The sequence below is a fragment of the Maylandia zebra genome, linkage group LG2, assembly GCF_041146795.1.
Source record: "Maylandia zebra isolate NMK-2024a linkage group LG2, Mzebra_GT3a, whole genome shotgun sequence".
NCBI lineage: Eukaryota > Metazoa > Chordata > Actinopteri > Cichliformes > Cichlidae > Maylandia > Maylandia zebra.
Genome location: NC_135168.1, coordinates 24,461,640 through 24,605,308, shown reverse-complemented (window position 1 = coordinate 24,605,308; position 143,669 = coordinate 24,461,640). Strand labels below are relative to the sequence as shown.

Sequence of the window (143,669 nt, the reverse complement as noted above, 5' to 3'; positions counted from 1 at the left end):
AATAAATACACCTAGACAGGTGAGAATAATTAGCAGAACGCAACGATCGAGGATCGTTTCCTTTATATATTTGTATATTCCTATATTTGTTGTGATGTGCCGAGACAAACGGTGTCTTCCCAGCCATCTGATTTGAGGCCGTGGTTTCAGACTTTATGGATTTCCTTTGAGCTTCACCTAAAGACGATTCCTTCCTGCTCTTTATGAAGCGTTCCAGACATTTTTCCCTCTTGGATCTTTGTGTGTTTTTGGTTAAACAAAAGCACAAAAGGTTCCAGACTCACAACAGCACACATTAGCTTTGCTGCCTCCAGGTAACCGGCCTGCTTTATCCTGAGAAATGCAGCAAATTACTCATCAAACAGCCGACTTCTGCTTTAGCTGTCACTGTGTGTGTGTGTGTGTGTGTGTGTGTGTGGGGGGGGGGGTTGAATGAAGCTTTGTGTTGGCGGCCGGCCAGCGGTGGGAATTACAGGTTATTTGTCAGAATAATGTTGTTGGCTGACTGCAGGAGTGTGTGAAGCCCCGTGGCTTTGGATCGTATATTTGGAGCTTTGGTAATTATGAGTGTGAGTGTATGTGTGTGTGTGTTTACATGACAGTGGCAGAAAGATGGACGTGCATGATGAATGTTGTCAGCTCTGGGTTTGCAACAGATCGTCTGCTCCTGAAAGGTGAAAGGTCATCACTATGAAGCTCAGCGGACTGACCCTGTGTGTGTGTGTGTGTGCGTGCGTGTGTGTGAACATTACGTTACCACACACTTAGAGTCACCCCCCCCTCCACACACACACACACACACACACTAGAGATGGACCGATCCGATATTACGTATCGGTATCGGTCCGATACTGACCTAAATTACTGGATCGGATATCGGAGAAAAATAAAAAATGTAATCCGATCCATTAAATATCACGAAAGCACCTCACAAAACTTGCAACACGCCGTAACTCACCTCAGAACGTTAGCACTCGGAGCAGTATGCATCACGTGATAGAGCGGCTGTGGCATGCGGGACCTGTCGGTGGTCTGGATAGCATGTGGAGCTTCGCTAGCAACCCGGCATTTCATCTCCGACAAAGTTATCCCCGAGAGAAGTAAAGCAAGTGTGTAAGTCCATCTCTGAATGTTTGTAAAGCATTCCTGCGTTAAGCTTAACAAGCGATATATGGAGCGACTGCCTCTCCTGCTGCTACTTCAATCACGAAACTGCTTAACGATCAGCTGATCGGCTTTTCTGTCGCGAGTACGTTTCTCTAGTTTGTTTTTGGCCCACTTTGCACCAGAAAGAGGAAACCAGCGGCTGAACAACAGCAGCACGTTTAAGCTTGATAAGCTGTTGTTAGAATTTATTTATTATTACTTTCTACTCGAGGATCTTTTTCTACGTAGCTGACGGCTGGTAACTGTGCAGGGGCGGATCTAGCAAAGTTTAGCCAGGGGGGCCGATAGGGCATTAACAGGGAAAAGGGGGCACAAAGACATACTTTTCTTTCTTATTCTCATTTAAAATGTCTAGCTTTTAATAAATAATTATCTGACACCCAAAGTTTTAATTTGATGTAAAATGAATAGAAGTCAATTACTGTATATAGTGACTATTAAGTCTAATATATATACCCTAGTAAGCTATAGTACTTTTTCCTTTGGGAAGGTACCATCTGTGCAGTCTGCAATTTTGTTGAAGAAAGATGTTGAATCTATTTAATATTTCTTGAAAAATAATTGATTTCTGTGCTTTTTTTTTTTCCACACTGCATCAAATTAAGGTTGATTACGTCGATTAAGCATCATGAGGTGGCGCGTGAGGGGTGGTTCCCTATTTTTTATTTATTTATTTTTGTTGTTGCTGGGAGTTGGAACCCTATTAGTTAGGTTGCTTAATATTTATGCTAAGTACTCTTTAAAATACCAGAATAGGGAGGATGGTGTAGGTTTGAGTTTATTAGATTGATCAGTATTGCTGAACTATGAAATATTTTTTTTGCATACAGGTATAACAGAATAGCTTTAGTGTAGTTGTTGTTTTAAACTTGAGTATGAACTTATACAAAATGCAGCAAGATATTTAAAAAACAGTTGTGTTGATTAAAAAACACACTATATCGGATTCATATCGGTATCGGCAAATATCCAAATTTATGATATCGGTATCGGTATCGGACATAAAAAAGTGGTATCGTGCCATCTCTAACACACACACACACACACACACACACACACACACTTTTTTGGTGTTAAAGCTGCAAATCTCTCACCTCACCCAAACAAGGTCTGGTCTGGGTATAATCCTGTCGTACTGACGGGTAGATGCATTCTGGGATATCGGTAAAGGACAGGGCCTGCACAGAGGTGATAGCTGCAGATCGCTCCCATTAGCTCAGTTTGGTCGTATTTGTTAAATCAGATTTGGAAGCCAGGCTGAGTTTAAACCTGATCTCAGTGGGTCATATGATGAGTGCGGAAGATCTTGTGGTGTTTGTGAGGCAGACTGAGAAAGGGAACTGGAATCCTTACATTACACTGGCTTCACTGGTCTGTAACCCAAGATATAAATTACCCAGATTCTGAGGAGGTTTGAGCCCTGACACTGCAGCTGCGACGCTCTAAGAATTAGGGCTGCACAATTAATCGTTAGAAAATTGCGATCTCAATTCCTACTTTTGTGTGATCTCATTTCCAAATGACAACGATTTTAAGAAAAAAGAAAAAAAGATGACGATTGTACGGCATTTTGATCGGGGACATAATCTGCATGAAAACAAGCGCTCAATCTTCCTGCTCAGCAAATGACAAGGGTGGAGCCTTATACCACGTGATACAGAAGCCGGCTGGCAGAGAAAAAACTACGGAGAGCACGTGAGAGATGACGAAGCTGTAAAGGCCAAGAAAGTGACACCGTCTTAATGATGCAGCGTGATTACTCTGGATTTCCTCTCTTGTGTCGTGCGAGTTGGTCCTGATTGGTCGGTGGCACCACATTTACAACATTTAAAGTCTGAATCCACCAAACAGAGTCTGAGTCAGTGATATTCAGGTCCAGCTTCTGCCAGCCAATCACGCGGCTTGCTGAGAGCAATGTTGCTGGGAAAAGTCACTGATTTGTTGTTGCCTTGTGAGCAGATGGCTCGGTCGTCTGTCTCCAAGTTAGCAGGATACAGATGATATGAGTCAGCTAACGCACGCACACACACACACACACACACACACACACACACACACACACACACACACACACTCTCTCTCTGTGGGGACTTTAGTCTCTTTTTCCTGATAGAAAATCAAAGTGTTTTTGACTGAAAGTTTAATGTTTTCTGAGTGCCGAGTCAAAACCAATCAGAGTGTGCATGCTCGCTCGCTCAGGTCTTGAAAACACACCGTTCTCAGTAGAATGTGCTGCTGCTCTGACAGCAGCGTGTGTGTTACGGCCGATGAGGATGGATCTGGAGGATGTGTGAGGAATGAAGCACTGAAGACAGCCAATCAGAGCAGAGACAGGCGTTCCATGTGACCTGCAGCAGTGTGGGTCAGTGATCAGACTCAAATTATTCTCTTTACAGTTTGGGTTGTTTTCCATCTTCTGGCTGAGCTGCCTTAGTGCCGACCCACAGGAAATCTTTCCTCTGTGTGAGGTCACATGACACCATGTGATGGTCGGACTGCAGAACAGTGTTAGCTGCAGGCAATTAGCCATTGTTTTGCATTGCACTAGTGACCCTGAGCCGAAGTCTCCTGATCCTTGCACTGCTTCAGGTGTTTCATGTAAAACAGCTCTGAGGTATTTCTGTGCATTTAATCATGATGCTGCTTGGCCATCAGCTGAAATAACACACACAAACACACACACAGCTCTGCAGTGAGAGTCTGACATGTTTACTTCCGGGACTTTGTAGCCATTGGTTGCAAGTTTATTACAACAATAATTCCATAATTGGCCGAGTGTGACTGGGCTGGCTCGTCGTTGCCCTCTATGCCGTGATATGGATGCGCGTAGAGGTGTGCGGGGAGGAAGGGGTCAGGTGAGCTTCAGTAGGGATCAGGTCACATGGTACATGGATGAGGTCACTGTCAACCTGTGTTTCTGTTTCTCCACATAGGGTTCCTGATTGGAGGGATCAGCTGGCTGATGGCTGAAGAACGCTGAGCTTTCCGTGATGCATGCAAATATAACACACTTATTCTATGTGCGTGAAACCTGCTGGATCATCTTTACGGTGTGAGAAGCACACTGCAGAATCAGCAGCTGTGCAGCTTAGCATGTGTCACATCTGCACTGTTTTGAAATGGTGTGTGTGAAAGGCTGGAAGGCCTTTTGTTTTGCTCAGGGCATGTCCGCTGCTGGGATCGAACCTGCGACCTTTCTGTTAGACGTGGAGTGGGCTCAGAGGCAGTGGGAGGCGTGTGGAGCAGCCCCAGGCCTTTTTCTGTCTGTGTGTTTTTATTTACTGTCTAGTATGTGCCGCTCTTTGGCACAGCTGTTTCTCACTGTGCCCTTTTTAACCCCACAACACCAGCGCCCCAACACACGCACACACACACACACACACACACACACACACACACACACACACACACACACACACACACACACCAACAGTCCAGGATAAAGGTCAGAGTGCCCCCCGTCCAAGCTGCTAGAGTTACAAAACAAATTGTGGGGTGGCCTGGCGAGGAGGGGTGGAGGATACAGTGACAGCCCCATACTTCACACACGCCCACACATGCGCACAAACAGACACACACCAAGGATAAAGTGACACTGGAACATTGAACTTTGAACCTTTTCTCCCAAGAGCTGCTCACCTCCTCCTTTTCTTCCTTCAGTTTTATGTCTGTAGGTGTCTATGGGTGTGTGGGTGTCTATGGGTGTGTGGGTGTCTATGGGGGTGCATGGGTTTCTGTGATGGAGAAGGCAGGAGGCTCTGCTGATGTTTGCAGGTCTGCCTGCGTCTCTCTCACTGCATTAGAGGTGCTCCCTGGGGAGAGAGGGGAGAGATGGATGACGAGCGTGGCTGCAAAAATAACTTCCATATTTAGACTCGGAGAGGAGAGATCAGGAGCGGCGTGGGTTTCAGGGCTGCTCGGAGAGCTGAGGCATCCTCGGGAAAGCTGCTGGTCCTGATCCATCTGTAGTTTCAGGGATGTCAGTGGAATGAGCGCCTGCGAATCGGTCCTCTGTGGAACTGATGTTTGCACGTGAGCTCTGATAATTGATGCTTATGGCTGGTTTGGGACGATGCCGCTTTTTGCTCTTGGCTGCACTCTGACCTTTCAGCCACGTGCCCCGATCCTCCTAAGGTTTAAAAATCTTAGATGAAGTATTCAAATCATCGTCTTTTACAGCGTGTCTGTCTGCCACTTAACATGTTTATGGGTGACCCACAGCTCTGTGGGTTTTACTGTGTTGATGGTGAAACTCGGGGGTCACTGGGTGATTAAGCTTTCTTTAATGTGAGCGGATCGTTGGGTCTCAGGAGCAGGTGCGTCAACACATATTAGACAGAAACTGGCTTCATTAGTCAGCATCTGGAACGAGTTGAGAGTGGTAAAGGTGACTAGTGGCCGCGGTCTTGGAAAGAAGCTGATTGATTATTTGTTGTTGATCGATGGGATGTATTTGGCTCATGGGCAGCTGTTAGTCTGTTTGTGTCAGAGTGAAATGTACAGAAAGGTACTCCATCATATCTTAATTTTGCCGTCGCATTGTGATTCAGCCTGGGTAAAAAGGTCCCATTGTTGCATTCAGGTGCTTTCAGGAAAGCAGGAAAAAAGATTCATCAGCTGTTTCCTCCACGTTGCCATCTCCTCCGCCTCAGCTGCCCTTCTCGCACCATTAAGGAGTCGTGACTCTGTAGATGCAGGGAAGCATCGACTGAGAGGGAGGGGCGGGGTGTGTCGTGATGCTCGGCTTCACCTTTCTGCTCTGCTACAGCGAGACAAGGTGGAGGCAATGGAGGGGTGGGGATCTGTGGGTGGTTGAGGAGAAGTGAAAGAGCACAGAAACAGAGTGAGGGGAAAGGATGATGGAAAGAGAGAGGATGCGCACGCACACATACTGCACACACACAAACAGAAGGAGGAATTTAAAAGCTTGAATTCGTTTGACCCCTTAATGAGCTGGCTGCACTCACACCTGTGTGTGTGTGTGTGCGTGTGATTGAAGGGGAGGCAGAGGTGTTGTCTGTATGATCAGTGCTTGTGTGCCATGATGTTTCTGATGCTCCTGAAGCTTTCACTGCTGTCTGTCCTCCTGCAGATCACACACTCAAACACACACACTTCCTACGAGTATCAGAACGACCTTGAGAAAGCAGCCGTGTGTGTGTGTGCGTATGTGAGAGATGTCCAGCAGTGATAAGATTTTTCTATTAGTTACACACAACACGTTCCATTAGAAGAGAAGTGAGAGTGCCCTGCAGACGAACTCTGGATCACTGATGAGTGTGTGTGTGTGTGTGTGTGTGTGTGTGTGTGTGTGTGTGTGTGTGTGTGTGTGTGTGTGTGTGTGTGTGTGTGTGTGTGTTACTGCGCGCACAGTAGGTGTTGTTAACTGACCAAGAACTGATGCAGCTCCACACTGTAACCTGCAGCCTGCAGAAACACACACACACACACACACAGATTTGTTTATGTTTGTACGAGTGCAAACAGGATGTGATTAGGCGTGTAATTAGCTTTGAGTGTTCACGGTTTCATGAGGTTTACACGTCTGAGCTGCGCTACAGACACACACTACAGACGGGTGCAGGTTGAATTTGGTTCTGGACTCAGATGCATGTGCTGTGGCCGCTCCTGTTATTGACCGTGCCAGGAAGTAAAGGCTGATCGATTGGCTGTTGTGATTGATTGACAAGCAGATAAAGAAGTCCAGAGTGCGTGGATGTCACGGTAGCAGAGGGCAGCAGGGCCTGCAAGCCTCCAGCTCGTTACTTCACCTTCTCCGCCCTCAGCCCGCTCCGTGAGCTCGCCACCTTCCTGTCTGTGGTGTTTTAGGGTCAGGGAAGTGATGCCTTACACCTCTGTGAGTTTGAGTTCACCTGTAGGGGCTTTGTGTGCAATCAGGTGGTTCCACACGCTGAGCCATTATCTAATTTGACTCTTGATGATTGATTAAAGCCCACCGCTGCCGCTGCTGCTGCCGCTGCTGCAACTCGCCATATCGTATTGCGAGGCAAAAGGATCGTATTTCCTCCCGGCGTCCTTGCTCTGTTTGTCTGAGGTGTTCCTGAGCCTCAGCAGTTCTTTAGTCACAATAAGTTGAAGGCGTGTGCTCTGCTGCGGCGTGCTGCAGTTTTGCTGACGGCGTGGTTATGAAGCAGGAAGGACGGCAGCGAGGCTGAGGAGGTGCAGACTCCGTTTGGTCCGGAGGCTGAAAATGAGATCTTTAAGTTTAGATTTGAAACAAGTTTGTGAACAAGTTTGACCAGCTGGGATTCACATATAGTTGGCCTCGATTAATGAAATCTGATCAGCTGACGGGTCAAAAAGGCGTGACCGTGAGTTTAAATGAAAGTGAAGTAATCTGATTGGCTGACCTGTCACACTTGAATTAAGGTCAGGGGGAAGTGCTGTAGTTTCAGAATGAGCGGGTGTGGCGCCATGCAGGCGTCTGAGATTTGGTGAAAACGGTTTCGATGCATTGGTCAAACGTAAGGCGAGGCTCCTGCTGCGCTCCTGCTTCTGTCTTGGAGAACCTGCCGCCGTCCTTCGGATGGTTTAGGCTGTCTGAGTCTTCCTCATTTAATCCCAGATCGACTCAATGATGTCAGGGCACTGTGGCGACCTCACCATCTGCTGCAGGACTCCTTCTTGTCACTGATGGTCAGGAAACCTCTGACCATCAGATTCCCACAGAATCCACCTGCTGGCGATGAAGCCTTTATCCTTCTTTGTTAGTTTCATCCTCCTTTACACACACACACGCACTCATTATCCCCTGCCCTGCTGACCTGATGAGGTTCTCTCTGATTTTCTCAATCCTGTTAAGAGATTACAAACTGTGTCTGACTGAAAATATAGATTAACAGGGTGGAGGTGGAGGTGGGTGGAGCTGGGGGGGGGGCTGTGATAGATGTGGATTACTGGAGGGTGGTTGGATGCACATTAGTGGGATCAGTGCGAGCGATGTGAGGTTGAAGTTCACAGGAATAATTTGGGGCAGTAATAAAATTCAGAACGTGTCACAGGATGAGGAGGAGGAGCAGAAAGGCATGATGGGTACTCCTGCTCCTTTAACAAGCACCTCAGTGCAAAAACAAGCATGTGGACTGCATGAAGTAAGAGGAGGAGGAGGGGTGGAGGCAATGCTGTAGGAGCACAGGGAGGTGGATGAGCTTGGGTCGGGTGTGTTTGTATGGCAGGGATCAGCTCCACTAATGGCTAGCACAGCTTTGAGGAGCCTGTCAGATCCTCTGATCCCTGAAGACCTCGCAGACATGATGGAAGCAGGTGCAGGTACAGCTTCACAGGTGAGAGGTTAAATAATGAGCTGTAGGAAACTAGGTGAGAGGAGACCGGGGCGGGGCTCAGAAACAGGGCAGGTAAAATATACAGCTGCTGTTGTGTATATTTCACAGTAAAACCCTGAGGTATAAGATTAAATAAAGTAATTTCATCTGGAAAACTGAATTCCAGTTTTCATCTTGAAAACTGGTTGGGCTGATGGATGGAGAGCAGCTAAAGGGCGAGCTACAGCGCTCTGGAATGAGATACTGGGATGGCCGGACACCTGAGACTAGAAGTGCGTAGACACTGAGGGATAAAGCGTGCTCAGTGGCACTTCAATCAGCACAGGTCTCTGAAAGGGAAACTGTGGAGGATACAGAGGACACTCGGTCTAAGCTTAACTTCATGTTTCTTTAATTTATCACGATGAGGCCTTCCTCTCCATGTTTAGCTGTGCCGACGGTCCATTGGAGCGTCTCTGTGTGTTCAACTGGAAGTGAAACCAGTTCAGTTCAGTGTGGCCGACTCTCCTCTTTCATCACCAATTTTTATATACACTGCAGGAAAAACGAAAAAACAATCCTATGATGCAAATTTGCAAAGAAAACAGCAGGTGCATCAAAGTAAGCTATTTCCAGCAGTGCAATACGAGTTCTAAGTATCCCAGAAACTATTCAGAAAAGTCAAACATGACCAGTATAGGCTTTTAAGGCCTACAAGTAAAAAACTACATTTCCGCGAAAATGATGTCACTTCCGGTTTCGGGGAGGAAATGGCGGACATTTGATAGTTCACGCTGACGTCTGTTTCACTGTGGGAAGTGTTGCGAACAGCTGATCGGATCGGCAAAGCGTGTTTCTGGGATATTATGTTTTTGTTCCTGCAAGCGCTTTTTATGCAATTTTTGCAAAGCTTTATGTGGAAGGAAACTGTGACCGAGGACAAGCTGATGGCATAAGATGTAAGTACAACTCCTCCGGTTTCATATGCAAAACAAATTATTGCGCTAGCTTACGTGGTTCAGGTTCTACAGGGATTTAAAAATAGTTACACAAAACGGAGCGTGCTGCTCTGACCGGCTTCAATGACTTTAAAAAATAATATAAAATAGTGTGCAACACCACTGAAGTTTTTTTTTTTAACCTCTCTTTTCAACCAATGGCAGTCACTCTCCTCTCCAAATAACTTCTGCTTAGCTTTCCGAGCTTCCCTCGGGTCCTCTTAATCAGCGGTCTCCAACCTTTTTTGCGCCACGGACCGGTTTATGCCCGACAATATTTTCACGGACCGGCCTTTAAGGTGTCGCGGATAAATGAGGGAGGGGCTAATAATCGGCTCAGTCATTTTTAATGATCGTTGAAAGCCCAGATCATAATCGTGATTAAAATTCGATTAATTGAGCAGCCCTACTCGGCCTCCATGCTATCTCAGCTGCCACCAACACTCTTATACCTGAGCTTTAAATCGGCCCTCCCCCTCAGATCCCATTACCCAGCAGCCCCGCAGAGCCAACTCCGCCAGCCGCTCGCCTTCGTTTTCCTCGCTCCATCACCGTTCTGCACCTCGCTGTCACTCCACACTGTCTGAATGTTCACACTTTGGGTCCAGGTGTTCTCTACTGTTGCAGGGCTTTGATTTTCTGTTTATGGGTGTAATTAAAAAACACCTGCCCCCCCCCCCCCCCCCCCCCTGTCTCAGACTTGTACCCATCAGCCCCAAGAATAGTCGGATTTAGCCTTTACTGCTAATCTGAAGTCTTACTGGATCTGCCTACATCCCAGGAAGCCCAGTCAATAAGTCCAGCGACTGCCAGGCTGTGTCTCAAGGATGGCTCTTCAGCTCAGGTGGATATAATTTACCTGAGGGCAGGACGGGACAACAGGAAGAGTGTTAGCACAGCTCCGGCCTGTCGAGTCTGGTAAAGACTGGTCAGCTTAACGTGCGTATTTCCATCCTTGCATCATTAGCCTCTTATACTCAGGCTAGATTTAGCCCCACGCCTCTGCTGCTCTCCCTGCCTGAGAGGTGGAGGAGTCGTGAAGGCGGGGTGGTGTGGGGGGGTGGATGAAGCCAGATTAGGTTTCAGAGCGACAGAGGTTGGCTGGAGGTGAGATCAGTGTAACGGATCTGCCAGCAGGAAGAAAGAGAGACAGGTAGACGGGCCGGATTCCACGACGCACGAACCCAAAGAAACCCGGACTCTGTTTGTTAACCCTTGCGAGTCTGAGCCACGACGGACGGATGGACCCAAACCCTGCATACGGACAATGTTTGTCGCATTGTCAAGCTGGGCAGGAAGTCTGTGGCTCATTCAGCGAGCAGAAGAGACGCTCACAGAAATATTCCCATAAAAACCAAAAACAGAAGTTTTGTTTCTCAACATTGAAACTGAAATGAATCAAAATGTTCTGATTGGCTGACTCGTGCCTGGGCTTCTGGTTTTAGACTTAAAGAGGGGGATGAAATGAGGATTTGGAACGAAGGGGAGGAAAAGAAGAAAGAAACAGAATCTAGAAGCGTACTTTTGGCTATGTCAAAACAGAACAGCCTGAGGTCGAGCACTTCCCCACGTCGCGCTCTTGACCACAATTTGTCTGGTCCTCACTTCATCTCTGCTAAGGTTGGGTCATTGCTCACATTTGAAGCTTGTGGCAGTAACGAGGGAGGGCGGAGCTTCACAGACGCACCAGAGACATAAAAGTATGACAGTTTCATGAACGCTGAGTGGGACTGAGTGTAATTCGTCAGAGCGGATTCAGGAGTTTGTGGTGCCGAGCCTGCATGAACAATCTTAGAACCACAGCTAACAGATAGTTAGACGTGAGGTGGTGAGATGCTCACTCAGCTCAGCAGGAGGCTGTTATCAGTAGTGGTGCAACGGATCACGGTTGATCCGTAATCCGAACCGATCCCACTCCACGGTTCGGCACACACGTGAAAAGTATGTGTATGGTGGTCAGTCTGTCAAGTGGTAGTTATGGTCAGTGCTAGCGGTCCAAGTGGAGGAGCAGAGAACTTTGCGGCATTTAAGCAGCCCTTTGCTGCCCAATCCAACTGGGCTAAAGCTATTACAAAAGCTACTGAGGTGTTTAGCTGCAGACGTGAGGCCGTACTCCGTTGTGCATAACAAGGGGTTAAACTATGATGAACGTGCTTGAGCCACGCTGAGTGTCCACTTCTGTGACAAGATCGTTCCAAGCATGTATAAGCAGGAAAAGTTTAAAGTTACAGCTGAACTGTCCCAGGCATCTTCTGTTGCCCTAACTACAAATGGGTGGAGCTCCAGGGCAACGGAAAGCCACATGACCGTGACCACTCATTATATCACAGCGGAGTGGTAGATACAAAGCCCTGTACTGCCCTATAGATTAGATTAGATTAGGTGAAACTTTATTAATCCCATGGGTTCCTCTGGGAAATTCAGTTTCCAGTAGCATAGCACAGACAGAAGTTGCAGAATGTGAGCAGAAATATACCACATATACACATACATAAATACAGAGTATACAAAAGGGATAAATAGGAATAAGAATACAAGGTAACGGCACATTTCAAGTATTGTGAGTCTATTACACCGTTGGATGTTAACAAAAACTATTGCACAGGGAAAAGGCACTACAGCTTACTTGTCCCCCCTCTCCTTTGTCCCCCTGTTTCCCCTCCCTCTCCCATCCAGCGAGGAGTTAAACAGTTTGATAGCGTGTGGGACAAAGGAGTTTTTAAGTCTGCTCATCCTTGACTTTGGGAGAAGCAACCTCTCGCTGAACAGACTCCTCTGGTTGTTTATGGCCGTGTGCAGAGGATGCCCAGTATTGTCCATAAAGTCCATATTGCACCTTAATTTATTTTTATATAAGTGCATGGAATGAGTCTTGAGCTGAATGTTTTTTAATAGGAAAAAATACTTAAATAAGTAAATGGTCTTTTTTTTCCTTTTTTTGCTGATCTGAAAATCCGATCCGTGACTTAAAACCGTTGATCCGATCCGAACCATGAGATATTTGATCCGTTGCACCACTAGTTATCAGTGTTCCTGACAGTTTCCTACAGCTGGGTTAGAACTCCAGTAACTCTGCAGCTGGATTAGATCATTAAACTGAGATTAATCACCTCTAGGGCTGAACGATTATGGAAAATAATCTAATTGCGATTTTTTTTTTGCCCCAATATTGCGATTGCGATGCGATATGCGATTATTTTTTTAAGGTCTTTGTCTTCTGTATTATTAAACAAAGACAAGCAATACATCATATAGTATGGCCAATACTATATTACATTAATTTTAAACTGTTCTTTCCTGGAAGACAGACCTCTGTTATGATGACATGAGGTGATGCATGAATTGATGACTGACATTTTTATTTAACTTCTTCAATCACAACAGTATATTTGAACATACACAATAGTTTATTTTTAGCTTACAAACATCTGAGCATAAAGTGCTGACAAGGAACCCTGGTGTAAACATTAAAATGAAAGTCAGTACAATGTGCAGATTGCAGAAATATACATAAAAAAAAATCGGTGGCTTTACCACACTCAGTTTTTCGACATCTGTGAACTACTAGACAGTCATTAAATTAAAAAATAATATTAAATAAATAAAACTAATAAATAAAAAATGCACACATCTTACTGATCTCTGCAGTCAGTAACATTACACATAAAGTGCAAACATAATAGCAATTGTATAAACAATGAGTATGGCTCAGCTAGCCATAATCATCCTAGCTCACAGGTTTTTTGCTAGGAAGACCAGCATATCTACTTTTGCTGGCTTTAAGGATGAGCGAGTGCAGGTCACTATATTCCCTCCAGTGCTGAACAGACGCTCTGAGGGGGCACTTGTGGCTGGCACACACAGATATTTGCGGGCCATCTTGCACAGTCGTGGAAAGTGAATGTTGTGCACCTTCCACCAGGCTAAGGGATCATCCTCTCCGTCAATGACAGGGGTCAACAGGTAACTATTCAACTCTGCCTCCACGACATCTTCAAGTGGCAGAGGCAAAGCTGAAGAGGCCGCACTGGTCCTCAGAAGGTCGGGTAGGCCGGAAGTAAACGGCCGTGAAATTGGACGGTCTAGTTCTGATTAGCGTCACCGCTGTCTCGGTGGAGCTTAATAAACTCGGCCGTCTGCTTCTTGCTATCTAAAATATAACCAGACACTGGTGTAAATTCTCGACTGTCTCATACTTCTGTTTAATAAGTTTTCTGTTTGACGTTTAGTCAGCTGTGTGAAAACCAAGGAGGAACCCACCCGGGGGATTAATAAAGTTTTATTTTATCTAATCTAATAACTTTAATCTCAGCCAAACCGATTTACTCACGAACAAACAAAACACTGAAAAAAGCCCAACAATAACATTTTTAGGTTGTCTAAGTGACTTATATATTACGTTTAACCCGAGCAGCGAAAGTCTGCGGTGATCTGAAAATGATGTGCCAGGAGTTGTGCCGTTCTCGGCCGCATCAGTAACCCTCGAGCTCCCGGCTAGCTATCGAGCTGGTGGGTAGCAGACGCCTCCGAAAACGTCGAAGCACTTTTGCAAATATGCGATATCTTGATAAACCGAGCAGATATTTGATGTTTACACAACTACTTTCTCGCCTCAAAAAAAATGTTAAAAGTTTATTTTGTGACCCAGAAAGATTAGTATGAGTAATTTTAAAACTTAGTAGCGGCCGCCATTGTTGGAAACTGGAGTTTGGCTGGGCCGTGCTATGAATTCTGGGATATGGTAGGCCACGAAGGACACACCCGACCCATCCTTCAAATTCGGGGAAAAGGAGGACGCATTTGTCGGCTACATTCGGAGGAGTCTACGAATTTGGACAGCCTTCGGCGCGTCACTGTGACGTAATCGGTCTACAAATGCGGCCTCAGGAGGATGCAGCCCATGAATTTGGACATGTCCAGAGTATAATCGCAGCCTTTGCGGTTAGAAAAGTGCACTTGATCATGTCGCGATATTATCGCAAATGCGATATATCGTTCAGCCCTAATCACCTCACAGGTGAAAGATGCTTCACCTGTGACGTCTTTGGGCAGAGCTCTCACACAGAGCATCCACCAGAGTTTTGGTCTGATCACACTGAAGGTCATGACCTTTGGTGCAGGCTGACACACAGACATAGTCTTGGCCGGCCGTGGCTCTTTATGACATCTCGTCACCACCTAGAAATGAAAATCATGTTGAAGGACGGTTTCCCACTGCTGGAGGAGGTCCAGGGTTCCTACTGGGAGATTTAAGAACGGACACCTGTGTGAAGCCGGAGGAGAGGGTGGGGCTGTTCTCAGATCTGTGATCACACATTGTTTCAGTCCTGCTTTAAATATACAACATAAAAATGGCACCTCAGCAGGACAAGTCATTATACCCCACTACACACACACACACACACACACACACACACACACACACACACACACACACACACACACACACACACACACACACACACACCCTGAAGCAGCAGCAGTGATGGGAACAGCCAGTACTTCACAGCACTCTGGTTTAGCAGCATCTCACTTCCTCCTTCAGTTGGCCTCAGTTTTACTCATCACTATACACACACACGCGCACACACACAGACACACACTCCTGTTTGTCTGGCAGCAGCTCCTCGAGTCAGCAGCACTCTGTGGAAGAACTGGTCATGAGACCAGGATAAGAGCTAAAGATAGTAACAAACACACTATGACAGGACACACACATATACACCTATTACAAGTGTGTGTGGTTTACACACACACACACACTGTAATAGCACATTTACGTTGTGTAAAGTTTCTTCTTTCTTCTCTCAGACAGAAAAGAGTAAGTCCAGAATCCAGACCCTGTTCCAGCTCTGAGCTGTTTGTCTTTGTAAGGAAACAGAGATCTGGGGGCGGGGCTTTCTCTTGTGCACAGACACACCTGTGACCCCTGTCCCATCAGTGCCTTGGAAATTCTGATGGACAAACGTCCCGTGGCTCTGTCTGAATGAGTGTGAAGAGCTCGGTGTGGTAGAGCAGGTCGTTTCCCTCCTGCTGCTGCTGCTGCTGAGCTCAGGCTCCACCATCCTGCTGTTAGCGAAGGGCAGCCAATCAACAAGGATGAACTGAAGTTCTGCACGGAGGCTCGGTATCAGAGAAAGGAGGATTATTTTGAGCTGTGAGTCATGCAGAGCTGCTCTGGGAGTCCCCATGCAGCAGAATGGATGGATCAGAGATCTCAGCAACCAAGCTATGTTACAGCAGCCTGACAGAACCATGTTTGCATGTTTGTGGCATCATCTGCATGTTATTGGTCAATCAGCAGATTAAAGTTGAGTTTACACGGTGAGCTGTCGCAGGAGGAGGCGAGGGAAAAACGCTGTGGCGCTCAGTCAAGCTTCTCGGGACAAATGGACTAAACGCTCAGCCTTGGCATATACCCCTGTGAGCTTTCACTGTCTCACTTTGTGCCTCAATAATCAAACGGCAGGTAATTGGCTCTTTGTGGGGGGAGGAGGGAGGGGCACTTTTTTGTCTGCTGTGATTAAGCTCATCCTTTCTTTACCGGCTGCGTGGAAGTTGAAATCCTTCCACCGCTCGCAGGTGTGTCGCAGTGAACCTTCAAACAGACCCTGTGACTGCGATCAGCTGCAGGTATCACTGCGTCAGCTTGTGTTCTCCTGCTGTGGTTCTGTGGGCCGTCAGATTCCTGCACCAAGCACTTCCTGTCAAAGTGACTTACAACAAAGTGGGCATTAAAGGCCTTATCTCCTCCATGTCAGTTCTTTATGCGGAGCTTGGATGTGATTACACCTTCTTCATCCGCCGCCTCTCATCACCATTTTTCAGCTCTATGGGAGCGTCCGTCACCTCACCTTCACGTCTGTGCCACGCCTCCTTTTCCTTATTACTGAGCTTGGGTCATTTCAAGTCCCGATAAAATATGTTCATGATCGCACTAAAGCCACGGGGAGCAGACTAATCGTGGATTCGCTGCTCAGAGGATCAGGAGTTTGGGAAAGGTGTCGATCGAAGCATCGATTACTTCCTTTTGTGTTCCGGGATTATTTCAGTGATTCTGCAGTGAGTGCTGTTGCAACATCAGCTGTTTGGTAATCTCAGCTGATCTGGAGCTGCAGGCCCTGAGGGCAGCCCGGTCTCTGAAACTCGCTAACCTGGAAACACCACCCAGTGCTCCGCTTTCAGCCTCCTGCGGTGTGCAGTCTAGAGAGCCTGACCTTGTATGGTGTTGCTTGTGTGTGTGTGTGTGTGTGTGTGTGTGTGTGTGTGTGTGTGTTTGAGGGAAGTTGGGACAGCTCTCACATGACCGGACTTGTGACTGACCTTGCGCAACATTACAACAGGCCTGCGTCCAGCTGCCAGGACAGCAGCCGAGCTTTGATTCCTGCGTGTGGATCAATAAAGTTACACGTTATTATCAACGCTCCGCTATTTTTATTGTCGTGATTTTTGGCACAAAGTTTGGAGGAGGTGTGATGCATGTACAAAAACATGACAGCCTAATTTCACTCAAGTTATGAATCACCAGAGAAGCTAATGTTTGTACCAGTTGTGTGTGGCCTCCTTGCTCCTCGTGATTGGCTTGTGTCCTTTCTGGACCCGTCTGCAGATAGTTGTGTGTTCTTTGAGATTTTTCTTGCTTCATATTTTTCTTAAAGAGTTAAAAAAGCGTTCACCTTTGAAGGGTGACCTCAGCTAACGAGATGATTTCAGCTTGTGTAACTCTGAGTCCAGTGGAAAGACGCGGCGCTCGCGCTTAGCCAACCCAGAGATAAGCTTTGAGGAATCTGAGTGTTTAAAGATAGAAACGAAGGATGCTGGAGCTCCACCGCAGAGCCTCGCTGGCCTTTCCACATCCACTCTCTCCTTTTAGCCCAGATAGCTCTCCCACGTGCAGGCGTGCTATAAATAGCCCAGGTTTAATGCACGATTGTCCCGGCGGACTCTTCGTGTTGGTAGCGTCTCGCTGCTTTCGCTCAGGCACACATTAACCACAAATGGGTCCCACCACACCTCCACCCCCCAAAACAGCAGAATTACACAGTGAGGGCCTTCTGAAGGAGCTGATAGTGAGCAGATCTCAGAGGTCAGGCTCATTCATTTGCACATTACCTCTGCTGTTCCAGCACGAGGCGGAGGCTCAGCGCAGAGCCTTCGTCTCTTGTCTGTCAGTAACTTCAAAGATGTGAGTATTCTGCATTAATTTCATGCTCATTTGTTTAATCTGCCCGTTCGAGCAGTAACGGCTTCAGAGACACTCTGAGTGATGCTGACGGGCCGTGGTGTCAGGGAGGAATAAACCCGCCTCTGCTGCCGTTTGCTTTCAGAGAGGGGATGACGGAGCGCCGTGCGGTCACTCAGCAAAACCTCTCATTTAAAGTCACATCTCAGGCTCTTTGGCACAAGTCAGGACCTGCTTTGTGCAAAAGCGGGCACGTACGTGCTGCTCTCACCTTCTGGTCGCTTCCACTTCTCCCTCAACTGATGCTTGATGACTGCAAAAATTTGAGCCCTGACTTCGATCAGCAGGAGTCAAAGCTCCGCCTCCTCACGCTCACCTGAACTCGACCCGATATGGGGTCAGAGTGTCAGAGCCGGTGTACATTCGCAGCAGTTGGAATAAACGTGGGGAGCGACAGAAAGGCTTCAATGAAACACGAGCAAACATCTGCTCTCAATCACACGCAGGTCAGCAGTAAATCACTGCATCAATGCCTTAAATGGGCGTCTGGAGGCTCTGAGAGCCTTCCTGTAAATGCTCTGACGCAGTTTGACTTTTGGACCTGCAGTGAATCCCCTCACCTGATTGGATGCTGCACACGTGTTTATGTTTGGTTTGTATCTTTGCAGAGACGGTTAACACAATCCTTCCTGGAAACAGGAGCAGAATTGCTCCTCGCCGAGCTGCTTCCTCCTCCCGGCGTCTGATTCATGTCGAGAAGCTTACAGTCTTTGTCGCTATTCAGAGTCAGTGCAGCACTACAAGCACGCCGCAGCCTCGTATCGCCTTCCGCTGCTGCAGCGTCACGTGTGCACTGATGTTCTGGGACATGTTCTACATACGTGGGATGTCCTCATGTGTGTGCCTGTGCATGCGTGTCATGTTCAGGGATGGTTTTATTGATTGATGGCTGTGGTGGAGGGAAGGGAGGATGATGGAGGGAGGAGTGGTAACATTCAATCAGACTGTCCTCTGATGGACGAGGGTAAAAAGAGTATACGAGGAAACTGTAAGTGGAGAAAAGGGCAGAGTGGCCAACGAGGGAAGGCTGCATGATGGTAGGAATGAAGAAAGGATGGCGATGAGTCAGAGCCACGTGAGGAGGATGTGAGCTGCATGCTGAGGGAGGTTCACACTCAGTTAGGTGAAACACACCTGCATCAGCAGCGGGGGGAGGGTCTTACCAAGGGCGCCCTCTCCTCTGTCACTCCACCTTTCCTCCTCCTCCTCCTCCTCCTCCTCCTGCTCAGTGAAGTCATGACCGCTCTCCCCCCCTTTTCCCTTCGCTGACGTTATTCTGACCTACATCTTCCTTCCTGTGTCCTTCTTCTTCTTCTCTCCTTCAGCGCGTCTTCTGTTTCCGGCTCCGTTCATCAGCTTGTCCACCGCTCAGGTTCCTATGCTCTCTGCTGATTGGCTCTTTGATCATGTCTCATGAGTCGTTTATGAAACCGTAAACGCTATCAGCTGATCTTATCTCTTCCATGACCCAAATAAACACGCTGAATAAACACTCATAAACCGAGACGCACAGTGAGGCGGTGAGCTGAGGTTGGAGATCACTGAAGGTGTGTTTGTGTGTGTGTGATGTAACTATGCTTTGATTTAAAAGTGGGATAAAACACGCAGTCCAAAAACAGCCAAATATTAAAATGATGGGGCAGCGGGATGGGGAGAGGAGCGATGAGGCTTTTATCATTTCTGTGTTCTGGCTGTCGATCGAACAGCTGATTGGGAGAAATATACGAATACTGTTAATTGCTTTTATGAAAAATGTGTTGATTCATGGTGACCGTGAAGTAGAAGACGGCTCAGAGCTGCTTTGTTGTAGCTGGTGGTGGTCTGTCAGCTGGACAAGTTGCCGATGTGGACTGTATTATGTGTTACAAACAGAAGCTCCTGCACAGTTCCAGAGATTCCCAGAGCTGATCTGAATGGCTCAGCATTGGGTCTGACGTAGAATAATGGATAATAATAATGGATTGGATTTATATAGCGCTTTTCAAGGCACCCAAAGCGCTTTACAATGCCACTATTCATTCACACACACTGGTGGAAGCAAGCTACGGTTGTAGCCACAGCTGCCCTGGGGCAGACTGACAGAGGCGAGGCTCTGTCAGTCTGGTAAAGTGTCTTGCCCAAGGACACAAAGCGACCAAGAGCCAGGACAGAGAGCCCGGGGATCGAACCGGCGACCTTCCGGTTACAGATACGCTTCCCAACCCCCTGAGCCACGGTCGCCCCAAGTGTGCTATATATACTTGATGTATTGCGAGTTTTTCCACATACGGTGGTTAAAATATCTTCTAGAAGAAGTTGCCGTGGAAATATAAATATAAATATTTCTGAAACATGCCGTAAAGCTGTTGCTGCAGTGCCATGAATTTATTCCAGCAGCTGAAAAGTCGTCCTCTGCAAAACAAACAAAGACTGTTTTAAACTTTGCATGTGAGCATCTCCATGTTATAAGCACAAAAGAGAACCTTTGCAAGTAAAGTCTCATTAATTCTTGTTTGCGATCGTTTGTTTGTCGAGTGTTGACCACAGAGACAGTCGTACTGTCACTGGTGAAAAAGCCTCTGTGTGCAGATGATGCTTCAAATAAAACATTTAAATTGAACGAGTGCAATTTTAGGCCATATGTGGTTAAATATAACATTAAAACATGTAACATAGTCTGACAGTGGGTCCAAGGGTTTCACCCTGATACCTAATGACAGGATACGCCTCCTCAGAGATGGTGGGTCTCTGAACTCGGAATAAAAAGTGTTCCTTTCATTGTGTGAGCAGAGAGCACTGCTTGTGTTGAACGTGTTAATTTGGTTAATTTCATCATCACATCAGTGGTCTCAGCTATGCTAGCTGAAACCTGATAGAAACGTGACAGTTGCTGCTGGGACAGAGTGTTCTGCACGCTCAGACACAAACGGCAGAGGACGAGTCGGCTACAAGCTGAGCTGCTTTGTGTTTGAGGAAAGCTGATCTGTTTGAATCAGTTAAATACGTTTAACTGGTCGACCCAGTGTGTGTGTTGTCGTTTCCTCATCATTCATAAAACAGGACATTGATTCTGTGTGTCGTCTTCATGCAGACGTTAAGGAAGGAATGTTTCCTCCTCCCTTCAGAGACCACGCAGTCATTTCCCATCACGGCGAGTCACGCACACACACTTCCTGCTCTTCGCAGTGACGTGGCTCAGTGTGTGTGAGAGGCTCGGCCTGCTGTGACTGTGAGCCACATGGTAAAGAATTTAGAGATGTGATCTTGAGGGTAAAACACAAACTGAGCACAGTTTCCCTTTTCACATGTTCCTGAGAGCATTTCAGGAATTGTTGATTAGGAAGCGGGATCTGAAATCGTCTTGTATGGGCAACGGACATTTTCAGGGAGTGAGTTTTTCAGAGTTGGGCAAGCCATCGCTGAGGTTTTAGAGAAGTGTTTGGCAGTTCCTGACTTTATGAAGGGTGAAGGCTCTTGTTCCTTCAGGCAGAGGCTTCGTGTAGGTGTCGAGTGATTTGGTAATGGGAAATGATTCTTGAGGTCTTGTTACCTCAGATGTTGCGAGGGGTCAGAGGGTGCCTGCTGAGGTCCTTTATGTCCATAAGAGTTCATGTGGAGGTTCCTGTGATTTCATGTGATCGTAGGAGATCCTCGTTGTTGATTACTGCCTGGAAATAATCTCCATTCCTCTGCTGTGTGTCTAAGCCTAGGTCTCCTTTTTTTTCTCTTTCGGTGTTTGCAGTGAGTGACGCGCAGAGCTCGAACAACTTTGAGATATTTGTCACTAAAGAACATCAGAAAACAAAGTTATAAGCACTCTCAGCACTGGAGCCCCCCAGGGGTGTGTTCTGAGCCCCCTGCTGTACTCTTTGTACACATATGACTGTGTGGCCACTACCAGCTCCACCACCATCATCAAGTTTGCTGACGACACCGTCGTGGTGGGCCTGATCTCTGATAACAACGAGACGGCCTACCTGAAGGAGATTAGGAATCTGGAGAACTGGTGCCAGAGGAACAACCTCCTTCTAAACGTCAGTAAGACAAAGGAGCTGATAGTGGACTTCAGCACTAAGCAGGAGAGGAACTACCAGACCCCCGTCATCAACGAGTGCCCAGTGGAGAGAGTGGACAGCTTCAAATACCTCGGAGTTCACATCACGCAGGACCTGTCATGGTCCTGTCACATCAACACCGTGGTGAAAAAGGCCCGACAGCGTCTCTACCACCTCAGACGCTTGAGAGACTTCCAACTGCCCTCCAAGGTGCTCAGGAACTTTTACTCGTGCACCATAGAGAGCATCCTGGCGGGAAACATCTTAACCTGGTTCGGGAACAGCACCATGCAGGACAGACGAGCTCTACAGAGGGTTGTGCGGTCAGCTGAGCGCACCATCCGCTCCGAGCTCCCTGACCTGCACTCAATCTACAGCAGGCGGTGCTGGACCAAGGCCAGGAAGATCGTGAAGGACCTCAGCCATCCCAACAACAGACTGTTCTCTCTGTTGAGGTCAGGAAAGCGATTCCGCTCCCTGAAGACCAACACAGAGAGACTGAGGAGGAGCTTCTTCCCGCAGGCGATACGGTCTCTCAATCACACCACCACACAGTACTGACCCACACATATGGTTCTTACACACACACTGGACTTTCTGGACTTTGGTTTTGCACAACACTGGTCACTATATTCTTCATTTCCGGTTAATACTTGTATAGCTGCTGTTATTGTGTATATATTTATTTATATTTAGATTTCTTCATACATTCTTATATAGTTCTATATTGTGTATTTTGTTGTACAGTTATTTTATTTTCAACTTTAATTTATATATTTATCTTTATCTTATTCTTCCCAGTTAAATTTACCCTTCATTCTAATTTGTGTTGTACAGTTATTTCATTTTTAACCTTAATTTATATTTTATTCCTTCCTAGTTAAATTTACCCTTTTTAATTTTTCATATTTATTTCCTTTCTTATTCATAGCCTTTTCCTTTTTTGTTTTCTTTAGGTCACGAGCAGTTGTCCAAGCATTTCACTACATATCGTACTGTGTATGACTGTGTACGTGACAAATAAAATTTGAATTTGAATTTTTATATCAACCATCCACCTCCTCGGTCAGAATACACATGCAGCTCAGTAAAACCAGCACTCATCACATGTGTCACTGTGACCACAGTGAGACGTGCATTAATAGATGATGACCGTCCACACTGGGCGACTGTACATGTGACAGACAGTCTGTGCGATCCTGGTGTTGAACCTCCTCTAATGTGGAAGCCTTATTACATCTAATGAGCAGCTGTTGATGAGAGCTCCTTGTGATGCTGACAGCGAACAGTGATTTACAGTGCAGACTTTTATCCAAAGTGCCTCTCACTTTGAGAAAGGGCGGCTTGATTGGAACTGAAGCTCTGACAGTACAACCACACAGAAACATTCAGACTCATCGGAGTCGTGGAAGGAGAACCATCTCCACGTTTGTGTTTCAGAGAGCACAGATAGCATCATCCACTGCTTAAGGCAAAGCAGAACAAAAACACTTTTACCCAGCTGTGATCTTTGTGACTTGTGCTATTTTTTTGTATCCCGAAAGAACCCAGGCTCCTGGGAATGCTGCTTTGATCTCAATGTTTAACTAACGTGACCTCTCCTTCTCTTTTTCCGTCCTCAGTATGGGGAGGAGGAGGTGTGTTCGGACCGTCTGGACACCGACTTCCCGGACATTGACCTCTCCCAGCTGGACACCAGCGACTTTGACAGCGTCAACTGCCTCAGCGAGCTGCAGTGGTGCAACGATCAGTCGGCCAACGCGTCGCCGGCCTCCATTCACTACAGCACAGCAGACGAGCTGTTCGAGGTGAGGTTTCTGTCCTGAAGCCGGCGCCTCTTCTCGAAAATACGTCTCCTTTTTCGGCGTCTTTCTTTCTCATACCTATGCTCGTTATCTTTCTATTCTTGGAAGAGCTGGTGGTCAGAGGGAAATGAATCTTCGTCTGTTGTTTAGTGTCATACAAAGTTGGTGTTGTGTGAAGGACTTCCCAAATACTCCCTGCTGACTCCTTTAGCTGCACAGTGTACAAAATATATGCTCTGATATTATTTTAGTGAACTGAGGCGAGCACGAGGTGTTAGGCCGGAATCAGCTGGCAAACATGTCCACGCGCTGCAGGCTTGTCTCAGCACTTCACACCAAACAGAGGCTGAATCTGTGCTTTTTGTTTTGGCACCTTCTTGTTTTTTCAGACCTTTTGACCAAAGCTGTTGTTTTATGAATTAATTCAGCTGTTAATTGAATCTCACACGTGCCTTTCGTGGAATTGGGTCTCAGAAGCATGTTGTTAGAGAGCCAAAGTTTCCTATGCTGAAGTGGGTGTAAAACCCAAACCCCTGTCTTGACCCTTGTGCTTAGATGTGGACATGTGTGGGCCCAGCCAAGAAAGTAGTTCCCAGTTATGCTGCGTGTAACACGATGATGCAAGCAGCACATCTGCTGGGCCGCTGAAAGCCCGAGGCTCCGGTGTCTGGTGCCCTTCCGGGATGAATTCAAGGAATACCCTTCTAATCTTTCTTTATCTGCGAGCCGGCCCTGGATCATTGATCGTCCATAGGTTTGCAGTCCCTGCAAAGTCTTGCAGTCCCATTATGGAGGCTAAATTGAGAGCACCTCGAGAATAAAAAGACAATAACGGAGAGATAAAGTAGCATTTAGGTCCACATCATCTGCTGTGTAATGCAAGTCTGCTGATGGAAATTGCTTTGATGCTGCAATGTGCCACAGAGAGTATTGGTTAAATGAAGACAGGCAAAGCATTATGGGAATTCAGGTAAATAAACACCCACAGCCCCTGTCTGCACTCTGAGCGCCTCAGTTTTATTCTTACTTCGATCCACATTAGCTGACGCCTGAGCGACTCTTTGACTTCCTGTTGCTGACACGAAACTAAACTTCACAAGATCACAGACGCACAACACAGACAGTTACAGACGCAATCATACAGCACAAACACAATCACAGACACACAACAGACACAGTTACAGACACAATCATACAGCACAGACAAAATCACACACACAGTCGCATAGACACAATCATGGACACAGGTGTATTCATACTGAGAAGTTACAGCAGTGAGATTCTTCATGTCTAACAGCAGCCGACTAATAAGAAAATACACGAAGAGGAAACGGGCGCGTTAATCTCACCGTTTTTCTGGTTCTTTGTCTCGATCAAACACTGCAGCTGCTTTACTTCCCGGCCTTTGTGGTATCGGGAGCTCTTTGATGGCTTCATGGCACTTTTTCCTTTCTGTGTTTGTCACCAGTAACTGCTCCTCCTGATGCGTTCTGGTCTGTGTTCACTCATTTTTCTGTTTCTGCAAACTCACTCTTCACATGTACAGCTTTGAAAAACACAGCACCCCCCTTCATTCCTCTGATATGTTATATTTCAGTCAATACTATATTGATCAGATTAAAACAGCAGTGTAGATGGTCAGACCGCGTTTGATTATGAATACGAGTAATGAATAGAGTGATAAGCAGGCACATGAAGCCCTCCCAGTGTCTCTGCCCCTCTGCTATCAGTCAATATGGTGCTTATTTACGGTCGCGTGTCGCAATCTCATCCCCAGCTGGAGGTTATCGATCGTGTTTGTGTGACTTAATTTAACCTCAGAGTGCAGAGATCAGGAAAGGAAAGAGCAAATTGATTTAGAATTATGATTTTAGCAATAAAAGCCCACACATGCTCAGTGGACATCTATTTAGCTGTTCGTGTGTCAGCCAATCACACGGCAAGACAAGCTGCTGAAGCTCAGACCGAGCATCAGAATGATGAAGAAAGAATGTGGCATGGTTGTTGGTCTGAGTGTTTCACACACTGATCTCCAACCATCTCTGAGCTCAGAGGAAATAACCAGCCAGCAGCAGCTCTGTGGGAGGAAATGACTCGCTAAGGTCAGAGGAGGATGGACAGTCTACTTAGAGCTGATAGGAAGGCAGCAATAACTCCAGTAAGCACTCGCTACAACCAAAGGTCGTGTCCAAATTCATGGGCTGCATCCTCCTGAGGCCGCATTTGTAGACCGATTACGTCACAGCGACGCGCCGAAGGCTGTCCAAATTCGTAGACTCCTCCGAATGCAGCCGACAAATGCGTCCTCCTTTTCTCCGAATTTGAAGGATGGGTCGGATGTGTCCTTCGTGGCCTACCATATCCCAGAATTCATAGCGCGGCCCAGCCAAACTCCAGTTTCCAACAATGGCGGCCGCTACTAAGTTTTAAAATTACTCTTACTAATCTTTCTGGGTCACAAAATAAACTTTTAACATATTTTCAGGCGAGAAAGTAGCTGTGTAAACATCAAATATCTGCTCGGTTTATCAAGATATCGCATATTTGCAAAAGTGCTTCGACATTTTCGGAGACGTCTGCTACCCACCAGCTCGACAGCTAGCCGGGAGCTCGAGGGTTACTGATGCGGCCGAGAACGGCACAACTCCCGGCACATCATTTTCAGATCACCGCGGACTTTCGCTGCTCAGGTTAAACGTAATATATAAGTCACTTAGACAACCTAAAAATGTTATTGTTGGGCTTTTTTCAGTGTTTTGTTTGTTCGTGAGTAAATCGGTTTGGCTGAGATTAAAGTTATTAGATTAGATTAGATAAAATAAAACTTTATTAATCCCCCGGGTGGGTTCCTCCTTGGTTTTCACACAGCTGACTAAACGTCAAACAGAAACCTGATTAAACAGAAGTATGAGACAGTCGAGAATTTACGCCAGTGTCCTGTTATATTTTAGATAGCAAAGAGCAGACGGCTGAGTTTATTAAACTCCACCGAGACAGCGGTGACGCTAATCAGAAGGCTAGACCGTCCAATTTCACGGCCGTTTACTTCCGGCCTACCCAACCTTCTGAGGACCTGGCCCACGTAGACTGCGAAGGCCGGGTCCTCAGGAGGATGCAGCCCATGAATTTGGACACGACCAAAGTCTGCAGAAGAGCGTCTCTGAACCTTGAAGCAGATGGGCTCCAGAAGCAGACGACCACACCAGTGTCACTGCTGTCAGTAAGAACAGGAAACTGAGTCTATGGCTAACACAGACTCTCAAACCTGGACAACAGAAGCTGGAGAAACGTCTCCTGGTCTGACGAGTTTAAAGCATGGATCCATCCTGCCTGTGTCCGTGTTCAGGCTGCTGCTGGTGTGACTCTCAGTACCAGCTGAGCATCGTTTAAACTCCGTAGCCTGGCCGAGTGCTGCCGCTGACCACGCCTATCCTTTATGACCTCATTCCACCGTCTTTAGCAGGATAACAAAGCTCCGTGTCTCAAAGCTCAGATCATGTCAGACTGGTTTCTAGAACATGACTGTGAGTTCACTGCACTCAGGCAGCCTCCACAGACACAGATCTCAGTCCTGCAGAGCAGCTTTGAGATGCAGGAGACACATCTGCATCAGCTGTGTGATGATGTCATAATGATGTCAGTCTCTGAGCAGCTTGTTGAATCTGAGCCATGAAGAGTTAAACTCAGTACTAGCAGATGTACCTAACAAAGTGTAAGTAAGTAAGTGTCTGTATTTTGATTGTCAGGTAAATGTAAATCTGTTTTTCTGTGACTGTTAAATTAAGTATTGCTTTTAGCCAATCAAAGGCTTTCCTCTGCTGATGTAGCTCTGTGTAGATTCCCGCAGAGAAGACGTGAGCTGGCCTGAAGATGGAGAATAAATGTAGGAATAAATAGTTTTGGCAGCTGGGGACAGATGGATCTGGATGATAAAAGAGAGAGACAGATGAATGAAGCTCGCTGGCTTCCCGTAGGCCAGCCGTGCTATCGCCTCTCCACCAGACTCTGCTCTCAGCAAGATGGCAGCTCATCAACAGTAAACAACTCCTGTGTGGATGTCACAGGAGGGCCAGCGGTGGAAAGAGAGCTGAGCTTGGACTGAAATTACACATAAACATTATTTTCTTCAAACGAGACAATGTTCATGCTGAAACATTACAGAAGTGCACATGCAGCATTGCAGAGAACTCAGTGTCGTACTGACGGAGATAACAAGGTCAAAGGTCAGAGTGGAGTCACCTGACCTGTGATGTTATTGTGATAAATGACACAAACAAGAAGAAAGAGTGATCAGAATGTATGGGGCATTGTTTGAGGAGTGATTCAGCTCCCGAAGAGTCCTTCAGTCTGAGAACCAAGACATCTGTCTATACATCCAAGCATCCATCCATCCACCCATGTATACATCCATCCATCCATCCATCCAAACATACATCTATACATCCATCCATCCACCCATGTATACATCCATCCATCCATCCAAACATACATCTATACATCCATGCATCCATCCAAACATCCATCCATTCATATGAATGTGGTGATGGTGATAGATCTGGTGTGGTGGATTAATAGTGGGTCTCTGAGGTTTGTATCGGTGTTCCTGATCCCGCCCATGTTCTCTTCCTGCAGATAGAAGAGGAGAACGCGGCTCTGCTCGCCGCTCTCACCGACAGTTTGGATGGGATTGTGGATGCCGAGGTGGGTGGACTCTCTGTGTTCCCCGCCCTGGGGGAGGAGCCCAGCCAAGAAGAGGAAGATGGTCTTTCTCTCAGCGCCGAGGACTTCAGCCAGCCTCTGGGGTCCGAGACCGAGGACCCGTCTCTGGTAAGAACACAGAGCGGCGTGAAGCAGCATCAGAACGGTTTCTTTTGTCTCTATTCTGGGTCTGGACCTCAATTTTCCACATCTCCCTCTGTTATGTTTGGTATACAAAAGAGAAACAGGAGATGAATATACCAAACATAACAGAGGGCTGTTATGTTTGGTATTCATCTCCTGTTTCTCTTTTGTCATTGGTCTGCAAATCAAACGTCTCTCACAGCCCAACAGACAGAGATCCTTTAATGCGAGCTTCAAACCCTATCCAGCCCTCGTCACCCCGACGTGCTGAGCCTCTCCTTTCCCATGCTCTCCCTGCAGCTTTCTCCCCCGTATCTCCATCTCACTAACCTTCATGATCCCCTCATCGGCCTGCGAGGTTCAAAGTCTGCCTTTAACTGCAGGAAAACAGAGCAGCACAAAGTAACCTTTCATCCTGTGTGTGTGTGTGGGGGTGGGGGTCCCGTTTCTGGGAACCAGGCATTATTTCAGTCACACAAATAGGGTGAAATGCTTCAGAGAGAGCGCCTTGTAGAGGTTTGTGTGACAATGAGATCTGGTCATAAATGATGAAATCCTGAAAAAGAATAAAGTCTGAGATGTGTTGAGAACGGCGATACAACAGTTTCTTACAGCGAGCTGCTGACTTCAGACTTTTAGGAAACTTTCAAAGTTGTGTGAGTGATTTGATGATTCTGCAGACCTACACAGTCTCAGGACCATGAGTGAGGTGGTCTGTGTTGGTCTTTGTGCTGAAGTGTGTGTGTGTCTGTTCTCCCCCCCCCCGGGCCTCTTCCTTGTTCCCTGAATCACTCTTCCTGGAACAAATCCTGTTCTCTCCCCACTTGCCCCTTCCCCCGTTATCAGCCCTTGTGTGCACCTGAGCCCGTCGCCTCCTTACCAAAAACTCTGAAACCTGTTGAGCCCCCCCTGCTGGGCTCAGCCTGGAGGTAATTGAAGCAGGAAGTTATTTGACTGCTCATGCGATTACCTCCAATGCGGTCTTGTTGCTCTCGTCACAAACACAAATCCACCCGCTTCCTCAGCGCACGGTGCTCGCAGGCTTTACTTGTGTGCTCTGATTTAGCGGCAGCTGACAAAGATGCTATTGTTTGGCAGTCGTGAGTCATGGCGGATGTCTGAATACCTGCAGTGTAAATGTTTACCAGCATGCTCTGACTTCTTTTTGTACTGACACGATGAGGCCATCTATAAAACCACCCTGTTGAGCCACATTTGCTGGGCTCTAAAATGAATGCAGTGATAGACTGTGAGATAAGAACGGGTCAATATCCTTTATGGAACAATAAAATATGTTCTTACAGTGAAAGAAGACACCATTGAGTCTCCTTGGATTGAACTGCTCCGCAGAATTATACCAGCAAATGAATGATGGAGCCTTACAGTGAATGCAGCTGTGCTGCAGTGTGTAAGCCGTGAGGAAGCAGACTGAGCGATGGCAGCATATCAGCCGTTGCTCTTCTCTGGTACAGGTGCACTGTAGTAACTGCTTTGGCCTCAAGCCGCTTTATACTTTATACTGGAGTAATAGAGAGAAAACCCCAACAATGAGACAACCCCCTAGGAGCAAGCACTTGGTAACAGTGGAAAGGAAAAACTGTTTGAACAAAAAGAAACCTCCAACAGAACCAGGCTCAGGGTGGGAGCCTGCCTGCTGTTACCTCTTCAAACCGCTTTGCAACCCACCCCAGCACCTCCACTTCATGCTTTTACTAACTTAATGTAACTGACACCTGCTCATATCTGTGCTGGGGTCAGAGGTTGGAGCTGGGGTCAGAGGTCGGTGCGGTGCAGTATAAAAGAAGGAATCTGTGCATTTTTATGCCTCATGCTTCTCACGTATGTATACAAAAGGACCAAGAGGTCAAGGAGCGCCAAATATAAATGATGAGAGGTTCTGTTCCCCACCTAAATAATATCTGAACACTAAGACTACAGAACCACAGACACTAACAGACACGTAGGTGGAGCCTTGACAGTGTTGGTGTAATCATGTCCAGTGTCCAGGGCCCCATCATCGTTATCCCTGTTCATTTAAAGCTACACTGTAAAGTGTGTGCACCCACTGCGAGCTGTTTTAGTGACACCACTGGGATTGAGTGTTCAGTTTGACAACATGCAGAACACATCACCAACGACACGTTTAGGAATAATACTTATATACAAGGTAGTAAGACAGAGGTTTTACTGTATGACTGGAGTACTCTAGTGTACTAACAGTAGTGGGGACGGATCTGAGAGGCATTAGCAGGAAAATAGGGCATTCCTTCCAAATTGGTGGAAATTGCAGTGACGGTAAATGTTTCAGTAATCAGGACAGTTTGGCTGTTGAGGAAGCCAAAAAAGAAGCAGTCAAGCCTGTGAGCGCTAATGGTGAGTGTGTGCCGGCAGGAAGTCTGGCATCGCTGCAGGCGGTTAAATGCAATGAAGCTTTTGTTTGGTGCAAAACAGGCCAAAGATAGTGAGCTGTCACGCCACGACATGCCGTCGTCTCTGCTGTCTCACACGTTTGTCCTTGAAGCTTCGGCGGTCATCAGTCAGCCAGAACTCAGGTTGTAAGTACGAGACCCCGAAGGTCACAGAAACGCCAGCTCAGACTTCATGACTGTCGCCGTCGTTTATTCTTGAAGTTTTGGTGCACTTTTGATAATATTGATCCCAAAGGTCCACATGTAGAAAACTCCAGAGCAGTTTGATTGTGACAGATGCAACTCTGAGACTCTTTAAATAGCTTTAAATTATTACACTGCACAGGGCTGCGTTTGACTTGAGAAACAATTTTAAAAAGTGAAGGTGTTCTCACAGGTGCAGCAGCCGGACATCCATGCAGGCAGAGCAGCCTCCTAACAACATTATTCTCTTTACTCTGCGTGCTGTCACATGACTGCTGTCACTGTGTTCAGGCTTAAATGAGGTGGCGGCCTCTACTGATAAATCCTAGAATCCTAAATTTTGTTCCAAAGTCTTCTAAAAGTCGTGTCGGTGTGGCGTGATTATAATTACATGACATATACGTATAAAGCTGCATAAACAGTGACAAGTTCAGTTTCCTCAGAGCTAAAAGAGCCGTGCAGAAGCTTTTAACATGTGTTTTCTCTGCACCGTGTCCCCCTCTTTCGGTGCTTGTGCACACTCTTGCAGTTTGTTCACATGTGATTGGCCCTTGGCTCTTTCTTCATGACTATTTGTCCCAGTGTAGAACAAGGCCTCCATTGATGAGGCCACTGAAGCTGTGGGAGGTGTCCAGAGTAGAGTAGAGCGAAGAAGAGTAAACTGTGTGTTTGAGGGCCCCGGATGCTTTCAGTGGTCCAAACAGACACAAACCTTCAGTTGCCACTTTCACGCCCCTCAATGGGACTCTGAGCGGAGCATCAGCACGCGCTCAGAGCCAAGTTGGCTCGCCCACAAAGAGCCGCTGTGGCCCATTAACGATGTGGGCGACCGGCCCACTCACCCCGACCCAGATAGTATCTGTGCTTGCAGCCAGTGCTGACGGCTGGTGATGATGTGCAGCGTCGCTCACAGGTACACAGCTTCTAATGCTGACCTCCAGAGAGTCAGCCGCAGCATCACGCCATCATAAACGCTCTGCACGCCCTGCAGTAGGTCTTCATATAATGTTGCTTACCTGTGACGGCCCCAATCAGAAACAGAGTTTTTATAAAGCGGCAACATCCGTGAGTTTCTACCAGCGATTCAGAGAGACTGAAAAAGGAGCTGATGGAGCTGACATGAAGCTCAGACCTGCACTGAATGGGCGACGAGGACAGTGGGCGGGGCTTGGGGGGTGCTAGTGTTAATATTCAGCTGAAGGGTAATACTGGGGGATGATGAAGGACAGGTTGGCTTCATGCCTGTAAGAAGACTGTGATGGAGGGATGAAGGAGCAGTCGTGCTCGGTTATTATAGAAAGAGAGAGTTTTTAATGGGAACGTGAGCGTGCCGTGTCGCTGTCAGCTTTAGTCGAGTGATAAATGTACAGTATGTTGACCCGGCCTGCATGTTACTCTTGTACAAACATCCATCAGCGAAGTGTTAACAGCTGACAGAACGTAGATTAAAAACTGGCGCATTCATCTCTCTGTGAGCCCTCTCCCGTGTTTGTGTTTTTACTACATTTGTACATCCGCCTCGCCGTCGTGCACGTGCACAAAGCGGCGCTCTATGTCTACGTCATGAAGACACTTCTGAAACCTTTTGATTTTCTTCCTCCTCAGCTGAAGAAGCTGCTGCTGACGCCTCCCAACATGCCTGCAGGCATGGACGTGCACAAAGAGGGCGTGAATGGCCATCGCTACTGCAACAGAAGCTTGCGCCTTCGTCCGGTCAGGCCTCTGCTGAAGGTGAGACACTTCCTGTCAGTACATGCTGTTTAAAAGTTCACTACTTGTTGAATTAGGTTTTCAACAGAGCAACGAATTATCAAAATTAAATTCTCCAGTCTCTGGATTTTTACAATGAGTCGACGCAGTACTCGTGGCTGCGTAGGTAGTAGTACATCAGCAGTAAATGGTACAGTACGAAGCAGTTTTTACAGATTGTTAAGCTGTAGAATAAAAGCTTGCCGAGACCTTCCCGAGGAGAGGATGCTGTTGATGCTGGACGGAGTTCACAGAGCTGTGGCTTTAGCTTTAGAGCCGCGTAGCTGTGCTGTGGCAGATGGTGTGAGGGCAGCAGTGAGTTATGTGGATAATCCACAGCTGCACGCAGCACAGACATTAAACGTGAGCCTCTGTGCAGGGCAGGAAACCGCTTCCATGTTTTGTTGTGTGGGGCTTCATTTTTCATTTCCAGGAACAGCTGCAGACAGGAGAATGAAACAAAACAGTTCATCTGAAGCATCAGGATGTAGTGGAAGACTACAGGCTGCTGTAGTTGCATCCTTCATTACTGCATAGCAGGCCTGAACTGTGTTAGCTCACAGCACCGATGCTACAAGGGCTGCAGACCAAAAAGTTGTTCCACAAGCTTTTAAATATCTAGGCACAGAAAGGCCTTTTGACTTTTCCTTTCTTGTCCTTCAGATCGTGTTTTTGTTTCGTCCCGATGGCTTGTTTTCTTTAAAATCCAGCTTCCAAATTCCATCAGATTCTCTGAGCCACCTGAACATGCCGTCTACCAGCACACTGGCGTCAAACACAAAGCAATTCTGAGAATTGTTGTAGAATTTGAGTCTAATTACACTGATCCTTATCATCTGTTGTGATAACAATCACAACAGACTACAGCTACTCAGTAGCATTGTGAGGTAGTATGGCTTCAAAATCATTTATGGCACTGATACTGCCTCCTGCAGAGGGAAACAACATCTATTGCCATGGATACTTAATAAAGTTACGTTATAGTACATTTTTACAGTGAGCCGAGCTGTTTTTGCTCAGCGGTGCACACACAGAGCTGAGCATCATCATATTTCCCTCGCATGTTATTTTTTCCTACATGCTCACCTTGTTTCTCACCCTCTGGTTTATGCTCTTGGTAGACTGTGGTGCTCATTTGGGCAGTGCTTTTTGCAGGTTGTTGGTAGACACGCCCCCACTGCCATGTTTTTTATCCTGTAATGCAGAGCACTTCCTGTTCTAACCGCTTGTTTGTCTCCATCTTCAGAGTGACGTCCCTCAGGAGAGGAAGCCCCGGGCGGTGCGTCCCGCTGGGCGTCTGTGCACAGAGCTTCACCGCCACCTCACCACCACGGAGGACACTGTGGCTCCTGACACGGAGGAGGAGGACGAGGAAGAGGAGGACGAGGACAGTGAGTCTGAGGAGGAAGAAGAGGAGGAGGAGTCCTCCAGCAGTGAAGCAGAGGGAGCGGCAAGCGTGGCCGCTGCCCCCGTTGAGGCACCGAAGCCTCAGTTCAGCTCAGAGAAGGAGCTGCAGTCTGTGGTGGAGTTGATCAGGTACATGCACACCTACTGCCTGCCCTCGCGCAAGCAGCAGGGCTGGGATCGTAAGGACCGTGACCTGCTGCGGTCCCGGGCCCGACCTGAGGCCCCCCGCTCACCTGCCACAACTTCTCACAGTAGAGTGGTACTGGTGGCTGGTCCCGGGACCGGTGGGGGCTCGACTGGGTCAGCCAGCACCGCCACCAGGAAGCTCCCCTTCGCTCGGCGAAGGGAGATGAAGGCAGACTCCCTTCTCCGCACGCTCTTGCAGCAGAGCAGCTCTTTTGACGTGAGCAAGCCTTACAGACTGCACCGCCCACCCTACTCTCTCAGCCCCGACCGAACGGGAGAACCCGCTCCCTCAGGCCCGGCCCAAATCCCCACCTCTGCCAACCCCAAGCCAGACCTTGAGACCCCTGAGAGGAGAAGCCACTCCTCTGAGCCACCACGAAGCCTGGAGAAGACTGCAGACTGCAGCGGCTCCTTCTCAGTTCGGCGCTCACGCCGGCTGGCATCGTTTCCCAGCCGCTTTGCCAAAAGGCTGCGGCCTGAACGGGCCAGGGAAGAAGACAGGAAGGAGGGACGGGTGGGGCTCAAACTGCCGCCCACCCAAGCTGGAGGGGAAAGCGCGACGGAGACGTTGAGGGGAAAGCTAACGTCCAGTGAGCTGAGTCACCCCTGCTGCCACGGTACGTCACGCACGTCCTCCTTCGTTCGTGAAGGCGGGGCCTGCGAGTGTGACCTCGTCACAGCAATACTGACCTACATGCTGATGAGTTTGTACATGGCAGTGAGAGGATTTTTGTTGTGGTTGCAGAAAAGCCAGCCTGCCTGTGTCTGCCTCTCAACACAAAGTCTGCAGGGTGAGTATTCACAGCTCAGAGTTTCATCATGCAGGTGCACCATAGTTATTTAGGCCGGAAACTTCACTTTAGGTTTACTAACGTTGAGCTGACAGCAGTGCAGAGGTGACTCAGCAGGCGCTCCACGCTGAACATACTTCAGATTATGATGCTGAGAGGATTGTTTCAGCTGTGCTAATCTAAAGCCTGTAAACATGCAAATGACTGTTAATCACTTGGAAACCATAAAAACCTCCATTCATTCGTTTCTTCCTGTTTGGGTATTTGCTTAATGATCTTAATTATAAAAATTTGAATGGTTGGCAGTTTGTCAGTGTGTGCACTGTTTGGGCTGACACTAAATTTAAGGCTCCGTGCAGGAACACAGGGACATCACTTACCCTGCAGTGAAACGGTCTCTCTCCAGTTGAGCTCACTTTTACTTCAGTATAAAAGACGCTCATGTTCATCAGAAGTTCTAGCATAAGGTAACCAAAACAGGAAGAACCATCACATTCCGGCTGCTCACCTGTGGGTCTGATGAGATTTCAGGATAAAAGGCTTCAGCACCATCCATGGGGCCATTTCTGAACTTTTAAGCCAGACCCAGATTCATCAGGACCCTGGCTGGTTTCTCAGAATTTAATTTGGGCAGACAGAGTACTTTTTTGAACATTATTGAATGGTGATTGTGTTCAGGGCTCTAACGTGTCCTCTGCTTTGATCCGGCAGAGAGTCCCAGTACAGCACCAAGGCCTTTGAGCAGACGCTCAGCGTGGACCTGTGCGGAACGGCGGGTAAGCCTCTTGCTGCTGGGGCCCCACGCGATGACATCATAGCTGCACATGCTGTTTCTCGCTCATGTACTCAAGCCTTTGTCGTCCCCACTCAGGTCTCACCCCTCCCACGACTCCGCCTCACAAGCCCGTGGAAGACGAGCTGTTCAAGCCGGCAGACGGAGGAAAAGGTGGAGGTGGCGGAAGCGAGCCCGCCCACCTGGCTTCAAACAGCAGTGCTGCCGTAAAGACCTCGTCCTGGGCGAGCCGGGCTCACCACCAGCGGAAGCTGCCAGAGCAGACGGAGCTATACGCTCAGCTGAGGCGCATGGGCCAGGCCAGCGAGACTGACGCCCACCGTGGCTTTGGTGACCATGACTACTGTCTGCTGAGCCTCGGCGAGAGCCGCAAGCGTAGCGCTGCCATCTTTGGCGCCATGTTACAGGGACGAGCAGAGAGCGAGAGAGTCGGTGCTCCAACTCCCAGAGTGGCCAAGGAGGAGCGGGAAGGGAAGGAGAGCGAAGACGGGCTGGTGCACCCGGAGGCTGCAGAGCCGCGGGAGCAGCTGACATCGTCATCGTCACCCCCATCAGACCGCCAGTCGGACGCTGCCACGCCGCCAGCTTCTGAAGAAGAGGCAGAGGGCTCGTCGGTGTCTCGCTCGCCCTCGCCCATCCCCCACCTGTGCCCCAACTCCCCCTCCAGCAAGAAAGACTCCAGGTAAGATGGACACTTGGGGGGGGGGGGGGTAGAAGCAGAATCCCAGTGAGTCTTACATTGTCAAAGATCAGAGGTCATTATTTCTGGAACACAGGTTTTTTTCTTTGCCGCAGTCACCTGTTACCTGCTCGTGTCTTTCATTTTCACCTCGTGTTTGTCCTAATCTCGCATTCAACCACCCCTGCTCTTTCAGTGAGAACTCGGAGATTTGTCCTGACGACACGCAGGGGATCAAAGCCAATCCTGACGAGGTACGTTCGTCGTTCCAGAGCCTGAGTGCTGATGTAGCCACAGTCAGGTGTGCCTCTGCGTACCTGAGAGCAGCTCTGCGCTCGGCCTCCCCTCGCTTTAGTTCACACATCTTTCAGTATTCTGTATTGTCCTTTGTCCTGACTGTTGCCATGGTTTCCCTGTTGCCAGGACAACTGCCAGGTGTTTTACATCCACAACCTGCCGAGCAGCGTGACCCAGAACATGCTGAGGAAACGCTTTCAGATTTTCGGCAAAGCAGAGGACTGCAAAGTCATCATCTGCAACGAGTAAGTGTGTGTGTGTGTGTGTCATTGAGTCTGTCCCGTGATTGGCCACAGCCCCTAAAGGTCAGAGAGGGTCACTTCCTGAGGGGCTCATTAAATGTGACTTTGAAATTTTAATTTAATGATGGCGCCCGCTCCTGTTGTTGCAGACAAACCCAAACATTTGGTGGTGTTGATGTAATAGTTTTGTTTTGGGGTCAGAGGCGAAGTCACTGCTTCATTGTATCCAGGATGTCACGTGTCTGCACCACGCCTTAAAGCACCAGTAAGCTAATGCACCGCCTGTCCTCTGCCGGCCTGTAGGGAGCGTTGCGGGGTGATAAAGATCCGCTCATCGGGCGTTCAGAAGCACTGGAGAGAGCGGGAAGGTGTTTTCCAGAACGGACCGGTGAGCCCGCGGAGGCTGACGAGGAAGCGCTACATAGACCTCGGTAATGAACGCACACAGCAGCACTCACAGGTGCACTCAGTAACCTGGACAGGTGTGTCAGTCATTAGTGCTGCAGAGGAAGAGCGCTTCAGCTACCGCAGAGCATCCTCCCGCCTGTAGAGGCGGGGCACGCACCCAGCTGTGGTTTGTTTCCCAGCAGCACGCCTGACCTGAAGCTTTGCTCTGTGTGTTTCAGATGAGGCAGGTCCCGGCCCGGTCAAGAGCAAGTACGACGCAATGGACTTTGACACTTTGCTGAAGGAGGCCCAAAAGTCCCTGCACCGCTGACAGTAGAGGTCCACCGTCTGGCCAGCCTTAGTAAAGAGCATCAGCCCTGCAGCGACGCGGCTCTGCCCTCAGACTGACTCCTGGTTCCTCCTCACAAGACGACCTCGCGAAATGTTTACATTTTTACCGTTGGAATAAACAATGAGGACCTTGTTTTTTTAAGTTCTTTCACCGGAGGACACTGCTCATAAACGAGGCGCCGCTGGGACCGCAGAGCGGTGCAGGGTCACTTCAGAGAGATCGCTTCTGTGCTGCTTTCTTGTCTGCACTGGGATGCCGTCGCCTCGCTGTGGACAAGCGGGCGTGAGAGACCCAGTAGCAGATCCTTGCTATCCCTGCGTGGCGTTGGTTGTTGTGGTGTGTGTCCCCATGTGTTCGTTGTTCTGTTTGTTTTGTAAAAAAAGAGAAATGCCCCTCTGAGGTCACGACAGGCGACTACGAGCTGCATTTGCTCGTGCAGTCGCATAACCCCAAAAAAGAACCTGCTTTGTTTCAGCGACAAATTGTGGATGTTATTAATTTTAAAATTACTGTGTGTGTGTGTTATGGACAAAGAATATAAGAAAACGTTTAATGTAATTATTTTATGACTGAGAAAGTTTACAAATCTAATATGAAGAAAAAAAAATCATGTTTTTTCCTTTTTGTAATTGTAGTGCTTCCTTGATTTGATCTATGCACTGTAAGGACGCACCTGTTTCTGCTGTCCCTCCCTCCGATCTCCGCCATGCTGACGTTACGGCTGCTGCTGCTGCTGCTTCACACACGAAGGCTTTCGGGATTTGGGAAAAGTGTTCCCGCACTCGTTTACACGCACTGAAATAAGATGTGAGTTTACTTGAACGCCTGGAGGCGTGGCCTGAGATGGAGGCATAGGCACAGATTAGTTTGCCCACATCCATCAGAACCAGGACGAAAGTTGGAAACACTTTTCCCAGATCTTAGAGCCTCCCTGTCTCCCTGATGGGAGCCCCCCAACCGCCAATGCAACCGTTACTGTTTACATCTGGACAGCAGCAAGCGTGAGGAAAATGGAGAGCGCTCTGTACAAATCCAGCACTTTGTCCAGTATTCACCCCTTGAAGCTGCTCATCAGCCCTGTGGGGCCAAGAGCTGCCCGCGGGTCACGTGTGTGGGCCGGCCGCGGCGCGAGCCTTGCCCTCGACAGCACGCAGAAGGATCGGCTGGTCTCGTGGAATGTATTCGAGGACCTGAATGTAATCGTGGCGTTTTCCCCGTTTCTGCTCGCCCAAAGATTGTGGAGCTCTCCGGTGCTTTAAAAGGCTACACTGGCAGGGCTGCGTGAGCCGCTCCGGCCTCAGCGGTCGTCCGCTTGCGGCCGATTTACATTCCCTGCGCAGCTAGCAGCAGCAGCACCCCGTCAAAGGGAGAGAGCCTCCACAGCTGACGGCGAGGTGGCATGATATGGCCCGAGGACGAGCAAGGGGCCGGCCGAAAGGGAAGGAACAGAGCGGGGGTTTCCCGCCTGCTTCAGATGAGCATCTCTACCTCACATCCATCCGCCCCCGCCCTTTGTCTGTGTACGCTCTCCCCCTCCTCTTTTATAAGTGTCTGTCACTGGTTTCTTTGCTCTGTGTTTTCGGTGTGGGGCTTTTCTTTGCTGATGGGCAGTGTGGGTGGGTTTCTTTTAATACTGCGACTCCTACCACTACTAGCCACGATGGGGGGCTACTCTCTGTGTCCGGGGCCGCCTCACGGCGGTCCTCGGCGTGTCTGTTTCTTCGAGTCTCGACCGTGTCCTCGTGTAGCTGAGTGTTTCGTCTTCGTCTCGTGTTTAAGTTGGACACTACTGATGCTAACCCTAACCTGTGCCGGGCCAGGGGGGCGGAGCAGGTCAGGTTACCCGTCTTTCCCTCGTTCTTCCTCGGGAATGCGCCCAATCCTGATCTGCTCATCCTCGCTCCCGGCCCGACTCTCTCTCTCTCTCTTTGGGTTTGAGGGTTCCGGGTCTTCCCCAGACTCCTCCCACTTCTTTCCCCTTCCTCTTCCTTTCTCTATCTAATCGACTTGTTGGTAACACACAAAAAATTGAATGTTTACATCACTTGATTCTTGTCTGACTTTATTAGGAACGCACACTAAGTACAAAGGCGCCTTATTCAGTGTTTCAAACTAAAACAACAGCAAGCAAAGTGTCCCGGGGGGGCCGCACCCCTCCCCCAAGGCTCACTGATGTCCAAAACGTATACATACTGATGGAGGAACAAGAACCCCTGAATGAGTATTTGTGCTTAGTATGTATACTACTCAAAAGTGAGAGAATGTGCTGGTTTACATGTTAAAAAGAAATATATGAGTATATAATGTGTACATAGCACTATGCCTCATTGTAAACATAAAATGTATTGTGTGTTTTTGTAAAGGTGGTGGGTCACTGTTGATTCTGAATCAGGCGGGAGGTGCTGGTTTGGGTCGGGGAGGAAATCCAACACTGTAGTTCCCTTTAGTCCGTCACACTAGCACGTCCCATTTCTTTGCTGTTTATGAAACGATTCGTTTTGTTTTCAGTTTTCTGAAAAAGCAATTTAAGATGCAATACGTAATAATCTTCTGATTACAGCCATCCTCACATCCTGAGGAAATAATGTGTGTGGGTGGTGCTGAGGTGTACTGCCGGATGCTCTGTGCGCAGACCGCAGCGGGAGGAAAGCGGTGCGTCGTGAATGGCCATCTGAATTTACTCTTGCACAAAATTGTCACAAACGGTGAAACGGCGTTTCCCATCAAAGAGCCAATGGGAAGGAGTTTCTGTCGTGTGTCAGCAGCAGCCGATCCACACCGCGACCAGAACACGGGATGTGAGAGGGGGGAAACAAAAGGAAGCTGTCGCCGGTTTGACCCTGTTAAATATCTGCACCCCCCCCCCCTCCCCCCGCAGAGGCACAGGTGTGTGGGCGGAGTTTCTGGCTGAGGTTTCCGCCCTGCTTTTAATTTGAAAATCTGAGACCGAGAGGGGTTTCTGCAGTCAGTCCTCCAGGTGAACGACATCAGCTACCCCCGTCTCCAAACGGCAAGCCTTAAAAACCAGCCGGGGGAACCACTAGCTTTTATTATTACTGTTTAACCTCCTTTCCAATCCAATGTGGTTTATTATTAAATAATTACTGACGTAATTACAACTTTTTTCAATAGCCATATTATAAAAAATATATACATATATATGAATATATATTTGTGTGTTTGTGTAGATATCTAGATGATTATATACTTTCTTATAGAAAACTTTGATGTTGATCATTCTCCTGAGTGTTTTGAGAACACATTTCAGCATACATACATATATATATATATATATATAAAAGTGCTGTCTGCCTGGTCTAGGTCCTAGGTCAGCAGGCAGCAAATCCAAATAATTTAAAAAAAAAACCTTCCAAAGGGAATACCCTCGTCACAATGCAATACCTTTCTTTCCACTCTTCCTTTCAGAAAAATGGGAAATGGCAAGAAAATCATTTGTTAGGCAGGTTAACCAAAAAAATTTTAAAAAATCTTCAGTAATAAAGAGCTTGGCTCGCAGCTCGTGGAAAAACACGTAACGTCTTGGGTTTTCTACGTTGGCGACGCCGTGGCCATTTAAAAAAAAAAAAAAAAAAAAAGCGCGTCCGATCACGCCTCGTTTCACATCTTGTCGGGTTTTTGGTTTGAGAATGGAGCCCAGCATCGACGCGTCTTTATCTGCTAAATGTGAGTTTGGAAACTCGACAAAGGGCATACTCGTTTCATCGTTTCTCATTTCTATTGATTTCCTGTCTATTTACATCTAATGACTATCAGATTCACAAATTCTTATTTTTTCTTTTTTAACTTAGTTTTTGGTAAAAGACAAAAAGGTAAATACTGCTAGTGAGATTTTATATTTTTACATATGTTGGTTTTATTTTGCGTGTCTTCTTTTTTATTTATATGCCACTTAGTTTGGACGTCTTTGGTTTTGTGTGAATTCATATGTCTGCAGAATGTGGAGACAAAGGCATTTCAGTATTTTTGAATTGTTAAAATCTAGTTTCATAGAAGCGGAGTATCTGATGTTATAAATTATATTTTAATTCATGTAAATAGTTTAAAACAGAAGATTATGGCTTCCTTTTAAACTGAATACATTTCTCTTCAGAGATTGTTTACATTATTAAACTGTAGAGATGTGCTCCTCATATACTGTATAAAGTACATATATTCATTGATTTGCCTCCAAAAATAAAATCCTAATGAACAAACCTTCAGTGCACGTGCTGCTTTTTGGCACAAACGGGCGAAGCCACCGGAAGACCACCCAGGTCTCCAGCCGTTTGTCAAGGCCGAAAATTGAAGCCACTGACTCTGTCCCACGTAAACAAGCTTTTTCTGCTGTTTTAATGCAGCAGTCTGTGGTTCACCAGCTTCAGCCCACAGTATGTTCAGTTTTCATGCTGTCACCACCTGTCATACAGCACCAATCGCAGTAGTAGTCGTCTAAAGGTGCTTTACACAATCAGACCTCCCCTGTAAACAACGTTTGGCGATGGTGGGAATGAAGAACTCCCTTTTAACCGGGAGAAATCTCCAACCAAACTGGGGTAAGGGAGGCCTCCTGGCTCTGTACAAATCCATCACTTCTGCACTTTGTCCAGTATTCACCCCTCGAAGCTGCTCATCAGACCTGCAGGGCCAAGAGCTGCCCACAGGTCACGAGTGCAGGCCGGAGGCGAGTGTGGAGGGAATGGCTGGTTTCTGATACAGGGACGTTGTTAGCAGAGTGGAAGTGCTTTCTTTATAGGCGGATTTTCAGAATAATACTCATGTTGTGTTGAAGTACGAAGGAGAACTGCAATACTGCATCCAATACTTCCACTGCTAGAGACGGCCAGTTTCCTGTAAATAGGATCAAATAAGAACTCAGTGTTGCTGGATCCAGTCCTGAGAGTAAATGTCACTTCTGAAAAATTACTGCATCTCATATTTCCAAAATCGTCTCCGGAGCCAAAAGTGTTTAAGACTAAACTCTGTGACTTGGTACGTCGTGCACGGGGATGTTGAGTGCATGTCACAGTAAACTACGCTGACGCAAATAAATTTTAGTCACTGTGCCGTCTGTTTGACTGACGAGACACGGTGTCTGTCTCCTGAATGGAAGATTGAACTGAACTGGAAGCTGGTTCCACACAAGAGGGGCCTGAAAACTGAAGGCTCTCCCTCCCATTCTACTTTTAAATACTCTAGGAACAACAAATAAGCCTGCAGTGTGAGAGTGAAGCGCTCTAATGGAGTGATTTGGTACTATAAAGTCATTAAGATAAGATGGGGCCTGATTATTTATGTGAGGAGCAGGATTTTGAATTTCAGAGCTGAAAAATGAGGTTGGCTTTAAACCACCAACCACTGCAGTTCCTCTAGCATCCAGCAGAGGCAGTAGTGAGTCACTCCCATAGAGTCCCATGTTAAAATAAACATGTTTCCAGCCTGATACACAGCCTGTTCTGATCTCTATAGATAATTTCCCCCTTCACAACGGCAGGGGGCGGGGGTTCTGTAAGTCACATTACGTGTTAAAGTTTGCACATTTAGGGCGTGTGTCCTCTTTAACTGACAGGCTGATGGTGACAGGTCACTGTAACTGGATTGTTGTCACTTTGGTTTCATTTTGAGGATGGGGCGGAGTCACACCGGTCCAGATCTGGAGGATGGTGCATGCTGAGTGGGATTCGATGCAGATGAGCTGCCTGTGGGGGTGTGTTTGTGCTGCAGCCCTGCGAGTGCAGGAAAAACGGTAAAACCTTAATGAGCGTGTGCCTGGCCACGGCCTGACCTGCTCTCTCATACAGAGGAGGACATGCCCTCTCTCCAGTCTTCCCCTGGTTAAACAGCATACTATTAACAGGCCGCTGGCGAGTTTCCGGCTGGCTGGGCCGTGATTCGCACGTCACTGAGTGCACTGATGATTGTGCACGAGGCAGCACTACACCAGCACTGCTGCACTCGTGCTCTTGACTCTGCTGCAATTCCCACGCCAGCAAAAACACAGAAGAACATCCCAGAACCTGATCCTGAAGCGTGGGGAGCGTGGAGGCAAGAAAGGAAGGACTAAAGATACGAATATCTTCAGTTTGATGTTCTGATTGTCCAATTCCACAGAGGTGTCATCGATCCTCTTGGTTGAGATCGCAGTCTGTCTGTGAGCGCTATGGTGAGCCAAAGTTCAGAATTACATTCTAATTTCAAATCAAATATATTGAATATTGAAGTTGGAAATTACGTAGTGTTACCCAACAAACCACGACCACAGGTTTACGCTCCAAGCAGTGTTGGGAAGGTTACTTTTAAAATGTATTCCAGTACAGATTACAGAATGCATGCCTCAAAATGTATTTTGTAATGTATTCCGTTAAGTTACTCAATGTGAGTAACATATTCTGAATACTTTGGATTACTTAATATATTGTCATGCTTTTTACAACTACACAAATGTCGCTATCACATCCTGCAAATCCTTGTTTGTTTTTCTTTACCAATTAACTGTTAAGCCCAACTTAAGAAAATATATGTAATGTAGAGGAGCAAAGACTTGGGTATGTTTGTATAAGCTGTTTTGTCTTCTTAAAGATAATAAAAAAGCACAGTCTTTCCTTAACATTTTTTTTATATATAAACCTGACAAGTGGAAGACAAAAAATATGCCATTGAAAAGTATTTACTGTTATGGTCACCAACATCACTTAGTTCAAATAAAAAGTAGCCTTGCAGAAGGAGAAAAAATATCAGCATTTTCAATGACTGTTTTCTTATTAGGACAAGAAAGGATATATATAAAATTATACTCAAAAATTAAAAATATCTTATTTTGGCATTTACTGTCAATATTATTCTTCCACCAATAATTTTAAATTACAAAAGATTTTTCAATACAACTCAGATATTCAAACTCAATGTAACAATGAGAAATTACATTTTAAACCTTACCCCTATAATTTTTAAAACAAGACAATATATGTTTTATGCAACTCAGCAACATTACCTTATGGCCATTTAACAAAGGCATGCAACAAAGAACTGTCCAAGGTGTCAGTGCTGAACTGCTTGGTTGAAAACCTTAATTGGCCCCAAAAATCAAATAATTGGCGAACAATTGCAGTAAACATATGAGGTGCTGCTTTTTGAATGCATGCCAAAAACAAATACTAAAGACTACAAAATACTGAGGTTGCAAGCCCTATCTGTGAACAATACCAAGATAGTTTCAGCAGACTACCTACATCTGTTTCGCCTAGTCTACAGTCCAGTAAAGGCGGTTGTAACGCAGCAAGAGCACCTGTTCAAAGTGTTTGTCTGTCATGCAGTTACGGTGTGGGGTGAAAACAAGTCCTCCGTGGCTAAAGAGACGCTCGACAGGAGCACTTGATGGCAGAGTTGTATTGTACTTTAAGAAGAGGGCTCTGATCAATGGATATCTCTTTAATGAGGTCAGTGTCTTATCTGAATCTTGAAGATACCTCTGTACCTCATCCTCTGCTGTAGAACAGGTCACCTGTGTACTCTGAAAACTGAAGAAGCTGTCATCATCATCTTCTGGCTCATTTCCCACTGAGGCATGTCCAGTGGTGCTGGTGTCATTAGAAGGTTCTGTGTTGAGGAGACCATTGGACCATTGTTCTTCTCATGGATTCTCTTTCATCATCAGCAAGCCACCAGAGTCGAAATTTTGGGATGGTGGATGCTGCCATCCTTGCTTCATGGGAGGCTAATACAGCTGCAAATCGAGTGTCAATTGCTTTGATGATCGCTAAGAGGATGTGAGTTGAAAATTGCACTTGTGTCAACTTTTCAGATAACTTAGCTTTCAGACTGAGAAGGGTGGGAATCACATATCCGAAATAGCAGTTCTTTTCCCCCTGGAACAGGTTGACTGAGTAGGCAAGTGGTTTCAGAATGGCTGCTACTCTTTGAGAAACACTGTCTCTTGAGGATGCAGTTTTGCCACCTTCAGTTGTTAGCAGATTTCATTGAGCTGACTTTCAGCTAGATTCATTAGCTTCTCGATTGCATGGTACTCTGAGCTCCACACCTGTGGGGATGGCGCCCAGGCCCAGAGCAGCGCCGCCAGCTCCCCAATCCTTTCCAGGTGGCGCTCGGACCGGTCCTGCAGCTCTTCCTGCTGGCGACACACCTCCGCCGCCTGCTCCCGCTGGGCGGCCGCCATTTCGGCCACCCTCTTGGCCAGCTCCTCCATTCCCTGGCTCCGATATGGACCCGCCGTGCTGCCTCCTGGGTTTCGGCACCAATGTGGCGTGAATAAGGCACGGCGGGACCACGGAGCAACGTTCAGAGCCATCTTTATTTAATTCACGTCACACCACAACACACCCAAACCCCTGAGTCCCCGTGTTTTTAACTAGGCGGGCGTGATTAAGGATGCCGTGCAGGTGCGTCCGCCCTCCCTGCACGGCACCGCAGACCATGCCCCACCACAACACATTTTGAGTATGTAGAAAAATTTCAGTTATTGCTTCCTTCATTTTTGGAAAAGTTTTCTCAATGTGAGTCATCAATGTTTTTCTGCAAACAGGACTCCTGCCCCCACTTAGTCCTTCAACCATCTTACGGAATGAGGTGTTCTCAACGGTAGAAAAGGGCTGCACTTCATTGACTATGAAGTCAGATACCAAGGAATTTACTCTCCTTTGGGTGATGGCTGGAGTGCTAAGGATAGCTTGTTTGAGAGGAGGAGGGGCTGTGTCTTTGCCACTTTGTTCATCACCATGATACGATGTATTTGCTTTGGGTAAACTGTGTATAACCCTGGGATGCATCCTCTGAAAAAAAAAAAAAAGAGAGAGACCGACCAAAAGATAAAATATTACTGATGAAGAAATAGTTTTGTATTCAAGATCACTGCAAAAAAGTTGGGCAATTGGACGAATATCTCGACTATCAACAATAAGTTGAGCCTTTCACCGATTGTTTTTACAAGAGGAATTTTTTTTTTTTGCCAATGAGTAATTATAATAATAATGTTGGTTGAAGGTAAGAGAAGCAGTCAATGGAAAATATAATAGTGGTGTTTTAACGCCATGAACAAATGCAGCGATTCATTTACTCAAACTCATAACAGAATGAAAGAAAAGCAGTAGTCTATGTTCAAGAAAAAACAAAACATTTAATTTAAATAAACAAACCACAATGGTGGGGAGGGATAGAAGAAACTGACTTCTTTTTCCACTTTAACTGTGTTCCAGTGTTTATGTCTTAGATACTCGACCAAAAAACAAATAAGTTAAAAGCCAAAATGTCACTTCCAGCAACCATAAAAAATATCAGAGGTAAATTTACGTTTTTTGTGCACTTTGGTGCAACTCGAATAAATAAATGAATAATCCAAAGAGTAGATATGTTAATATAGAAACTTCAACAAGAAAAGAAGATAAAATATCCCCCCCAAACTAAACTTTCTATTTATGTTCTAAATGCGCAAATCAGTCCGTGCATTATTACATTGCTCCGCCCATTAACAAGTCACCTCCGCGATTATGTGTGAATGGGTTGACTGCGTGTGTGTGTAAATGGGTGGATGACTGATTGTGTAAAGCGCTTTTGGATCCTTAGGGACTAGAAAAGCGCTATACAAATACAGGCCATTTACCATTTACCATTATGTTGGTTATCGTTTGACTGACGATTGTCGGTTGGAAAAATTTTTAATCTCGCCCAACCTTAATGTCCACCCTACTGTTAATCATTTTGGGATTGCTTTCACAACTGCACACGATAATTTACAGCTCGTTAATGCTATCTATCAAGTTTAACAGTCTATGAACTAACGTTAACGCCAGCTAACAATGTTAGCTAAAATCACAGCAATATTATATCGAAGCTACTGAAGTGGCATATAGCCTAGGTAGCTACCACAACTAAAATAAGATATTTGCAGTATGTTAATGTTAGTTTTTTAAAAATAACTTACTTTCAGATGTTTTGTTAGATTGGAGGTGGAGTCTTTTGGCACAGAGAGCATCTTCTTTGCTAGCAAGCAGAGTTTGCATTGCACTGTGAAATTCCGCCCACCCCTTTCTTCTTTGAATATAAAATGGTGTTGGAACTTCCAACTCTGAAACGCATTCCTGACTCTGTTGTGCTGGCTCCGGCTCCATTGTTTGACTGACGCTATACCAACAGGACGATTTTTTATTTTTTTTTATTTTTAAACAGCCTCTTCTCGCGTGTTTTGTTTGGGTTTCCAGCCGCAATGTGCGGCATGGAATGACCAGAATTACAGAGGACCGCCATGTAATCCATTTATTTCAACAAAGTAATTGTATTCTAAATACCACCTTTTTAAACGGTAACTGTAACGGAATACAGTTACTCATATTTTGTATTTTAAATACGTAACGGCAGTACATGTATTCCGTTACTCCCCAACTCTGGCTCCAAGCTACGTACTCTGCATACTCTACAACCTACCAGAGACACTTGGGCTGACCAAGCAACTAAGTTACACAGCTTTGCATGCTTTTATTGATTAATTTGTTTGCATGCACTCTCTCTCGTGTGACGCAAATTCATCCGAAGGTCTATAACTGGTGATGACATCATTACTTCACTAGCACTGAGGCCGTACTGTGTGAGAAATAAAGAAATCCAACTTTTCCAACTAAAAAGCAATACAGTTTTTAAAAGTTAGAGCCTGGAGCCTCGGACACGAGGTGCAAACACAAGCAATCATCCCAATGTTGGTGATCTGGCCACGAGAAGAGGAACCTTGTGCCGTTCTCTCACCGTTACCAGCTCCTCTCTCTCTTGAGCTCAGGTCTGAGCTTCGTCACCCTGCGCTCAGGCTCACAGACCGATGTAGTGACTTGGGAAACTCTAACAGCAGAGTGTTAGAGCACAAATAGTATTTCTATAATTAATGAGGCCAAATATCAACCTGTCAATACAACAATTAAATCCAGCAGCAGCTTGTCCTCAGTGTATAAGAGTCCAAATACAGCTGATATATACATTAATGCGTGATTAAACAGTTAATACAGATGTTTGTTAAGCATCTGCCTGTTTAAAACGTTGGCGATTAATTGCACAGCCCAAAGCCAGAGGAGAAAGCATGCGACTGGAAATCATCCTGTCAGCCATTTCCTGTCACGCTGTCCTCTCTGTGGCTGTTTCTGTGGGGCAGTCGTGACTGCAGCAAACAGAGCTCTGCACTGCAGTTATCAGACACACGCTGTCATCCCCGAGCTTCAGCTACGCTCTGACGGGGACACCAGGACGGAGACGCTGCTGCTGAACCAAACCTCAGGACCATCCAACAGCCTCCCACGCTGATACACCTGGGTATGTTTATCCATTTGGGCCCAGCAGAGCTATGTGTTGGTACGTAAAGGAGGAGAAAGAACTCCTTTGTGTGGGCAGGAACGGGAACTCCATCAGGCTGCTCATGCATGTTTCCAAACTGTGATGACACACCAGCCTCATGTGGCTTGTAGGCGGATCATAGAAACCACTGACTGGACCTCATGTCAAATAGGTGATATAAATATAAACCATAGAAGTCTGAATACATCTATGAAAGACCCGACAGCCTTTATGCTTGTCTTTCGACACTTCACACTTTCTTTTGATGTCTTGGCCCCTACCCTGGTTAAATGAAGGTTTCATTACAGTTAATTATCCATCCTCTGTTCTTAAGTAATGTTGGACAGTGTCCTCTAACCTTGGCCCTACAAAAGACTGGAATCCTGTACAGACTGGATCCTACCCCGAAGTCAGCTGTGATAGGCTCCACCCCCTGCGACCCTGAATGAGGTAAGTGGAAGAAGCTGGATGGATGATGTCTCAGAATATCCAGAGAACTACTGTAACATGGTGCAACATGAATGAAGAGATGCAGGAAAATTCGCTGAGTTGGATGTTATGTAGAGAGGTGGGACGAGTCTCCTTCCTGTTTGAATTCAATTCAATTCAGTTTTATTTATACAGCACCAAATCACAATAACAGTCATCTCAAGGTGTTTTATACTGTAAGGTAGACCCTACTATAATACATACAGAGAAAAACCCAACAATCCACATCTGCACCAAAGAGTAAAACGGTGAAATGTGGAATATTAAACATTAGGTCTCTCTCTTCTAAGCTTCTGTTAGTACATGAGTTAATAACTGATCAACAAATCGATTTACTCTGCCTTACAGAAACCTGGTTACAGGATGATTATGTTAGCTTAAATGAATCAACACCCCCGAGTCGATCAGAATCCTCGAAGCACAGATCGAGGGGGTGGCGTGGCACACCAGCCTATTAATCAACCAAATTTTTTTTCATTTTAAAAGTTTGATCTAAGCTCTGCTAATTCCTTTTTTTCTTCTTTTTTTTTGCCTGTCCCATTTGGTTCTTTAGCCGTCAGAATTGTTGTCTGAAGACCAACAAGGATACCCAATGGATTTATTTTGCCAAATGGATCATCATGGCATTGCCGTATTGGTCCATTTGATCGACCTTTGTTTTCATTATTTATTTTATATTATTTTCAGTTGTTACAGACGGGACAGACATGAGTGAGGGTTAGGAAAGGGAGAAAGAAAGAGGAAGGAAAAGAAAAACAGAAGGGGAGAGGGAAAGTGAGAAAGGGAAAAAAAATCTCCTGGATCACCTGTTGGGAGAAAAAGAATAGAAAACAAGCAAAAAAAACAAAACAAAGCAACATACTAAACACAACACCATCGCATTAATCTAGCTAAGTGTAAACAGCAGTAAATACTAAATATTGAATGTTGTTGTGCAGCACGCAGGACAGACAGCGCACAATGTGCTTTGAAGTAGCAGCCAAGAAAGGTGTGATTTAAGTCTATGAGCAGTGAACACCCGTGTGCATACCTGTGTGGATCAGCGCGCTTGTATTCAAATGGTTTCCCCACGTAATGGTCTGCAAGAGGATGTAGAGAGCCATAGCCCCGTCCCCCAGGGCATGAAGCAGGCATGGAGGAGATCCAGGCCCCAGACATCCAGAGGCCCCAGAGTGTGAGAGCCCAAGGAGGACCACCGGAGGGGCATCCGTGCCACCCTCATGGGAAGGGCTGAGGATCCCCAGACGAGGGGTCACCCAGTAGCCACCGAGCAGAAGCTAAAGGGGGCTGCACCGGCGTGCCCGCCAGCTCCGCCGGCAGCCAGCTGTGCCAGAGTGAACCGAGCCGCAGGCCCAGAGGCCCGAGGGCCCCCCGCGCCCCGGAAGAGGCCTGACCGAGCAACAGGCGCCAGGCCCCGCCAAGTAGCCACTGAGAGTGAGCTGGTACATACCTGTGCGCCCAGCCCCGGACACCAAGAACCACCAATGCACCGACCCCTGAGGGCATCAGTCACCGGCAGGGAGTGTGGTGAGGGGAGATAGGCCTCCACACTTTGGAGGGCCTGGGAGTTCCCAGAGAGGTGGAGTCTAAGACCCGACCTGACACACAGACACAGACAAACAGGCACACACAGACACAAACATGCATTCCCACCCTCATGCACACATATACAAACACTCAGCACTCACCCAATGTAAGGATTGAGCTCTGCTAATTCCTGATGTCATTCCAAATTCTTGTGCAGGACAAGCATTTGTTAATTGGCCACAGCCGCCAGCATGTTTCTGCTGCTGTTTGTGTAAAACATGTTTTTGAATCAAAAAGAATCATCTGATGTCAAAGTGCTTTAAATCTGCAGCCGCTTACCACATGAACCGTGAGACAGAGGGGATTTGTGATTATCTCATTGTTGCTGGGATGGACTGGTAAACGGACTGGTTCTTATGTAAAAACCCAACCTGCGCACGAGCCTCCTACACCACGGACTCTGGGTGGTATTGGATTGGGCTCACAGTAGAAAGATGAGTCGGACAGAGGTGTTCAATTTGGCTGCGACGGCCGTTTATTCAGACACCCTGACGTAAACTACCACATCTCTGCTACTGGCCCTTGCAAAGCAATCACAGTAACCACTTTGCTTAATTATTAAAAGTACAACAAAGAAAACCAAATGTATAAAACATAGTCACGTAAACGAGGCCAGTTCCTGGGTCAAAGCTACCGGTATTAGCAAAGTGTAGCTTAACAGCTAATGCTTTGTCATGCATTACTTTGCATGAACACACGAGAACACAAACTCTTCGCATTCCATCAGCTGCCACATAAACATCTCATTAAACTCATTATCATTAGACTAAACTTAAAAAAAACACTGAGCGGCAGCACAAACTATAAACAGGGGCCTGTTAACAGGGCATGCACAGCTCAACAGTAACACCCTCTGATTTATCCAAGTAACTACCCTAAACTTACTCCTGCACTCCTCCACGATTAGGTGGAGTGCAGTCTCTGTCACTACCCGATCCGTACCGGAAACCCGATCGGTACCCCACATGCGCGAAAGGTGTCTACTTTTTTTTACGATAGTTACAGGTCAGAGTATCTGTTAAGATGTTAAGAATAATAAGTATCTCTTAAAATGTTTCCAATAATGAAACATTTCAAAATAATGTAGACAAAAACGAAAAATAAAAAGATAGTTACGGATCAGTACTCACCGATCCTTACTGCGCATGTGCAAAGTTGGACCATACAAATCGGGTCTACCCGATCCGTACTGTGCATGTGCAGGGGTTTTCTTCTTCTGTTCGTTTAATGGCAGTTTACTCCCCAGTGTACGAGGATACTGCCACCTGCTGACAGAGTGAATGAACCCTATTGTAAACTGAATTAGCGTCATTACAAACGTGTGTTAAATTTGATTTAGTGATAGTCGAGTGTGTTTATGCTTGTCTGTGTGGAGAGGATTGATTAGAATAGTGATGATGATGTGCGCTATCACTGTCAATTGTCAGTAAACACTTCATCTGGCTGCTTAATCTACACGTGACATATTACAAAGTCTGTGTTATTAACTCTGTAATTAGGCGCCATTCTTCTTATTTTACGGCGCTGTTGTTCAATCGGGGAACGCTCTCTGTTGAGGAGAAAAGCGTGAATTTGTTTGTATACGGATTATCCATTGTTTACATGTACCGGTAGTCGAAAAGGAGGCAGAGCTGTTGAGAAATGCTAGGAGCTAACTGGGCGCTAACCGTATCATTCAAATATATTGAATGTCGCAATGTTGGCAAAGAGAGGAAGTGACGTATGATTTGCGCATGCGGAGTACCGATCGGGTTTCCGGTACGGATCGGGTAGCGTCAATCTCTGCTATTGAATTCAAGATGGCGGGGGAACATGGTGGCATCCACAAACCGGCGCCCACACGCATTTTAATAGATTCATTCCAAGTTTGTGAGAATACATCAGTTTGCTGGAAGATTATTATAATTACACTATTGTGTACTATGATGTTCTCTATGAAATATGCTCACAGAAGCGACCGATGCAGATTTAAATGCACTTATTAATAAACAGAAGCGTGAGATCACCAGCATCCACTGTGGAAATGAAAACAGTGACAGCAAAGGGAGAACCACTGTGATCACAGCACAGGCTGCAGGCAACACTGCTGCTATAAATAGAGCCGGCTCCCTGCAGCTCTGCAGTCACCACGGCCCCCTAAGCCCCTCCCTCCGCCTGCGTCACAGCCCAGCGCTGCACGCTCTGCTGATCACCATCACCGTATACGGCAATCCTGCCAGCTCCCAGCATGCCTTTACGTCACAGCAGCTTACGTCATACACAAGTGACGCCATCCTTCAGATTGTGCATCGATGCTATTATTAGAAAACTACAGCAAGCATGCGAGGAAGGCAGGGAGGGGCGCATGATGAATACAGCTCCTGCTTCACCCCCCCCCCCCCGACGGAGGCTCCAGCAGCTCTCAGCTTCCATTCTGCTGCTCACACACCAACACACACACACACACACACACACACACACACACACACACACACATTCATATCTTAGTGAGGACATCTAATTGACATAATGCTAAGTCTTGTTTTAACATATGGCATAGAAACTGAACATTTGACAAAAACCCTCTCCTGTCTGATCATTTCCTGATAACATTCAAATTTACAATAATTGATTACACAGCAGTGGGGAGTAGACTTTATCAAAAGTATTTCTGAAAGCGCTGTAACTAAGTTTAAGAATATAATCCACCCACTGTTATCATCTTCAATGCCCTGTACCAACATAGAGCAGAGCAGCTATCTGAACGCTACTCCAACAGAGGTCGATCATCTTGTTAATAATTTCACCTCCTCACTACGTACGACTCTGGATACTGTAGCTCCTGTGAAAACTAAGGTCTCAAATCAGAAGTACCTGACTCCGTGGTATAATTCTCAAACACGTATCTTAAAGCAGATAACTCGTAAGCTGGAGAGGAAATGGCGTGTCACAAATTTAGAGGATCATCATTTAGCCTGGAGAAATAGTTTGTTGCTTTATAAGAAAGCCCTCCGCAAAGCCAGAACATCTTACTATTCATCACTGATTGAAGTAAATAAGAACAACCCCAGGTTTCTCTTCAGCACTGTAGCCAGGCTGACAAAAAGTCAGAGCTCTGTTGAGCCAACCATCCCTTTAACGTTAACTAGTAATGATTTCATGAACTTCTTTACAAATAACATTTTAACCTTTAGAGAAAAAAATGACTTATAATCATCTCACAGATGTAATATTATCTACAGCTACTTTCAGTACCATTGATATTCATTTAGACTTAGGTAATCTGATCAAGATGGCGGCGCGCACAGACGCAGCGGCCCGGAGCTCCTACACTTTTGCACTTTTGGTGGTACTGTGTATCATTTCACACAGTCTGGGGTTACTTCAATATAATAGAGATGATCTACTACAACTAAGCCGTGGAGATCTTCAATTAACATCCGAGTATCTCATCCCCCCGGAGATCGTCAAGCAACCCCCGGGGCTACCCGCAACAGCAAGCCGCAGGAGGAGACGCTGCGAGCGGAGGCAGAAGAGAGGCAGGCAGGGAGGCCTGTGGGCACGGCTAAAGGCTAGTCCGTTTAAACCACCACTCCCGACCATATTCCTCTCCAATGCCCGTTCAATCCGTTACAAACTGGATGAAATATGACTGCAGATCGCCACTCGACGGACTTTCAACAACTGTTCGTGCATGATTTTTACTGAAACCTGGCTGGACAGCGCCATTCCCGATGCGGCTATTGATCTAGCAGGCCGCACCGCCTATCGAGCCGACAGGTCTGCGGACTCTACCCGAGTCCGCAGACCTGTCGGCTCGATAGAAGACCGGCGGGGGGCTGTGCATCTATATTAACAACTTCTGGTGCACGAACGTCACGGTAACGGAAAGACTGTGCAGTACAGAGGTAGAACTGTTGGTGTTAAAGTGCCGTCCATTCTATCTCCCTCGGGAATTTTCTGCCGTTTACATCTGCGCTGTTTACATTCCACCAGATGCTAATGCTAAGCTAGCGTTAGCACAACTGAGCAGCAGCATCAATAACAGCTTGGTAGCACACCCGGACAGTGTCTTTATTGCGGCTGGGGATTTTAATCACGCGGATCTGAAATCTGTACTTCACAATTTCCACCGAAATGTGAAGTGTGCTACCAGAGGAGATAGAACTTTGGACCAGGTGTACACCAACATGGCGAACGCATACAGAGCCCAGGCCTATCCCCACCTGGGTCTGTCAGACCATCTCTCCCTTCTGCTACACCCAATATACACACAAAAGATCAAGAGCACTGGGATTACAACCAAAACCGTGAGAACATGGCCGCAGGATGCTATTCCGATGCTTCAGGACTGTTTCCACTGCACAGACTGGGAGGTATTCAAGGTGCAGGACACTGACAATCGTGTCGCATTGGACAGTTACACCTCCACTGTCTTGGACTACATCTGTTTCTGTGTGGACAATGTAACAACTTGGAAACGACTCCGTGTGTTCCCTAATAATCCACCCTGGATGACACACAGAGTTCAACAACTTATTCGAACGAGGAACAACGCTTTCAACTCCGGGGACCAGGAGGCATACAGTGCTGCCAGGGCTAACCTGAGAAGAGGCATCAAGACTGCCAAGCAGCAGCACAGGAGGCGTATCGAGGCCAGGTTTGAGAACATCACAAACCCAAAGCAGGTCTGGGAAGGCATCAGGGCTATCACGGACTACAAAAGGAGAACACCATCACCCTCAGCCGATAGTCCTACTCTGGCTGAGGACCTAAACCTCTTTTATGCCCGCTTTGATAGGGAGAACACCGACCCTGTCCTGTCCCCTCTCCCCTCAACCGACCCTGCTCCGGTCCTGAGCACTCATGAGCTGAGGCGTGTGTTCCGGAGCATTAACACCAGGAAGGCGGCCGGGCCGGATGGAGTGCTGGGCCGGGTGCTAAAAGACTGTGCTGCGGACCTGGTGGACGTCTTCACCTCTATATATAACACCTCGCTGTCCTGTTCACTGGTACCATCCTGTTTCAAAGCAGCAACCATCGTTCCCATCCCAAAACAGTCAAATGTCACATGTCTGAACGATTTCAGACCTGTGGCACTCACCCCCATTCCCGCCAAATGCCTGGAGAGACTGGTCATTAAACACATCAGAGCTGCTTTTCAACCATCTCTGGACCCGCACCAGTTTGCATACAGGGAGAACCGGTCAACTGAGGATGCGATCGCCATAGTGCTGCACACATTATTGAAGCACTTGGAACACAGGAACACCTATGCACGGCTCCTCTTTGTAGACTACAGCTCGGCTTTTAATACCATCCGGCCATATAAACTCCGTCCCAAACTCCACCAACTGGGACTCAACTCCTCTCTGTGCAACTGGATTGTGGACTTCCTCACTAACCGCAGACAGAGTGTCAGAGTGGGTAAGAACACCTCTTCCACCCTTGTGGTCAACACCGGTGCCCCTCAGGGGTGTGTTCTGAGCCCTCTGCTATACACTCTCTTCACCCATGACTGTATTTCCTCCTGCGCGTCCAATCTCATTGTTAAGTTTGCCGATGACACCACAGTGCTCGGACTTATATCCAACAACGATGAGACAAACTACAGGACAGAGGTGCAACAACTAGAGTCATGGTGCCACGACAATAACTTGGTCTTAAACACCAAAGAGACCAAGGAGATCATTGTAGATTTCCGGAGGAAGGGTCATAACAACCATCTGCCTCTCTTCATTGGCAGTGAGGCGGTGGAGAGGGTGAGCAGTTTTAAATTCTTGGGGGTAACTGTGACCGAGGACCTGTCCTGGGGCAACCATATCACCTTAGTTGCACGGAAGGCCCAACAGCGCCTCTACTACCTGAGGAGACTACGGAGCGCACACATTCCCAGACCTCTGATGTTGAACTTCTATAACTGTGCCATCAGCAGCGTCCTGACGCATGGATTTCTAGTGTGGTTCCCCAGCTGCACCAAGGCCGACCAGCAAGCACTCCAGCGGGTGGTGAAAGAAGCTGGCAGAATTATTGGAACAATTCTGCCAGAGATTAGTAATATCTTCCCCACTCGCTGTCTGAGGAGGGTGCACAGTATCCTGCGGGACCAACATCACCCTGCGCGCCACCTTTTCCACCTGCTGCCCTCAGGGAGAAGGTACAGGTCTATACAGGCCAGAACATCCAGACTGGCCAACAGCCTGTATCCACAGGCTGTGAGGCTCCTGAATTCTGCCCCCCTCCCCTCTCTGCCCCCCTCTCACGGACAATAACCATATCCAACTTCTTAATAGCACTGAACTGGTTTGCATTGGTGCATTATATCTTTATTCTCTCTTCCCCCCCCCCCCCCCCCCCCCCCCCCCTTTCTTAAATAGACAACCATCATATCTCACAGTACAATAATATTGAACGGGTTGCATTGTTGCATTTTGTCATGTTTCTCAGGTCTTTGTCTGAATGTCCTATGAACATTACCTGTCTTGTTCTCATGTTGTTGCTAAGGATTGTCTCATTGCACTGAAGTCACACTGGGTTAAATATTTACACTTGGGTTTTAAGGGGTATTTGTTTGTTTTTTTTACGGGTTGTACGGAAGCCCCAAACGCAATTTCATTGTTCTTTGACAATGACAATAAATAAATACTTGACTTGACTTACTACTTGACTGTTTTACTCCAATTGATCTTTCTGAGTTAACTTCAATAATTACTTCCTCCAAACCATCAACATGTCTTTTAGACCCCATTCCTACAAAACTGCTCAAAGAAGTCCTGCCATTAATTAATGCTTCTTAAATATGATCAACCTATCTCTAATAATCAGCTGTGTACCACAGGCCTTCAAGCTGGCTGTAGTTAAACCTTTACTTAAAAAGCCATCTCTAGACCCAGCAGTCTTAGCTAATTATAGGCCAATCTCCAACCTTCCTTTCATATCAAAAATCCTTGAAAGAGTAGTTGTCAAACAGCTAACAGATCATCTGCAGAGGAATGGCTTATTTGAAGAGTTTCAGTCAGGTTTCAGAGCTCATCACAGCACAGAAACAGCTTTAGTGAAGGTTACAAATGATCTTCTTATGGCCTCTGACAGTTGTCCTGACTCCAATTTGTTCATGTAAATGGAGAGTCCTCTTCACACGCTGAGGTTAATTATGGTGTTCCACAGGGTTCAGTGCTAGGACCAATTCTGTCTAACATAAGTTAAGTTACTCAATGAGTAATGTATTCTGAATACATTGGATTACTTAATGTATTGTCATGCTTTTTACAACTACATGAATGTAGCAATCACATCCTGCAAATTCGTGTTTATTCTTTTCTAACAATTGGCTGTTAAGCCCAGATCTCCCTGAATAGGCAGTATATTTACTGTAATAATAATAATAATAATAATAATAATGGATTGGATTTATATAGCGCTTTTCAAGGCACCCAAAGCGCTTTACAATGCCACTATTCACTCACTGTCACATTCACACACTGGTGGAGGCAAGCTACAGTTGTAGCCACAGCTGCCCTGGGGCAGACCAGTCAGTGGGGCAGACTGACAGAAGCGAGGCTGCCATATCGCGCCATCGGCCCCTCTGTAGAGGAGCAAAGACTTATGTTAACACGAGATGTTAGCTTGGTGGTGAGTAGCCTTCAGTAATAGTAATAAATCACACAGCATTAGTACATCGAAGATACTGAAGTGGCAACCCAGGTAGCTACCACAACTAAAACAAGGTAGCTGCTGTAAGCTAACATTAGTTTTTTTTAAAAAGAACTTACTTCCAGATGTTTCTTTAGGTTGGAGACTTGACGCTGAGAGCACCTTGTAAAGCACTTTGTGACACATGTCTGTGAAAGGTGCTATATAAATAAACTCTACTTACTTACATACTTACAACTTGGTTGCTGGCAAACAGAGTTTGCATTGTCAAAGGAGCTTGCAAAGAAAAGCGTCTGGAGTTCTTTAAGTTGCTTGAAGACGTTTCACCTCTCATCCGAGAAGCTTCTTCAGTTCTAAGGTCAAATGGTGGAGAGTCCCAGATATAAACCTAGTGGGAGTAACCCCCCACAGAGGGACAAAAGGACCCCCTGATGATCCTCTAATCGCCTGAGCCAAGGTGTGAAACTGGGTGTGGGTCCCAATCAGCCAGAGTTTCGGGTGTGTTCATTGTGAAACCTGGCCCCACCTTATCATGCGAATTCCTGAGGTCAGATGGCCCAGGATGTGAGTGGGCGTTAAGGCGTCTGGGAAGGGATCTCAAAACTGGATTATAGATGGCAGAGAGGTGGTGTCGTAAACCCCCGCCTCTGTTCAAAGATGGTCACTCACAGTGGACATAGATGGCTTCTTTCACTCCTCTTTCAAACCATCTGTCCTCTCTGTCCAAAATGTGAACATTGGCATCCTCGAAAGAGTGTCCTTTATCCTTAAGATGCAGATGGACTGCTGAGTCTTGTCCTGTGGAGGTGGCTCTTCTGTGTTGTGCCATGCGCTTGTGAAGTAGCTGTTTGGTCTCTCCAATGTAGAGGTCTGAGCATTCCTCGCTGCACTGTACAGCATACACCGCATTGTTAAGTTTGTGTTTTGGCGTTTTGTCTTTTGGGTGAACCAGTTTCTGTCTGAGTATGTTGCTGGGTCTGAAATACACCGGGATGTCGTGCTTGGAGAAAACTCTCCTGAGTTTTTCTGATACACCGGCTACATAGGGGATGACAATGTTGTTGCGTCTGTCCTTCTTATCCTCCCTCGCTGGTGTCTGGTCTTCTTTTCTGTGCCTCTTTGCTGACTTTAAGAACGCCCATTTAGGATAGCCGCACGTTTTGAGTGCTTCCTTTACATGTGTGTGTTCCTTCTTTTTTCCTTCAGGCTTAGAGGGAACATGTTCTGTCCGGTGGTGTAGGGTCCTAATTACTCCAAGTTTGTGTTCCAAAGGGTGATGGGAGTCAAAGAGGAGGTACTGGTCCGTGTGTGTGGGCTTCCGGTAAACTTCGATGTTGAGTTTGCCGTTCTCTTCAATGTGCACGGCGCAGTCCAGGAAAGGCAAACAGTCGTCCTTTGTGTCTTCCCTGGTGAAGTTGATGTTTTTATCCACAGCGTTAATGTGCGCAGTGAAGGATTCCACTTCTTGTGTCTTGATTTTGACCCAGGTGTCGTCCACATATCTGTACCAGTGGCTGGGTACTCTTCCTTTGAAAGAGCCAAGAGCCTTCCTTTCCACTTCCTCCAAGTAAAGGTTGGCTACAATAGGTGACACGGGGGAGCCCATGGCAAAGCCATGTTTTTGTCTGTAAAAGCCTTCGTTGTACTTGAAATATGTAGTGGTGAGGCAGAGGTCTAACAGTGTGCAAATCTGATCGGGTGTGAAGTTGGTCCTGTCCTCCAAGGAGCTGTCTTCTTGTAGTCGTTTTCTGACAGTCTCCACGGCCTCCGTGGTGGGTATGCAAGTGAAGAGAGAGACTACATCAAAGGACACCATGGTTTCATCTGGATCCAGGGTAAGTTTCTGGACCTTGTCGGTGAAGTCGGTGGAGTTCTTGATGCGGTGTGGGGTGTTCCCCACAAGAGGAGCAAGGATGGTAGCAAGGTGTTTAGCAATGTTATAAGTGGCTGAATTTATGCTACTGACTATGGGTCTGAGTGGGACAGCTTCCTTGTGGATCTTAGGAAGTCCATAGATGCAGGGTATGGCATCCCCTGGGTAAAGGCGGTGATATGTAAGGCGGTCAATAATTTTGTCCTTTTCAAAGTCTTGAAGGCAAGCTATAACTTTCTTTTTGTAGCTGCTTGTGGGGTCTCGCTTTAGGGCTTCGTAGGTATTGTTGTCACTGAGGAGAGTAGTGATCTTTGTATGGTAATCTGTAGTGTTTAGGACCACGGTGCATCTTCCCTTATCAGCTGGTAAAACAGTGATGTTGTGGTCATTGCTCAGGGAAGCGACGGCCTTCTTTTCCTGTATTGTGAGGTTGGATGGAGGGACTTTGGCACTGGAGAGCGTGGCTGAGACTTTCATCCTGATTTGCTCTGCTTCTGTCTGTGATAATTTATTAATCCGTATGGCAGATTCTGTGGCTGTGATGAGGTCCACTATGGGCAACTGTTGTGGAGAAATGGCAAAATTGAGTCCTTTGGCTAATACTCTCTTTTCAGGTTCAGTGAGAATCCTGTCTGAAAAGTTCTTAACCCATTTCTCCTGACTGACTTCAGGTGTGTTTTCTTCTCTGGGTTGTGTAGGTTCAGGATGAGGAGTGTGTGTTTTTGAAAGCAAGGTGTAAAATTTCCTGCGTTGTCTTTCTTTTCCTTTAGAGTGTTGGGCCCGCTGAGCCTTGTCCACAAACTTGTAAACCTCTTCTAAGATTGGAGAGGGTAGAAGGATTTCCAGTTCCTGCAGGGTCTGGCTGATCTTGATCTGGAGGGCATCTATAGTGAAATGGACCTGTCTTATCTTTTCACTTAAAAGGTGATTTTGTGCTCTCTGTAGAATCAAGTCTGCTCTGTATCCCCTGACAGTGGATCCAAGGCGCAGCCTCTTAGGAACAACTCTGCTTTATCTACATCTTAGGTTGAAACGGAGATGGTTCCTATAATCCGCTAGTTTCCTTGATTCCCTTTCATACTCCCGCACCAGTTGAAGGGTGTTCCTCCCAAAATGTACGGCAATATGTCTGTGAAGGTTCTCAGTCATCCAGGTCATCGTAGTCAAAGAGTTTGCATTGCACACCCAGATTTGGCCCATCCCTTTCTTCTTTAAATGTGAAGTGGTGTGGGAATTTCCAAGTAAGAAATGCATTGCTGCCCGTGCACTGCTAGCTCTGTTGTGCTGGCTCAGTGCAATCCATTTATTTCAACAAAGTAACTGTATTCTAATTATCACCTTTTTAAACGATAACTGTAATGGAATACAGTTACTTATATTTTGTATTTTTAGTACATAACACCAGTACATGTATTCCGTTACTCCCCAACACTGGTTATAGCGGTTTTACCTGCTACCATCTCACCTATTGCATGGTTCACTCAAACATACGTTCAATTTTAAAACCGTTTTCTCTTGGTTTTGAAGCTACTTCCTGCCTCTGTAATGGTGAGTGCTGTGAGTGAAGCTCGGGTTTTCCAGCTGTTTGTAGGAGTCTCTCTGTGAGCGTCCTCATGCGAGGCCTGAGAGCTCTGCACAGTTCTCACATGCACAGCTGTAACGTCACTGATTAGTTGTAGTGAATCTGAAATCCAATCCTTACTCAGAGAGAGCATGTTCCTACACCTCAGACAGTTAAATAATTTCTCAGCTTTAGAGCAGCTGAGGCCATTACTGTGAAAGTGCATCGCTGCTGTAGTATCCACGGATAGGTATGATGTAGAACACAGCGCGTCCCTGTCCTGTCTGCCATACCTCCACCAAGTCACAGCAGATGGCTGTCCCTTCCTGAACCTGGTCCTGCTGGAGGTTTCTTCCTGTTAAAAGGGAGTTTTTCCTCTCCAAGATCACCAGCTGCTCACAGATACAGAGTTGTCTGAATGATTGGGTTTCTCTGTACCTCTGTGGGGGTATTTACTTTTACAATATAAACATCCTGAGGCGACTGTTTTTGTGATGTGGTGCTATCAACACCATCCTTCCAGACCATCTCCGAGGCAAGCTTTCCCAGATGAATGTGCCTGATCCCATCTGCCGGTGGATCACTGACTTCCTGACGGACAGGAAGCAGCATGTGAGGCTGGGAAAGAATGTCTCGGACTCTCGGACCATCAGCCCCTCAGGGCTGTGTTCTTTCTCCTCTGCTCTTCTCCCTGTACACCAACTGCTGCACCTCCACCCACCAGTCTGTCAAGCTAATCAAGTTTGCAGATGACACCACCGTTATTGGGCTCATCTCGGACGGGGATGAGTCTGCCTACAGGAGGGAGGTTGAACGTCTGGTGTCTTGGTGCAGCCACAACAACCTGGTGCTGAATGCCCAGAAGACAGTGGAGATTATTGTGGACTTCAGGAAGCACACAGCCCCACTCCCCCCCATCATCCTGACTGACACCCCCATCACCTCTGTGGACTCATTCCGCTTCCTGGGTACCACCATCACTCAGGACCTGAAGTGGGAGCCCACCATCACCTCCGTCATCAAGAAAGCCCAGCAGAGGATGTACTTCCTGAGGCAGCTGAAGAAATTCAACCTGCCAACACGGACGATGATGCAATTCTACACTGCAATCATCGAGTCCATCCTCACCTCCTCCATCACCGTGTGGTACGCTGGAGCCACTATCAGGGACAAACAGAGACTGCAGCGTGTTGTGCGCTCTGCTGAGAAGGTGATTGGCTGTAGACTCCCATCTCTGCAGGACCTATACACCTCCAGGACACTGCGGCGTGCAGCTCGGATCTCAGCTGACCCTTCTCACCCTGGACACAGTCTGTTTGACCTGCTCCCCTCAGGCAGGAGGCTCCGGTCCATTCGCACCAGAACCTCTCGCCATAAGAACAGTTTCTTCCCCTCTGCTGTTGGACACATGAACAATAACCGTATGACTGTTCCCACCACTAACACATGACCCTACGCTGTTTTCACTGCATCATTCCATGTTTGGCACTGATCACCACCTGCACTCATGTATATATCTATCTACTTAGCACTTTTAATTCTTATTCTCATGTATATATCTCATGTATATCTCATGCATATATCTTTCTACGTAGCACTTTTAATTCTTATTCTTACTTTTATTTTTTCATGTCTATTTAAGCGCAATTTATGACAGTATGTTCGCACTGAAGCACCGCAGCAATTTCCTAATGTTGTAAACCTGCTCAACATTTGGCAATAAAACCCTTTCTGATTCTGATTCTATTTAAATAACACTGAATTGAGTTTGCAGGTAAAATACATTTTACCAAAAGATTCTCTACAATAGTGAGGAAAAATGCCGTTACGCAATAAGAGATGGGATTTAGTGGAGTATTTCACCAACAAACATCTGAAAACTTCTTGTGGTGGAGAATAAACCGGGTTTGAGGCATTTGTAAATCTCCTTGCTAAATTCTTTCCAGCCCACTAGAACAGTTCCTCTGTTGTTGAGGCTGGCTTCAAACTGATGTATAAAAGCAGCAGGATGTTGGATTTTGTGGCGGACGTATGTTAGTCAGATGCTTGTTAGCTTTAAGCTTGAAACGATGTAAAACATTTCCACTGATTCTCCTGGAAATGAAAAGAAAGTGTGCTCGAGGCCCAAGAAAGAAACTAGTGAGCAGGCAGACATCCGACAGATACTTTCTAGTACAAAGTCATCTACACACACACCCTGAAACACACACACATGCACAAACACGCTGACACAGCTGTCATTCAGTAGGGAAATAGTCAGAAATCTTTACTAATGTCTGCAAACAAGCTGTTTCTCTTTTCTTCATTACAAAGTGAGCGTCGTTGGTGTGTGTGTGTGTGTGTGTGTGTGTGTGTGTGTGTGTGTGTGTGTGTGTGTGTGTGTGTGTGTGTGTGTGTGTGTGTGTGTGTGTGTGAGCAGTCAGTGTGCAGACACAGAAGTGATGCATGTTACATCCTGAACATGAATGCGACACAGGTGAGTGAGGGACGACTGAAAGGCTCCCATCACTGGGTCAGCTACAGGAAATGATGCAAAGAAAAGGCAGCAGCTTCTATTTTACAGCCTTCTAACGAATCACAGAGTTCTTATTGTGACTCTCTGACAGTGTGCACATGACCCGGGACACATTGTCAAAGCAAAATAATACAGAAATGGTTTCTGACATTTGATTCACAGGCTGGAAATATTGTTGTCACAGTCTTCAAGAGTATCCTGCGATGTTGGGCTCAGCTTAAGGGCCTTGCACTGTGATCCTGCACTAAACTGGCGGTAAATGTAAAAAACTGTGATTCCCACAAACAAATGAATGCAACAGGAAGCACAGAAGAGCGAATGAGACACATTTACAGCAGACCAAGGACATTTATGAAGCGACAGCTGCAGGAAACAAGTGTCCAAAGCAGGAAACGACCTCCCAGCGAAGTGGGTTCCTCAGGTGCGGCATGTCGAGCCAGCCCGGCAGGGTACCGCGAGCAGCTCTAGCTGAGAATGCACGTCTTTGACTGAGACTGGGCCGCGCTCGCTGCAGCAGGAAGGAAAGGAGAGAAGTTCAGTGTTCAGTCAGAGTTTGGAAAGCTGTGACGCCTGACCGCCTCCTACCTTGTCTGGCTGCCGCAGCTTTCTCAGCCTCCTCCTCCTTGGCTTTCTTAGCCGCCTCGATGGCAGCGACCTTGGCATCGTGCTCCTCCTTCAGGGCGTTCCACTCCTTCCTGTTGTTCATCAGCCGGTCCAGCATTGGGGTGATCTCCACGTGGAAGCGACTGAACTCCTGGGACGACACAAATCAGACACATCAGCGTTGCTCAATCCAAACCGCTAACGCTGCTTAAATGACACAGAGAGCCAGAGCAGCTCATGGGCCATATGCCGCTGCTCCACGCTTGCAGATGTTTATCTGGGTGGAAGCAGCAGCTGTGGGTGTCTGAGTGGGTGAGCTCTCACCTTGTACACAAAGGCGCAGACAAAGTCGATGAAGCCACACTGCAGCTTTGGAAGTTCCTCCGCTTTGTTCCTGTCCATCATGGGCTGAAGGAGAGAGAGAGAGAGAGAGACAGCTGATGGCCTCATCATCACTGTGGCCTCACACACCTGTGAGACTCCTACAGTGTCCAGCTCTGCTTCTGCAAATGACGTTTATCCACCTGCTGAACTCTCAGCGGTCAGCTCCTCACGTTTTCCTCCTTAATGACTGCCGAGTTACTGCACAGTCCTCAAACCATGTACAAAGCCCTGACTGTGGGCTGAAATGGAGACCAAGGTCTTGGATGCTTAGTATTTAAAAATACATTTAATAAAGGGCTAATTATACAAACATGAAATGATGCAAGCTTCTTTCAAACAGGCATCACCTTTAAAACAGAAGCTGCTACATTCAAACGTCATCTTTCGGGGAAATGCTGAGGCGAGCCCTGAAAAGGTCACGATGGCTGCTGGAAAAGCCTCTGCAGAGTCCTGTCAGACCACAGTGAGTCACATGACCTCTGTGGCACAGGAAGCTCTCCCAGCTGACACTGCTTAAGATTAACTCAGAGCACCGCCAGGTAAGCGTGGAGGGCGGTGCTTCAGGTGTCTGAAGGGCACGAGAGAGCAAGGCAGGGAAGAACAGGAAGGTCGGAAAGGATTTGGTCAGACACAGTCACGGCTCTCTCTGTATCAGCGCTCCACACGATGGCTCAGCACCGCCTGCTCAGCAGCGCCACAGGGATGCCAGTCTGTCCTTTCATATTTGCTCCCCATCACTAATGAAACCCCGTGGATTCGGTCCACCAAGTCCTCCCCAACTCCAACTTCAGAATAAACACATGGAAATAACTGAGTGGAAATGTGTTTGGAACGTTTCACTGTTCCTCCAAATGAGTCTTATTTTAAACTCCAGAAGAATCGAGTGAAGGTGGGGTGCTCCCATGCCCTGATGTGAGAGGAGATCCAATCCCTCCACTGGAGCCTTCAGGCACCATGTTTGCCGTACATTTGAGGAACCGCGTACCTTCTTTCCTTTTATTCTAAATATTATTTTTTCTCACATTTCTGACAGGGAACAACAAAAACCCAACAGCTGTTTCTGTCTGTGACTGTGTCCATGTCTGTGGGCTGTGGTTAGTTTAGAGTGAGGACAGCAGAAGCTGCAAACATCTGAGCTCTTACGATAGGCTGCTGCTCGAGGACCGTCCTCTCCAAGTCTCCCTGCTCCCAGAACTCTGCAGCGACAGACAGCGCCACCTGGAGGAGGAACCACACAGGTCGGGTCAGAGCTGCTGCTTTGAAGGAGAACACACACACACACACACACACACACACACACACACACACACACACACACACACACACACACACACACGCTGGGACTGGAGGAAGGACAGCTGCTGCAGTTTACCACGGAGCTGATAGGAGGAAACATTTGATGGAGCAGGAAATGATCCTTTGTGTTTCACATCGGCCGCTAAATCTGAATCAGACTGCTACAGTGTCAGGCTGTGTCTCAGAGAGATGGAGGAGCGCTGATGAATAATATGGAAATTTTGTATTCAGCAGCGAGTTAGTCATCGAGCCAGTTTTGGGGAACAATTGTGGCAAAGCGAGCAAAGCCTGTAGACACAATCTGTGTGCGTGGGAAGCAGAGTGGAGTGAAACGTGGGAATTATCAGCCATAAAAATGTCAGCAGAATTTCACAGAGAATCAAGAAGCTATTGTCTGTGAAACATCTGAGCGAGAAGGCGTCCATCACTATCTATCTGCACCGGATTATCTGTTTAAATCACAAAGCAGGCTAAGAGAGTAACCAGGGTTAAATTACAGCGGGGTATCGAGCGTCTGCATGCCTCTGCTCACGATCGTCACGGATGTTTCCGTATGACAGCTGCTCAGCTCTGAGGGTAGATTCAGGTGATGAAGGAGCATCAGAATACACTGGGAACATCCTCAGTGCCAGCTCTCACTGTGTCCGTTACAGGATTTTTAAATAGCAGAAGGCTCTCAGGATCAGCGGGATGTTCCCCTCTAAAGGTCAGACGCTTGGTAAAAAGGGACACACCAGAGAGTGTCTGCTGATCCCGAGACCTCTGAGATCTGGACCCTGATTCTGATACGATCGGTTCGGTCTGCTGCACAGAACATGAACACCGCCCACGAGCACGTTTCGCAACACGAGCTGCATTAAGAATGTGACAGAAGAATCGAACCTGTTCTGAGCAGACGCCACATGGGCCTTTACCCAGAATGCACTTCTACTGCTCCTCCAAGTCACAGACATCAAACTGCTGCAGTTCATTCAGACCCCATCACTGATGCTCACAGAAACCAAGTTTAGTCTTTAGACTGTGCAGTACTTAGAAAGTTTGGCCCCGCCCCCTGCACGTCCACCTGAGCAGGAACGTTTCAATTAAAGTGTGTTTGTTTGGATTAGCTGATCTAAATAATTAATACACCTCATCCATGCAGTAAATCACCTGGAGGAGAGCCTGACAGCGTAAACACTACTCCACCTGCCACCTCAGAGGTGTTCGGCGAATCCTGGGGGGTCCCGGCTGGGAGCCACCGTCCCAGAAACTAAATGCATTATTAGTCCTGCTTTCTGTCAGTTCGTGCTGATATTACATACTTTACAGAAATGCTGAGCCTGCCAGGCGTGCCAAGCGAGCGAGAAGCAGCAGGTTGCTTTTGATGCACGAGGCCGTCAGGAACCGACGCCGAACGCTGCCTGGAAAAATGGCAGCGCTGACAAAACGTCTCTCTGCATCTACTTCATCATGGCTCGCCTCTCGCAGAGTGTGTGTGAGTGTGTGTCGAGTTACAGCAGAGGGCCCGTTTTACAACCAGAACTGAGACACTAGGGGGGCCTACCTTACTCTGGATCTCCCATGGTTTGGCGATGGCGGACAGGTCACAGGCTGTCATCATCATCGCCCTGCAAGCATAGCACGTGGATGGGTCAGAGCTGCGCGTCTGGGTCTCCTTGCTTGCCTGAGAGTGAGTGTGTGTGTGTGTGCGTGTGTGTGTGCGCTTCTGCATACATGACAATCTCTTTGCGCGTAGTCTCCAGCATCATGTATTTGGTCCAGTCATTCCAGTTCTCGTAGGTCTTGGACTGGTCTACAATCTTCTGGAACATGGTCCTCTTCCTGCACAGAGACAGACATTCCAATCAGCTCACAGGAACCATTCCGCTGTTACTGTAGTTATTCCAAAGCCTGGAGAAAGTGAATTAAGTCATTCTGTGGTCCCCTGCTGAATGTGGAAGTTTGCTCACTAACAAAGAAATAATCAGTCTCTAATTTTTATGGTAGTTTCATTTTAAATGAGAGCGACAGGGCATCAACCAAAAACCCAGAAAAGTCATTATATAAACTGATTTTCATAAGAATTTGGTCCAAGCAATTCTGGCTCCCACAGACAGGCTCTGTACCCGTGTCACATGCACTACATGATTATAATCAATCAGTTGAGTACTCCTGATCTCAGCTCATTGTGTGAACAAAGCACAGCTGAAAGCTGAAGCCAAGCTCCATGCAGGATCTCGCTTCATGGGGTGAGGATCATGAGAAAGGAGGTGGGTGGAGCTAGTTAATGATCTGAAGGCAGGCGGTTCCACAGGTATGTCTGAGATCTGCAGGGAACATCATAGAAGGCTTGGTGCTGATCAGATGAAGCCAAAATTTAGCTCCTTGGCATCAACTCAACCCACTGTGGTTGGAGGAAGAGACTTCATAAACATTAGAGACTGTTTGAATTCAGCAGGGATCAGGTAACTATCCCCCTGCTGTAGGTCAGGTTACTGAAGCCTTCACATTCCAAAGGTAACGTTGTGGAATGATGCTGCTAGCGTACTGACTTGAAGTACAGAGCCAGATCAGTGGCGATGATGGCGATGTCCATAAGGTGGATGACGAGGTCGTGCTGACGGCGGTTCAGATTCTGATAAATGTTCAGCGCCTGAAGCAGAAGAAAAAAAAAAGACACTTCAAACAACAAGAAAGGATCCAAAGGTTGAGGTTCCTGCACCTGAGACTCAAAGAGCTCAAAGACGCCTCCTCTGATGAAGCAGAGGTAACGCTCAAACATCTCAGCCCCACTGCTGAAGATGTGATGGCAATCAAATCATCACTGCACACAAACAAAGCTTCACATCTTCATATTTAACGTGTGTGTATATACCTCATCTCTCAGCAAAGTCTTCCCAAACTCCAGATGGTGTCTTTCCAAGATGGAGGAGCCGTGAAGCTTCGCCAGAGGATTACCAGACCTGCACACAAAAACACACACACACGCACAATGGGAGGCTAGACTGTGATAAATCATGCATGTTGAGCCCAGGGTGGGCCTGGCTGCCTGTGTCCACTGCTAATGGTGGCTTTCATTAGCTCATCCATCAGCGGGAGGAGCAGAGCAGCTGGAGGCGTAGCTCGTCAATATCGACTCATTGATATTCTCTGTGTGTGACGTTGACTTCACTTAAAGAGCTGAGGTCAGCTCGGCAGCTCACGGGACAAGCGACTGTCGCTCGGAGTCGATAAACGCTCCTCAGAGTAAACAAAGGTCTGATTTCCAGAAAGTTTCAAAGAACGTGACTGATGCTCTTCAGCAAATCAGGACATGCCGCTCACAAAGGTGACACCTGCTCACTATTCAGGGTTCCCACTGCTGCCCCTGCACTTTGGCATCCTTACATGAGCAATGTGCAAGTACAGAGGGTCGCAGCAGTCTCACCTGCTCACCAAGACACAGATAAGTTGTAGCCACATGTATCAGCGTGGTGTTTGTTCTTAAACAGGCAAACTTTGATTTAGCTGTAAGTTTATATGTGCAGTGTTTTTCAATGTTAGGGTCTGCGTGTGACACCAGCCTTCAAAAACCTGTGGAGCAGCTTCAGAAGAATGTTCCTCACTGTGAATCATCTACAGAACATCATACCATCCACATACTCAACAGCTGGAGGAATCTCTGTGCGCAGGCTGATAAGGATAGATCAGGAACACTTCCAGCATCTATGAGTGGCTTGGCTACAGCTCAGTCATGGAGGGAAGACGGCACGTGTGACTACGATGGAGAAATGTGCTCCTTTAAAACTGATCTCAGGTCAGACCCAAACACGGATCCGCATGAAGAGGAACGGGAGCTTCCGGCTCGTTATCTGCAGTTTTCAGGCTCGCAGACCATCACAGACTCATGAACTGTCCAACTTTTACAGACACGTCACTACCTCCAAATCTTTCTGTTAAAAGGGAGTTTTTCCTTCCCACTGTCGCCAAAGTGCTTGCTCATTGGAGTCATATGATTGTTGGGTTTTTCTCTGTATGTATTATTGTAGGGTCTACCTTACAATATAAAGCGCCTTGATCTGGCGCTGTATAAATAAAACTGAACTGAATCAAATTCATAATGATGTCGTCATGTTTTTCTTATAGTGTTTGATTTGAACATTTGATTGTTTTCTACGTCACAGCAACCTGACTTTTTGTAATTGTGGTTGTAGTTTTCTTTTAGTGGCTTATGTTTCATTAAGATTTGTTAATAAATGCCATATTTTCTGCACATGCTCCTGTCAGGAGATCTGCTTCTTAAACCAAACAGTAAAAGCTGCCTTCGTGCAGGGCCTCGAGTAGAAATCAGTGTTTGATTTGATCAAATCGAGCCAACAGACTGTACAGAAAATATGGATGTAATTTTAAGCCCAAAACATTGTTTCTTTGTAATGACCAGCAGAGGGAGACTCCTCTGTGAGAAAATAAGGCTCCTGATTGGCTGCTCTCTGAGCTCAGGAAACAGTCTCAGATGTTTTTAAGTCTTCTTTAATATAACGTGATTTTTTTCTGCAAATGACGGAAAACAAGCTAAATGCTCCACTGGTGACTACACCCATCTCATATATGCAGCATGCCAAACACCCCCACCCCTGCCTTCTTACTTCATCTGGTAGAGGTTGTTGGTTCCTCTGTGGTCGATATCGTGACAGAAGCCGGCGGTTACCATGGCCATGCACTCCAGGTCTGTGTAGTAACGCTTCAGATCACCTGTCTGAGAGTGTCAGCCACACAGAGCACATGTTTATTCATGGAGTCGGCGTGCAGGTGTGCACTTGCACACAGACACACACACACAGATATGTACACACAGGGATTAACACCGATCCACACCCAGAATCATTGCATGTGTCTGCGCTATATGAATATAAACTATGACTCTGAGTGGTTTTCTTAATAACGACCCCTTCAGGCACACTCCATTATATCTGCCACAAACACACAACCTTGACTGAGAGAATGAAGAAGAAGAAGAACAGGGTGAGCAGAGGGGTGGGGCTGAGGGATACTGAGTGTGTGTGTGTGTGTGTGTGTGTGTGTGTGTGTGTGTGTGTGTGTGTGAGAGAGACCATCAGCAGGGTGAACATTGTCTGTCCAACGTTGAATCCGTGCCTCCAGTTGTGGTAGGTGATCTTCCTGTAGCCTTTACTCAGGGAGTACATGAATCTCACCAGGACCTGCAGAGGAAGCACAGCATGAGGTCCAGAGGTATTAATAACAATCCTTACATTTGAAATGATGCTAGTTTATCTAGTAGTCAGTCACTTTTAACCAATAAAAAGTGTAAGTGTGTGCATGGAAATGTCTGTTCTTAAACAGATCATGCTAAACTTAAAGCCCCTGAATTGACGTGCTGTGTGAACATTAGCCATCCAATTTTTCGTCATCTCTTATAATTTGATATCCCAAAATGCTCCTGTGGCGAGTATTGTGGTGATGACTTTAAACCATGTGCACGTCCAGCTGTTGCTGAGACAGAGTTCACATCACGTCTGTGGTCATGAAATCCTTTGAAGGACATTACAGACCACCAGTTGGATCCCCTGCAGTTTGCCTAACAGGTTGGTGGATGATGCAGTGAACATGGGACTTTATTACATCCTGCAACATCTCGACCGCCCGGGAACTTATGCCAGGGTCCTGTTTGTGGACTTTAGTTCGGCTTTTAATACCATTGTGCCTGAACTTCTCTCCTCCAAACCTTCCCAGCTCAGCGTGTAACCAGCTACCTGTCAGTGGATCACCAGCTTCCTGACAGACAGGAAGCAGCAAGTGAGGTTGGGGGAGATCACCTCTGAAACTCGGTCCCTCAGTATTGGTGCCCCTCAAAGATCTGTCCTCTCACCACTATTGTTCTCTCTCTATACTAATGACTGCACCTCCAAGAACTCGGCCGGTAAACTCCTAAAGTTTGCAGATGACACCACCATCATTGGCCTCATTCAGGATGGTGATGAGTCTGCATACCGGCAGGAAGTTAGCAGCTGGTACTCTGGTGCAGTCAGCACAATCTGGAGCTGAACAAGCTTAAGACTGTAGAGATGACAATGGACTTCAGGAGACATCCCTCAACACTGCTCCCCCTCACCATGTCAGACAGCCCGGTGTTGACTGTGAAGATCTTCAAGTTCCTGGGTACCACCACCTCCCAGGACTTGAAGTGGGAGACCAACATCTCCTCCATCCTCAAAAAGACCCAGCAGAGGATGTACTTGTTGACACAACTGGGGAAGTACAGTCTTCCACAGGAGCTGCTGATCTAGTTCTACACTGCAGTCACTAAGTCTGTCCTGTGCTCCTCCATCACAGTCTGGTATTGTGCAGCCACTAAACAGGACAGGAGCAGACTGCAGCGGACTGTACGGGCAGTAGAAAAGATCACTGGCGCCCCCCTGCCCTCCATCCAGGACCTGCACCTCTCAAGAACCAGGAAACGGGCAGGGAAAATCATCACAGACCCCTCACACCCTGGACACAGACTTTTTGACCTGCTGCCCTCTGGCAGACGGTATAGAAGCCTGCAGACCAGGATGGGGCTTGCCAGCATGACCTCAGAGCTAACAGCTGTAACTGCACTGTGTTGAGAGCAGGTGACTGCTGTTTCATCACAACCAGCGCTCTGTTTCCTTTGTGCAGGTGTACGTAGACCCCTCCACCGATTGATGGAGGTCAGCTGCAAACTTTTCTCTTCCCTAAATGACACTTTACCGTATTCTTAGTTATATGTAACCACTAACATGATTATTGTGTTACAAGTAACATTGAAACCATCATAGCTGCTGCTGCTCCCGTGTGCATCGCACTTAAAGCCATGGATGGGGGCACACGGACCTCTCTGGGAATGTGAAACTTGTCCACCACTTTGAGTTCGTAGTACATCTTGACGCCACACTTCACCAGGTCCAGTTCGCTGTGTTCAAAGTCACAGAAGTGAAACTCGAAGATCTCGGCTTTCTTGGAGTTCGGCAGCACCTCGGACTGTCGAGGAAAACAAGAACAATGCATCAGATCAATGTGGGAATATTTTATTTGGTCATGACCCGGAGCTCCGCGTGGATTAGGAATAATAAAAATCATCAGAACAAACAGCTCCCTTCTCATCCTGCCCTGTTTTTCTTTTTGTGTGCTGATGGGAGCGTTTGGCATTTTTACCAGGATCTCCTGAAGCTCCTCCTCCTCGCACTCGTCCGGTTCCTTCCCCCACCTCTCTCTGGTGTTCTGCGGACAAACACACATCGTCAACAGTCACCTTGGATAAAATGGTTTGGCATCCATCAACTGACACCTGATCTGAGGTCAGAGCAAGTTGTCTCTCTGACAAATCACCTCATAGAAAACCTGACAGCTTATTCCAGCTTACAGATGATGCTCAGCTCCTGCTCCTGTCATCCACATCCACCAACAAAGCTTCAGAGAGACAGCTTTTAGCACGAATACTCAAACAATAAAAGACAGACATAAAAGAGAGCGCTTCATCTCCATCTGATTAGAATCACATTTATCCAAAACAATGCTGTAATTCAACGACTCTTCAAGTCTTCCACTAAAGATGTTCACTTACTGAAAGTTTCATTAATCAGAGCCAAAGAGATTAGTTTTAGAGGCCATCCTCATCTCTGAGGTGCTCCTGCCTGAAACAGGAGGAACAAAACTTGAGTGGGGAGACACAGACTCACTCACCAGGACGTTTTGGATTTCATCTTTGCGACACTTGACGTGGTAGAGCACCATGTCCTGGTAGATGTCCTTCCTGTTCTCCAGTTTGTTCATCTTATCGTAGGTGTCGGTGTTGAGCACCGACCAGCCCAGGAACTGAGTCAGAGACTGGGAGAGAAAACACTGGAGCTTCATTCACCTCACAATCCGCGTACAATTAAACAGTATGTGTTATTGCGATATAGTCTAGTGGGTAAAGGTTTGTTGTGTGCCGTGTGTTGTCCTGTATATATCTGCAGCCTCAGTCAGCTTTAAATGTACAGCAGCTGGCACCACAGGGCGCTCCCTACTGTAGGGTACAGTTCATTTAGTGATAAAATCAGGGCAACAATATTAAGAGCAGAGGTTTGTTGATGAGCTGAGGGTGTTTTGTGTTGCAGTGAGGTGGCCACAGAGACATCAGTAAAAGCCTCCAGGCCTGATTATAAATAATGCAGACGCTCTGAATGGCCTGCAGTGTATTTATAGTAAACCAGTGACACACACACACACACACACACACACACACACACACACACACACACACACACACACAGTGTACCTCCATCAGGGTTTCATCCATCTCATCAAAAGGTTTCCCATCCTTCCTGTTATAGAACGTGGCCACACCCACAATCTCTTCCTTCTTGTTGACGATGGGCATGGACAGAACGTTCTTAATGGTCCAACCAGAGTCATCCAGCGGCTCCGTCTGAACATGAAAACACCCTGAGTTTAATTAGCGATGACAGGACGGCCTGCGTGCCCACTCTGAGCTGGTCTTATAAAGGAAAGAGTTATTTATTTTCTGTAATAATCTTTTTGTCCTACAGACCGTCTCAGAGTCAGGCGGTCTGCCTCCATCAGTCAGCAGACATCTGAGATGTTCAAATGACTGACTGCAGCTTTAAGCCAGGGTAACAGGCCCCACACTGTCAGCAGACCTGAAGCACGATCCGTGTGTGAGCTCGGACAACAGTACCCACCGCAGTAGAACGATTAGAATAAATGCACTCGGAGCTTAACAGCCCCCAGGAACATCATTTAAAGTAAGGAGAGCAGAGAATGTTGGAAATGTCACCGATTTATATGTTCATGATTAGTCTCTGGTGTACTGTTATAGTACAGGACAGACCACTGTAGTGCCAAGGCAATTTTTTTGCATACTTTATACCTACACGTCCTTCGAGCTGGCTCGCACAGTGCAATCAAATTCCAGCATCTTCTTCTACTGAACATCTGATTACAGATGACAAGCCAAAGCGGTCTCACTGAGCCCTCAAACAGGAAGCTAAAACTACTTTGTCCTTACTGAAAGACTTCAAACATCATTATGGTCATGTTGTAATCTAAGATAATACTGAGGATGATCACTTTAGTCTGGAGTCTGTGATAACTGACAGCAGGTCAGTCCTGAAGTCGTTCAGTAACATCTTTGTGTTTTATGAAGCATCCTTGGAATGAAAGATGGCGTACAGCTTACCTGAAAGCTGAAAAACTCGTCCTCAGCTGCGTTCATTATGTTACAAATCTGTGGGAAAAGGAAGTAAAAAGATGAGCACGTGAGGGGAAGAAGCTTCACATGTTAGCAAAAGACTTCTGAATCATCTGGAAGCTTCAGAAGCAGAAATATCGATGAGAATGAGGAGAAATGAGCAGAAGGTGGGATGAACGTGCTCTAGCTCTGTGGAAGAAAGAACCACATGTTCAAAATCATCACCGTCAAGCTCTCAGCTTTTTCTCTCAATCATGGAAACGTAACTCTGCATAGGAATAAAGTTTTCACCTTGTACATAAAGCAGAAGGGGAAATATGAAGCGGGAGAGATGATGTAGGCGTGACAGATGATGAGGAGCAAAGACGACGGGAGGACGGGACAGGAGGAGGACAGACGAGGAGGAGGATTAGACAGACGAGCGGCGGCAGCGGGCTCGGCGGTTTGGGAAACACTTGCCGTGATTAATTACAACGGTTGCAGAAATTACAATTATACATCACCGCAGCGTGTGGCTGAGCACTTTTCATTTCCACAGCGGCATGCACGCTGACAACTGTGTAATAACTCTGAAGGCACTCTGCTCATCGACCCACCCGCACACTGCAGCGAACATGAGTGGAAATCAGATTTTTAAAGGACAATGATCTAAAGTTTTCACTGTCTCCACATCAGTGGCAATGATTTAAGACTTTATTGTTTAAGGAGTTATTAACGTGGTTCTGACAAAGAACACAAAGTACAGTAAAATTACAAGATGGACGTAATGTTAACGACCAACATTAGAGACTTTAAAAAAAAATTTATTCAGTTCCATTCAGTCCCCTTGGGGTGCTTTATATGATAAAGAACCTACAATAATACAGAGAAAACCCAATAACCCATCATGACTCTGTATAAGCATTTGGCGACAGTGGGAAGGAAAAACTCCCCTTTAAAAGGAGGAAACCTCTGGCAGAACCAGGCTCCGAGGGGGACAGGAATAATAACTAATAAATAACAAATAAATGTCCTCACTCAGGAATGGCTAAAGACAGTCTGAGTTTGTGGGGAAGTGCAACTTTTCAAACACTGAATCTTTTCTTCAGCTCAAACAAGTTTTTACTGCCTTTAATTAAACCTTTAATGAACCGAGCTGGCACCGTTTGTACTCATCCGGCTCTCTAAACACTCATTCATTCTCACATTTGTGACCTCCAGGGTGTCCAAGCTCCAGCCGTCATCACGTGTCCACATGACCTGACAAACTGTCCCAACTCATCGTGAGGCACAAATGCAAAAGCCTCAAATTTAAATCTCAGTACAGTCCTTGCCTATACATGGTCCCCTCGAGGCCCTCTGGGAGCTGACATTTCTCACAAGAGACAAAGGAAGAAGGGCATGTTTGTTTCTTTAGACAGAAAAGCTGATCAGGAATATTTTATGCAGTAATATGACACAAACTTTAAACACAAGTATTGCCAAAAATATTTAGATGGTTCACTTCAGGCTCCAGATCATTAACCTGCGTTTTTTCTAATGACCAGCAGGGGGCAGCAATTCAGGCTGTAAAAAACAGTCTATGAGAAGCTAAACTTGCTGCACACTTGATTTACAGCTTTGCTGATCAGTGTATGGGCTCCATTCGTGTCTTAGTTAAGAAGATCTGATGCTTACTTTGTAAACGGGAGTAAAATAGACGTAAAGTAGAAAAGCTTTAGGGTTGAGATGACAGCAACCTCAGTTTCTCGGTCAGATCATCACTTCTGGTTTTAAAAGTATTAAAATGCTAACTTGGAGCTTCTGAATGAGTTCTCGTGGGGTAAGAACAGCAGAAACGTTGGAAATTGATTATCTTGTGACAGTTAATGTGAGCTCGTAGGAACAACAGATACTGACCAGCCCAGTTTCTGCTACATAGGTGGGTAAACCGCTGACCAGGGCCCAGTGATCTGCTGGAGGACCCCTGGAAATGAAGACATGCCACACAGAAGGTTAAAATGCCACAATCACCTTTAATAAAAGCGAACAAAGTGTACATTTCAGTGGTAATACTCAGTTTACTGTATCATTGTTAAGCAAATGTCATGTAAAACGAGCTCAGGTCAAATAACGTCTGTTCAGCCTTCGGTTTGCACTGTGGTGAAGTTACTGTGAGCTGCATTGTTTGCACAGCGGTTATTAATGTTTACAGAGCAGGGTGGGATCACGGAAATCACAGCCTTATATGGCTGAAGGGAAAATATATCAGTGGCGCTGTGAGGCTTGGCTGTGAGGCTTGGCAGAGCTCCCGAATCCGTTTTTTACCCTCAGGTAAAATCTTTATTTTTCTCCCACATAGAATGTTATTACTATTAAAATCAGCCTTCTCAAATGTATTCTTGCTTCATTTAATTTAGTGCGTTTAACTTCACTTGTTTTATATATTAACTTACTTGTATTGAGTCACCTGTGCTCTCTCAGAGGACCGCTGCTCATGCTAGTAAGGACAGACTCGCCAGGCTGTTCATGTTTATCATTATACTGTCGTCACTCTTCCACGTGTTGTGTTCAGATTGTGATTCCTGTGGATGTGTTTTTTAGGACTCCAAGTATTCACGTTTGAATTAAGCCACTCTTCCTTCCTTCCTTCCTTCCTTCCATGAGAGCAGTGCAAGGGTCACAATCACGTGACCCCTGCACTGCTCTCATACACAACCATATCATCTATGTTAAGAGATCGCTGCATCCGTGCTCAGATTTCCTTCCTTGCAGACACATAAGTGTGACCCGACGTAATGCTAGTGGTCAAATCTCTGCAGCGGCACTAATATCTGCTAATGTCACATCTGCTGAGACTTACGGTATGACTTTGATGTCCTCTTTGCCATGGAGGATGTAGTCAATCACTTTGTAGAAGATGATTTCCTTGAGAGGTCAAATAAGATCACAGTTAGTTTGCTGAAACTCTCTGCACAGACTCAGGTGTGAAATCAGGTGTAAACTCCACACACAGATAGAAAAAAACCAACAACACTTTAAAGCCCACTGTGTGTGAATTCTGATAAACTAGAGCCAGATAGGGGAAAAAGATTAGAGGAGAAAGACTTTGATAGGGCTGGAAGCATTATTTCACTCAGCGTGTGTCACAGAAATGAGCTTCTGATTGGCCTGCTGATGGAGATACAAGAAGCTGGCACGTTTTAACCTGCTGGAGGTGCTACAGTCACTGTGATTGGAAGCACTGAGTAACAGATGAATGCCACATGGACTTGGATCTCAGAGTTTGGTCAGGACCTCCTCACCCTGCCATCAGGAGTTTTGGGTCCATCATAAGGAGGAACCTCTCCCATCAAAACAGGCCACAAGTCAAAGAACTCCTGCACACATAACAGAGACACAGAGAGAAAAAGGCAGATTTAGAGGAGAGAAACATTAACGTTATTTAATGTTATTCTGGGAAGATGTGGTGCTTTTGTTCAGTCTTCAGAACATGCCCAATTTCACAGATCACAGCGCAGCTTCTACTGCTGTTTGTTATTAAGTGTGTTATTCATGAAATCCAGTATTGTAAGCAGACGGCCATCTGTACAGACACACAACATGTGTTTGTTCTCTGAGAGCAGGTGCTGGGAATCAACTGGCAGCTGCTTGTAATTAGGTGACAGCCACAGCCAGTATTTATGGCACCATGTTAGTTATTACAAATACATGGAGAAGCTAAGAAGATACTTTAAATATACTTTTGTCAGCAGAAGAAAAAAATCAAGCAGATCAGATAAAGAAAGCCCAAGGAGTCTGAAAATATGCATTCCCAAAAGATGAAGATAAAAAACACAATGGATTCCATAAAAACAAAGACTGGATGGACGCAGCATAGAAACAGGGATGATACTCTTAAACATGTTGGTTCAGCAGGTCCTGGTCCTGAACCCAGACCATTCACATTACAAATAGCAGGATGCTGGACAGCTTGCTAAAGATTTCTGGCTCCTCTGTGACTCTGGCTGTGAGTGTGTTGTTGCCTACCTTGGTCTTGGTCATGTCCAGCAAACCCACAGAGTAGCGGTCACAGTTGAGGAAAGCTCGGACTGTGTACAAGGCTTTGTGGAACTGCCTCTCGATGTCTGTCATCTCCTCAAACACCTTGCTGGCTGACCACAGCAACACCTGGACAGCAAAATCAAACAGAAACCTGAACCAAGGACAACCACGCACTCATCTCTGCTGCTTCTCTTCCTTCTAATGTCTGGTGCTTTTTTTTGTTCATCACCACTAAAGAAAGTGGCTTTGCATAGATCTATCCTTACCTGTCCTCTCCTGGTCTCACAGTTGTGTAGGTAGCTCAGGTGGAAAACTCTCAGTGCCAGGTTAGCAAAGTTCAGATATTTGTTCAGGGTCTGGGAGAGAGTAGAACATGAGTGGTGAGGATTTTGAACTGCACGCTCTTACATTTCTTATTACACCAGCAATCCTAAAAAAACCCTCTCCTCCAGCTGATCATCTCAAGGAATTAATTTGCAGACTTGGAGCTTGTGTCCATGTTTTAATGAAGAGCTATAATAATCTTAACCCAGAACACACAGTTCTGATGAGTTGCTGTCAAGAAACTTGCAGAAACGCCTCATTTTTATCTTCAAATGCAATGTTTAAATGGTCCCTGTTAGTTATGACAAAAAGATGCCTCATTATGTCTCTCCTGACATTCATCATGTTTGGAGCAGCAAAAAACCCCCAAAATTAAGCAAAAATCGACTTAAGAATAAAAAAAACCACAAAGACTGCACCAAAGAGTAAAACAGTGAAATGTGCATTATTAAGTCTCTCTGTTAGTAAATGGTTTTGTAATTGATCAACAAACGGATTTACTGTGCCTTACAGAAACCTGGTTACAGCAGGATGATTGTTAGTTTAAATGAATCAACACCCCTGAGTAATAGTAACTATCAGAATCCTCGAAGGTCGAGGAGGAGGAGTGGCAGCAATCTTTCACTCCAGCTTATCAATCAACCAAAGACCCAGACAGACTTTTAATTAATTTGAAAGCCTGATGCTTAGCCTCATACACACTAGCTGCAAAATTCAAAAAACATTTTTACTTGTTGTTGTTTCTGTTTCTAATTTCTACTTCTTTGACTTTTTATCTTAATGAAGTGCATGCAAACCTTCGGTCCAACTTGGTCACCTTACAGATCTTACAGCTCTTCATGATGCAAAATTAGTCCTGAATGCTAACAAAACCAAAGTAATGTTGTTTTCCCATAAGTGAAGCTCCGAACATCAACTCAGGAAAGTGATACCATAGAGCTTGTTGACTCATACAAATGTCTTTGTATTTGATAAGGATCTCAAATTACATACTTGATAAAAAACCTCAAATTTACTTTACAGTTTTTTTATAGATTAAAATCGTGTTTCTCTATTGCAACTTGCGTTAAGCTTGTTTTTATCGCTGTTGGATTAAGCGATGCTGTCTATCGATTTGCCTGTCCCATTACCTTAGCTCAATTAGACCCCATTACCGTGCTGCCCTAAGATATAGAACAGGCTCACACTTCATGACTCATCACTGCACTTTGTATAGCCTTGCTGGATTTACTTCACTCAATAGTTGAATAATGAAGCATTGGTATATTTTTATATACACAGTCATTCTAAGAAAATTGCCATCATATATCTACACCAAGTTCATTGCCCTCCAGAACACCTACAATCTCAGAGCCAGGAGCTGGCTACGGTTTAAAGTAGAACTTGTGAGCACAGAGCCAGGAATGTCAAGTCTGTCTTATTTCGGCATGTGGTCTTGGAATTATCTGCAGCTCAGGATGAGGTTGGAATTTCTTGTCCCTTTATCTAGTTTTAAACAAAAAACTGACAGAGGTCCTAGTCACCAACTGTACCTGTAAAATTTAAATGGCTTGAATTTGGAACTGTTTTAAATGTTGTAATGAATTTGATATATTTTACTGCTTCATATTTAGTGGTCAATGTGATCATTTCATACATTGTTGCAGTTGTATATAAACTGGCTTGTTTTGCACTTTACACACTGCTGCTTCTTACTTAGTCATACACCACCACAAAAACAGCCACCTCATGAGCTTTCTGTCACTTTATTATTCAGTTACACACAGTTTTTCAGTCTGTTGATGGTTTTCTGATAAATCTGCTGTGTCACAGTTAAACTACATGACGTATTGTTCACATCGGTGGCACCACAAGAACGCGATTAGATCCGAGTGGAGCGTGGTTTGGGGTTAGGGGGACGCAGCTGGCTCAACAGCCACCGTGAATTGTTCCTGGTGTGTTTGAATGTCTGTGTGATCCAGAGTTTTGAATTTTCTAATTAGTTTTTATTTTTATTTCATTTTGACTCTTGACTCTAAACTGTTTTACTTCAGTTTAGAGTCAAGAGTCAATGTTCTTGTGTCAGTTTAGTCTTTATCTGTCAGAGGCAGGGTTTATGAAAATCAGTGCTGCTGTTACAATAAAAACACTTTTTGAAAACAGCAACTCTCTGTCTCATACCAAAACTGAGCATATTAACTCTATAAGCTTATTTTCATTCTTTTTAGTTTTAGTGAACTATAATAAGTTTGGTCTCGAATGCTGCAGCTGACCATGCTTCTCTGATTGAGCCAATGGACAGTGAGGAGGACACATCATCAAAAGCAGGTGGAGTATGTCCATCCAACAATAACCATACCTGATGGAGTCAGGACCTCTGGAGTTCATGTGAGTCAAAGTTTCATGTTTTTCTGGTCACATCTGTAACATCTGTAACTTCGACTCCTTGTGTTTGTGATTGGTCTTAAATGAAGATCATTTTATTGGGGATTATTCTGGAGGTACGCTCGATAGTGTTCTTTATCAGTTCTGTCTGGTTTCCTCCACATTAACACTCAGTCTAGTCCTGCTGCCAGGTTTTCTTTTAGTCCGGGTCTATCTGGCTCCAGGTCTGAGAAACTGACCCTACATGTTACTTGTTAAGACAAAAGGGGATGCAGCTACCTAAATATCACTGACAGAATGAGACAAAGCGGAAGAAGAAAGTCTGCTGAGGGACAGGCGCTGTTACAGGTTACCTCTTCATCCTTGGCAGTGAAGCACGGGCCATCCAGCTTGTTAACAGCCATCATGACAGCCACCATGTCTTTACCGTTCATGATCGGGACGGCGAGGACATTCTTCGTCACGTACTCGGTCAGCTCATCCACAAAGCTGCTGAAGTGTGTGCTCTAGGAGGAGAGAGAAGAGGCAGAGTGGATATTTCACTGTATCTAATTATCATTGCTTTCTCGCTGCACTTTTCAAAACTCCCAGAGCTGCTTTGATGAACTCTCTGATGATATCCATAAATGCTGTAAGTGAAGCCTCTCCGTTATCCTCAGATGCCACGCGCTCTCAGCTGCGCTCCATCTATGCTTCATCTATGCTTCCTCCTGAGCAGCAGAGGTCATCAATTGTTCCTCTGGGGGTGTAACACAGGAAAAGCAGCTCATTAGCTGCCAAGCTAATCATATGATTGTTGGGTTTTTCTCTGTATCTATGAAGCGCCTTGAGGTGACTTTTGTTGTGATTTGGTGCTATATAAATAAACTTGAATTGAATTGAATTGAATTGAATTGAAGAAGGAACAAAGACCTGCACAGGGACCCATTTGGCTATGACGAGGTCTCTGTCTTTTTCTGGATGTTACCTGAGTGAGGCAGGAAAGGGATCAGAGCGCATGCAATTGTTTAAGAGGAAATATAGAGAAAGTTTGATACTTGTCTGCTTTCTGCTGAAAATACACTTGAAATCCACCCATCTATCTTCTAGAACAGGGGTGGTCAACTCCCGTCCTCGAGGGCCGGTGTCCTGCAGGTTTTAGATCTCACCCTGGGTCAGCACACCTGAATCAAACAATTAGTTCATCTGGAGAACTTCAAGACATGCTGAGGAGGTCATTTAGCCATTTAAATCAGCTGACATGTCTAAAATCTGCAGGACCCTAGAGGCCTGGAGTTGCCCACCCCTGCTCTCGACCAACCAAGTGCAGTAGGATATAAAATCAGGTGTGACAGTTAAAACTGAATAGATGCTGAAGCTGAAAACCATGTGAAACCCTTCTTCTCCCCTAAAAACACAGCGTGGAGTTTTCTTATCCAAACACTTCCACCGCAAACTGAAACGTCTTCAGGTGCATTCGCTGTTTAGATTCTAAAAGAAGGGCACAGAAACCCTGCTGTGGCTGATCCTGGATCAGCTGCTTCATCTGCTGCCTGACAAACAAACCCACTGCACAGATAGGGCACTTTGCCAGCTTGTTATTAGGTGACCTTTGACCCTCTTAAGCTCGCAGAGCTCATCACCCTGCACATGGATCATTTACCCATTTTTAGATGGAGACACAGTATCGTTTATGCAGCTCTTACGCGGCTGCTCTTCCAGTTTGGCTCTTCATCCCAGAGCACACACACCTGTAAGTACAGCTCTGCAGGTGTGATAAAAGGTGTGCAATAGTGCTGAGTCTGTGGAAGCAGCGGCCTGTGTGACCTCTGCGACTAATCTGGGATTGCTATTATTCAGGACAGATTAACCTGTTTATGTGGAGCCTGTCCACCTCCCTCACACACACTGATAAATAACAGGGTACCACTCTGAATATAATTGCATTATTCTCGGTCTCACTTTGAAGGAAGAAGATGATGAATCGAGAGTCTTGCCTGATTGGCTGATCTGCAGTTAACTGGGTCAGGATGGAACCAGTGAGCACAAAGGCAGCAATGCCAGTCCCTGCATTTCATACAGAGCCACCCCGTGCGCATTAACATCACAAAGCCAACCTGTTATCTGGAAACACTCGTCGGTCCTTGGCTGGGGGGAGAAACTGAGGCTCTGATTGTTCCTGTCAAACTGTCACGTGTTTGTGTGAAGCTGAACACCGTTTCACAATGAAGAGCCAACAGGCTGCTGGGAGCACAACTGCTGCAAATAAACCGGGCACAATGAGCTTGAGCCCACTTTGTTCCTCCGTCAGCAGCACGGCCTTCTGAGGTCAGTGAAAGGATGCGGTGGAAGTGATACAGAGGAGCGCCTGTGTAATGTGGGCCGCTGCCCTACGTGGCGTGAATGTCTCAAAAAGAGCTGCCAGAGGCGGCTCCTGCAGGTCCGCCTGCAGGAGCATGATGCAGACACGAGAAAATGCTGGCCAGCTATTTTTAAATGTCAGAGGTATTGGCTGTAATGAGATTGAGAGGAATTAGCAGCATAAACCGCATGGAGTCATGTCACCCTCTGGTGGACACACCGAAGCCGAACGGCTCTGATAGAAAATGAAACAGGTCATAAAAGCATCAGAAACACAGATGATTGCAAACATTCAGGGAACCTCGAGGCTCCTGTCTGTTAGTGATGTGTCGGTTGCGAACAAAATGGCTCTTAGAGCCGGATCTTTGACGTGAATGACGGGAGCCGGCTCCTTATTGCGAGCTGTGGGGTTTTTTTTCTTTCTCTCACCCTCTCTCTCACACTTTTTTCCGCACAAGGCTCACATGCGGATGAGGGGGGAGGGGCGGAAGTTACACTCTCAGTAGCACAGGAGCGGGGGGGGGGGGGGGGGGGGGTGACATTAGAAAGGTATCCGGTTGTTCAGTCTGACGTCAGTAGCCGTGTCTGGGTCTAAACTCCGCTGCAGGTCCATATATCAAACGATCCCTATGGCATTACTGAGAGTTGAAAAACTGTCTAGTCTTTCATCTTTAATAAAATGATCAGCGTTCTGCTCTACCAGGTGTAACAATTGAGTTTAGCATCCAGGCATCCATGAAAACGGAATTTATGACATTTAACGGAGTTAGAAGTTAGCAGGAAGTTAGCTCGCTAGCTTCTATCTAAATACAATATAGCATGTCCTGACTGCGGGATTTTGGAAACAAATTCAAACATACAGCTCTGTTATCACTTCCAGCATAAATGAAGACAGAAAACTAAACAGCAGTGACGTTTGTAGGGTTACTGAAGTTGGGCTAGCTGGTATATAATGATGTCCTACGTTACCGCTAGCGACACAGCTATGTTAGCATAATATAAACAAGCTAACTTTTTTTCCACTCGATAAAAGTTAACGTGAGTGTTGTCGGTGGTCAGGAACAAATGTAATCGCATGGCAGGATGCTGTAAAAGGACAAAACTTCAGCCAGGAGAACAACTGAGATAATCCATCCACAATACGAGGTTAGTCATTCATATACTGCTGCATGGGCTGGGCTGTAGTTACACCCTAAGGTTTTAAAAACTGAGCTTAAATAAATGATTAGCGGTAATAAAAGCCGAGGGAGGTCAACAGTGATCGCTGACTGTTTTAGGAGCTTTTTGAGATCAAATATAAGAAAATACAAAACATTAAACATGTTAACACAAAAGCCATATTAAACGCAGACTACTTTAGACCCGGAAGTAGGATTCGTCGCGTCATCACTGAACAACCGGATAGTAATCAGCCACAACTATTTGCGGATGATAAAGGATTCAGAAAGTTTATTCATGCAGGTCCATATGACAGAGAATATGCATCTTCTTTTTGTTTTCATATTTTAATTTATATTTAATTGTGTTGTGGTTTGCAGTGTTTTGTGTTGTTTCACTTTAAATTTGTTAAAGGAAAAAGCTGAAAATTTAAATAGTTAAAAATTGAAATGTGAATAGTTGGTTTTTGTATTATATGATTTATTTATTACATTTTATATGGAGTGAAAAAATAAAAGTATATTTACGGTGGCCCCTACAGACAAAAGACAAAAACTCCAAAACATGTAAAAACTCAGAAGCACGTAAAACCTCAAAACACGTACAAAACACAACAGAAGTGTTCCAGGATGTTAGGCGCAGTGTTGAGCTTTTGTTACCTAGTGGCTACACAAGCCAGCAAGTACCAACAACCGGATTTGGTGTGTGGTAGTAACAGGCAAATGAACATTTTTTTAAATTATTTGAATATATATGAGTGCTTGTGTATAAATACACAAACAATACACATATGCTTTCAATTATGTAATTTAAGTGATCTAGGTAGCTCTGTTTTGGAAGTTCAGTTCATGCTAGAAATGTGTTTTGGAGTTTGTACGTGTTTTGTCTCTAGGGGCCACCGTAAATATTTATATATAAACATATAATAAACTTTATTTATAAAGCACACTTAAAAAAAATATATATATATAAATAAAACCACTTTTTTTTACATTAGTAATTCCTTTTGTGCATAATTTTATATTATTGTTAATAATAAATTAATTACAGCAACAAAACAACCTGAAGAGCCGGTTCGGAGCTGAAAGAGCCGGCTCTTTTTAGTGAGCCGAACCGAAAGAGCCGGTACTCTAAAAAGAGCCGGAAATCCCATCACTACTGTCTGTGCTACTGACTGTCCACGCTGTAGTTTGCTGCTAAATTAACTGCTATTACTACAAATAACTGGAGTCATAACTGCATTAATTCCCTCTGTTTAAACCAGTCGTGAGTTCTTTTACATGCTTTCATAAAGTGAACGTGTATCTGAGAGGATTTCCTCTTAGCTAAACAGCCACATGCTGCTTTTAGGCTCTAGATGTTTTTGGGGACTTTACTTCATATGTGATGGCACAAAGATGAAGGTTTCCAATCGACCAATCAATCCCCCATAAAGAGTACTTTGGGGGGGGGGGGGTTATTACCTGTGACACATCAGAAATGTTGACCATCTTCTTGCTGGTGGCCACGTGGCCCACGATGCCCATATCCAGCGGGTACACGATTTCACTGTCGGGTTGCACGAGGCACTCGTCAAAAATGGCGTCTTTATGAACGTTGAACAACCTGAAGGTAAATATGGAGACAGAAACGTGACCCAGGGTGACCAGGCCCTCTCTGACCTCACTAAGTGCTGGAAAGAAGGAAATCCCAGTGTGCTCCATCACTGGTTCCTGAGGAGGAAGCTTGACCTCCGAGATAATAAACATGTCCAAGCTTCATGCTTACATTTAAAATCTTTCAATTGCCCCAGGGGGACAAATAAAGCTATCAGCATCGCTGCTACCTGCACTGCTTTCAGACACTGAAGTGGGTCTGCAATCACCTGGTGGCGAGCTCAGCGACGCCGTTCCTCTGCCGGTACATAAAGAGACTCATGCGATCCACCCGCAGCATGAAGCTGAGGTGCTTCATCAGCCTGAAAACGGACTTCTCCATGTTCAGGTTATCCTGGATGTCACGCACCAGATCGATGAGGATCTCGCTCTCATCCACCATCGTCAGCTCATGAAACGTGCTAATGTTTACTGCCGTCTTGCGGTTGGGATCCAGCAAGTCCGAGATGATCTTAGGCCGGAAGTTCATGTCAAAGTACTGCTTGGCAAACTGCGGGTTGGCATCGAGGAACTGCTCTGCTGCTGCTGCATCCACCATGATTACTGCTGACAGGGGGCAAAGCTGATTGGAGGAGTGCTTCTACGAAAGACAACAAGTAGCAGATGAGTTTAATACTGAGAGAAATATAATTTCGTGCAACAGAAGAAGAAGAGAAACTGGATTTGTTTCTGGGCTGAAGCCAAAACAATGAGCTAAAAGATGCTGAAGGGCCTTTGGCTTTTCTCAGCATTTTACTCTCAGAATACAGAATGTGGTGTGAAAAGCTGGCATCACCATCCTTGCTCTGCACATACTTTTATCAATCAAACCATAAAATAACATAACAATGTAAAAACAGTTAGCAAGAATAAGGCGGCTGTACCTGTGAAAGTCCTCCTGCTGTCTCCGGCTAATCCGTCTGTGCTGCAGATGTCTGAGAGGAGAGAAAGGATTACAGGGATGGTTTTAAATGGTCATGTGTGGACATAAGCCTGTGTCCAATTACATCTTGGGGATTATATGCCTTCCAGTGTTCAACTTCTTTCTGTGTCTCAACAAAACTCTGCTAACACTCGCTGATCTTCTTCAGGACCAAGAAAATTAATATTTCTCCAGTTTTCCGTTTACTGGACGGTTTTTGGTTCATGCATCCAACCAAAGGCCTCATAACACACTTCATGAGTCAGCCACACGCACATTTAAACTACCACTCAGCATCGACTGACCAACGCACATCATTTCAGAATAACTTTGCGAGGTTCAGTTTTCAGTTTGAGCCTTGAAGGACTGAATGTTCTCAAGTATTTTAGTGGAAAAAAAACTCTCAATCGTCTCTTTCAGTGTAACCACATTCCTCTGAAACGCACTCAGACGTCAGTGTGTCTCAGCATAAAGAAGCAGTGTACGTATGACCTGACACACCAGCAGCACACGTGCTGTGCCGGCACACGGAGTCCTCGGTGTGCTGCAGGACAGTTTAAGGTTAATGGGGACGCGAGACCAACGAAGACAGGCCGGACACAAACTATGTGAGTAAGTCTGACCGTGCTCAGATACACAGATCACATGACCCGTGTGACATGCAGTGAGTGGAAAAGCTGGACAGTCAGGGACGTGTCTATCTTTCCATTTCTCTGATTTCTTATCAAATGTTCAAATTCACACGCGGTGTGCTGGAAAGGAGAAACAGGTCCCTGAATCACCTACGTGTACTGCAGGGCGTGTATGCACGTGTGCCACTCGTTCTGTCTGAGAGCACGTCAGCGAGCTGACGGCGGACGTGTGAGCTCTCTGAATGCTTTGTGTTGGGTATCATGTTTCCTCTCTGACCTCTGACTCTGGGGTGAGAATTTTGGGGGACATCATTTGTCTCCCCAAATTCTGCAGCTTTCACAGACAGCGAGTTTGAACTCTGAGTCTGCTTTAACTTTGCGATGCCCACCCAGTGTGGTCACGACACAACCCCCGTCAGCCTTACACAACTGAGGACAAAATGAAAAGAAAGAGCTGAACCAGGTTTGCTGTGAGAACAGTCATGATGACTGACAGATATCCGTGTGTTTGTAATAAAAGCATCCAGCTCTTCTGGCCTGACGACTGTAGGGTGATATTTTTCACTTATCCTTGGACTCCAGGCGATTAGCGCATGCCTCACACCCACAGACTGTAAATAACAATGCAAACTTCTTGAACTCATGCCAGATCAAATAGCTGTAAGAACCTGTAACAGGAGCTGTACTGCCCATCCCCACTTCTAGTGGGTTGAACCTGAGATTCTGCCGTGTTTGAATCCAGGAGGACACGACGGTAAGAAAGAGGAACAAATTTTTAGGAGCTTCAGTTCACAGACCAACGAGACAAACGAGGTGGATCAGAATACTTTAATATCAAAGGAAATTCATTTGTCATTATTAGGTAACAAAAAAACAAAAACTAAAAAAAACTTCCACTAGAAAACAGGGAAAAGGGGCGGAGTCTAGTGATGTGTCAGAACAGTCAATGGTCAGAACAGTAGGAACCTGTAGATGAGTGCAGGTGAAGAGGCACAAACATCATTTCTACATGTTTCTGAGGGAGTGAAGAACGTCCACACACAAGTGTTTCCAGGGTTCATTGTCCTGCTGGAGCTCCATCTCAGCCTTTGGTCGCTGACAGTTCACCTGGCCGTGCTTCGCCAGTATCCTGGCAAACACAGGTGTGAGTTTTGACCTTTTCTTTAAGAAAAGGTGAAGCTATTAGATCTGCTGCCCCCTCCTGATCGGGTCTCGGGACAGTCAGGCTCATCAGTAACTTTGCGCATGTACGCAGCTCGTGTGACGTAACACGCTCCGTTCCACGCCATCACGCACGGAGTTGCGGCGGGGCGGAAAACAGATCCGCTGCGGGATTGGAGCGGACGGTGAGCGGCAGGGACGGCTCATATGGACTCGGTACCGGCACCGGGATCCAGCTCAGGTGAGTCCCCGCGCGAGTGAACGCCGCCTTGCTCCCGGTGTGCTGCGGGTTCGCGTGCGTGCGGCAGCTCGCGCTCAGGTTTGTTCCTGTCCACGTTTACACTGTTTACAAAGGAGCCATTCACGCCGGTGTTCACACCGGCTCCCCTGAGCCCCCACGGGAAGTGACAAGCCTTTGAAAACGGCGTCCTCGTTTCACCGTGACGCTCAGTAACGTTCTGCTCATCACACAACACAGCGCGCCGCCGTACTTCGTGACGTCACCGCAGTAGTCCGCTCGTGCCACGCTCTCACACCGGCTGTCCAGGTGAGGCAGAGGCACGCGTGCACCTGGATCAGTCAGCGCAGGGAACACCGGCAGCGTGCACCACCTGTAACCCGATTAGCACGTCACACCGTCAGATTCCGCTGCTGCTCACGGAGGGTGGAGGTGCTCAAAAGGCCTTCATCATGATGATGTTGGTGTTTTGTGTGAGTGAGTGAGAGAGAGTGTGAGAAGGAGTGTACTACGTTTACAAATCTTTGTGGGGACCAACATCCTGGGGACAAAGTGTCCGTCCTCACGAGTTTGAAGGTATTTTTGACACTCAACATGTGGTTTTAGTGTCATTGCTACAGTTGTTGTTACGGTTATAGTTAGGTTCAGACTCAGGGTTAGAGTAAGCGGCTGGGGAAAGCATTATGTCAACTAGATGTCCCCGCAAAGATACGAAAACACGAATGTGTGTGTGTGAGAGCGAGAGTGAGCATGTGTGTGGTGGGAAGCGGAGTAAGTTACCTCCATCATCACCAGTCAGAGGGCGATGGTTAATCATCGTGGTTCAATAATGTCACAAGATACCGATAAGATTAAAAATAAGAGACAGATAACGATAAAAAAAAGAGTTAACCATTAAAAATAAAAGGGAGATAACGACTTAAAAAAAGAGAGATAACGACTAAAAAAAATTAAATGGAGAGATAACAATTCAAAATAAAAGACAGATAACGACTAAAAAAATAATGATAAAAAAGAGCTAAAAGAGAGATAATGATTACAAGTAAAAGGGAGATAATGATTATAAAAATAAATGAGAGATAACGCAAAATTTAGAGCAGCAGTGTCTGTAACATGCAGGAGGAATGGTCAACAGCCTGAAGGAGAGAATTCTTCAAATTGCAGATGAATATCCAACTGTGACAAACATTGTTCTGCATACAGGGTCAAATGATGTGTCCAAACAACAGTCGGAGGTTCTGAAACGGGACTTTACTAGATTACTAAATACTGTAAACTCTCTGAATGCAGCTGTATTCATCAGTGGACCTGTACCGCCCGTCAGAGGAGGAGACGAGAGATTCAGCAGGTTGTTTACACTGAATAAATGGCTTATATCAGCATGTGCTGACCACTCAGTGCATTTTATCAACAACTTTAATATTTTTTGGGAATGCAGGCATCTGTTTAACCCTTTAAGACCTACCATAGAACCAAGTCCGCCAGAGCTTATATTATATTTTTACATGGTGTGGTGCCATTTTTGGGAGCATTTCAAGTTGCTATACATCAATACAACAATTATAGCCCAGATTTTAATAATATGTATTCATTAAGTGCATAGTAATCACATAAATTGCAAAAAAGTGCAATAAACTACAAAAAAATTTAAAATCGTTTTTGTTTTTTTAACATATATTTCTAGTTAGAGAAATTTAAGAGGCTTATCCCTCAAAACTGTAAATACAAAAAAGTTGCACAAAATAGTTTCCTACCACAGGAAATTTATTTTGAGTGTCTTCATAGTTTTATTTTTGAAATACACCAATTTTTATACACTGCAGGAAAAACGAAAATAAATATTATACTGCAAATTTGCAAAAAAGCAGCATATGCATCAAAATAAACTATTTCCAGCAGTGCAATATGAGTCCTAAGCATCCCAGAAACGACACAGAAAGTCATGAAGTCAAAGATAACTTTTAAAAAATCCAGTATAGGCCCTGACGCCCTGATGGTAAAAAAAAAACTACATTTCCGCGAAAATGACATCACTTCCGGTTTCGGGCAGGTAATGGCGGACATGCAAAAGTTCGTGCTGACGTCTATTCCAACGTAGGAAGTGTTACAAACAGCTGATCGGATCGGCAAAGCCTGTTTCTGGAATATTATGTTTTTGTTGCTGTAAGCGCTTTTTATGCAGTTTTTGCAAAGCTTTATGTGGAAGGAAACTGTGACCGAGGACAAGCTGATGGCATAAGATGTAAGTACAACTCCTCCGGTTTCATATGCAAAAAAAATTATTGCGCTAGCTTACGTGGTTGCAGAGCTACCGGGATTTAAAAATAGTTATGCAAAACAGAGCGTGCCCGCTCCGACCGGCTCTAAAGGGTTAAAGCAAATGGATTTAATTTTAACAAGTCAGGGGTGAAACTGTTCACCTCCAACTTGTTTTATTCCATACGTCATCCATCTGTGCTTGGTGCCAAGGCTGAGATAAACGAGGAGTTATCTCATAAAGAGGAACAAACAGTACTCCAAGAACAGACAAAGCCCAGCAGAAACCTTGAGGAGGAGCTCCATTTGCCCCCACCCGGGAAGAGCCTCAGAAAGGAGAGACATCTGAGGCAAGAAGAGGGGTCCCTATTTGCCTCCAACTCTCTCAACAACACCAACGACCAGGACCAGGGACCACGATCTTCCCCAGTCCCCCAAACCCCTGACAGGCCATCACCCCCATCACCCTCCTCCCCCTCCCTTTCTCCCTCCTCCCCACACATAAAATTCACTGAGGAGATGATGGAGCGGGTCAATGCTGGGCTCAGATCTACCCCCCGGCCCAATCCCTTTTTGTCCCCCATAAACCCCCCACCAGAGCGGCCAAAGGTTCGCCATCGAGCCCCACCCTCAACAGAGCAATCGAAGTCACATTGCCCAGCCTCGCCCCCCTTAGTTCCTCCTTACCACCTTCATGCCCTGTCTCCACAGTCTGATGTGTGATGTGTGGAGGGTCCGGGCTGTGAGGATTATGGCAGTGGTGACTTTTCCCAGGAGAAGCTGGGACCCTGTTTACTAGAAGGTTTTAAAATTTCTGTACTTTTAGGTGACAGGAGACATGTGGCCTGGTCAAAACACAGAGAGCTGCACTCTAAAAGATCTTTAAACATAGTAAACATACCTTGTGTGCCACAGACTACTCCCAAACACAAGGGGACAAGTAATACCTCTAAAACACTTAAGTTGGCTTTATTAAACGTTAGATCTTTAGCTGGGAAAACATTTTTAATTAATGATTTAATCACTGAGCACAGCCTTGATTTTATGTTTTTAACTGAAACTTGGTTGGACCAAAGTAACAGTGGAGCTGTTCTCATCGAGACAACCCCTCCTAACTACAGTTTTATCAGTGAGGCCAGGGTGAGCAGGAGAGGAGGAGGGGTTGCTGTCTTATTTAATGAATCATTTCAATGTAAGCAGCTATCTCCTGGAAGTTTTCAGTCTTTTGAATATGTGGCTTTACAGCTGAAGGCCCCATCCAAAGTTGTGTTTCTTAATGTTTGCAGGCCTCCCAAATACTGCACAGACTTTTTTAATGACCTCAGTGAACTGCTGTCTGTGATCTGTGTTGATTTTGACTGTGTAATTATTGTTGGGGATTTTAACATCCATGTGGACAACCCTCAGGACAAAGGGACTAAAGACCTGAGTAACACTCTGGGCAACTTTGGGCTGACTCAGCATGTAACAGAGGCCACACATAATAGAGGACACACTCTTGACCTACTGATCTCCAAGGGCCTGAGCATTTCAGAGGTTACTGTGTCTGATGTGGGCGTGTCTGATCATTACTGTGTTTTCTTTGAAAGTAAAATCTCAGCCCACATAAATATATCAACAGCAGTGATCACAAAACGGTGTATAACTGAACACAGTAGTGCAATTTTTAACCAGGTCTTCCCATTAACACCTGACCTGTCCAGAGGGTCAGTCAATGAGCTCGTCAATAGCTTCAATGTTAAATGTAATGGACACTATTGCTCCCATTAAGGTGAAGGTTATCTCTGGAAGGAAAAAGTCTCCATGGAGAAACTCCACACTAGTGAAAAATGAAAAAAGAGAGTGTAGGAAAGCTGAGCGCAGATGGAAAAAAACAAAACCTCCAGGTTCATTATGACATCTATAAAGAGAAACTTCACAACTATAATTTACAACTCAGGAGTGCAAGGAGGTCCTACTTCTCTGATATCATCACTAAAAACAGCCATAATGCTCGGGTCTTATTTTCTACAGTTGACAGGCTAACAAACCCTCCTGTGTCAGTTGCAGCTGAACTTCATTCGACCATGGCCTGCAATGACTTTGCCAAATTCTTCACAGAAAAAATCCAAAAAATTAGACAAGCAATTGGTACATCAACAGCAGATCCAGAATATGTACTGTGCCCACCGAAAAACTGTTTAAACACCATGAAACAGTTTCACCCTATTAACAGCAAAGACCTGGAGGACATCTTAGGTCAACTGAACTCCTCCTCCTGCTGTTTATATGTCCTGCCAACAAGTTTTTTCAAAAAGGTCTCAAAGACTTTGGAGTCAGACCTGTTACAGATCGTCAACTTTTCTTTAATATCAGGCATGTTTCCAGAACCACTAAAAACTGCTGTAATAAAACCTATACTGAAAAAGGACAATCTTGACAAGACACAAATGAACAACTACAGGCCCATCTCAAATTTCCCACTCTTAAGTAAGATCATTGAAAAAGCAGTTTCAATTACTTCTTAACCCTTGTATGGTGTTCGGGTCTGTGAGACCCGTGTTCAGTTTTTTTCAAAAGAAAAATTAAACAATTAATTATTTTTTCACGTGTAAATGTGTTGTGTCTTTCCACTCACTCCACTTGATTATAACTGATTTATTTATAACATTTTATATAAAAGAAAAACGAGAAGCACATTAATTCATAAATGTGATCTAACAAAGGTAAAGGGAAAAAATTAACCATGTTTGCTGTTCATATGTCTTGTAATTGGGATGAAGTAAACATCTGTTGAGTAATTTAACATAAAATTGTTTGATAGTGTTAATTTGGAAAGCCAAAACTCTAGCGGGTCCACCAGACCCATGAACACTGGCTGAGTAACAAAAATACGAACACCACACAAGGGTTAACACAGAATAACTGCTATGATGCCTTCCAGTCAGGTTTTAGACAGAACCACAGCACTGAAACCGCTCTGACCAAAGTGTTCAATGACATATGTCTGAATACAGACAGTGGAAAAATGTCAGTCTTAGTTTTACTGGATCTCAGTGCAGCATTTGATACAGTTGACCACAACATATTACTCAAAAGACTGGAGAACTGGGCAGGTCTTTCAGGAACTGTACTAAACTGGTTCAAAACATACTTAGAAAACAGGAAATACTTTGTATCAATAGGTAACTTCACATCTGAGCAGACAAGTATGACATGTGGAGTTCCCCAAGGTTCCATCTTGGGACCCTTTCTGTTTAACATTTACATGCTCCCACTGGCACAGATTATAAAGAACAACAAAATAAACTACCACAGCTATGCAGATGACACACAAATATATATCACAATGTCACCAGGAGACCAGGCTCTTGGTAAATGCATTGAGGAAATTAATTACTGGCTGTGCCACAATTTTCTCCAGCTAAACAAAAACAAAACTGAGGTAATAGTCTTTGGTGCCAAAGAAAAACGATTACAGGTCACCAGAGAACTTCAATCTATACACCTAAAAACCACAAACCAGGCCAGAAATTTGGGTGTAGTGATGGATGCAGACCTAAACTTAGAAAAACACATTAAGACAATAACAAAGTCAGCTTACTATCACCTCAAGAATATTTCAAGGATAAAAGATCTGATGTCTCAACAGGACCTGGAAAAACTAGTCCATGCATTCATCTTTAGTAGGCTTGACTACTATAACAGCATCTTTACAGGTCTACCTAAAAAATCAGTCAGACAACTACAGCTCATTCAGAACTCTGCTGCTCGAGTCCTCACTAAGACCAAAAAAGTGGACCACATCAGTCCAGCTCTGAGGTCTTTACACTGGCTGCCTGTCCGTCAGATGATAGACTTTAAAGTTCTGATGCTGGTCTATAAAGCTCTGAATGGCTTAGGACCAAAATACATCAGTGACCTCCTGACCCAGTATGAACCTTCCAGATCCCTCAGGTCATCTGGATCTGGTCTTTTATCAGTTCCCAGAGTCAGAACCAGACACGGAGAAGCTGCATTCAGCTTTTATGCTCCTTATATCTGGAACAAACTCCCAGAAAGCCTCAGATCAGCTGAAACACTCAGTTTATTTAAATCCAGGTTGAAGACTCACCTATTCTCAGCTGCATTTGAATAAAGCACCAAATCCACACTTTTAAGCTTAAATTTCAAAACTTACATTTAACTACTGATTTTATCTATTGTTCTGATTTTATCTGTTTTGATTTTATATACTGTTTTGTTTGTTAATTAGTTAGTTTGTTTGCTTGTTTTAATCAATTTTAAATCATGCTTTTTATTTGTTTTTGTTTCTAATGTCTCTGTAAAGCACTTTGAATCACATTGTTGTTGAATTGTGCTATACAAATAAACTTGCCTTGCCATGCCTTGCTTCTGGGTTCGGGTGGCGTTTGGGTGGTGACCCTAAACTCTGCAGCTTTTACTTGGAGCTGTTGAACGTTGACCAGAGGCAGATGTATTGGGGCGTGGTGTTCAGTTTGAAGAAGGGCTGCGACTCACAAGGACTGAAAATGCAGAAGTGTTTTATCTGTGCTGTGATGCAACATCAGAGGCAGGAAATCAGCAGAAAGTCATAAACGCACACACACTGAGCTGATCTCAGTAACCTCTGACCTCACAGCTTGAACTGTGACCACATTCAGCACACACACATTATTAGAATAAGACATACTCTCAGGTAAAGGTACCGGTCGTATCTCAGGGATGTTGAAGTGTGCTTACACGGTGGGCTGGACCGGTGAAGCAGTCCTTCCTGTCTCAGTAATGACTACACGTCTCATCCCTGACACTTTCTTTTGGTAGCTCATTCGCCAAACTGTCCTAGATTAGCCCAAGGTTTCAATAAATCAGAAAATGTTTACCTATAACTGGCAGGCGGTGCTAGTTGCATGCTCTCTTTACACAGAATGCATCTTTAAAATCCTTGATGCTGGTTTCACCAACTGGTATTCCAGGAAAGTGCAGTCCAGCGTTTGGCTAACGTCAGTGGCTCACAGCTCCTGTGGCTTTTTAACAAGTCCATCAAATTCCCCGACCACTTCGGGGGGCTGTTACAGTCAGTGGTTTGAGGTGAAGCTGAGAAGAATAATGGCTTTTTTCTCAACCTGAACACAGATAAAGGCTCAGCCATGCTTCACGGGGAGGACAGCTGTACGGCAGTAGAAGATGGTGGTGAGGAGGACCAGCACCGGCCTCTTATCCTGGAAAGAATTGAGAAGGAAACGGGAAGAACCTGGAGAACGGTTTTGTCTCAGCGGCTCAGGAAGCACTGCTCCTGCACGCCAGAGAAGGCCAAATCCAGAATCCTCAGCTTCTTCCCGGTTCTCCAGTGGCTGCCGCGCTACAAGCTCAGGGACTGGATCCTGGGGGATGTTATGTCAGGAGTGATTGTTGGAATCCTATTGGTTCCCCAGTCCATAGCCTACTCCTTATTGGCCAACCAGGATCCCATATACGGCCTGTACACATCTTTCTTCGCTTCCATCATCTACGCCCTCCTGGGCACTTCCAGGCACATCTCGGTGGGGATTTTTGGAGTGCTCTGTCTGCTCATTGGCCAGGTGGTGGACAGGGAGTTGGCCCTGGCGGGATACCTCCCGGAGAGCAGCCTGAGTGGGAATGACAGCAGTGTCCCGTTGGCTGGAAATGACAGTGGTGTGGTGGGATGTGACCGGAGCTGCTACGCGATTGCCGTGGGGGCCACAGTTACCTTTACTGCTGGGATTTACCAGGTAAGTGTGCAGGGGCACATGTGGGCTTTAATGACTGAGCATAGAACGACACTACCTTACTTCTGCTCATCTCTTTCAGGTGCTAATGGGCCTTCTGCAGGTGGGCTTTGTGTCTGTCTACCTGTCGGACTCCCTCCTCAGCGGGTTTGCTACAGGAGCCTCCTTGACCATCCTGACGTCTCAGATCAAGTACCTGCTGGGCCTGAAGATCCCCCGTCCTCAGGGCTGGTTCACTCTGTTTAAGACATGGTACGGCCTGCTGAGCAACCTCGGGAACACCAATGTGTGTGACCTCATCACCAGTCTGGTGTGTTTGGCAGTACTCATACCTACGAAGGAGCTCAATGACCGCTTCAAGTCCAAGCTAAAGGTAAAAGTGTGGCGATATAACACTCCAGTAAAACTAAAATTAAACCTCCTTTTGGCACCGTCGGCCCTAAGGATGCTGTTGGTGGCTCACCTGGTCATTTTGTGAAATAAACTCAACTGTTGGTTTGTTTCCTTACCGAACACATTTCCCTTTGTAAATTTATTATTTATTTATTATTATTTGTATAATTTTCCTTATTATACAAATATTCATTCTATGAAAACAAAAAGCACCCTGTTTCTACCTGTGTGGTTTACTCTGTCCTCGCCCTCACCTGTCCTTCTCTAGGCGCCGATCCCATTCGAGCTCTTTGTGGTGATAATTGCCACCCTCGCATCTCACTTTGGCCATTTCAACACCGAATATGGGTCAGGTGTGGCTGGGGCCATCCCCACAGGCTTCCTCCCTCCTCAAATGCCCACGTGGTCTCTGATCCCCAACGTGGCCGTCGACGCCTTCTCCATCGCCATCGTGGGATTCGCCATCACCATCTCACTGTCGGAGATGTTCGCCAAGAAGCACGGCTACACGGTGGATGCCAACCAGGAGATGTATGCCATCGGGTTCTGCAATATCCTGCCATCGTTCTTCCACTGCTTCACCACTAGCGCCGCGCTGACCAAAACCCTCGTCAAGGAGTCGACCGGGTGCCAGACGCAGCTGTCAGGGCTGATCAGTGCTCTCCTCCTGCTGCTGGTTCTTCTGGTGATCGCGCCGCTCTTCTATTCCCTCCAGAAGTAAGAAAAGCAGGACGTCAGTCTAACCTCTAAATGATTGCTAACTAGTCTTCTTGCAGACTGACCTCCTGATGAGGTCGTTCGAGTCTCGATCTTAAGTTTTAATCGGAGCAGCTTTTATGGCTTGTGCCGTCTTTACCCCATCACTCCTTCAGCTCTTCTATGCTGAGGACGTTGATGCAGGTAGAGGCCACAGCTGTGTGTAAGCTTCTGATAGGCTGCGGTGATCCTCACCTCTCTCCTCTCCTGTTTCTGCTCAGGTGTGTTCTTGCTGCCATCATCGTGGTGAACCTCCGCGGTGCTCTTCGAAAATTCACCGATATTCCCTGCATGTGGCATGCCAACCGCATCGACGCCTTCATCTGGCTGATCACCATGGCAACCTCAGCGCTGGTCAACACGGAGATGGGGCTTCTTGTGGGGGTTTTGGTGTCGGCTTTCTGTGTCCTGGGCCGAACTCAGCGGGTCCAGGTCCTGAAGCTCGGCCGGGCTATGACCAGGGAGCATTACGAAGATCTGGCGTCTTACAAAGGCCTCCAAACGCACCCCGACGTGGCCATCTTTAGATACGAAGCGCCAATCTACTATGCCAACCAGAGCCTGTTTAAAAAGTCTCTGTACAGGTGTGTAGGACTTGACCCTGTGAAGGAGAAGAGCCGCCGTGTCAAGTTCCAGAACAGCAAACTGCAGGAAGAGGCTGCCGGAGTCCCAACTAGCAAAACGGACGAGAAAGAGGCCGAAGCTCCTGCAGCCGTCACCCTGATGATGGACACAGCCTCCCATTACTTACGCAGGATAGTGATCGACTGCAGCGCCGTCTTGTTCCTGGACACTGCCGGAGTGAATGCTCTAAAGGAGGTCCGCAAGGATTACGGAGAGCTGGGGGTGGCGGTGGAGTTGGCTCAGTGTAAGACCTCTGTGCTGGACACGTTGGAACGAGGAGGATACTACTGCAACCAAAAAGGAGGCGACGCAGGAGAGAACCGCATGATCTTCTTCACTATCGAAGACGCCGTCCGCCACGTCGAAAGCCGCAGCACTCCTAACGGAGACTATAAGTCCTAAAGAGACAACACGTCTATGTTTACATGTCTGCAGCGTGTGGCTGCACAGATGTGCCTTTGTAACAGTTTTCTGAAGTCCTACCTTCATCTCAGGTTTCTGCATCCAGACAGGTGATCAATCACCACAGTGTGAACGTCCATGTACCGATAACTCACCTGTGGACTGTATAAGAAGAACCAGCCACCCACGAGGAAAGAATACCCAGACCCTACCTGACAGCTTGAGTCTGTGTCTAAGGCAGACTCAGCAAGTTTACATCTGCATAGTACAAGTGCTGCACAGTGTAAAATATGTGTTTTATACTGCACGTGGGAAATATGTGTTTCATAATGCACAGTACTGCACAGTGAGTACAAGTACTGCACAGTGTGAAGTTCAATTCAATTCAACTGTGCAGTTGGAAGTGTTCCCAACTGCACAGTACAAGTACTGCACTCTGTGTACAAGTACTGTACAGTGTGAAATATGTGTTTCATAATGCACAGTACTGCACAGTGTGTACAGCACAATGTGATATGTGTTTTATACTGCAGAGTACAAGTACTGCACTCTGTGTACAAGTACTGTACAGTATGACACTGGTCATGCCCTAGTGTTGTTTATAGAAACCAGAGCCGTATTCTGACTTAATTTTTAGATACTGAGTTGGAACGATGCACGTGCACATGTTCAGGATGACGACTGGGGTTAGGATTTAAAACAGGTGTAAATGATTTAGTATTTTTTTTTGTTGGTTTTTTTTATAAGGTATAAACTGGATTTTTTGCCACAATCAAAAACGATCGTAATCGTCTGCTGTTTCGTGTTTGGGTCCATCAGTCCAATCATGATTGACGCCTCAGGGCAGGAAGTTTGAAACACATGTAGAAAAAAGCAGCAGCTCTGCTGCTCTGAGGAGAGACATTGGAGGTATCTAAATGCTTTAGATTTTTAGATCAGAACCCTGCTGGATAAAAACATAGATTCTTCATATGTGCTTAATAAGAAGCAGCCATCCTGTGCCTGAACATGAATGTACGTGCAATGACCCGAGGAAGCATTTGTCTGTTAGCACTGATCACAGGTGTATGCATGTGCTTCCAGATCCTCTGACAGACGAATATTCCTCCGGTGAGGATGAGAGACTCTTCCTGTTTAACTGTTAGCTGCAGTCACATGACCTTGGCCTGTGCCTTCTTTCTGTGAATCGGGTAATGAATTAGGCAAAGTTCGAGTTGAAGAAAAACAAAAGTGCAGTGTGAGATTTCGAGGTTGCTGTGATGTTGATTCGTGGGGGTCAGAGATCATGGGTTGTGCCTTAGTTAACCTGACCCCCCCACCCCCCCCCACACACACACACACGATGAACATAGCCTCCCGTTACTTACGCAGAGTAGTGATCGACTGCAGCGCCATCTTGTTCCTTGACACTGCCGGAGTGAATGCTCTAAAGGGGGTCCACAAGGATTACGGAGAGCTGGAGGTGGCGGTGGAGTTGGCTCAGTGTAAGACCTCTGTGCTGGACACGCTGGAACGAGGAGGATACTATTGCAACCAAAAAGGAGGCGACAACACACACACACACACACACACACACACACACACACACACACACACACACACAGCAGAGAGGGGTTTTGATGTACTTTCTGTAGCTTTAATGAAACCTGCCTCAATAAACTTGGTAGCATTATTATTCATAGAGCACTTAATTATTAGAAAGGCCGAAGTTAGTTCTTAAGCAGATGTATTCTACAGTTTTTTATTATGAGAAAATTTTTTATGTATACGTGTTTCTGAGTATGTGCCTAAAGCTTATGCACTAAAATTTTGTACATGAGTTTTACTGTAAAGCAGCACAATCCTGGCAGCAGTTTTACTCTTTGCGCTTTTCAAAGCTGTTTTATTAACTTAAATATCCAAACTCTCCATCCTGCTTCCATCTCAAAGGGTTTAATCATGATAATCAGATAACTGAGCGGCTTATCTCAGCTGAGACCAGAAAAGTTTTTTTGCTCTTGACCTTTCAACCCTGCTTTGTTTAATGTATGTTCACAGCACCAACGTTAAGTTTTAATGCTTGAACCTTTTAACTAGCTGATCAGGGTAAGAACAGAAGTTTGTTCTCAATGCAAAAGTGTTGCTGAAATGGAGCGTGCTGATATGCAGTGATGGAAGATTTTAAACTGAGAAAATCTTTGTAGAGTTGTTTTTATACTGGGTGTATGTGACAGGACGTGGCGTTTCCAGCCTCTGTCCTTGCTAATTTAAAGCAGTAGTGGTATATATTTTATAGCTGTTTTTACAGAGAAAATCAAAAAGAATTATGGATTAGTTTTGCTGCAGAGTTGTAAAAGTTGATCACACAGCTGTTGATGGAGGTGAATATGCTTGGTGACGCGAGAGTTTCATGTCGTTCTCCCTGAATGCTTGCCCGAGCAGCTAAACACACACGCGGTGCTTTTAGAGAACAAAGTCCTCGCTTCTGTATCTAAATGTTAAACAGAAAAACATGACGTAAGCTCCCATTTATTCCAATCAGCTTATTTAAGTTTATTGTGTATCCTGGTATCAGAATGAAGCTGTGTTTTACTGGAAAATAAAATCCTGTCTGATTCCTCTCTTGTTTTTCTTCATTACTGCATTTACATAGCCAGCTCTTATTCTGTAACAGTGGTTTTCTGTGTGACGATTTCCTTCATTAAACCAAAGTTAATGCACTTGATGAGTCCAGATGAGAAAACAGAAGACCTGCAGTATAAAAAGCAGTTTTAAAGTGGAGGGAAAGTAAAGAGAGACTCGTTTGGTCTGTGGGGAGTTTCATGGTACTGAACAATAATTGTAGAAAAGATGGACGATGCCACAGCACTTCCTCCCATTGCACAAAAATGAAGCCAAAATACCCCTCTTGTGGGAGCTGCCGTGTTGCGCTTTTGGAGCTGGAGTCTGGCTGGTAGAGACTTGAAGTGAAGTATCTGTGTGACCCTCCCGCCCACACACCCACTGGACGTGACCGCAAACACACCTATGGGCTCAAATTGTGGTCATAAATATTTTTTACTTGTAAATCAGGATTTGTATGTGTTTTACACACACAAATTTGTATTTGGTTTACACATACAAATTTGTGTGTGTGTAAAAAATATTTGTGTGTGCACATAGCAAAAAGATACATGTGAAACTGCACTCAAGTTTCAACTTACAAGTACGAATTTTGACCCTATTTTTCTTCCTTTCAGCTGATTGGTCAATGTCATGTCAAACTGACACAAACTGAACTATCCAATCAGAGAACAGATGGGTTTGGCTGTCGAAGGGATGCTTTACTGAGTTCCAGGTCCTTGAAGGGTAATACAGTTTGAAGCTGGAGGATCTTTATATAAATATAAGCTAGGTCCTTTAACTTTTGGTAGCTGTTGAAAGGATACAGTTGTAGTATACCAGTGTTCAGAAATACCATTATTACTTTAGTATTACTATAACACAAAATCACAGTTCACCCAGGACCACTGCTATGAGTCATACTACTAAGCATCGGACGTGGCATGATCTGTGCTCACCGCTAACTAAGAGTGAAGGATCCTGAATTTGTTGCGCTGGCTGTTGAGCTCTGCTCGTATATTGTTTTTTGTGGTCTAGGTGTACTAGATGCACCTGATCCTTGTCGTTTCAAAACGTATCTCTCTGACTTTATGTCCTCTACGAGAGTTTGTGTTGTATTATGTTCAAATGTTTAATAAAAACGTATCGCTCATTCATAACAAGGAAAGCTTTGTAACTCTCCCGATTAGAGAAGAGTGTGTCATTTCCACATGCTTTTCCTCCGAGGTCGACCTCCCTTGAAAACGCTCTGGAGGTCCCTGTGTAAGCACGTCAACCTGTGAGAAAAAGTTTACTTGGACACCCAGATGTTTTCCTTCATGGTGTGGCGAGAAGAGACGTGAAAGGGCATTTATCCTTCAAGGACCTGCAGTTCAAAAAAGCGCCCCTTCGACAGCCAAAACCATCTGTTCTCTGATTGGATAGATCACTTTGGTCAATGTCATGTCAATCACAATCAGCTGAAAGGAAGAAAAATGGGGTCAAAATTCATACTTGTAAATTGAAACTTAAGATAAGATAAAACTTTATTAATCCCTCGGGTGGGTTCCTCTGGGAAATTCGGTTTCCAAAAAGCACAGCACTGACAGAAGTTACAGAGTTACAGAATATTTTATATACACACACACACACACACACACACACACACACACACACACACACACACACACACACACACACACAAATACAGAGACAAATATAAATAAAATATACGAAGGGGATGAATAGAATAAATAGGAATAAAAATAAAAATACAAGTGAATTGCACATTTCAAGTATTGAGGTCTATTGCACCATTGACTATTAACAAAAGTATTGCACAAAGGTATTGCACAGTGAAGTGAAGAGGCACTACAGCTTAGTTGTTCCCCCCTCCTTTGTCCTCCTGTTTCCCCTCCAGAGAGGAGTTAAACAGTCTGATGGCGTGTGGGACAAAGGAGTTTTTAAGTCTGTTGGTTCTTGTCTTGGGGAGAAGCAACCTGTCACTGAACAGACTCTTCTGGTTGTTAATGGCCATGTGCAGAGGATGCCCAGCATTGTTCATAATGTCCAGCAGTTTTTTTTAGTGTCCTTTTCTCTGCCACTGTCACCAGAGTGTCCAGCTTCATGCCGACCACAGAGCTAGCCTTCCTGATCAGTTTCTCCAGCCTGGATGAGTCCTTCTTTGCAGCGCTGCTCCCCCAGCACACCACAGCATAGAAAAGTACTCCAGCAACCACCGACTGGTAAAACATCCTCAGGAGCTTCCTGCAGATGTTAAAAGACCTCAGCCTCCTGAGGAAGTACAGTCGGCTTTGGGCTTTTTTATACAGGTGCTCTGTGTTGCATGACCAGTCCAGTTTATTGTCCACCCACAGCCCGAGGTACTTGTACTTGTTGACCACCTCCACCTCCTCCCCCTCTATCTGAACCGGCAGTGGACCTTCTCTGGACCTCCCGAAGTCCACAACCAGTTCCTTTGTCTTTGAGGTGTTGAGTTGAAGGTGGTTTGTGTGACTCCATGCGACAAAGTTCCTCACCAGACTTCTGTACTCCTCTTCCTGATCATCCCAGATACACCCCATGATGGCCGTGTCATCTGCAAACTTCTGAATATGGCATAATTCAGAGTTGTAGCAGAAGTCAGAGGTGTACAGGCAGGCCCGGCCCTAACCAATCTGGCGCCCTAGGCAAGATTTTAGGTGGCGCCCCCCTAAATCGGCAGTGTAGTATGTACTCACAAGAAACCGAATAGCTTTGTCTTTGACCTTTTTTTTTTAAATTAAAGAAAGCAAATTCACAATCAGAATAATTAACAAGATAAAAAAATATATGAATAAATAAATGAATACAAAAAATAAAAAATGAATATATGAAATACAATAAATTTTACATACATAAACACAATAAAACGTGTCAACAAGTTGGATAAAATAAATTAAAAATACAATATAAATAAGGCAACAGGAACACCGCTTTATGCTGCTGCAAAACTGGTGGGTTGTGCTGCTGAGGTGGAGGCAACAGGAAGACCGCTTGATGCTGCTGCATCATGGCTGGGTTGTGCTGCTGATGCTGCATCACTGGTGGGTTGTGCTGCTGAAGTGGAGGCAGCAGTGGTAGATGTGGTAGATGGCCCAGGGGTGGGATTTAGAAACTTCAACAGTGCATCTGAAGAGAGGAGTATGTGACACCACTGAGTATTAAAGTCTAATAATAAAAGCATATGATTCCAGGAATAAAATGAAATGATATAATATAAATGAAAAACCAAAGAGATATATGTATGATGTTAACTGATATGCAAATTAGATTAGATTCAATTTATTGTCATCATTACAGTGAAATGCTGAATAGCAGAATGCAAAGTAACAGTATAATATCATATGAGAATGTTATGTTATGATTATCTTTGACCGAATCACAGCAGTGCTCATATTAAAAAACAGCATTCCCTCTCATGTGATATTGCTTAATTAACATTAATGATGTGCACTTTAACAACTAGGCTTACAACTATAATATATACAGGGGTGGAAAAGTGACTATTACCTGCAGGGTAAACGTTAGCTAACAATGTAAACAAAAAACACCTGCTTAAAAGATGAATACAAATGAGGAATGGTGGGAAAGGTGGGAGTACTGTAATTACCTAACGTTACATTATTATTTTCCATAAAAATTTAGCCCCCCCCCACAATATTAACTGACGTTAAAACAGTTAACTAGCTATTTATTGATTAGCAATTAGCGAATCATGTAACATTAGCTTAATGCTAAAAATTTAGGTTACTATCACATTCAGACAAATAATTTCATGTAGGCTAACGTTACCTACCTCTGTCTTTTTCTCGTTTCTCCTCCTCTTCTTTTCTCTTTTTTCTTCCCTGGGCACCTGACAGTTTTGGCCGTTTTGACATCTTGTGTTGATTTTTTGATGTGGTGACGTCCAAAAGGAACCATGATACGGGAAGGGAGGGGGCGCACCATGCGGGGAGGGGGAGGGGGGGGCGTAATGTTGTAACAAATAATATTTCTATTAAATAAGCTTTACTTTGCATTTTAATTAACGTGGGATTATTTTTTGTATTTAGAAATAATAGTACCAACTTTTTTTTTTTTTTTTTTTTTCAACATTTGTGGCACTGGCGTGGCGCCCCCTGATGGACGGCGCCCTTAGCATTTGCCTATACGGCCTATGCCACGGGCCGGCCCTGTGTACAGGGTGAAGAGAAGAGGGGACAGCACAGTTCCCTGTGGTGCTCCTGTGCTGCTGACCACAGTGTCAGACGTGATGTCCTTCAGCCTGACGTACTGTGGTCTGTCGGTGAGGTAGTCGGAGAGTTTCACACATATTTTTTGGCTATGTCCACACAAAAATCGTTTTACACACACAAATTCTTTTTACAAATTGTTGAAATCTCCCAATTCTTTTAATCTTTGGGCTGAAGGAAGGACAATACTCGGTGTATAAATGCTCAATCAACAATTCTTTATTTCCATACAATTCAGCACTTATGAGCATAAGCCATCATGATGGGGAGACATGCATGAAGAGGGTCACAGCAAATCTCAAAATGGTGGCAGATTTCACGGCCTCTTATAGCTTCTGGCGACCCCCACCTAGTCATAAAAGCTACATCTTCACATGTTTTTCTAATTCTTAGCGAGACTGGCTCCTGACCTTGGCTCCCTGTTTTTCTGCTCTACAGAAGGTGGGGGTATGGAATGTGGTCTATCTCCCCTGTCCTAGACACAGAGTCTCCTGCATACAACCTTTCTCTTCATGATTCAGCAGTAAAACATGTCAAGAACACAGTGTGAGACATTCACAGCAGATCAAGGATACAGAGTGATGCACACTTATCTAATGAACTACTAAATGAATATGTTCTTTTAACCCAAAAGTATAATGAGACCTAAACTACATACACAGCACACCATCTAAACTAAAGGATAATATATGTCCTACAGCTGTTATCATAATTCAACTACCTTGACTACGGGCATAAAATAGCATATGTTTTACTAATAATCTTCACAAAATACAAATCCTGATTTACAAGTAAAAAATATTTATGACCACAATTTGAGCCCATACATGCCACCCTACACTTTTTACGTGGCCCGGCTGCTCCTGTTTATCTGCCAATGGGTTTATGGCGACTTATCACTCGTTAAATTAGGGTAAATATAACCACGTCACTATTATGAAAAAGACACACCTTATCATCTTATAGTTCTACAACATCTAAAATCACTCTGTTAATTACTTAGCTAGATTAGCCCCTAGAATATGCACTGTGTTGGCTTGGTGCTAGCTAGTTAGTGATGCTACACACCTGTTTTTGAATGATTCAGCACTCCTTAGTTTTTGTTATCCATTTTTAGACAGAGATGAGATCAGCTGCACACCCCATAGAATATATAAAAATATAATGCTGTCCTGATTTTAACATAAATGGCTTGTATTTGTATAGCGCTTTACTAGTCCCTAAGGACCCCAAAGCGCTTTACACATTCAGTCATCCACCCATTCACACACTGGTGATGGCAAGCTACGTTGTAGCCACAGCTGCCCTAGGGCGCACTGACAGAGGCGAGGCTGCCGGACACTGGTGCCGGGGTGGGGGTGGGGGGCTAGTGAGGGAGACCATCAGGACCAAGCTGGGTTTCCTGGGTCCGGAGGTTTGGAGAATCTTCCTCCCTTTCTTTCATCACAGCTGTCCTGTGCCAGATGTTCTGAGAGAAGCATCATTTCAGAAACATCAGGAAGACTGACGCTCATCCCAAGGATCATGGAGGACTCATTATCTTCACCACCAGCTCCCTCAGGAAATATTCAGAGCCCACCCCAAAAGATGTATGTTGGATGAACATGTTGGATGATCTGTGTGCTGTCATTGGATGGTGCTGAGATTTGAATCTGAGCGCAGCTCCTGTAATCACAAACATCACAAACTGTAAAATATAAAGTTTATCTCTCAAATCTTAAAGGATGTAAGCTGTACGGAGTACTGCAGTGCAGTAACTGCACATGTAACTTTGTGAACATACAGGGGCGGAGCGTGGGGGTGGCTTACTGGGCTTAAGCCCGGGTTGTTTTGTCAGAAGCCCGGGGTATTTTGGAGTGTAATTTTTTCATAGTTAGATGCCTGGCTGACAACTGTATAAAACAAAAAGTACACACAATATTCGAAGCACATAGTGCACACTGTGGGAATTTACGACTGTGCGTGAATCCCCCCTGATATTGGTATGATCCGAGCTCAGGCACTAAGGAACTGAGCGAGAGGGCGGGGCAGCTGCTGCCTGTGAGTGCGCTGTTGGAGAAACGGAGCCAGCCATACTAAGGAGAGCTTAAGTTTGACCAGGTACCAAAGCAAATCATTCCTACTGTACAAATAATGTAAATATGACGGTGCATCACGAAAGATTGATATCAAACTGATCACTTGACCAATATTACGTTACTTGCTGTTCAAGTGAATCAACAAATGGCGAAATGAAAAGCCGAACAAATGCTATTTTTTTTAGAGAATCTTAGCTTAGGTGTGTTTATTTTATATTTTCAGTTCTTACCCTCCCCGACTAAATCGGTTTCAGTTATGTACTGAAATATAAGAATGGACATTAGAGGGTTCTTTCAAAGAAAAAACTCAGGTAAATGTTATTTTATATATTATGCTTTGTATGTTGTTCAGTATATTTCTATGCAAAACAAGAGGGATTTGAGTACACAGCAGGATATTCACATTTGTAACCAGATATTTACATACACTTTAGGGAGAAAACATAAAACATTTTTACTGTACAGCATCAATTTAGAGTAAACTTTTGTTTTAGATAAATATTGAAATATATTTTGAATTAGTTAAATGTCAGAATAAAGAGAGACAGAGCTATCTATTTTTATCACTTTCATTAAATGTAGGAGTACATATACACTAAGTTTATTGTTAATTAATAAGAAACTCCAGACGATTCCATTCTGAGCTGAAGAAGCTTCTGATAGGTTAGTAGAGTCCATGTGAGAAACCATGGATGGACAGATCGATCCGCACTGCAGTAAACGCCAGGACCGCCTCCTACAACGCGGGTCTCGCCACTGGCGATATGAGCGCCTACAAAGCGGCCTCATACGGCGTGTGGCGCGCGGTGAGAGATGCCAAACGCCGGTACCGGGAACGTGTAGAGTCCCGCTTCCACCAGGGCGACACACGGAGTATGTGGCACGGACTACGCACCATTACGGACTACAAAGCCAGGGACACTGCGCCGATCAACGCCGACTCTGCATTCACCAACGAGCTGAATCGGTTCTACGCCCGTTTCGAGGTTAGCTAGGCGGCTAATGCTATCTACCGCCTGACTACCGAGGACAGTGACGTCATCAGCGAGAGACCGGTGACCAGCATCGCGGAGCATGACGTCCGAGCGGCACTGAGGAGAGTGAACACAAGGAAAGCGGCGGGGCCAGACGGCATCACCGGCCGTCTGCTGCGCTGCTGTGCTGACCAGCTAGCAGGTGTGTTCACTTACATCTTCAACGAGTCCCTGGCGAAGTCTGTGGTCCCCACATGCTTCAAAAGATCCACCATCATCCCTGTGCCCAAGAACAGCAAACCCTCATCCCTGAATGATTACCGGCCAGTTGCACTGACCTCAGTAATGAAGGTGTTTGAGAGGCTGCTGAAGAACATCATCTCCTCCTCCATCCCAGACACCACAGATCCGCTGCAGTTCGCCTACAGATCCAACAGATCCACAGAGGATGCCATCGCCCACGTCCTACACACCACTCTCAGCCACGTGGACAAGAAACAGGGTAACTATGTGCGAATGCTGTTTGTTGATTACAGTTCAGCGTTTAACACAATAGTGCCCTGCAGACTGTTCACAAAGCTCAGGGATCTGGGACTTAACAGCCGTCTGTGTGCATGGGTGTTGGACTTCCTCACTGGCAGAACTCAGGTGGTGAGGGTGGGCAGGTGCTTCTCCAACAGCATCACCATCAACACAGGAGCACCTCAGGGATGTGTCCTCTCGCCACTGCTCTACTCCCTCTACACTTCAGACTGTGTGGCCACCCATGGCTCCAGCACCATTGTGAAGTTTGCTGACGACACAGTGGTGTTGGGTGCCATCTCCAACAACGATGAGGCGGCCTACATGGATGAAGTGAAGAATCTGGCATTGTAGTGCCAGGACAACCACCTCCAGCTGAACGTCAGCAAGACCAAGGAGCTGGTGGTGGACTTCAGAAGGGGTCAGCACAGAGACTACAAGCCCATTATCATCAATGGAGCTCCAGTGGAGAGGGTGCAGTCCTTCAAGTATCTTGGTGTCCACATCTCCTCAGACCTGACATGGGCTGCCCACATTCAGGTCCAGACCAAAAAGGCTAGGCAGCGCCTGTATCACCTACGACAACTGAGGAAGTTCAGGGTCTCTCCAAAGATCCTCAGGATTTTCTATACAGGCGCTGTGGAGAGCATCCTCACACAGAACATGACATCGTGGTTCGGGAACAGCTGTGTGAAGGACCAAAAAGCTCTCCAGAGAGTGATCCGTACAGCAGAACGCTGCTGCAGGATTGCTCTCCCCCCGCTTCAGGACACCTACACCAGGAGATGCCGGACTAGAGCAGCGCAGATACTGAAGGACCCGTCCCATCCTGGCAACAAACTGTTCCAACTTCTGCAATCTGGTAGAAGGTTCCGCATCTTCCGGGCAAGGACAGAGAGACTCAAGAGGAGCTTCTATCCCCAAGCCATCCGTGCCCTAAACACACACACCCGCCCTCTCACATCATCTATAATTGACTGAGACAGGACTCTCTTCCAGACACTCTAAACCAAGGCACAATGTACATTTCAAATTCCTTTAATTTTAAATATGTTTATATTGTCTATCCTGTAAATTAGTCAAATGTCTATTCATATTAATGTACAGAATTCACCTGCTTGCTGCTACTACTGCACATTCACCCAGTGCATGCATGCATGCATGCATGTCAAGGAGCGTGTCAGGCTACATTTCACTGTGTGTTATACTTGTATAACTATGCATGTGACAAATAAAGAACCTTGAACCTTGAGTAAATTGGTGGCACACCTGTGGATGCATATAAGGCAAAACACAGAGCCTGTTTCTTTGACATGGGAACATCAAGCGATGTCAACCAAAACACCTGGAAAAGAACTGTGGAGCTCCATAAGTGTGGCTCAATTTTGAATACAATTTGGTGCCATTTACAATTAGTAGTAGTATTTTTATTTATTGTCATTGTCAAGAACAATGAAATTGCGTTTGGGGCTTCCATACAACCCAAAAAAAGAAGAAAATAATAAATACCCCTTAAAACCCAAGTGTACATATTTAACCCAGTGTGACTCCAATGCAATAAGACAATCCTTAGCAATAATGTTCGTAGAAATTCAGACAAAGACCTGAGAAACATGACAAAATACAACAATGCACCCATTCAATATTATTGTACTGTGAGATATGATATCAGATATGATAGTTATCTATTTAAGAAAGAGGGGGGGGGGGGGGCAGGAGGGGGAAGAGAATAAAGATATGATGCACCAATGCAGACCAGTTCATTGCTATTAAGAAGTTGGATATGGTTATTGTCCGTGAGAGGGGGGCAGAGAGTTCAGGAGCCTCACAGCCTGTGGATACAGGCTGTTGGCCAGTCTGGATGTTCTGGCCTGTATAGACCTGTACCTTCTCCCTGAGGGCAGCAGATGGAAAAGGTGGCGCGCAGGGTGATGTTGGTCCCGCAGGATACTGTGCACCCTCCTCAGACAGCGAGTGGGGAAGATATTACTGATCTCTGGCAGACTTGTTCCAATAATTCTGCCAGCTTCTTTCACCACCCGCTGGAGTGCTTGCTGATCGGCCTTGGTGCAGCTGGGGAACCACACTAGAAATCCATACGTCAGAACGCTGCTGATGGCACAGTTGTAGAAGTTCAACATCAGAGATCTGGGAATGTGTGCGCTCCGCAGTCTCCTCAGGTAGTAGAGGCGCTGTTGGGCCTTCCGTGCAACTGAGGTGATATGGTTGCCCCAGGACAGGTCCTCGGTCACAGTTACCCCCAAGAATTTAAAACTGCTCACCCTCTCCACCGCCTCACTGCCAATGAAGAGAGGCAGATGGTTGTTATGACCCCTCTTCCGGAAATCTACAATGATCTCCTTGGTCTTTTTGGTGTTTAAGACCAAGTTATTGTCGTGGCACCATGACTCTAGTTGTTGCACCTCTGTCCTATAGTTTGTCTCATCATTGTTGGATATAAGTCCGAGCACTGTAGTGTCATCTGCAAACTTAACAATGAGATTGGACGCGCAGGAGGAAATACAGTCATGGGTGAAGAGAGTGTATAGCAGAGGGCTCAGAACACACCCCTGAGGGGCACCGGTGTTGACCACAAGGGTGGAAGAGGTGTTCTTACCCACTCTGACACTCTGTCTGCGGTTAGTGAGGAAGTCCACAATCCAGTTGCACAGAGAGGAGTTAAGTCCCAGTTGGTGGAGTTTGGGACGGAGTTTGTATGGCCGGATGGTATTAAAAGCCGAGCTGTAGTCTACAAAGAGGAGCCGTGCATAGGTGTTCCTGTGTTCCAAGTGCTTCAGTAATGTGTGCAGCACTGTGGCGATCGCATCCTCGGTTGACCGGTTCTCCCTGCATGCAAACTGGTGCGAGTCCAGGGATGGTGGAAAAGCAGCTCTGATGTGTTTAATGACCAGTCTCTCCAGGCATTTGGCGGGAATGGGGGTGAGTGCCACAGGTCTGAAATCGTTCAGACATGTGACATTTGACTGTTTTGGGATGGGAACGATGGTTGCTGCTTTGAAACAGGATGGTACCAGTGAACAGGACAACGAGGTGTTATATATAGAGGTGAAGACGTCCGCCAGGTCCGCAGCACAGTCTTTTAGCACCCGGCCCAGCACTCCATCTGGCCTGGCCGCCTTCCTGGTGTTAATGCTCCGGAACACACGCCTCAGCTCATGAGTGCTCAGGACTGGAGCAGGATCGGTTGAGGGGAGAGGGGACAGGACAGGGTCGGTGTTCTCCCTATCAAAACGGGCATAAAAGAGATTTAGATCCTCAGCCAGAGTAGAACTGTCGGCTGAGGGTGATGGTGTTCTTCTTTTGTAGTCCGTGATAGCCCTGATGCCCTCCCAGACCTGCCTTGGGTTTGTGTTGTTCTCAAACCTGGCCTCGATACGCCTCCTGTGCTGCTGCTTGGCAGTCTTGATGCCTCTTCTCAGGTTGGCCCTGGCAGCACTGTATGCCTCCTGGTCCCCGGATTTGAAAGCGTTGTTCCTTGTTCGAATAAGTTGTTGAACTCCGTGTGTCATCCAGGGTGGATTATTAGGGAACACACGGAATCGTTTCCAAGTTGTTACATTGTCCACACAGAAACAGATGTAGTCCAAGACAGTGGAGGTGTAACTGTCCAATGCGACACGATTGTCAGTGTCCTGCACCTTGAATACATCCCAGTCTGTGCAGTGGAAACAGTCCTGAAGCATCGGAATAGCATCCTGCGGCCATGTTCTCACGGTTTTGGTTGTAATCCCAGTGCTCTTGATCTTTTGTGTGTATATTGGGTGTAGCAGAAGGGAGAGATGGTCTGACAGACCCAGGTGGGGATAAGCCTGGGCTCTGTACGCATTCGCCATGTTGGTGTACACCTGGTCCAACGTTCTATCTCCTCTGGTAGCACACTTCACATTACGGTGGAAATTGTGAAGTACAGATTTCAGGTCCGCGTGGTTAAAATCCCCAGCCGCAATAAAGACACTGTCCGGGTGTGCTACCAGGCTGTTATTGATGCTGCTGCTCAATTGTGCTAACTAAATTAAGAAATACAGATAGTTTCTCTCTTTACTCTTAAAGTTAACAAATATGTTTTTTATATTTATCAATCTAAAAAAATAAACATTTAGTTTGATTTGATGTTACAATTAAAAAAGTGTTTCTGTTTTTATCTGAAGAGTTTGTAAATATCTGTATATTTGATGATTGTCAGCACAAAGAGAGAGAGAGAGAGGAAGAGGGGAACAGAGAGGGAGATGCAGAATGAGGACAGAACAGAGATGGAACAAGAGCAGGTGAGACACACATGTTAGTCAAATGGTTGTTTACCAAAAGTATCACCGTATCATAGGTACTCATGTATCTCGTACCTAGTGTTTCTTTTTAGGTTTGTTATTTTTCAAATTCTATGTTTATTAAGTTTTGCAGGCTTGTTTGCACAACAAGGCTAAATAATTATATAAACTTTTCTCAATCTAAATAGTGTACTTTGGTAGAATTAAAAAAATTAGTGTAGTGCAGGTCTATGATGATTTTTAGTGCTACTATCATCTAGTTCTGATTCTGGTTCTGTCTTGGTTAAATCCCAAGTAGTCCTGATTTTGAACTGTTGTAGTCCTTAATTCTGGATCAGTTCTGGGTCTGGTTGAATTGGGGTTTAGTCCTCGTGTCTTGATACAGCCCTGACCTTGTTCTGCCTTGCTGCTTAATTAAAAAACTATTTTAAGGTGTCCTGCACATGTGATATATATTTTTTCCCTATATGAAGTCATTCTGTTTTGAACAAAACTCAAAACAGAGCCAATTAATCTTTCAGTCATTTCTACCCCCCCCATCCACTAACACGTCAGAGGCGGTGTTTATGACCTATACTGCAGCCCGACACCAGGGGGCGATAGAGACATTTTGGCTTCATTTTTGGGCGCTATCCGGTCTTTAAGTCTGACGTCATTAGCCGTGCCTGGGCCCAAACTCCGCTGCAGGTCCCTAAGTCACACGATTACTGCGGCATCACTGAGAGTTAAAAACTGTCTGAATCCTTTCATCTGTAATAAAATGATCAGCGTTGCTGCTCTACCAGGTGTAACAATTAAGTTTAATATCCAGGCATCCATGAAAACCGCATTTATGAAATTTAACAGAGTTAGAAGTTAGCAGGAAGTTAGCTCGCTAGTTTCCATCTAAATATAATATACCATGTTCTGACTGAGGGAATTCTGAAACAAATTATGATGTACAGCTCTGCTATCACTTCCAACATAAATGAAGACAGAAAACTAAACAGCAGTGACGTTTGGAGGGTTACTGAAGTTGGGCTAGCTGGCATTTAATGATGTGCTACGTGCTAGCGACACAAGTATGTTAGCATAATATAAACAGTGAAGCTGGACTATGAATGCTAACTTTTTTCAACTCAATAAAAGTTAACGTGAGGGCTCCCGTAGGTTCAGGCAATTGCATGGCAGGAAACTGTAAACGGACCGAACTTCAGTCGGGAGAACAACTGAGATAGTCCATCCACAATACCAGGTTAGTTATTAATATACTGCTGCATGGGCTGGGCTGTAATTACATCGTAAGGTTTTAAAAACTGAGCTTTAAAGTGATCAGCGGTTATAAAACCCGAGAGAGGCTGACAATGATCACTGACTGTTTTTAGGAGCTTGTTGAGATTAAATAGAACAAAGCATTAAAACATGTAAAAAACACAAAAGCCACTGACCCAGAACATGGAAACCAAAAAGTGATGATGAGTATCCACCTGTCCCAGAGTCCAGTGACAGGTCGGCCTTGTTACACATGCGTGGAGGAGATCATGGATATACGTTTCTGGAAGGATTTCAGCATCCATGTTAAAGTGAAATGCTAAACCCAGTGTGATTCTATCGTGTGTCTCAGTTTTTAATAAAGAAGGTTGTTCACAGTCGGTCACTTCCTAAAGCATCGTGCTTTATAAAGATGTAGGTGAGCACCAAGAGCAGCAATGACCTCATTTGGCCACCAAAGGGCAGTCTTCACCAGGAAACCTCACAATGATGTGCTGAATATGAAAAATGTTTAAAGAATGTTTAAAGAATAGCATGTTCCACTCCTTTACCACCAGCTCTCATGTCCTGCAGACTTTGTCTTTGACTTTATCTGAACCTTTGACCTTTCGATGCCCCAGGACATCCATTAAAATCCTTCCTGCTGTAATTTGGCAGAAAGGTTAAAAACGACCTAAATGAAAGAACTGCAGAGTTTGAGCTCGAGTTGAGAGCGGCACAGTGGCAGCGTGTATCATCAGACATCTGACCAAACTAACAGATACTGAGACCAAAGATATTTCCTCTAAAGTTTTAGTTTAGTTTAAATTTCCAAGTTCACAAAGTCATTTCAGTTAGTGAGATTTTTCTAGTCTAGTTTTTATTATTTTCGGTACATCAATTTTTAGTTTATGTATATTCGTTTCCTTTAACTTTATTACTGCTGAGAGCAGGAAACAGGTCTCATTTAAGGAGTCGGAGCAGCTTCCTGCAGGGGTGACGATGGTTGAAATCACTTTGACGGCTTGCTGCTTCTCACGGTTCACCCCACACTCACTCAGTGTGGGGTGAACCTGCGCTGATGATGGAGCAGGAAATTTCTTTTTCACGTTCAGTCTTCTGATTCTTATTATGATCATGTATTTCCAAACCAACTTTCCTAATCAGGTCTATAAACAAATTTACTCCACTGAAAACTCATGAGTGTTTCTGGCTCCAAATGATGGACTTTAATATGATTTTAATGTGATCCAAACTTAAGCCCAGGTTTCCAAACTGCTCTCACCATCAAAGCTTCTCTAACTTTGTCCATGAAACATCAAAATCTGATTTTAAAACCTCGGTCTAACTACTGATCTGCTCCTCTGGGTCCAAACACTCAAACCAGAGTTTCATTTTGTGGAAGAACCAAAAGTCAGTTTGCATAGTGAGAGCACAAACAAACAGGAACCCTGGGAAATTAACAGGAAGCGAATTATGATTTATTTTAAATGGTGAAGACCTTCATTTATTTCACATTTACGGGTGGGATTTCCAGGAGTGCTGAAGAGGAGCTGGAGGAGAGTGACCTCTATCCTCCTTGAGCTCTGCAGTTAAACATTCCAGACTTCCATATTTTCTAGTATCATATTCACACCATCCATCCATCCATCCATCTTCATCCGCTTTGTCCGGGGCCGGGTCGCGGGGGCAGCAGCCTAAGCAAAGAGGCCCAGACCTCCCTCTCCCCAGCCACCTCCTCCAGCTTCATCCGGGGGAATACCAAGGCGTTCCCAGGCCAGCCGAGAGATGTAATCTTTCCAGCGTGTCCTGGGTCTGCCCCGGGGCCTCCTCCCGGTGGGACATGCCTGGAACACCTCACCCAGGAGGCGCCCAGGGGGCATCCTTGTCAGATGCCTGAACCACCTCAGCTGGTTCCTTTCGATGTGGAGCAGCAGCTGCTCTACTCTGAGCCCCTCCCGGATGGCCGAACTTCTCACCCTATCTCTAAGGGAGAGGCCAGCCACCCTTCGGAGGAAGCTCATTTCTGCCGCTTGTATCCGCGATCTCGTTCTTTCGGTCACTACCCACAGCTCGTGGCCATAGGTGAGGGTAGGGACGTAGATCGACCGGTAAATTGAGAGCTTCGCTTTTACACTCAGCTCCCTCTTCACCACGACGGACCGGTGCAGCATCCGCATTACTGCAGCTGCAGCCCCAATCCGTCTGTCGATCTCCAGCTCCCTTCTCCCATCACTCGCGAACAAGACCCCGAGATACTTGAACTCCTCCACTTGGGGCAGGAACTCATCCCCGACCCGGAGTGGGCACTCCACCCTTTTCCGGCTGAGAACCATGGCCTCAGATTTGGAGGTGCTGATCCTCATTCCCGCTGCTTCACACTCGGCTGCGAACCATTCCAGTGCGAGCTGGAGGCCCTCACCCGATGAAGCCAACAGAACCACATCATCTGCAAAAATCAGAGATGAGATTCTGAGGCCACCAAAGCGAAAGCCCTCTGTCACTTGGCTGCGCCTAGAAATCCTGTCCATAAAAATTATGAACAGAACCGGAGACAAAGGGCAGCCCTGGCGGAACCCATCACCCACCGGGAACGAGTCCGACTTATTGCCGGCAATGCGAACCAAGCTCTTGCAACGGTTGTATAGGGATCGAATGGCCCGTAGCAATGGGCCAGACACCCCATATTCCCGCAACACCTCCCACAGGACACCCCGAGGGACACGGTCGAATGCCTTCTCCAAGTCCACAAAACACATGTAGACTGGTTGGGCAAACTCCCATGCACCCTCAAGTATCCTGGAGAGGATAAAGAGCTGGTCCAGTGTTCCGCGACCAGGACGAAAACCGCATTGTTCCTCCTGTATCAGAGGTTCGACTAACGGACGAACTCTCCTTTCCAGCACCCTGGCATAGACTTTACCAGGGAGGCTGAGGAGTGTGATCCCCCTGTAGTTGGAACACACCCTCCGGTCCCCCTTCTTAAAGATGGGGACCACCACCCCGGTCTGCCAGTCCACAGGTACTGCCCCTGATCTCCACGCAACATTGCAGAGGCGTGTCAACCAGGACAGCCCTACAACATTCAGAGCCTTCAGGAACTCGGGGCAGACCTCATCAACACCAGGGGCTCTGCCACCAAGGAGTTGTTTAACTGCCTCAGTGACCTCGCCCCCGGAAATTGGCGGGTCATTCCCCTCATCCCCAGACTCTGCTTCCTCCTCGGAAGACGTGTCAGTGGGATTAAGGAGGTCCTCGAAGTATTCCTTCCACCGCCTGACAATTTTCTCAGTCGACGGCAGCAGCGCTCCGCCAGCAGCGCTCCGCCAGCAGCGCTCCGCCAGCAGCGCTCCGCCGCCAGCAGCGCTCCGCCAGCAGCGCTCCGCCAGCAGCGCTCCGCCAGCAGCGCTCCGCCAGCACTATACACAGTGCAGGTAGAGCACCGCTTTCCCCTCCTGAGACGTCTGACGGTTTGCCAGAATCTCTTCGAGGCAGTCCGAAAGTCTTTTTCCATGGCCTCTCCGAACTCCTCCCACACCCGAGTTTTTGCTTCAGCCACTGCCCGAGCCGCATTCCGCTTGGCCTGTCGATACCTGTCGGCTGCCTCCGGGGTCCCACAGGCTAACCAAGCCCGATAGGACTCCTTCTTCAGCCTGGTGGCTCCCTTCACCTCTGGTGTCCACCATTTGGTTCGGGGATTACCACCACGGTAGGCACCAACCACCTTGCGGCCGCAGCTCAATGCAGCAGCTTCGGCAATGGAGACGCTGAACATGATCCATTCGGACTCAATGCTGTTGAAGCTCTGCCGGAGGTGTGCGTTGAAGATCTCGCGGACTGGGGCCTCTGCTAGACGTTCCCAGCACACCCTCACTACGCGTTTAGGTGCACCAGGTCTGTCCAGCGTCTTCCCCCGCCACCTGATCCAACTCACCACCAGGTGGTGATCAGTTGACAGCTCAGCCCCTCTCTTTACCCGAGTGTCCAGAACATATGGTCGCAGGTCTGCTGATACGATTACAAAATCGATCATCGACCTACGGCCTAGAGCGTCCTGGTGCCACGTGCACTTATGGACACTCTTATGTTCGAACAGGGTGTTCGTTATGGCCAAACTGTGATTAGCACAGAAGTCCAATAACAGAGCACCGCTCGGGTTCAGATCAGGGAGGCCGTTCCTCCCAATCACGCCCCTCCAGGTCTCGCTGTCGTTACCCACGTGAGCATTGAAGTCTCCCAGCAGGACAACAGAGTCTCCAGGTGGAGACTTCCCCCCCCCCCAGGGACTCTAAGAAGGCTGGGTACTCTGAACTGCCACTCGGCGCATAAGCGCAGATGACAGTCAGAACCCGTTCCCCGACCCTAAGGCGCAGGGAACAAACCCTCTCGTCCACCGGGAAAAACCCCAACGTACCGGCAGCAAGCCGAGGGGATATTAGGATACCCACCCCAGCCCGCCGCCTCTCACCAGGGGCAACTCCAGACTGAGACAGAGTCCAGCCCCTCTCCAGGAGACTGGTTCCAGAGCCCAAGCCATGTGTAGAGGTGAGCCCGACTATATCTAGCCGGTACCTCTCAACCTCACGCACTAACTCAGGCTCCTTCCCCACCAGAGAGGTGACATTCCATGTCCCTATTGCCAGTCTTGGCAGCCGGGGGTCAGTCCGCCAGGGCCTCCGCTCCTGGCCGCCACCCAGCACACAATGCACCCGACCCCTATGGCGCCTCCTGCGGGTGGTGGGCCTGCGGGAGGATGGGCCCATGTCTCCTCTTCGGGCTGTGCCCGGCCGGGCCCCATGGACTAAGGCCCGGCCACCAGACGCTCACCCTCGGGCACCCTCCCCGGGCCTGGCTCCAGGGCGGGGCCCCGGTAACCCTATCCCGGGCAGGGTAAACTGTTCCCTCGGTGTCCTTTTCATAAGGGTCTTATGAATCGCTCTTTGTCTGGTCCCTCACCCAGGGCCAATTTGCCATGGGAGACCCTACCAGGGGGCAAAAGCCCCCAGACAACATAGCCCCTGGGATCCCTGTGACACACAAACCCCTCCACCACGATAAGGTAGCGATTCAAGGAGAGGATCATATTCACACATATCTAGTAAATGTATGTTATTTATGAATAGTAAACAGAGACCTTTGGCCAGCAGAGCAATCTGTATGGATGTGCTGCTGTTTGCTGCATGAGTTTGTTTGTGAGCTCAGACAAGGATGGGGCAGATCCAGCGCTGCTATATTTCACTGAGGTTTGATGAGGAAGCAAGCAGGCGTTTTATGTTTGCTGTCAGATTGTTTTATTACCACATTCACGCATCAGCGACACTTACTGTCTTCCTCTCATTTAATTCTTTTGTCAGCTGACAGATTTGTCTGTTTCCAGGAAACCACAACTTACTTGACTTTTCCAGCTTTTCCATGCTTCACCTGTGGAAACTCAAACCTTTCAGTATCCTCACATGACAACAGCAAATTCTTTTTACTTTTTTAGAATTGAAAACATGTAAATACTATGTACGAGAGGCAACGACACAAGTGTTGCTGTATTTTTATGAAATGGAAAGTTTATGCATGGAAAAACATTTTTTTCTCATGTGTGAAGCAGCCAGAAAAAATAAGAATAAGTTATATTAGGTATAAAAAGGCTTAGTGTATATGACAACAAATGGACATGTTAATGTGATCAAATCCCCCTGTTAGTTTGAATGGATGCAACTATATTTAAATTTGATATTGCTCTAACAAAATGTAAGTTTCTAGATTCTGTTAACTGAAATTGATTTTTTCCTGTATGATGGATTTCAGTTGCTGATATTTTCATACAAGTTCTTCAAATGAAATAAACTTTCCATCTTTTATAACATGTTCTAGATTTTTTTTCTGATAAATATCTGGAGTCTTCCAAATGGGTGTTAGCTTACATGCGATAAGTGAAGATTTTTTATTTTTTTTATTTTTTTTATTTTTTAAATTCCCACCAGGCTGTCAGAGGTTTTTATGCTAAGACTTTTAAAGCAGTTATAGTGGAGCTGATGAAAGGCAGATTAGAGATTTTTACTTTTCCATAGAATGCTTGTTCTAAGTCTAACCACAGGCTGTCTAATAAGCTTGGTTTAATCCATTTTGAAACATATAGTAATGTATTGGATAAGAAGCAGTGATAAACATTTGGCACTTGTAGATCACCATTGTGTTTTGGTTTTTGTAGAGTTTAGACCAGGGGTCGGCAACCTTTCTAATGAGGAGTGCCATTTAAAATTTCCTCAGAAATCAGTGTGCCATATGATTGCATTAGCAATAAATTTAATAACGCTCTATATTAATATAAGACCTACCATAGAACCAAGTCCGCCAGAGCTTATATTATATTTTTACATGCTGTGGAGCCATTTTTGGGAGCATTTCAAGTTGCTATACATCAATACAACCATTATAGCCCAGATTTTAATAATATGTATTCATTAAGTGCATAGTAATTACATAAATTGCAAAAAAGTGCAATAAACTACAAAAAAATTGAAAATCGTTTTTGATTTTTTAACATATATTTGTAGTTAGAGAAATTTAAGAGGCTTATCCCTCAAAACTGTAAATACAAAAAAGTTGCACAAAATAGTTTCCTACCACAGGAAATTTATTTTGAGTGTCTTCATAGTTTTATTTTTGAAATACACCAATTTTTATACACTGCAGGAAAAACGAAAATAAATATTATAGTGCAAATTTGCAAAAAAGCAGCATATGCATCAAAATAAACTATTTCCAGCAGTGCAATATGAGTCCTAAGCATCCCAGAAACGACACAGAAAGTCATAAAGTCAAAGATAACTTTTAAAAAGAGCAGTATAGGCCCTGAGGCCCTGATCGCAAAAAAGACTACATTTCCGCGAAAATGACGTCACTTCCGGTTTCGGCCAGGTAATGGCGGAAATGCAAAAGTTCGCGCTGACGTCTATTCCAACGTAGGAAGTGTTTTGAACAGCTGATCGGACCGGCAAAGCGTGTTTCTGGAATATTATGTTTTTGTTCCTGCAAGCGCTTTTTATGCAGTTTTTGCAAAGCTTTATGTGGAAGGAAACCGTGACCTAGGACAAGCTGATGGCACAATATGTAAGTACAACTCCTCCGGTTTCATATGCAAAAAAAATTTTTGCGCTAGCTTACGTGGTTGCAGTGCTACCGGGATTTAAAAATAGTTACGCATAACAGAGCGTTCCCGCACCGATCGGCTCTAAAGGGTTAACGGTTACACACTATATAGAACCACTTTATAGAATTATATTTGTTCGCAGATGTTGGCAGCTATCAGCGAATAGTTATCAGCCATTTTGAAAAAAAAAAAAAAAAGACACTTTTTTCCATAACAAGAACTCCATAACAGCAAATGGACTGTACAACAGAAAATGCAAATGCTATTCATGGTGTCCTCACAACAATGATAAGAAAAATAAACTGGGCCAATATGGTATGTTTGTTAATACACTCTGATCTCTGGTCTCCCACTCAGAGACACAGCTCTCCGGGTGTCCAGCATTCAGACGGCTGCCTGAGGACACTCATGTGAGAGAAAATCTGCTCACACAGATATGTAGAGCCAAATACTGTCAACAAGGCCTCTGCAATGTTCTGGAGACAGTTAAACTTGTCAGGTAGTGATGTCCAGCAGTGCTTCGATGTTATATGTATGATTTCTATACATTTTACGTTACATAAAAAAAACTTTGGTTGTAAGATTCAGATAATTATTTAATAAAAGAGAGATCTTTTTAATTGAGAATAAGAAAGTATTTCTTTGTGCCCCCCTTTCCCTGTTAATGCCCTACCTGGCCCCCTGGCAAATCTTTGCTAGACCGGCCCCTGCACAGTTACCAGCTGTCAGCTACGTAAAAAAGGATCCTGGTTTTATTTGTCTCTCAGAAACAGTTCATAACTTCCCTTCAACTCATTCATGTCACCTAAAAGGTAAACTTGTTTCTCCATCACCTGTTCAGCTCTGATGATTCAGTAAGGACATCTCCTGGTTTCATCTTCATGTTTCCCTCTCACCAGATATACAAACCGCTATCATGACCAGCAGCTTTTACAGCTGTGGCTCCAGCAAACATCAGCTGATAGTAGAAAGTAATATTAAATAAATTCTAACAACAGCTGATCAAGTTTAAATGTGCTGCTGTTGTTTAGCGCAACATCGGCTGGTTTCCTCTTTCTGGCGCAAAGTGGGTGATAAACAAACAAGAGAGAAAAGCTGATCAACTGATCATTGATCAGTTTCATGATTGAAGAAGAAACCGGAGAGGGAGGGGGAGAGAATGAGAGAAGAAGAGGCAGCTGTGCAGCGTAGTGACAGAATAACTCCAGCTTTGTGTCTTTTTCCATTCTAGCTGAAGTCCGGGACAAACTGTCCCTTTTCACCTCAACACGAAACGCGTAATATTTTCTCTGAATACGGGACGATTCCGTCTTTTTACGGGACGGTTGGCAACTCTACTAACTAGCCTTATGAATTAAAGTTCAACATCAGTAACATCAAAGCACCCACCCAGCTGTATAGAAACTCTGTCATGCTAGCTAGCACGCAGTACGAGTTATTGTAACTGACTGTAAAAAGTCAGCACAACGAAAATAAACTCCACCTAAACTTGGTTTATATCTGACCCAGATAGACTGCAGGTCACAACTTCTTACCTGAAGTTCAGTTCACCTGACACTCAGACCGGCGGCTGCCTCGGGGCTCTGCTCCGGCCTCCCCTTTCTCTTATCCACCTCCACCACTTGCTAATTTTACTGAATCTGAGGCAGCACCGCCATAGCCACCACCAAACAACTGAGTTATTTTTACACACCGACCAGCATCTGGCCAATCCACCACCTTTCATTGTTTATACTGTTAAAAATAAGAAAAAAAAAAAAAAAAAAAAGAGTCACTGGGCCACCGAGTAAATGCCCAGTATGCCCGATGGCAAGTCCAGCTATGGTCGTGCCATCAGTTAACCCTTCGCATGCCAACTGTGGCATGCATGCCTAGGGTTGCAGACCCCTGGTAGAAATTTTGAAATGTTGGAGTCTAGTGATCTAAACCAATTAGAGAGGGTTTATCAGTGAATAGTTTATTTTTGGAAGTCATCCTTTTAATGGTGATAACTCTTCCCATGAGTGATATATAGGTAAAGTTCTCTATCATATAAGACTGCGGTCCCCAACCCCCATGCCAGGCCGTGAGTACTGGGCCGCGAGAGTTGAGGCTACAGGCTAGGCTACGCAAACATCCACACCGGCCAGCACTTCCGAGCCTTTTCCTATCGAACGCCAGATCCATCACCCACAAACTAGACGAATTGGAGCTACAGATAGCCAACACAAGCTTTGCACGTAACTGCAGCATTATTCTTATTACGGAGACGTGGCTTCACCCGCTGATTCCCGACGCTGCAGTCGAGTTAGCAGGCCGCACGCTACACCGGCATGACAGAAACAGCAACTCAGGTAAAAGCAGAGGAGGGGGGCTATGTGTTTATGTACATAACAAGTGGTGTTGTAACAGCAGGATCATTCACACACACTGTTCTCCTGATTTGGAGGTTCTGGTAGTCTCGTGCAGACCTTTTTACATCCCGAGGGAGTTTACAGTAGTTATTGTGATAGCCGTCTATATACCGCCGGATGCTAACATTAGCACGGCTCTCAGCCTCTTGCTCAACACCATAAACAAACAACAGCTTGCCCACCCTGATGGGGTTTTTATTGTCGCCGGCGACTTTAACAAAGCGTGCCTAAAGACTGTGCTTCCTAAATTTGTCCAGTTTGTGGACTTTGCTACGAGAGAAGAACACACTTTGGACCATGTCTATTCAAACATCAGGCATGCTTTCAGAGCGACACCCCTCCCCCACCTGGCTGGATCTGACCACCTCTGCATGTCCCTCACCCCCACCTACACCCCCCTGCTGAGAAAAACAAAGCCCCAGACAAAGACAATAAAAACCTGGCCTGAAGGAGCCCTTTCTCAACTGCAGGGCTGCTTCTCAACAACTGTATGGGATTTATTCTCCAGCCACAACCTCCAGGAGTACACGGACACTGTACTCTCGTACATCAGGAACTGTGTTGACAATGTCACCATCAACAAAAGGGTCCAGGTGTTTCCAAATCAAAAACCCTGGATGAATAGCGAAGTGCAATCCCTCCTAAAAAGCCGCAACACTGCCTTCAAGTCAGGGGACAGGGCTGCGTATAGGGCGGCCAGGGTAAACCTGAGTAGAGGCATCAGGAAAGCTAAGGCTGCCTATAGGAGGAGGATTGAAGATCACTTTGCTGACAACGACCCCAGAAAAATGTGGCAGAGGATCAATCACATTACCAACTACAGAAGCAATAACCACCCAGATAGCAAGGAGACATTGAACAGATGTTGATTTTCCATCTGAACCATCAGAATCGTCAGGATTGAAATGTCAACACAAAACCAATGTTGAAACAACATTGAAATACTGATGAAACCTTACACTGACATTGAAATAACATTGATTCACTGTTGTTCTGTCATCGTTGATTGTTGATCTATTTATAGTTGACAAGGTGACAACAATCACGTTGAAAAACCATCGATTTATGGTTGAGCGGGAAATTAAAGCTGCTACCACTTGGACTATTCCGCAGCACCCCTATCACATTGGTACATCCCTCCAGGTAACCATTGTCTTGGTTGTAGAGCTTGTAGAGCGGGACATTAGATTTACTCTCAGCGGAATTGACCGGAGAAGGCATCAGTTCATGCACTGCACTGGCCTGCACCACGATTAGTATAAGGTAAGAATGAATGACTTTTGTTCTATTAGTTATTTCCACGGTTGCATTTGAATAACAGTAAAAAAAACAAAAAAAAACAAACTTGTTAATGTAAAGTTTCGGATAAAATGTGGGAGCCCGAAATTGTGTCTACTTTCATCTTACAATCCGGCAACAAATAAATTGCACTGCAAACAAAGTCTATCAAGAAAGAAAACATTTTCGTTTCATACTTTTCCGTTATATTCCCTTACAAAGCTAGCTTTAACGCTTCGAGGGTTCCTTTGTTCTTGCCGTCGCCTCGGCGCTTGACCCAGACTTTCGCTCTGTAGTTGCTTTTTAGCATAGTACTACAAAAAATTGTAAATCTGTGATATATGATTGATAAACGTAAAGGTAACTGTATAAATGTGTTCAATGACTTTGTTACTTTTAATGATTGGTGAGCACCCGCTTCGATTCGCACTCAATTCAAACTTTACGTTGCACGCTCACCTAACTTGCGTTTGCACCTTTTGTCCACACGTAAACTGCGTTTAGCATTTACGTGTGGACGAGGAAGACGGAGAAAACGCAGCGTCAAAGGTGTGCGCCTATTTTGACGCCACACTGTGCGCCATGTTTGTGTCTCGGTGTTATGAATTCCTACAATGGCAGACTTAGACAAAATACTGTTAATTTTATTATCTTCAGTGTTTAAATGCTTACATATACGGGTTTTCTTGTAATTGTTGCCTATATACATTTTAAGCTATTATTTATTATTTAGTTCAATCAATAGATCAAGTTTTGTAGTGACTATGAAATATATTGTAATTATCTGTTTCCTGTTTATCCTAGACAGGGCAAAAAAGGACTCCAAATTAAAAAAAAAAGATAAAAATGAAAGACTGGTGCATTGTGCAGTTTAGCACTGGTGGTACAGAAATAGTCCCTAGATCATGGATAAATGGGGAGAAATTGTCATGGCCTCCATATCCTCCGTGAGACACATTCAGGATCCACGACACAGTAAAGAGGAGAGTTCATCCTGGTGCAACATGGCTCACCTATGCACCAGTCCGACTTCTAATAAGCCATGGTGGGTATCATCTGGACTGGTGTTGTATAAATGTAACAATAACAAGTTTTTCGTGTCCTAATTTATGTCTGGCCATACATTGTGTTTGTACTTCCAGACACATTTCACGAAGCAGAACGCAGTCTTCAGAAATATCTAAGTGAACACTGTGATATGTCTGACCTTCAGTCCGAAGCTGAAACTCAGACCAGTCATAAAAGAAAGCACAAGTAAAACTTTTTTTTATTTCACAAACATATCTTTGATTGCTAAGAATTTATGATCTTGTCTTTTATACATATCTGTGGTGCTTGCATACCTGCAATATCACCACATAATATAGTCCAAAAAGTGGAAGCTTGTAAACTTTTTATAAATGCAAAGCCGTGTACACTTGTGCACTTCAAAAATTCCTTGTATACTGTACCTTCTTGCACATCTGTTTCCTGTGTGTGTTGTTATAAATCAAACTGTAACTTTAGGAAAAAAATATTCCAAAAGCACATTTGTAATTACTTATGACCGTTTTCAACTTTTTTTTCTTTAGACCAAATCCCCTGTACACATATAGGGACTCAGAGGATGAGCAGCCCACCAAAAAATGGTTTCCCCAGGCCCCTCGAGTGAAAATACCAGGTAATAAAATACTGTCTAGTGTCTTTGTACATATCTGTGTGTGACACAAGGAAACGTTTGACAAGTTGTCTGTATTCTTAAATACTTAAAAAAAATTATCTTTTTCTGTCAGACCTGACGAGAGCTGTTAATGAACTCCGTGAGGAGGTCAGAGCCATCCGCAATGAATCGGTAGATGCTGGGGTACTGCCTCTGGATTTGCCCTTGCACAACATTGAGGAGCTAAACAATGCAGAGCCAGCTCTTCAATCACAAGAGGCAAATAAGGCAATGGTAAGTATATAAAGGTTATGTACACTTTGTAACTATAAATTGTAATAGCTGTCAGATGTGATTTAAATACATAACAACGGCCTGTTGATTAAACACACAAGCACTTGCATACACATTTAAGACATGAGACACGCTAATTCCATCTCTTAAAATGTGTCTATAGGTGAGACGCTTTGCCTTGATTGGAGCCTGACGCAGCAGTTAGGGGCAAACTCTATGTCCGAGTTTGTCTTTGCACAAGCAGTGCAGAAATGGCTCCGATACGCCCCAGATCGTTTGGGTGGGTGCAGGACGCACATCATGCAAAAAAATTACAAACTTCTGTGAATCATATAAACGTAAATAGGAAACTGTCTTTTAATAAAGTATTTAGCAAACGAAACATGCCTATTGACCTTTTTTTGTTTATTTTTTTTCTCTCTTACATCACATGCAATGCTTTCTTATTTTAGGATATTAATGTTGACATGATACATTGTGAGACATTTGGGGTTTTTTTTTTTAATAAAGGGTGTCCAATTTAAGGAATAAGTACAATTATGTGTTTAGGTGGTTGAAGTATTGATGGAAACATGCAGTAGTTTAGTATTGGTTAAAATACCTATAAAGAAAGGTAGATTTCCAGTCATGATTTAACTGTTGTTTTAATAAAAAGCAACTGCGAAAGAGGTGGAAAATCAACACCATAGCTCAACAGTGTTTCAATATCAGAATCTGACATTGTTTCAATGTCAGCAGTATTAGAAAATACAACGTTGAATCAACGTCAGGTTTCAACATTGATTCAACATCAAAACCTGACGTTGTTTCAACGTTAAAAAAGGGTGCAAGAGTGACGTTAGGTCAACGTCACACTTCAACGTTGATTCAATGACACAGCCTGATATTGACTCAGCAAGGAAACATTGTTTCAATGTTTCCTTGCTATCTGGGCAGGCAACATCTAGGACTGATGCCTCGCTGGCTGAGGATCTAAACCGTTTCTTCGCCCGCTTTGAGACGACCAGGCCCCCAGCTGCCACACCACTTCCACCTGCCCCCAGCACTGGCACACTAACACTCAGGGAGCATCAAGTGAGGTGTGTTCTAAGGTCAGTGAATCCCAGGAAGGCGGCAGGTCCTGATGGAATACATGGAAAGGTTCTCAGAGCATGTGCTGACGAACTGACCGGAGTCTTCACTAAAATCTTCAACCTTTCCTTGTCATCAAACACCGTCCCGCCCTGCCTCAAAACCTCCACCATCATCCCCAAGAAGACAGCTGTGGCCAGCCCAAATGACTACAGGCCTGTTGCACTTACGCCTGTAGTGATGAAGTGCTTTGAGAGACTGGTCTGTCAGCACATCAGGGCCGGTCTGCCTCCCACTCTGGACCCCCACCAATTTGCCTACAGGACAAATCGTTCCACCGAGGACACTATCACCATAGCGCTCCACACTGCGCTGAGTCACCTGGAGCACCGAGGAAGCTATGTGAGAATGCTCTTTCTGGACTTCAGCTCAGCATTCAATCATATCATCCAGGAGATCCTGGTCCAGAAACTGTCTCACCTGGGACTCTCCACCCCATCTGCCTCTGGATCAAGGACTTCCTGACAAATAGACCACAGTCTGTCAGACTCGGCCCCCACCGGTCCAGCACCATCACACTCAGCACCGGGTCTCCACAAGGATGTGTTTTGAGTCCCCTCCTGTTTACGCTCTACACATCCGACTGCTCCCCTACCCATCTCTCAAACACCATCATAAAGTTCACGGATGACACCACAGTGGTTGGACTCATCTCAAGGGGGGATGAGTCGGACTACAGAGATGAGGTCAACAGACTGACTGGTGTTCAGTTAACCTCCAACTGAACACCACGAAAACTAAAGAACTTATCTTGGACTTCAGGAAGGGCAGAGCAGACCCGGCCCCACTTTACATTCACAGGAACTGTGTGGAGAGGGTACACTCCATGAGGTTTCTGGGCGTGCAGATCTCTGATGACCTCTCCTGGACTGCAAATACTACGGCGGTGGTTAAAAAGGCCCAGCAGCGTCTCCACTTTCTGAGAGTGCTCAGGAGGTACAACCTGGAGGAGAGGCTGCTGGTGACATTTTACAGAGCCACCATAGAGAGCATCCTAACGTACGGCATAACAACATGGTATGCAGGGTGCTCAGCTGCGGACAGGAAAGTACTGCAGAGGGTCATCAACACAGCCCAGAAGATCACTGGCTGCTCTCTGCCCAGCCTGGAGGTCACTGCAAACTCTCGGTACCTCAGCAGAGCTGGCAATATCATCAAGGACTACTCTCACCCCAGCAACCAACTGTTTGAACTATTACCGTCAGGCCGACAGTACAGGTCACATAAAACCAGGACAAACAGATTCAGGGATAGCTTCTTTCCCAGAGCTATCACCGTAGTAAATAAGCACAAAAACAATTGAACCTATTCCATACCGTCACTGTCATTATATTATGCTGCTATTCATACTGTCATTAATGCTGCTATCCTGTATATATTGTACATACTATTGTTTGAGTACTTACGATTGTTTTTTTGTACTTTTTATATTTTACATTTATATTTATTATTGAAACTTGCACCAAGGGAGTGGCACTCCAATTTCGTTGTACTCTGTACAATGACAATAAAGGCTATTCTATTCAGGTGTGAAATTTAGGTTTTTGTTTTGTTTTTTTTATCGTGGACTTGGTTTCCCTGGGTCTTTTCCTTTGTTGTAGTTGTGCGTCTTATTTTGAAAGAAAGCATTAAAGGGCGGAGAGGGGGATGTTACTCTCAATGTTGTTGCCGCATTTCAGGAGGACACGGCTAATAAAGTTACACAATTACACAGTGAATTCGCATTTATTATTATATTTTAAAAATACCACATTTTTGGGTTTTATCATTTTGTTGTAATTATCTGCAACACTTTAAAGGCCAGTCCGTTAAAAATTGTCTGACATTAAACTGGTCCGTGGTGCAAAAAAGGTTGGGGACCACTGGTGTAAGATCATCCTCTACCCTTTTTTAAAAAGGATTCAACCATACCAGGTCTGAGAACTTGGCTGAACAATTTATACCTGGATATTTAATGTTACCTGACTGTAGTGGAGGAGTGGTGCCGTTCGGTGCCCCTTTGTAGGCTGAAGCTCTGTGAAGTAAGATCATTTGTCCTAACACAAACATTTGGAGAGCTGTACAGTGTTTAATCCAGTCTATGAAGAATGAACCAAATCCAAATTTATGTAGAACTGCTAAAAAAAACCTGGAAATCTTTGCCCAGTCAAATGCTTTCTCTGAATCTAAGGAGATAACTGTGCTTTCTAATTTGTTAGAGCAGTATCTATTATATTTAGTATTATTCGCTGAGTGTCTACCCTCAATAAAACCAGTTTCGCTGGAATGTATTACGAATGGATGTAGATATAACGATGGGTTACTATCAGGTGGTTGAAGGGATTAATCTGTGATTAGTATAAAGCTTCGCAAAAGTGTTTAAAAGATGTTTGTGTCATAAGTAATGTTCCCAGCTAAATCCTTTATAGAACAAACAGACAGACTGTCTGTCTGGCACAGCAGCAGATGGGTGGGTTTGGTGGCATCAGCACAATTCCTGTGACAGACAGAATAAGAAACACCGTCAGTCACAGAGCTGCACACAACAGTGACTTTTAGAAACTCTGACAAACATGAGTCACAGTGAACTGGCTGGTTATAGCATCAGATCAACACATCCTGAATGTCTCACTAACCGATCGATGCAGCCAGTTTGTGTCATATAAAACACTTCACCCTACTAGCCTGACTGAGCTGTCCAAACTACTGCAGTCACAGGTCCAAAGTTTTTATTCATCCAGTAGGAATGTGATTTTTAGGAGGACAGAGCCTAACAGTCATGAAGAAACAAAGACAACTGACGCTTAGCACGAGTGTGAACACAAACAGCAAAAGTGCCACAGCAGCAGCTTCAACAGTCTTTAAAATCAACTGACTCTGTGACAGCGATGCCCTCTGACCACCTGAGCACCATCTGTAGGTCATTCAGGGAAAAAATGCACAGCGAGGGCAAACCTTTGAAAAGCACTGCGAGGAGGAACATTTACCTGTACAAGTAAGAAGGGAAAAGCCTGAGCAGAGTGCTTTTTAACAGAGGAACAGAATTTCAGCACATACTGGTTTCCTTCAGAAAGCATAAATGATTTTTCCACACAATAGCAGAATGAGGGGGGGGAAAAGGAGCAGGGTGAAAATTATTACTGAAAAACTGACCTTTTCATTGAGCCACAGCACTGCTATGCAATGATGTGCTTTAACTCTAACACTCAAAGCTGTAAAATCCAGTTCAAAATGACGGTTATCTTCCAGTTTACATTTGGTATAAAAACTTGAGCAGGGTTCAAGCCGTCACTGTGCATCACCAGTCCAGACCTGAGAAACAGAATAGTCGCCTGTAACCTAGTCTGTTGATCAGTGAGTGATTGAACCTGGGCCATTGCGCCTGTAAGGATTGCTCATGGGCTCCTAAAATGGCTCCTTGGTTGGCGATAGCGATCCGAGGGGGGTCTGCTGAATCCATGTCGATGGCCGGAACGTACTGTCACGACCGGGCGGCAAGACACAGGTAAGTGGACTCAAATGCAGACACCACACGGAGGCTCGGAGGTGTAGTGCAAACAAACAATTTAGCACTCAAAAATGGCACACCATGAAAGAGGTAAATGAAACAAAAATGCTATACATGAACTAAGGGCGAGAGGGAAAACAGACCTCTGAATATTAGTTACCTACTAACGTGAAGTTTCAGATTACTGTACTAAGAATCTGTAGCTACAAACACTGATTGGCAAGAGCTAGTAGACAAAACTGTGACTAGGGATGCTGTGAAAGTAAACAAGACTTGGCTAGGCCTATCTCCACAAGTAAACAAGGGTCACACTGCATGTGCAGCAGCAAAGTCCAAAGGAAATAGTCTCTTTATCTGGCTGGGTGCGTTATTTGGTATTTTCCGGAGCAGGCACACAAGGTACAGGGTCACAGGGTTTCTCTCTCTGAATTATTGTAATGAAAGATGTGTAGAGTCAATACGAGCCCCACGCAGCAGTCAAAGAAATGGTGGCAACAAAATACATAGTCTTACTTGTCTGGGTTGAAGGCGAGGCTTGGAGAGGATTAAAGGTCCAAGTGAGGCTAAACCAGTTCGTGTACACTCACTGTGAGGTGTTGGGCAGGGAGGCAGGCAGGTGAATAACGCCGAGAATAGAAAACAGACCAGCGACGGGAAGTAGAGTGGTTATTGACAGCAAGATCCAATCCACTGTGACGCTGCAGAGGCAAGTAGGCAGGGTTGGCGTGACAAAACAGCAAACAGGGGTTTACCGAGCGATGACGCTCACTAACGTGTGTTAGCTGACGTTCTGGCAAGGAATGTTTGAGAACGCTGGTCTTAAGAGCCTCCCAGCAAATTACACACAGGTGCCACAAACGAGGGGTGTGGTGACTCTGCCCAGTGATGGATTTACTGACACGCAGGAAAACCCAGCACTCACCCGGACCATGACACTCTGGCTCTCTGCTCTCTTCATGAACAAACATAAAGTGGTCACTTCTTATGCCGAGTCATCGTGAGTGAAGATGATCTCTGAGCGATTAACAGGAAGCCAAGAAGTGTCTAATCCACGCAGGATTAATGAGCCATGACTGCAGCCGCTGAAGCGGCCTCCATTGGGCCGGAGGGGACACTCTCTGGTGCTAAGCAGATGACAGCAACACATGGACACATGAAGGTCCCTCCAAGCTACACAACGCCGCTTTATCAGCTGACTGTGAATGAGGCTCTGGGTCCAGCAGCAGAGGCTCTGACCACAAGTCAGCTGAATAACACGAGCTGGGCCTGTGGGCCAGCTTGCCTGTGGTCGCTGCGTTAGCTTGTTAAATCACTGCCAAGTCCAACCTCACCATGCTCTTATGAAAAAGGTAAAATATATGGTCAGTTTGGAAAGTAAGTGCCTTTTATCCTCGGTTCCTTCCATCCTCTGTCAGTGCCTGGCTCCCTCTGAGGTGTACTCTATCATCTCTGACCTTGGTCTGCTCACAAACATTACACACAAATGACTGTTTAATGAGAAAGACTCCCCAGAAAGGTTCAGCCCCCATGTTGCAGCAACACAAAGAAATCGTCTCCTCTCGGTTCTTTAGCGAGTCCTCGCTTTCATTTCCAGGAGAAAATGCTTTTAGTTACGGAGGTTTCCTAATGCATTCAAACGTAGCCTGTGTGTTTTAGTGGGTCAGCCTTAATGCAAATATAGATGCTAATGGAATCTACAGAACAACATTTACACTCCATCCATTTCCATCTTCCTCTGAGGCTGCCCATTTCAGCAACATCTCATTATCCAGAAAGTCGTGGCATGCTGCTACACCACATTATGTATAGCTGGAACATAAACTGTATACGACAGATGGATGTAACATTTTATCTTAGCTCAGTTTGGGAGCCAGAAGGGACCATATTTGGACAAGAGTGTCTGCATTCACAGACTCAGATATCTGCTAATCAGAAACATCCGATCAAAGCTGAAGCTCAGAGCTCTTCTTCTGTTTGTGCTCAATGCGGATCAATGCAGCCAAATTATTGGTCAGATAATGCTGTTAATCTATCTCTGGTAAAGCCTAGCACACAGTTCAATTCAATTTTATTTATATAGCCCCAAATCACAATAACAGTCACACACACGTTATATTGTAAAGGTAACGACTATACAATAACAGAGAGGAACACAGGTTAAAATTCCAACAATCAGGCTTTGGTGACAGTGGGAAGGACAAAGACACGCTGTGCCAGAGATTAATAATAACTAAGGTTTAAGTGCAGAGAGGTATACTTATGTAAGAATAAATAAATAATGAGTGAGAAAGGTGACTGAAGGAGAAACACTGAATGAATCATGGGAATTCCCCAGCAGCCTACACCTATTGCAGCAGGGAGGATTCAGGGTCACCTGATCCAGCCCTAACTATATGCTTTATCAAAAAGGGAAGTTTGAAGCCTAATCTTTTAGATCTTTTGGATTAACTGAAGTCTTTTCAGGGAGTTTTTAGGACATACTGATAATAATGAATTACAGTAGTCCAGCCTAGAAGTAATAAATGCATTAACTAGTTTTTCAGCGTAACTCTGATGCTGAATTTTTTGAGATATTGCACCAATGAAAGAACGCAGTCCTACATATTTGTTAAATATGTGCGTTGAAGGACATATCCTGGTCAAAAATGACTCCAAGGTTCCTCACAGTACTGGAAGCCAATGTAAGAATCTAGTTAGATACCATATTTCTAAGGTTTCCTGGGCTGAGTACAATAACCTCAGTTTGATCGGAATTTAGTATAAAGCTGCAGTGCCTGTAATACCTACAGCATGCTCTAATCACGCTAATAGAATATTATGGTCAACAGTATCGAATGCTGCACTGAGGTCTAGCAGGACAAGCACAGAGATGAGTCCACTGTCAGAGGCAATAAGAAGATCATTTGTAACCTTCACTAAAGCTGTTTCTGTGCTGTGCTGAGCTCTGAAACCTGACTGAAACTCTTCAAATAAACCATTCCTCTGCAGATGATCTGTTAGTTGTTTGACAACTACTATTCAAAAATATTTTTACATGAAAGGAAGGTTAGAGATTGGCCTATAATTAGCTAAGACCACTGGGTCTAGAGATGGCTTTTTAAGTAACGGTTTAACTGGTGCCAGCTTGAAGGCCTGCGGTATATAGCCAATTATCAGAGATAGGTTGATCATATTGAAGCTTTTTGATAAACCAGCAAAAAAAAAAAGGAAAATAAATCTGGTTATTGGAGCATCGTTAGCTCCCTGGTGAAAACTCAGGGTGAGGACAGCACAGCTTGCATTTTTCTTGTTGCTGTACTTCTGCTGTCAATTTAGGCTGTTAGCTGCTTTTGGTTCTAAAGCAGATGGTGATAAATTACCACAATATAGAAAAATATTAAGTACTGTTGGCTTATGTAAATCAAATCAAATCAAATCACTTTTATTGTCACATCACATGTGCAGGTACATTGGTACAGCACATGCGAGTGAAATTCTTGTGTGCGAGCTTCACAAGCAACAGAGTTGTGCAAAATACAATAATATAAACAGGTAAAATATACGAATGGCTACATCTGAAACTAATAAATATATGTACAATATATAATAGTATATGCAAAAAAAAAAAAATTTTCTGGATGTGTATACTAAATGTTTTTCTACGTGTGTGTGTGTGTGTGTATACACATATTTTACAAATTAAATAAAAGTGAGCATGAATGTGTGTAACCTAGGCTGCAGTGCAGATGTGAATTTGTAGTGGGAAATGTGGCCTTGGTCTCGACTGCTGCATTTGATCATTTTAATGTGTTTATGCTCTCTTTGATCTAAACTTTAATTTTCCTGAAAATCTGTGCGAATTTGTTGTAAGCAGACACTGACAGCAGCCACAATGGAAGTGCTCTGCTTCCACCGAGCTCGTGCTCGTTTCTTTCTTCTACACAACACAAAGCAGAGTTAGAGAGGTTATCCCTACTGAAAGCTGGAAGCTTCTGCCTACTACTGTGATAGCTTACGTCAACTATAATTTCACTACACAGTTTCTGAAAAGGACTCTTAGTGCTGCTCCAAGTGGGAACTCATCTCCAAGGACATTTATGAAACAGTAGAGGATGGTAGCATGAACCAAAGGTAAGATGTGCTCCCAGAACATCACAGAGGTTTTTCTGGTTTTGATGCTGCGAACACTTTGAAACTTCAACACTAAAGATCTGTGTGAACTTTCGCTGCTCTCATCTCCATTCATCTAAAGCTGCTTCCACACACAGGAAGTGAATCGCAGGGACATGGCGACAGACCAATGACATTCAGTGAACTGAAGCAGGTATTGGTAAAAAACTCCCAATGGCCACGCAAAGTGGGCGTGAATGTCATTGCTTTTATTTTGCACAAAAGAACAAGAGCATCATGGTGAAGTGCTAACAGCATACAGGAAAGAAACTTCTGCATTTTTGAGCTAACGCTGCATGTTCACAGACAGCATGCTAATGTTAAGCTAGCCAAGAACCCAGACTGAAGGTGGGTGTATGCAGACCCCGGCCCAGACACCAGAGCCTGAGCTTCAGCAGGTAACGGAGGCAGAGCTGAGCAGTCAGGCTTCAGCCTCTGTTTCTACTTTCTACAGTAGAATCATTGTGACGACCGCTTTCACTTTTGCTTTATGCTCATAGGTTAAAAATTAAAACAAAGATGGTGTGTGTCCTCTTTGACAAGGGCGACTGTATCCTCAGGTTTATGTTCTTAAATGGTGATTGTGAGACAGTTTCAAGTCTTTTTACAAAGTAATGAGCAAATAATGTAACAAATATCAAATCAAATCACTTTTATTGTCACATAAATTCTTGTGTGCGAGCTTCACAAGCAACAGAATTGTGCAAAATACAATAATGTAAACAAGCAAGATACAAGAATGGCTACATCTGAAACTAATAAATATATGTACAATATATAATAGTATATGCATTTCTGGATGTGTATACTAAATATTTTTCTACGTGTGTGTGTGTGTGTGTGTGTACACATATTTTACAAATTAAATAGAGTAAACAATAAATAAAATATATAAAAATATACAGAGTGAGACATGTGCAAAACAGTGGCGTTACTGTACAGTATGGAGTGCATAATGTTAAAGTTCTAGTAGTGAAGCTGAGGTGTCTATGAAGTGTTCAGCAGTCTGATGGCCTGATGGAAAAAGCTGTCTCTCAGTCTGCTGGTACGGGACCGGATGCTGCAGAACCTCCTTCCTGATGGAAGTAGTCTGAACAGTTTATGGCTGGGGTGACTGGAGTCCTTGATGATCCTCCCCGCTTTCCTCAGGCACCGCTTCCTGTAGATGTCTTGGAGGGAAGCTCACCTCCAATTATCCGTTCAGAGCACCGCACTACTCGCTGGAGAGCTTTGCAGTTGTAGTCGGTGCTGTTGCCATACCAGGTGGTGATGCATCCAGTGAGGATGCTCTCAATGGCACAGTGATAGAAGGTCCTAAGGATGCGGGGGCTCATGCCGAATCTTTTCAGTCTCCTGAGAAAGAAGAGGCGCTGCTGCGCCTTCTTCACTGTTTTGTTTGTGTGTACTGACCACGTAAGATCCTCAGCCAGATGTACGCCAAGGAACCGGAAGCTGCTCACTCTCTCCACAGCAGCGCCGTTGATGGTGATGGGGGTGTGTACTTCTCTGCACCTCCGGAAGTCCACTATCAACTCCTTTGTCTTTGCGACGTTGAGGGTGAGATGGTTGTCTTGACACCAGTGGGTCAGGGCGCTGACCTCCTCCCTGTAAGCCGTCTCATCACCGTTGGTGATAAGACCCACCACTGTAGTGTCGTCCGCAAACTTCACAATGATGTTGGAGTTGTTAGTGGCCGTGCAGTCGTAGGTGTAGAGTGAGTACAGGAGAGGGCTCAGTACACACCCCTGTGGAGCACCAGTGTTCAGTGTGACGGGGGATGAGGTGATGCTGCCCAGTCTGACCACTTAGCGTCTGTCAGACAGGAAGCTAAGGATCCAGCTACAGAGGGAGCTGCTCAGTCCTAGATCCTGCAGTTTCCTGTCCAGCTTCGAGGGAACGATGGTATTGAATGCTGAGCTGTAATCTACAAACAGCATTCTCACATACGTGTCTCTCTTCTCCAGGTGTGACAGGGCAGTGTGTAGTGTCAGGGCTATGGCATCATCAGTGGACCTGTTGTGGCGGTATGCGAACTGTAGAGGGTCCAGTGAGTCGGGTAGTGCAGAGCAGATGAAGTCCCTGACCAGCTTCTCGAAGCATTTGCTTACGATGGGGGTCAGGGCTACAGGTCGCCAGTCGTTCAATGAGGAGATGGTGGAGGATTTGGGTACAGGGACGATGGTGGCCATTTTGAAGCAGGCTGGGACTACAGACAGAGAGAGGGAAAGGTTGAAGATGTGCGTGAACACTCCAGCCAGCTGAGCCGCGCATGACTTGAGGACGCGGCCGGGAATCCCATCCGGACCAGTAGCTTTGCGTGCGTTCACCTTCCTGAAGCACCTCCGCACATCCTCCTCAGACACAGTGTGCGCACTGACGTCATCTGCGGTGCGCACACTGTCCGGTCTCATGGTGTTCGCTGTGTCGAATCTAGCGTAGAATACGTTTAGATCCTCACACAGAGAGGCCGTGGTCTGCGGTGTGCTGGTTTTCCCTCTAAAGTCTGTGATCGTGTTTAGTCCCTGCCACATACTCCGAGGGTTGTCAAACTGTTGCTCCACCCTGTCCCTGTACTCACGTTTGGCTGCTTTGATAGTCTTCCGGAGTTGGTAATGTGTGTGTTTGTAGTCCAATGTGTTCGCGGAGGCAAAGGCGGTGCTCCGTGCCGCCAGTGCCGCGTGAACATCTCCGTTAATCCAGGGTTTTTGATTTGGGAAGGATTTAACTGTTCTGGATGGGACGACATCTTCCACGCATTTCCTGATAAATCCGCAGACTGAGTCTGTGTATTCATCAATGTCCCTAGCAGCCACGTGAAACATTTCCCAGTCCGCGTGATCAAAACAGTCCCGCAGCGCAGACTCCGATTGGTCCGTCCAACAGTGCACCGCCCTCCAGGTTGGAGCTTCCTGTTTCAGCTTCTGCCTGTAGGCGGGCAGGAGCAGGATGGAGCGGTGATCTGATTGGCCGAATGGGGCGCGGGGGAGGGCTTTGTACGCATCCCGGAAAGAGGTGTAGCAGTGGTCGAGTAGCCGATCTCCACGAGTGTTAAAATGGATGTGTTGGTGGAGTTTGGGTGAGACTTTCTTCAGGTTTCCCTTATTAAAGTCTCCGGCTGTGATAAACGCTGCCTCTGGGTGTGCGGTTTCCTCGCTGCTGATCGCGCTGTACAGTTCCCTGAGTGCTCGGTCAGTGTCGGCTTGTGGGGGAATGTAAACAGCCGTAATAATCACTGCTGTAAATTCCCTCGGTAGCCAGAATGGCCGGCACGGGGTGGCTGTAGCTCAGGTGGCAGAGCAGGTCAGCCACTAATCAGAAGGTTGGTGGTTCGATCCCAGGCTGTATCCTGGCTGCATGCCAAATATCCTTGGGCAAGATACTAACCCCGTGTTTGCCTACTGGTGGTGGTCAGAGGGCCCGGTGGCGCCTGTGTCCGGCAGCCTCGCCTCTGTCAGTGCGCCCCAGGGCAGCTGTGGCTACAATGTAGCTTGCCATCGCCAGTGTGTGTGAATGGGTGAATGACTGAATGTAGTGTAAAGCGCTTTGGGGGTCCTATGAACTAGAAAAGCGCTATACAAATGCAGGCCATTTACCATTTACCATTTACCACTTAATCATCAGGTACTCCAGGTCCGGTGAGCAGAAGGATTTGACCGGGTGCACGTTCGCATAATCACACCAGCTGTTGTTGATCATGAAACACACACCACCGCCTAGGGATGGGTATTGATAAGATTTTCACGATTCCGATTCCATTTTCGATTCTGTTTAACGATTCGATTCTTTATCGATTCTCTTATCGATTCTTTTTAAAAAAGGAGAACACTAAGTTCGATTAGCTTAGAACTTTGTTTTATATCTTCTCTTTGAACAAGATAGAAATTTAGGAGTAACATGGCCTTACAAACCCAACAGTGAGATCTTAAGAGATCCAGCCTACGGCTCTTCAATGGGGTGTCACAGGGTCCCCAGGAAAAAAAATTGTAAATGTAAAATAATAAAATAAATATTCTTCTGTAGCAATAACAAAGCATAACATAAATTATTCAGTAGCAATTACACAAGAATATCCAGTAATGTCCCTGCCTACAATTAAACACATTCACTTACCTAAAATTGGGGGCATCTGCTGTGGCAAATGGGTTCAAGCCAGTGTTTCCAACTTAGCGACTTTGTCGCTATATTTAGCGAGTTTTCAGACCCCTTAGCGACTTTTTCTAAAAAAAGGACGTGAAAGCGCGTATCGATTTTACTCTCAACAAGCAGTGGGTGCTGTAACGCAGTCAGTTCTTCTTTTACTCTTATGCTGTTTTGTGGATCACAAGGTTTAAAACTACTTATAAACACACACACAAAGTAACTCCACCAGAGTGCCTATTTCAGGTCACTTTTGCCGGTCCAAGCCCGGGTAAAGGAGCAGGGTTGGAATTGTGACATTAAAAAAAACAATAATTGCTAAAATAAATTTAATTTGTAGTTCTAAATAAACTCTAAATGCATTTAGGACGTTTTTTACTCACTTTATGTCTCTTCCACGATGTTATTTCTCTCTCCAACAACATAGGTTACAATTAGCATGACCAATTATGCAAATTAGGCGATGACGTCATTTAGTGGTGGTCAGAGGGCCCGGTGGCGCCTGTGTCCGGCAGCCTCGCCTCTGTCAGTGCGCCCCAGGGCAGCTGTGGCTACAATGTAGCTTGCCATCACCAGTGTGTGAATGTGTGTGTGAATGGGTGAATGACTGAATGTAGTGTAAAGCGCTTTGGGGTCCTATGGACTAGAAAAGCGCTATACAAATGCAGGCCATTTACCATTTACCATTTAGCGACTTCTAGCGACTTTTAGGACAACCAATAGCGATTTTCCTTACTGAGGAGTTGGCAACACTGGTTCAAGCCTTTTACCACAAACTTAGTCACTGCTCGGTGACATTCGTCTATCCTGGCCTGAAATGAGACGCTACCGGTAGACTGCA

The 143,669-nt window shown here is 45.6% G+C and overlaps 4 protein-coding genes and 1 long non-coding RNA gene across 10 annotated transcripts in view; 3 read left to right on the top strand and 2 right to left on the bottom strand.

Annotated features, from left to right (window-relative positions):
• Positions 1-44,470, top strand: part of ppargc1b (peroxisome proliferator-activated receptor gamma, coactivator 1 beta) — a 60,327-nt gene extending 15,857 nt beyond the window's left edge. Inside the window, exons 2-13 of one of the 4 annotated variants that reach the window (XM_076890443.1) lie at positions 4,101-4,187; positions 23,347-23,532; positions 28,162-28,356; positions 32,589-32,714; positions 33,979-34,942; positions 35,071-35,116; positions 35,828-35,892; positions 35,988-36,591; positions 36,785-36,842; positions 37,012-37,130; positions 37,431-37,558; positions 37,754-44,470. In XM_076890443.1, the coding sequence (XP_076746558.1) occupies positions 4,158-4,187; positions 23,347-23,532; positions 28,162-28,356; positions 32,589-32,714; positions 33,979-34,942; positions 35,071-35,116; positions 35,828-35,892; positions 35,988-36,591; positions 36,785-36,842; positions 37,012-37,130; positions 37,431-37,558; positions 37,754-37,845 (2,613 nt within the window). In that variant the 5' untranslated portion in view covers positions 4,101-4,157 and the 3' untranslated portion in view covers positions 37,846-44,470. Of the gene's footprint in view, positions 1-4,100; positions 4,188-8,090; positions 8,472-10,764; positions 11,069-23,346; positions 23,533-28,161; positions 28,357-32,588; positions 32,715-33,978; positions 34,943-35,070; positions 35,117-35,827; positions 35,893-35,987; positions 36,592-36,784; positions 36,843-37,011; positions 37,131-37,430; positions 37,559-37,753 lie in introns of those variants that run through there. The other 3 variants (XM_076890440.1, XM_076890435.1, XM_076890442.1) reach the window with 3 other exon arrangements.
• Positions 44,471-64,570: 20,100 nt separating this feature from the next.
• Positions 64,571-89,075, bottom strand: pde6a (phosphodiesterase 6A, cGMP-specific, rod, alpha). The gene is made up of 24 exons (XM_004552081.5): positions 89,025-89,075; positions 88,371-88,741; positions 87,970-88,111; positions 83,362-83,514; positions 80,587-80,676; positions 80,306-80,446; positions 79,582-79,656; positions 79,140-79,204; positions 78,197-78,263; positions 76,307-76,354; positions 75,386-75,535; positions 74,809-74,952; positions 74,281-74,346; positions 73,960-74,106; positions 72,198-72,305; positions 71,733-71,842; positions 69,983-70,070; positions 69,660-69,760; positions 68,842-68,949; positions 68,672-68,735; positions 66,976-67,050; positions 65,773-65,856; positions 65,431-65,599; positions 64,571-65,353 (listed from the first exon to the last, which is right to left on the bottom strand). The coding sequence occupies exons 2-24, from the start codon at positions 88,697-88,699 to the stop codon at positions 65,310-65,312; spliced, it is 2,568 nt and encodes an 855-aa protein (XP_004552138.1). The 5' UTR covers positions 88,700-88,741; positions 89,025-89,075; the 3' UTR covers positions 64,571-65,309.
• Positions 89,076-90,674: 1,599 nt separating this feature from the next.
• On the top strand, positions 90,675-103,853 carry slc26a2 (solute carrier family 26 member 2). Of its 2 annotated transcripts, none has more exons than XM_004552080.3 (5): positions 90,675-91,096; positions 98,465-99,081; positions 99,161-99,451; positions 99,740-100,188; positions 100,449-103,853. In XM_004552080.3, the coding sequence occupies exons 1-5, from the start codon at positions 91,063-91,065 to the stop codon at positions 101,251-101,253; spliced, it is 2,196 nt and encodes a 731-aa protein (XP_004552137.1). In that variant the 5' UTR covers positions 90,675-91,062; the 3' UTR covers positions 101,254-103,853. The 2 variants fall into 2 exon arrangements, with proteins under 2 accessions (XP_004552137.1, XP_076746524.1); XM_076890409.1 differs by lacking the exon at positions 90,675-91,096 and adding an exon at positions 91,104-91,669.
• Positions 103,854-108,283: 4,430 nt separating this feature from the next.
• On the bottom strand, positions 108,284-135,310 carry LOC143421211 (uncharacterized). Its single transcript, XR_013100931.1, has 2 exons — positions 135,056-135,310; positions 108,284-109,751 (listed from the first exon to the last, which is right to left on the bottom strand). It is a non-coding gene; the product is annotated as an uncharacterized LOC143421211 (long non-coding RNA).
• LOC143421195 (uncharacterized) lies at positions 127,555-130,343 on the top strand. 2 transcript variants are annotated; one of them, XM_076890384.1, is made up of 6 exons: positions 127,555-127,976; positions 128,796-129,036; positions 129,134-129,245; positions 129,563-129,651; positions 129,764-129,924; positions 130,088-130,343. In XM_076890384.1, exons 3-6 carry the CDS (start codon positions 129,190-129,192, stop codon positions 130,115-130,117), a joined length of 336 nt encoding a protein of 111 aa, XP_076746499.1. In that variant the 5' UTR covers positions 127,555-127,976; positions 128,796-129,036; positions 129,134-129,189; the 3' UTR covers positions 130,118-130,343. The 2 variants fall into 2 exon arrangements, with proteins under 2 accessions (XP_076746499.1, XP_076746508.1); XM_076890393.1 differs by lacking the exon at positions 127,555-127,976 and having other exon boundaries at positions 128,665-129,036.
• Positions 135,311-143,669: the final 8,359 nt, after the last annotated feature.

Coding starts and splice junctions, on each gene's coding strand:
- pde6a (XM_004552081.5), bottom strand. CDS start 88,699: ATGGTGGATGCAGCAGCAGCAGAGCAGTTCCTCGATGCCAACCCGCAG. Junction 83,515..87,969: donor ACATTTCTGATGTGTCACAG/GTAATAACCCCC, acceptor CTCTCCTCCTAG/AGCACACACTTCAGCAGCTT. Junction 68,736..68,841: donor ACGCGCAAAGAGATTGTCAT/GTATGCAGAAGC, acceptor CTATGCTTGCAG/GGCGATGATGATGACAGCCT.
- slc26a2 (XM_004552080.3), top strand. CDS start 91,063: ATGGACTCGGTACCGGCACCGGGATCCAGCTCAG. Junction 99,082..99,160: donor TTACTGCTGGGATTTACCAG/GTAAGTGTGCAG, acceptor CATCTCTTTCAG/GTGCTAATGGGCCTTCTGCA. Junction 99,452..99,739: donor GCTTCAAGTCCAAGCTAAAG/GTAAAAGTGTGG, acceptor GTCCTTCTCTAG/GCGCCGATCCCATTCGAGCT.
- LOC143421195 (XM_076890384.1), top strand. CDS start 129,190: ATGTCTGACCTTCAGTCCGAAGCTGAAACTCAGACCAGTCATAAAAGA. Junction 129,246..129,562: donor AGTCATAAAAGAAAGCACAA/GTAAAACTTTTT, acceptor TTTTTTCTTTAG/ACCAAATCCCCTGTACACAT. Junction 129,652..129,763: donor CCCTCGAGTGAAAATACCAG/GTAATAAAATAC, acceptor TTTTTCTGTCAG/ACCTGACGAGAGCTGTTAAT.